Source organism: Vitis vinifera, chromosome 1 (assembly GCF_030704535.1).
Source record: "Vitis vinifera cultivar Pinot Noir 40024 chromosome 1, ASM3070453v1".
Classification (NCBI taxonomy): domain Eukaryota; kingdom Viridiplantae; phylum Streptophyta; class Magnoliopsida; order Vitales; family Vitaceae; genus Vitis; species Vitis vinifera.
Genome location: NC_081805.1, coordinates 1,300,126 through 1,422,021, shown reverse-complemented (window position 1 = coordinate 1,422,021; position 121,896 = coordinate 1,300,126). Strand labels below are relative to the sequence as shown.

General features: G+C 35.7%; 13 protein-coding genes across 35 annotated transcripts in view; 6 read left to right on the top strand and 7 right to left on the bottom strand.

Moving 5' to 3' along the window:
- The first annotated feature begins 250 nt into the window (after positions 1-250).
- Positions 251-34,322, top strand: LOC100264488 (protein NAP1). The gene is made up of 24 exons (XM_002276425.4): positions 251-434; positions 1,128-1,566; positions 1,683-1,757; positions 2,316-2,396; positions 2,730-2,810; positions 2,963-3,045; positions 4,302-4,386; positions 6,429-6,554; positions 6,698-6,805; positions 8,602-8,646; positions 8,723-8,865; positions 9,408-9,540; positions 21,802-21,912; positions 22,039-22,117; positions 22,751-22,944; positions 24,361-24,506; positions 25,492-25,573; positions 25,715-25,825; positions 27,467-27,592; positions 27,677-27,816; positions 27,918-28,014; positions 28,500-29,491; positions 31,026-31,238; positions 33,543-34,322. Exons 2-24 carry the CDS (start codon positions 1,153-1,155, stop codon positions 34,036-34,038), a joined length of 4,161 nt encoding a protein of 1,386 aa, XP_002276461.1. The 5' UTR covers positions 251-434; positions 1,128-1,152; the 3' UTR covers positions 34,039-34,322.
- A 200-nt stretch (positions 34,323-34,522) lies between these two features.
- On the bottom strand, positions 34,523-35,650 carry LOC100245605 (sulfiredoxin, chloroplastic/mitochondrial). 3 transcript variants are annotated; one of them, XM_010650576.3, is made up of 5 exons: positions 35,558-35,650; positions 35,304-35,458; positions 35,068-35,101; positions 34,800-34,900; positions 34,523-34,710 (listed from the first exon to the last, which is right to left on the bottom strand). In XM_010650576.3, exons 1-5 carry the CDS (start codon positions 35,625-35,627, stop codon positions 34,672-34,674), a joined length of 399 nt encoding a protein of 132 aa, XP_010648878.1. In that variant the 5' UTR covers positions 35,628-35,650; the 3' UTR covers positions 34,523-34,671. The 3 variants fall into 3 exon arrangements, with proteins under 3 accessions (XP_010648878.1, XP_002276335.1, XP_059593589.1); XM_002276299.5 differs by having other exon boundaries at positions 34,800-34,893; XM_059737606.1 differs by having other exon boundaries at positions 34,800-34,893; positions 35,304-35,627.
- Positions 35,651-35,796: 146 nt separating this feature from the next.
- LOC100242206 (14 kDa zinc-binding protein) lies at positions 35,797-38,520 on the top strand. Of its 2 annotated transcripts, XM_002276479.5 has the most exons (7): positions 35,797-35,904; positions 35,984-36,064; positions 36,252-36,338; positions 36,621-36,768; positions 37,463-37,580; positions 37,662-37,741; positions 38,189-38,520. In XM_002276479.5, the coding sequence occupies exons 1-6, from the start codon at positions 35,804-35,806 to the stop codon at positions 37,727-37,729; spliced, it is 603 nt and encodes a 200-aa protein (XP_002276515.1). In that variant the 5' UTR covers positions 35,797-35,803; the 3' UTR covers positions 37,730-37,741; positions 38,189-38,520. The 2 variants fall into 2 exon arrangements, with proteins under 2 accessions (XP_002276515.1, XP_010648872.2); XM_010650570.3 differs by lacking the exon at positions 36,621-36,768 and having other exon boundaries at positions 36,252-36,363.
- A 73-nt stretch (positions 38,521-38,593) lies between these two features.
- On the bottom strand, positions 38,594-42,645 carry LOC100250738 (probable arabinosyltransferase ARAD1). Its single transcript, XM_002276404.5, has 3 exons — positions 41,516-42,645; positions 39,701-40,066; positions 38,594-39,182 (listed from the first exon to the last, which is right to left on the bottom strand). The coding sequence occupies exons 1-3, from the start codon at positions 42,443-42,445 to the stop codon at positions 38,994-38,996; spliced, it is 1,485 nt and encodes a 494-aa protein (XP_002276440.3). The 5' UTR covers positions 42,446-42,645; the 3' UTR covers positions 38,594-38,993.
- A 514-nt stretch (positions 42,646-43,159) lies between these two features.
- LOC100255903 (uncharacterized) lies at positions 43,160-61,269 on the bottom strand. Of its 4 annotated transcripts, none has more exons than XM_010650589.2 (8): positions 61,142-61,269; positions 59,644-60,817; positions 57,211-58,570; positions 49,327-49,606; positions 48,110-48,217; positions 47,746-48,024; positions 46,318-46,461; positions 43,160-43,839 (listed from the first exon to the last, which is right to left on the bottom strand). In XM_010650589.2, exons 2-8 carry the CDS (start codon positions 60,791-60,793, stop codon positions 43,651-43,653), a joined length of 3,510 nt encoding a protein of 1,169 aa, XP_010648891.1. In that variant the 5' UTR covers positions 60,794-60,817; positions 61,142-61,269; the 3' UTR covers positions 43,160-43,650. The 4 variants fall into 4 exon arrangements, with proteins under 4 accessions (XP_010648891.1, XP_010648896.1, XP_010648907.1 ...); XM_010650594.3 differs by having other exon boundaries at positions 60,956-61,248; XM_010650605.1 differs by having other exon boundaries at positions 59,644-60,837; positions 61,142-61,239.
- A 671-nt stretch (positions 61,270-61,940) lies between these two features.
- On the bottom strand, positions 61,941-77,914 carry LOC100260982 (ankyrin repeat-containing protein NPR4). Of its 7 annotated transcripts, XR_009465884.1 has the most exons (14): positions 77,843-77,913; positions 77,160-77,634; positions 76,302-76,418; positions 73,737-74,236; positions 71,907-72,386; positions 71,340-71,489; positions 68,411-68,488; positions 66,222-66,269; positions 65,703-66,148; positions 65,212-65,431; positions 62,981-63,076; positions 62,749-62,883; positions 62,505-62,539; positions 61,941-62,392 (listed from the first exon to the last, which is right to left on the bottom strand). XR_009465884.1 is itself a non-coding variant. In XM_019223994.2 (11 exons), exons 4-11 carry the CDS (start codon positions 74,227-74,229, stop codon positions 63,073-63,075), a joined length of 2,073 nt encoding a protein of 690 aa, XP_019079539.1. In that variant the 5' UTR covers positions 74,230-74,236; positions 76,302-76,418; positions 77,160-77,634; positions 77,843-77,913; the 3' UTR covers positions 62,981-63,072. The 7 variants fall into 7 exon arrangements, 4 of the variants coding, with proteins under 4 accessions (XP_019079539.1, XP_010648918.1, XP_010648925.1 ...); XR_002031425.2 differs by having other exon boundaries at positions 62,505-62,883; positions 62,981-63,093; positions 65,326-65,431; positions 77,843-77,914; XR_002031421.2 differs by having other exon boundaries at positions 62,505-62,883.
- Positions 77,915-80,299: 2,385 nt separating this feature from the next.
- LOC104879102 (F-box protein At5g65850) lies at positions 80,300-81,910 on the top strand. Its single transcript, XM_010650648.3, is given in 2 exon segments — positions 80,300-81,471; positions 81,473-81,910. Coding segments are annotated over 2 exon segments (1,218 nt in total). The 5' UTR covers positions 80,300-80,604; the 3' UTR covers positions 81,824-81,910.
- A 3,209-nt stretch (positions 81,911-85,119) lies between these two features.
- LOC104879376 (putative FBD-associated F-box protein At5g56690) lies at positions 85,120-86,802 on the top strand. Its single transcript, XM_010652043.3, has 3 exons — positions 85,120-86,211; positions 86,305-86,505; positions 86,605-86,802. The coding sequence occupies exons 1-3, from the start codon at positions 85,120-85,122 to the stop codon at positions 86,800-86,802; spliced, it is 1,491 nt and encodes a 496-aa protein (XP_010650345.3).
- A 972-nt stretch (positions 86,803-87,774) lies between these two features.
- Positions 87,775-89,206, top strand: LOC104879377 (F-box protein At5g65850-like). Its single transcript, XM_059736371.1, has one exon. It carries the CDS (start codon positions 87,849-87,851, stop codon positions 89,055-89,057), a length of 1,209 nt encoding a protein of 402 aa, XP_059592354.1. The 5' UTR covers positions 87,775-87,848; the 3' UTR covers positions 89,058-89,206.
- A 2,262-nt stretch (positions 89,207-91,468) lies between these two features.
- LOC100247342 (coatomer subunit delta-like) lies at positions 91,469-100,600 on the bottom strand. The gene is made up of 12 exons (XM_010650651.3): positions 100,443-100,600; positions 99,094-99,159; positions 98,487-98,526; positions 98,109-98,332; positions 97,595-97,837; positions 97,307-97,484; positions 95,145-95,449; positions 93,454-93,652; positions 93,220-93,373; positions 92,337-92,399; positions 92,141-92,237; positions 91,469-91,764 (listed from the first exon to the last, which is right to left on the bottom strand). The coding sequence occupies exons 2-12, from the start codon at positions 99,094-99,096 to the stop codon at positions 91,675-91,677; spliced, it is 1,596 nt and encodes a 531-aa protein (XP_010648953.1). The 5' UTR covers positions 99,097-99,159; positions 100,443-100,600; the 3' UTR covers positions 91,469-91,674.
- Positions 100,601-104,980: 4,380 nt separating this feature from the next.
- LOC100249015 (MADS-box protein FBP24) lies at positions 104,981-108,253 on the bottom strand. 4 transcript variants are annotated; one of them, XM_010650657.3, is made up of 8 exons: positions 108,150-108,253; positions 107,513-107,792; positions 106,566-106,632; positions 106,292-106,456; positions 106,045-106,086; positions 105,882-105,923; positions 105,507-105,752; positions 104,981-105,252 (listed from the first exon to the last, which is right to left on the bottom strand). In XM_010650657.3, exons 2-8 carry the CDS (start codon positions 107,698-107,700, stop codon positions 105,244-105,246), a joined length of 759 nt encoding a protein of 252 aa, XP_010648959.1. In that variant the 5' UTR covers positions 107,701-107,792; positions 108,150-108,253; the 3' UTR covers positions 104,981-105,243. The 4 variants fall into 4 exon arrangements, with proteins under 4 accessions (XP_010648959.1, XP_010648963.1, XP_010648971.1 ...); XM_010650661.3 differs by having other exon boundaries at positions 107,513-107,796; positions 108,150-108,239; XM_010650669.3 differs by lacking the exon at positions 108,150-108,253 and adding an exon at positions 107,918-108,093 and having other exon boundaries at positions 107,513-107,796.
- Positions 108,254-116,177: 7,924 nt separating this feature from the next.
- Positions 116,178-121,896, top strand: part of LOC100252459 (uncharacterized) — a 7,804-nt gene continuing 2,085 nt past the window's right edge. Inside the window, exons 1-3 of one of the 8 annotated variants that reach the window (XR_002031290.2) lie at positions 116,178-117,266; positions 119,227-119,293; positions 119,403-119,774. Coding sequence is in view for 7 of the 8 variants with exons in the window: in XM_019223620.2 (XP_019079165.1) it covers positions 116,309-117,265 (957 nt within the window). In the remaining variant the exon portion in view is untranslated. Of the gene's footprint in view, positions 117,267-119,226; positions 120,357-121,896 lie in introns of those variants that run through there. The other 7 variants (XM_019223620.2, XM_019223674.2, XM_019223653.2 and 4 more) reach the window with 7 other exon arrangements.
- The window catches only part of LOC100257583 (peroxisomal 2,4-dienoyl-CoA reductase [(3E)-enoyl-CoA-producing]), a 3,926-nt gene continuing 2,516 nt past the window's right edge, over positions 120,487-121,896 (bottom strand). Inside the window, exons 4-5 of the mRNA XM_002275946.4 lie at positions 121,710-121,896; positions 120,487-121,026 (exon numbers count right to left, since the gene is read on the bottom strand). The exon at positions 121,710-121,896 is cut by the window's right edge and continues 36 nt beyond it. Of these exons, the coding sequence (XP_002275982.1) occupies positions 120,872-121,026; positions 121,710-121,896 (342 nt within the window). The 3' untranslated portion in view covers positions 120,487-120,871. The remainder of the gene's footprint in view (positions 121,027-121,709) is intronic.

Genomic DNA, 121,896 nt, shown 5'->3' with positions numbered 1-121,896 from the left:
AAAAAAATAAAGTATATTTCATTTTTACAAAAGCTGAAAACATATTTAAAATATTTTTACTTTTTAAAAATTATAAAAATACGTCAAAGAAAAATCATAAAATATACGTCATTAAAAATTATGTTTCACTACAATTTTGAGAGGCATTGGGCCCCAGAAATCAATCACCAACTACGAAATCTTTGGCGCATCCGGGTGTGGTAGGCATGTCCACACCATATCACTATCGACCTCACATACAGCACGATCGTGCGGCTCAGTGTTTCTCCTCCGAGTTTCTCTCTCTCTCTGTTGTCTTAAAAACAAACAAATCTTAGCGGAGAAAAAACCCAGCTCGATTTACTGAACCAACTACTCCCTCTATCCCTCAAAGAATTCAGATCTGAACTCGATACTTTTCATCAATCTCTTTTGCTAAAGGCATTGGCTATGCGGTAGGTTTTCTCACTCTTATTTTTTTTATATTTTCTCTCTGGAATTGATTTGGCCGTTGTTTCGTTGCTGAGAAAATGTGGGGAAAGAAAGGAAAGAATTACGCTTAATTGAGGTCATGACGACTTTTTTTTTTTTTTGTTGTTGAGTCGAAAATTTGTTTTCCTCCCGTCGCTTACAGTCAATTCTCGTTGAGTGTAATGATCTGGTTTCCTTTTTTTTTTCTTCATTTCGGATTAATTTGGTTGTTGAGGAAGTGGAGGAGAATGGTGAGAATGAGGGTATGAGTAATGTGGTTATTCGTTGTGTTTTGGTTTCCGAAAAACATGCAGCGCTCAGTGCTGAAAGAAATGCCAAATATATGACTGGTTCTCATTAACCTAAAGAGTTGGAAAAGAAATGCAGGATTTTGGGAGGCATGGCTGCTGGGAAGATTGAGGAAAAGAAAGGAAGGGAAAATGGGAGTCCTACATTTTCTGAGTTTTTAGTGCCCCGAGCAAAACAAAACAGTTTTACAGTTTTGTCTACTTGGGACCAATCAGTCGCTTATGTGTGATTCCAATTTCTTTCTTTTCCATCTATTTCTCAGCCTTTTGGAATGAATGAAATGGGCGTGTGAAATGAGGGGAACTTCCAGAGTAGAATTTGTAGCTTCTTAGATATGTGACTGTTAACCAGCCAAACTTCATTTGCAGAGATTTTGGGTGGTTAAATTAAAGAATGGCAAAATCAAGGCAGCATTTTGCTAACCAGGATGCATCATTGTCACCCACTGCTGGAAGATCAAGGGAATGGGATGGCCCATCAAGATGGTCTGAATACTTAAATTTGCAAGTGACTTCCCCGATGACAGCTAGGAGTCACAGGAATGTGAGTTCTGATGGACAGGCTCAGAGTTCAAGCGGGTCACATAAGGGTTTGAACATGCAGTATGTAGTTCAACTTACCCAAGTTGCTGAAGGCCTAATGGCTAAAATGTATAGATTGAATCAAATCTTGGACTTCCCAGACTCGGTGAATCATGTATTTTCAGAAGCATTTTGGAAGGCAGGTGTTTTCCCCAACTGTCCCAGGATTTGTGTATTGCTCTCAAAGAAGTTTCCAGAGCATCATATCAAATTGCAACTGGAACGTGTAAGAATTAGTTTTATTCATTGTATTTTTTCTTAGTTCTGGTTTGTTCATCCTTGTTGATGGTGGAAGCTGTGGCAAGATGATTTTTTTTATTGGGGACGATTGCATGGGTGCAGGTTGATAAGGTTGCTTTAGATGCACTGCATGAAAATGCTGAAGTTCATTTACAAAGCTTAGAGCCATGGGTTCAGGTATGTAGTTAGTTGTTCTATTTATGTTCGCCTTTTCTATTAAATTGTCAAAATTAAGCACACAGGGAAATATTAGTTTAGGACAGTTACTTATATTCTTCATAGTTTACTCTCATCTTGCTGACTTAAACATTACTATTGATGTCTGAGCTCCTTTGGCAGACTAAAATTTTTGTTAAAGAACAAAAAAAAAATTCTAAACATTCATTGTATTGGCCACATTGGAACTGGTGATTGAAAGAATTCGTTTCTTTTCACTTGTCTTAATAATTCATGTTGCCTGATGTTTGAAAAAAAAAATCAAGTGATTTTGGGTCTTGGAAAAGAGAGTACTACTCCAAGGATGCAGAAATAATATGTTTTTCAATTGTCAAAATCCATCTTCAATTTAGTGTTGTCAAATTACATTTTCCTATTGTTGCCTAGCTCAGGTTTTATTAGGCTAGGTTATCTCTTACTTCTTCTGGTATGCCTCTGAGCTCACTTTTCTCCCAACAAATTGTATACCAATTATCTGTTGCATGGTCTTAGTAAATAGCTTTGTTTTTTATGGATCAGCTGCTTCTTGACTTGATGGCATTTCGGGAACAAGCTTTGCGACTTATATTGGATCTAAGCAGCACAGTTATTACCTTGTTAGTAAGTTTTAAATCTCTTCTCTTCACATGCAAAGTACATGTTGCTGCTGGCTGTGTAATAAGGACATTGACACAGGTTTCAGTGTTCAACTTGATATGAGGTGACTGATACGTTGACCTTCAAAAAAACCTAACAATCCATGCAATCATTTCTATGCTGACACACGTTGTTTCAACACCGGTCACACAGTTGTTGATATATATATTTATGTATATAATATCATGCAAGAAAGGCTAAATCTGGGCATGCTTTTTTCTTTTTTTTGATATAGATGGAAGCATAATGCGTAGTTTGTGTATGATATTTCTAATGGATTGGTGAAGTATTTTGCAGCCTCATCAGAACTCACTCATACTACATGCGTTCATGGATCTCTTTTGTTCCTTTGTCCGTGTTAATCTCTTTTCTGAGAAGGCAAGTCCACTTCATGCTGTGCTTGTTCCCTGTTTCTCCTTTTTTGCCAAAGCTTTGTGGTTGAGAAATTTTGACTGATTTCTCCTAACAATGTACATATATATGCTACATGTGTCAAATTTCTCTAATACAATTGCGTGGCTTCTTTTCAGATGCCAAGGAAAATGATGCTGCAAATGTATAACCTTTTGCATGCCATGTCAAGAAATGATAGAGATTGTGATTTTTATCATCGGTAGGGGATACTTCATTCATAGAATTATCTTATTTCCTAGTTAGTAGGTTCGTTATATGAACAGGAAGGATCTGTGTTTCTTTTAATTGTGAGTTTGCTTATAATTTTTTGATATTAGTATGATACACTGATTACTGTTCTCATAAATGTGTTTTGCACGCAAATTCAGATTCTATTTACCTTGCTGCTTATATTATTAGCATAAGAAAGGGGGTTTCAAACCAATACTTGCAGAAAGTTCGAAAACATCTTCTTTATTAAGTCTAGGGGAGAATTCTTATTCTCCTTCTCCTCCTCCTCCTCCTCCTCCTGCTGATTCCATTCTCCATTTTTTAACAGAAGTAATTCTTAGTACCTTGGGGATGATATTTTTCCATTTAATCAAGAAAAAATGTTGTGTTTTTTGTCCTTGATCTCGAATGGTTGGTTAGAAATTCCATTTTTGCACATTAATATTGGTATGAAAATCAATTTGTAACAATTTATCTTTATTTCATAATCTTTTCATCTTAGTCTCAAAAATTCTAATTTTTTTTTTGATAGGTAAAAAGCAAATATATTAAAAGCACTTGAAAAAGGCATGCAAAGTACACACTTGGTCACAAAAATTCTAATGTGCTCTCATTAAATCCAATCTTCAATCCCCTGCATCAGGAAAAAGTTAACAAGATGTTGCTTAAAGCCAATCTTCAATACTCCACTTTATAAACCCTCCCATAACTTAAAACCAGACTTTCCTAAACCTTGGCCACTAAATATATGATCTGTAGGCAGCTTACACGCTGTCCTGCATTACATCCTATGTGTGATAGGAAGATATAATGTGTTATGTCATAGAGCTCATGGAGCAAGAAAACCCTTTTTACCGGTCAGAGTTCATACTTAAGATACTAGTAATAAATATAGCAGGAACAATTCATATTTTTGCTTTGATTTGCTGTGAAGTGTTTATATATAAATTATAAATATATCTTAGAGTTCATATTTAAGAGACTAGTAATAAATATAGTAGGGACAATTCATATTTTTTCTTTGATTTTCTGTGAAGAGTTTATATATAAATTATAAATATATCTTGTGCTTATAAAAATAATAAAAATGAAGTGTTAGATAATTCTTTTCCTTCTTAGTGCATATTTTGTTTTTTGGATAAGTAATGGTGAGGTATTTTAAACACGCGCCAAAGAAAGAGCGCAACAAAGTACTTCCCACTTGATACATATTAGATCTGACATATTTCATTCCCTTGATAACAGGTTGGTTCAATTCATAGACTCTTATGATCCACCATTGAAGGGGTTACATGAAGATTTGAATTTTGTGAGCCCCCGTATTGGAGAGGTTATATGACTCATTTTTTGCTTTTATTAAAACAGCCTTATAATGATCAGATTGTTTTTAATCTCAATTAGTTGACCTGTAGTCTCTGTTTACTGTTAGTCATTAAGTGTATAATATTTTCATGCTTGTTTTTGTCATGGGATACGGTTACTGCAAATACTCAACTGTAATCTTGGATTAGTCTCTAGAAGATTCTTTTTTAAAATTATTGCTCAGTTGGTCGGAATGTTGTGTGGCTTTTGAGAATATTTTCTTGTTGGATTTTTTTTTTGGCTGTATGAGAAGAGGCTAGGTAGGTGTGGGTTTTCATTTGTGTTTTCCTATTTTTGTTTTTGCGCCTTTTGCATGCCTGTTGTGTTCTTAGGGCATGCCCCTCATTTTTGAGAGGTGCCATAAGCTTTTTGAACCATTTCCCTTGTGGGCCATTATTTTGAGATGTTGTCAACAGTCATGCCTATGGCTCAATCCTTTATTTGTTAGCCTGATATTCTTTAAGGGTTCATATCCTAATATCTTAAGTTTTTAGGAAAATTGCTCACATAATATTAGAGATATGGTTAAGTAGAGGTCTTGAGTTATATTCTTTAAGGAAAGTGAATATGCAAGCATGTGTTTCGTGCTTGTTTGAGTAATAGCAATCAGATTCCTCAAAATCATGCTAAGAATAGCTAGGATTTCCAGAAGAAGATGCCATTTCATTTGATGAGAAATGGAAAGGAATATTAAAAAATTATAGTGGCTCAAGCTGAAGCAGCTACTTTCAAGGTAACAGAAAGAAAAGCAATGACTAGAGTGGGAGAGCCAGAAGTTGAAAAGAGGATTCTTCACTTCTCTCTCATTTAAAAGTGTGCATGAGATTTTTAGCTCACATGACTCGTAGGTGGTAAAAGAAAGAAGATATGTTCTTTTTTCACTTTTGATTACATCAAGTTGGTTGCTTGACATTATTTATTTTGAGTGTAAACTGACACATCCTCATGTGTGTGCCTCTCTCCACGTGTTGGAATATGGGTCCATGATATATATCAGGTTAACAAACTCCTTCATGTGTTAAGCTTTTAGAAAGTTGGTTACTTGACATTATTTATGATAAGTATACACCTGCATGTCCTCACGTGTTTTAGGAAAGTTCATGACCTGACATTATTTATTATAAGTGTAAGCCCACGTGTGAGGGAAGGTTTTAGGCGGATATCACATTTTGTGCTTATATCCTAGCAGTTTAAGCTTTTTGGAGAGTTGATCATTGAACATAATCTATTATAAGCATAAGAATGAGTTAGACCCATCTACTTATTTTCAATCAGTAACTATTACTGTATTTCTCCAGGTGCAGGTATGATGAGATCACACATGAGGAAGGATGCTGGCCTGATTTACAATGTGGGCCCATATCCTTAGAGCCTTAGCTTTTAGGGAAGTTGGTTACTGGACATTATTTGAGTGTCGATGCTAGTTTTTGTGGATTGGATAGGTTCTTCTTAGGGTATGGTTGCTAGTTTTTGTGTTTTTGCACCTCTTTACTCATTGACTGCTTTGTATGTGTTGTGTATACTTTTTATTTTTAATACAATTGCTTTTACCTATCAAAAAAAAAAAAAAACCAGATATTATTTGAGTGTGTAACTGAGTTAGAATACAGGACAAATTTCATTATAGAGATAGAAGTCAATTTTCCCTTCTAGAATTGTAGTTTCCCAGTGATTATGGGCTTAAGTGGTCATCTAACACGAAGCAAACTGGTATCTGGATAGTATTAAAACAGAACTGAGATTCGGGTTCTCTGCCTATAACAATATGATAAAGAATGCTGAAATAGAAGTGTTCTTGCTTACCAGTTATTGTAGGAGTCATCATGCCTATATATTTGAAGCTCAAAATTCATATTTAACTTGATTTGATTGTACCTCGGTGTTATACAAAACCATCTTATTCTGACAAAAGTTTAAAACTTCCAAGTAATTAATGGCAATAGAAGAGAGAGAAAAAAAAGGTATTTATAGTGTGACTGATAGTGGTTGAAAGTTTCACTTTGTTCCCAGGTTTTAGAGGCTGTGGGTCCTATTATTTTCCTATCCACGGATACAAGGAAGTTGAGAAATGAGGGTTTTTTAAGTCCATTTCATCCTCGATATCCAGACATTCTCACAAATTCTGCTCACCCAATGGTAGTACTCACTCTCCTGGATGATCTTGATAAATGTTAAAATTTTATTACCTGCTGTGTCTTTGAATTCTCTAATTTGAACTCCCTAATTGAGTTGTTAGTTAATGTTATACATTTTTTCCATGCAATTTTTTCCTCTTTCAGAGAGCTCAAGATTTAGCAAATGTTACTTCTTATCGGGAATGGGTACTACTTGGATATCTTGTTTGTCCAGATGAGCTACTTCGTGTCACTAGCATTGACATTGCTTTGGTACATCCCAGGAATTTCTCAGTTTCTTTTCGCTATAGTTATGCATGTAATGTTCTGTTTTTTGTTTTTTAAATTTCCATTCAGAATGGAAGAAAAGATAATCTCTTTTTGTGTAAGAAAGGTGCTTCATATGTACAATGAAAATGCTTGGTTAGTGATATATCTTTAACTGTATTCTACAATGGTGTGTACTTGTATAAATGTAAGATTATTGACATGGAACATTACATTTTGAAAGACATGGAAAACCAAAAACATGTAAATTAAGATAGTTAGAAAAAGGACATAGGTAGGAGGATGCTGCCAAAGCTGTTGTGATTGCCATGGCTGTAAAATGTGCATGAGGTGTCAACCGTTTCTTTGTCAAAGCATGTCTGGTATACATGTCAAATAAGATATAAAAGGTTGAATTAGGAGTTTCATAGAATCTTCACGAATAATATTCTCCTGCTTACACAGTTACCACTTGCTAAATAAATTGGCTTCTAACTCATCTCTGTGTCAGTAATTAAGTTAATGCAAAATCTCCCTATTCCTGTCTGGATTAAGATGGGGTTGAATAGCTTGATAGACTCAAGCCTGCCCTGAAACAAATACTTGGAATTGCTTGGGTCTGGTGGGATGGTAGATTTTACTTGAGTAAATATGCTATATTTTATTATTGTGTTGTATTTGGAAGGTAGAATTAATATATGAATAATATTTTACTGATGGATTCATTCTATATGCCCATAGGTGCAGTGGACTTTTGTCCCCATATTAGTCACATTCTTGTTATATGCTCATTCTACTGATGGGTGCATTCTATATATACATAGGTGCTGACTTTTGTCCCATATAAGTTACATTCTTGTTACGTGCTCGTTCTTTTTACAGTATTTAATTCTAGATTTTTCATTATTGTCTTGTTTGACATTTACTAGAGTTTAACATTAATTTCCATTTTCTCAATTTATCTTGACATTGGACCAGTATTGGTATGTCCATCTATATGCCTTTTGAACCTCAATATTGTCGACATTAATTTTTCTTTCTTACATCCGAGTTCCACTTTCTAGCACTAGGCCTTGTTTTTTTTTGGATCTCTTTCACACCTTGCTGCAAATGTTTATAATGGGTAGGGTTAGAGTGGGTGTGTAGAATCGTGCATAACACTTGACTAAGAGCAGTCCTTCAGTCTTTGCTTGTCTCTGACTACTTTCTCCTAAGTTAACATACTTTATTTAATCATTATTCAGTTTCACACTGAAGAGGATTTGATAGTCCAGGGGGATTGGTGTAATTTCTTGTGTGTTAAGCCACAAACATACCTGTGAATTCTTTAGGTATCAGGGAGAAATCCAAATGCACATAGAGATACAAATGATCCTATCAGCTTGATGGTTTGAAAGATAGGTAAATAACGCATTGGAGGTCCTGAACAGATGGAATGCATGAACAACAGGAAGATCGTCCTGGGTACTTTAGAGGTTGATGGATATTTTAACTGGAAAAGTAGTCTTCTGTTGGTGCAACATTCAAATAAAAAATGTCCATATACAAGAGCTGTCAGCTGTTAGGTGATAAGGACATTCAAACATGCAATGCACTTTTCCTTGTGTTTTTCTTCTCTTTTAGCTAATTTCTCATTGGAGATTCCCTGTTGATGATGTTTAGTTTTTTCTTCTTTTTCACACTGTCTCTCACTGTTCTTTTTCTTTTTTCTTTTATTGTTGTTTTCCATTTTTTATTCAATATATGATGTTCCTTTGTGATTTGATTGTGTAAGTCTTTTTCCAACCTCTCTTGTTTTTCAGGTGGTGCTGAAGGAAAATTTAGTTCTTACATTATTCAGGGATGAGGTGAGTTGCATAGTGTGTTGGTGAAACTGTCATCTAATTTCTGGTAGTTGATTATCTTTGTATCCTAAATATGCAGTATGTGCTATTGCATGAGGATTATCAATTATATGTTTTGCCACGGATACTGGAATCAAAGAAAATGGCAAAATCTGGACGCACCAAGCAAAAAGAAGCTGACCTAGAGTATAGTGTCGCAAAGCAGGTTGAGAAAATGATAAGGTATACTAACTAACTCAAGTATTAAATTTAAAGTGAAACTCTGTTTTTCTTGGGAGTTTAACTGGGAAGGAAACTTACCATTTATGAGGATAAACATAACAATTTTGCAGGTTTATTTTTATGATATTGTTATTCAATTGCCTCTTTTTTTTTTCTTGGTGTATATGGACTGTGATGCTCTTTTACAAAAGCTCAAGAATATGATCAATTCAAAATTTATACAATTAGGACATTGTTAGTCATTTCAAACTTGTGCATAAAGTTGGTGGTGCTATCTTGACTTCAGATAGTTGGTGGTGGCCTGTTATTGTATCAACTTATCAAGTAGTGACTTATAGAGCTATTACTAAAATTAGTATTGATTTGTGTTATTCTCTTTTCTCCATATGCAATTTCATCCACTTTCGTACCCTGTGGAGATAAGTTACAAGTTTAGATTAGATTGAAGTAATCTTTCTTTGGACCAATAAGCCTTGTGCTGTGTGATGTTTCTGTCACCATGGGCATGAAATATGATATGGAGAAGTGGTTGATGATTGCAGTGAAGTGCATGAGCAAGCAATACTATCTTGTGATTCCATACATCGTGAGAGGAGAATATTATTAAAGCAAGAAATTGGAAGAATGGTGCTCTTTTTTACTGATCAGCCAAGTTTATTGGCTCCAAATATTCAGGTAGACTATTATTACAGTTTTCTTCAAATGTGCCAAATGAAATAATAGCATCCACTTGCATATTCAAGTACCTTCTATATTGTGTATTGAGTTTTCTCTTTTGAAAAAAACTCTTAAGAATCTGAAGAGAAATTCAGAATATACCCAGTACTGGAGCACTCCACAGTCACAATTTGGATTTAATGCAAAATATAATTACATATATCAGTTCCAATTTTTGTGAAGGCATCTTTGATGTTTTATTATTTCATTATAAACAAAATGAATATTATGAACAAAATGTATAATTTTTTATGCACAAATTTTCACCAGCCTAAAACAATATGAAAGGATAACTTGTTCATTTTGTGGACTTCCTTCTGATCAGATTTTGTTACTCATTTTGCCATCATCGTCTTTTTCAGCCTCATTCTATCTAGTTCTCTCTACCATTAATACCTATCAAAAAAAGTTCTCTCTACCATCAATACCTATAAAAAAAGGTTCTCTCTTCCATCAATTCTCAGCTTCTTGTTTTTCATCCTTCATTTCATCTCTCTTGGTGCTTCGGATTTGTTTTGAAAAAGGATTGTAATCATTTCTCAAAGGAGGATAAAGCAAACACCCTGAAATCAAGGTCTGAATTCCTTCATCCTCAGTTTTAATTCTGAATCCTCGTCATTTTTGGTTCTCTTCTTTATCCTTCCCGTGTCTACTTCTTTCTACTGACTGTACTACATACTGCAATTCTGATGGGAATAACCATTCAGTCCCATAGCTGGTTGAGATTTAGCCTTAGAAGAACTAGCATCCTGAAATTCCGTTTTGCAGCTGGAATGGCATCATTCAGCTGGGTCAGTCCAAAATAGCATGGAAGTAACAACTTTTTCATGGATACAATACTTTCAGCATTAAGCAAAAATCAGGAAAAGACGGTAAATGAGCCTGTGGAAGTAGGGAAAAACATATGGACTGATGAAGTTGTGGATACTAGAAAGTGAATTCTAAAAGTGAGAAAAGTTCTTATCCTTTTTATTATTAATTATTTTTGGTGAGAAATGTGGAAATTGGTTTGAGGAAAACAAAATGGGAAAGAAATACAAAATCCCATTATTCCTTCAATAGGGCCCCTAAATGAAGCAGGTAGAACCATTAAAAGTAACCTTTGAATATCTTTCAATTGTTGAGTTTTTGTATTGATTCGAGGGCATCTCTTACTATGTCACTTAAAGTACGTTTACATTTGAGGGGCAATTTTTTAGATGGACAGAGAAAAAGCTCTAGGCCCTAATGGTTTTACTTTAACTTTCTATTAAGACTTTGGGGACACCATTAAGAAGAATTTGGTGAAGGTTTTCTTGGAATTACACAACATTGAGGTCATTAATAAGAGTACTAATGCTACTTTTTATTGCTTTGACCCCTGAGAGAAATCAAATATCCACAATTGCCGTTTTGAGGCCCATAAGTTTGACTAGTAGTCTCTATAAGGTCATAGCCAAAGTTGCCCTTGAGGCCTGGCTCAAGTGGTGAAGGGATGGGGAGGGTTTGTGGGAGGTTCTAAGGTTCAAGTCCCAATGGGGGCAAAAAGTTATCTATCATAAAAAAAATAAGGTCATAGCAAAGTTCTTTCACATCGCATTCGTTAAGTTTTTACATGAAACTATCTATTGGTCTCAAGGTGCTTTTGTTGAAGGTAGACAAATCCTAGACGTCTTTCTAGTGGCAAATGAAGTGGTAGATCAAAGAAGACGCTTTGGAAAATCAAGAATTGTCTTCAACATAGATTTTGACAAGGCTTATGGCCATATGAATTGGGATTTTTTGGATCATGCTTCAGAGAGGAAAGACTTTAGTCTGAAATGGAGGTTGTGGATTTGTGTGTGTTTATCTTCTATAAGTTTTGCCATTCTAGTGAATGCGGTGTCAAAGGTTGGGTTAAAGCATCTAGAGGCTTAAGAAAAGATGATCCTCTCTCTCATTTTTTCTTCACTATTGTTGCGGATGTTTTGAGTAGGATGGTTTTAAGAGCTGAAGATAGAGGCTTTTTGGTGGGGAAGGATAGGACAAGGGTGTCACTTCTTCAGTTTGTAGATGATACAATTTTTTTCTCGAAAGCTAACAGTGAGGAGTTGTGAAACCTTAAGTTTATCTTAACGGTTTTTGGATGCATTTTAGGCTTAAAGATCAATCTATAAAAAAGCTCTTTGGTGGATATTAATGTGAGTGAGGACCTATGGTACTGGGTCCTTCAATTTCACCCTATACCTATGTCAATATGACATGACATGAGAGTGAGTGTGGGATCTTTGTCGAAGAATCCTATTTTGCTTTGGGTATGATTGTTTGATTTTTCAATTGATTTCCTTTTATTTTTTCAACTTTCTGTAATAATTATATTAGAGAAATAAAAGAGTTAATTGAAAAGTGAATTTTTGTAAGAATATTTAGGGATAAGAGGACAAAAAAAGGATGAAAGGGACAAGATGAGAGCTTTTAAAAATGATATCTTTATTTCCAATTTATTATTAATTGATTTATTTTTTTATTTTTTATTTTTTTATTATTATGTTGTATCCTAGTACTTGTGCGCATTTTTTAGATTCTTTTAAGTCAAGTCCTGGTATTCTAAAATTTGAGTTGTGAAGGATTAGATACCTAGAAACATACCCTTTGACACTCATCTTTGGATGCATATTTTTTTTTTTTTTTTTTTTGATCAGAAACGAAGAGAAATATATTAATAGAAGGAAAGATACAAGAGAAAGAAAAGAAAAAAGAAACAAAAGAAACCACTAGAAGGATGAGAGGTCCTTCTTACACAAACTGAACAACATAAAAACACCCAACAATAGCTAAAAACAAAGAGAAACCCCCACAAACTCAAACTCTTGAAGCGCAAACCTCACTCCAGTTGAGTTGTAACACATTTAGAGGAACTCCTCTAAAAGCTGCAGAACAAGAAGCCCAAAGAGTGGAATAGAACAAAATCAAATCCCATAATGTCTCTTCCGATCTCCCCTTATCCTCAAAAATCCTCTTGTTTCGCTCTTGCCACACTATCCACACCAAAGTAAGGCAAGCAACTTGCCAAAGAGTCTTGCCTCTTAAAGAGTTCCCCAAGCCTTTAAAAGCAATAACCAACATATCCTCAAAACTCCTTGGAGGGACCCAATCCAACCCAGCTAGCAATAACCAAAAGTTGTAACACATATCTTTGGATGCATATGACTAGGTGAGGATTCTATTCAAGAGTTAGCTTTGTTGTTGGAATGTCGAGTCTCTATTTAGCCCCTTAACTATTTCAGTCTACTTTCATGGGGAAACCCTAGAGCTGCTTCATTCTAGGATCTAGTGTTAGATAGGATTTCTTGTCAGTTGGGTGGTTGGAAGAAAACCTTTTTTGTCTTTGGAAGGTAGAATAACCCTCATGCAGTCTTGTTCATCTATTTTCCCCACTTATTTCCTTTTGATGTTTAAAGTGGTTTACAAGATTGAGAAATTATAGAGAGGCTTCCTCTGGTTAGGGCTTGGAAAAGGAAAAAGAGATCACCTAGTTGGGTGGGATTTTGTGTGTAAACTGAAGAGGGATGGAGGATTGAGTTTAAGGAAAATCTCCTTGAGGAATGAAGCCTTTCTTAGAAAGTGTTTTGGGTTGACATATGTATACTTTGTGTGCAATTTCTTGTGCATTTGTTTTAGGCACTTTTGTTATATATATATATATATAGTTTGCACTCTAATGGTTGAGACGCTAATATGGTTGTTAGATGGTCGCATCATCACCCTTGGAAAGCCACTCAAGTTCTCAATGATTTCTTGAATTTCATTGAGTTTCTTGGTGGGAGATGGCACAAAATCTGCCTTTAGGAGGATACTTGGCTGCGTGAGAGTTCTCTTAAGCTTCAATTTTCCAATTTGTTCCAAGTCATAAGGATAATGAATATGCTTATTTTTTCTGCTGTGGATCAATCCTTTACCAGTCCATCTTGGAATTTGAACTTTTGTCAAAACCTTTTTAATTCAAAGATTGAGGAATTGACTAGCTTCTCCCTTCCTTGGGTCATGTGTACATATTACCTTCCTTTACAGATGAAAGGGTTTGGTCATTGATACCCTCAGGACTTTTTCCTATCAGCTCATTCAGTTGCCCCTCCCTCTCCTATCTTCACCTGTTTTCTCCTGCTAACTAAAACTCAAAAGCTCCACTAAAGGTTAGGGATTTTACTTAGCTTGTGGTTAATAAGAAGGTTAATATCAATGATATGCTTCAAGTGAGGAGGCCTTAAAGCTCTCAATTCTGATCATTGTGTTATGTGTCTAAAGAGTAGTGACTCAGTCAATCACCTCTTTCTTCATTGTCCCACTGCACTAGTACCTAGACAAAGATTGTTTCGCTTAGTCAATCTTGAACGGGTTCCTCCTAGAAACATAGCAAAAATGATGTGAATCTCCTTTAAGGGCTTTGGAAGCCTTCCAAAGGAGAAGATTCTTTGGTAGATGGTTGTATTATCCATGATATGGTTTATCTGGTTGAAGGGGAATGCAAGGATTTTTTATGACAGATAGAGATCTGTTGATGCCATTTTGGGAATTAATTTAATTTTTCTCTTCCCTTTTGGCCTTAAGCACCAAGCCTTTTGCAAATATTCCTTTGTTTCTTTTAATGGTGGATTGAAAGAGTGAAAAAAGTTGGGATCAACTACAGATGAATAGGCAGTGGCTAGTAAAAGTGCTTGTGAGGACTCAAAAGAAAATGAAACAACTGCTGATGGGCAGACTTTTACCTTCAGATTATGAGCAATACCTGTTCCAGATGTATTAGAATCGCATGCAAGGTCACAAGTCAGTTTTTGATTACACATCTGAATTTCTACAGCTCTTCACTTGTGATAATTTAGTTGAAGAGGCATGATGAAGTGCAAAGTTGAAAAGTTTGAAGTGGAAAAAAAGTCTTTTCAGGTGAAGTTTGAAGGATCGAATGGTGGAACTTGGGTATCAGTAACAGAAAGGAGTCGTGGTTTTGTTGTATCAGTAGGATTTGGAAGGGAGGAGGTGGATTGGTTAACGGAGCACTTGAAGAAAGCTGTGGAGTTGGAGAATACCAGGGGATTTACACGAAAGTTCAGGGGCGAGAATAAGATTCATTTGATGGAGATTTGCTTCAACAATAGAGGGTGATTCATGAAAATCACCGAGATTGCTACAAGAAGGAAACCTCTACTTCTTGTCATCCCCGAGGGTGTTAAAGGTAATGGATGGGAAGTCCTTAGGAGGGCGATTCTTTCAGTGCAAGATTATTCTGATCAAGTCGGAGAAGAGTTGAAGAAGATGTTTGGCAATAATCAGATGAGTAAAAGCATATATAGTGGTGGTCGGTCATACGCAGAGGTGGTTGCAGAGAATGGAATTAAGAGTGGAGTTCCATTATCAGCTGGAAAATGGGCCAGAGCCGTAATTTGTGAATGCAAAGAAAGAGTTCAAGACTGGACTCATGAAGGCAAGGCCATTGCGAGGATGATGGGTGTGAAAGGTATGGTGTCTATAAACCCCATTTCCGCCTTCAAGGGGTGTTTCTTTGTGAGTACAACAGGAAGAGCAAAATGGTTCCAAGAGCAGGAGAGACTTTTAGTGAAAGGAAGGCTTGTTCTCCTAAGAAGATGGTCGCCAAGAGAAAATATGATTATTCCTGGAAAATTCAGAAGGGGTTGGTTAGTGTTGAAAGGCCTTCCTTTTCACTTGTGGGAGGAAGACCAGCTGAAATTCATCTTGAAGAAGTGGGGGAGGGTGACGGAGGTAGCAAGGGAAACCGTGAAGCTGTTGGACTTGACGAAGGTGAAGCTGTGGGTGGAGATGCATCCTAATGTCGTGCTTCCAGCGATGCTTGAGGTGGAAGACGGGGCCTGGAAACATACAGTAGCAGTTTCAGTCATCGGAGAAGAGGGCGAAGACGACAATGTCACGTCCGAGACATCCCACTGTAGGTTCGAGTGGTTGAAAGAGGGGGGTTGCGTCTCTCAAACGCCAAAATTTGCATAGGGGCTACGAGGTAGTATCAGGGGTAATGAGTGCTACAGTAGGGAGCTCCTTCCCCGGGCACGTTATCGGTGCTCAAGTACAAGCATGGCGGCCAAAAGGGAGAAAGGATGGGAAGGGCGCAGATTGGGCTTAGTAGAAGAAGACATTCTTGGGCCCATAGTGCCTGAGTCTTCTACTAAAGCCCATTCAGTAAGGGCCCAAAGAGGGAGAAGGAGACGTGGGCTTCACGCTGGCCCAGACGCCCCTCAAGCCCATGACGCAGCGGCATCCCTTTCTTCTCCACAGCGAGCGGGCTCCTCTACAAAAGCGACCACGCAGCCTCGTTCAGGCGATGAGAGGGCCGGCGTCGAGGTAATACATGGAGTGGATGGTCGGGCCGATGAGTTATAGGCCCAGACTTCATCCAACCCTAGCCCACCTTCAGAGACAGAAGAGGTGAGTTACGGGCGTCGGACTATGGGTTGTAAGTCATTAGGCCCGTCGGGGTTGGGCCAAGTTCAAGGAGGATCGATGTCGTCTGGCATGAGAGGTAGGTCTCGAGAGGGAGAAAGCGCAGCGAGAAAGGGGAAAGCTCCAATGGATCAGATGGAAGACTTCACGCAAGGGGAAAAGACGATGGATTCAAGGGAGATGTGGTCTAAACTCTTCCTTCCAAGCGCGGCTCACCGTCATGGACAACGGAGTAGCAGCGAGACTCTTCCCCTACGGAGCGCAGCGTCACTTTGCGAAGTCCGCAATCTGGAAGTGGATGGCGGGATGGGATCTCAACAGATACGAGGTATCAGAGAGAGTCCCATCTTCCGTTGTCTTCTGCCAAGGAAATGCAACAGTTGGTCGAAGGAAGAAACCTCGACGTCAAGAGAAGAGATGGAATTGCGAAAATCCCAACTCAAAGATGACAAAGGAGGATTTACGGGCCGAGCAGGGTACGATCCTTGTGGTTCTTTAGTCACGGTGTCACCTTCTATTCCAAGAACCAGAGGTAAAGAAATCATTTTGGGAGGAAATTGTGAAATTCCGGGAGTGGAAAACTTGGAGGAAAGTCAGTCTTTTTCTTCTCAGCCACCCGAGCCTTATTCCTATCCTTCCTGTAATCTGGAAAAGAATCTTCCGTGTCCCTCCGGTCCTCATCTCCCAAATTCAGAATTTCTTTCCCAGTCTTCTTCGGTAAATCAAGGTAAATTTAAAATTTTTCCTGAAATAGGCGATGTTGGCCCCTTAAATTTTGTTGGCATCCCTGTCCATGTTGAGGAGGAGAATCAGAGAGCTGTTTCTAACCAGATGTCCGAGAGATCTACCCCTGGGAAGTCTTCTAACCTGTTGCCAGGCAGTCCGGGGGTTAATGAGGCATCCCTATCGGAAGACTTTCTTATAGATGGCCTGTCCCCTAGGAAAATGGCTAAAGTGCGAGAGGTCCTATGCTCTCTGGACATTAAGGTGTACTCTAGAAGGAAGAATAGAGGTCCATAGGCGTTTGAATCCAGGTGGATTTGGTTTGGAGGGTTAGGGCCTGAGTGTTTTTCCATGAAAATTATCAGTTGGAATGTTAGGGGTTTGGGTTCAAGTAATAAGCGAAGGGTGATTAAAGATTTCCTTAGGTTAGAGAATCCGGATGTTGTGATGATTCAGGAAACAAAAAAGGAGAAGTGCGACAGAAGGCTAGTGGGCAGTGTCTGGACGGTCAGAAATAAGGATTGGGTTATTCTCCCGGCGTGTGGGGCTTCAGGAGGGATTTTGTTCATTTGGGACTAAAAAAAGTTGTGCAAGGAGGAGGTGGTATTAAGCTCTTTCTCGATATCGGTCAAGTTCGCCTTAGAGGGCTGTGGACCTCTTTGGATTTCTGCAGTTTATGGTCCAAATAGTCCCTCACTTAGGAAGGATTTTTGGGTGGAACTTTATGACATTTATGGTCTAACTTTTCCGTTGTGGTGTCTGGGCGCTGATTTTAATGTCATAAGGAGAAGTTCAGAAAAATTGGGGGGCTCTAGGCTAACTTCAAGCATGAGGGACTTTGATAGTTTTATTAGAGAATGTGAACTGCTTGATCCACCTCTTCGGAACGCATCATTCACTTGGTCAAATATGCAAGTGTCTCCCGTGTGTAAGAGATTAGACCGTTTTCTTTACTCAAATGAATGGGGGCAGCTCTTTCCCCAAGGCATTCAAGAAACCCTTATCAGAAGGACCTCGGATCATTGGCCAATTGCTTTGGATACCAACCTGTTCATGTGGGGCCCAACTCCTTTTAGATTTGAGAACATGTGGCTGCAACATCCTAGTTTCAAGGAGAACTTTAGAAATTGGTGGAGGGGTTTTCAAGGAAACGGATGGGAAGGCCACAAGTTCATGAGGAGATTACAATTTGTTAAAGCCAAATTGAAGGAATGGAATAAGCTTTCTTTTGGAGAGCTTAATGAAAAGAAAAAAAGTATCCTCAAGGATTTAGCTAACTTTGACGTCATTGAGCAGGATGGGGGTCTCACCTCTGAATTGTTAGATCAAAGAGCCTTAAGAAAAGGGGAGCTAGAGGAATTAATTTTGAGGGAGGAAATCCATTGGAGACAAAAAGCTAGGGTGAAATGGGTTAAGGAAGAGGATTGCAACTCTAAGTTTTTTCATAAAGTGGCTAATGGCAGGCGAAATAGGAAGTATATCAAGACATTGGAAAATGAAAGGGGCTTAGTGTTGAATAATGCCGAGAGCATCACAGAGGAGATCTTACTTTACTTTGAAAAACTCTACGCGAATCCTATAGGAGAGTCTTGGAGTATTGAAGGATTAGATTGGTCCCCTATTTCGGAAGAGAGTGCGATAAGTTTGGATGCCCCTTTCACTGAAGAAGAGATTTCTAAGGCCATATTTCAGATGGATAGGGACAAGGCTTCGGGGCCTGATGGCTTTACTATTGCAGTATTCCAAGACTGTTGGGATGTGATTAAGGAGGATTTAGTGAGAGTGTTCGCAGAATTTCATAGGAGCGGAGTTATCAATCAAAGCACTAATGCCTCTTTCATTGTTCTTCTGCCCAAAAAGAGTACGACAAAGAAAATCTCAGATTTTAGACCCATTAGTTTGATCACTAGTCTCTATAAGATAATAGCCAAAGTGCTCTCAGGGCGTCTAAGAGGGGTCTTACATGAAACCATCCATTCTACTCAAGGCGCCTTTGTTCAAGGGAGACAAATAATGGATGCGGTCCTCATATCAAATGAGATAGTGGATGAGAGAAGACGATCAGGGGAAGAAGGTGTCGTCTTTAAAATTGATTTTGAAAAGGCTTACGATCACATAAGGTGAGATTTTTTAGATCAAGTGTTGGAGAAGAAGGGGTTCAGTCCTAAATGGAGGAAATGGATGAGTGGATGTTTGTCCTCGGTATCTTATGCAGTATTGGTGAATGGTAGCGCTAAAGGTTGGGTTAAGGCATCGAGAGGATTAAGACAAGGTGACCCGTTATCCCCCTTTTTGTTTACTTTAGTAGCAGATGTATTGAGTAGGATGCTTTTGAGAGCAGAGGAGAGAAATATGTTGGAGGGTTTCAGGGTGGGTAGAAATAGAACTAGGGTATCTCATTTGCAATTTGCCGATGACACCATCTTCTTTTCTAACACTAGGGAGGAAGACTTGCAGACTCTCAAGAGTCTTTTGTTAGCATTTGGGCATATTTCTGGGCTTAAGGTCAATTTAGACAAGAGTAATATTTATGGTATTAATTTGGATCAAACTCATATTTCAAGATTGGCTGAGACGCTTGAATGCAAGGCTTCTGGCTGACCTATACTCTATCTGGGTCTTCCTTTGGGTGGGAACCCCAGGGCAGGTGGATTTTGGGATCCTGTGATTGAGAGAATTTCAAGAAAATTAGATGGTTGGCAAAAGGCATACCTATCCTTCGGAGGGAGGATAACTCTCATCCAATCTTGCCTTACCCATATGCCTTGTTACTTTCTTTCTTTATTTAAGTTACCCGCTTCAGTCGCTGCAAAAATCGAGAGGTTGCAGAGGGATTTTTTATGGTCAGGGATTGGGGAAGACAAAAAGGATCATTTAGTCAGGTGGGATGTCGTGTGTAAACTGAAGGAAATAGGGGGTTTGGGTTTTGGGAATATTTCTCTGAGGAATCTTGCTCTTTTAGGGAAATGGTTGTGGAGGTACCCTAGAGAGGGTTCAACTCTATGGCATCAGGTCATACTAAGCATTTATGGTTCACACTCCAATGGTTGGGATGCCAATACAATAGTCAGATGGTCACATCGCTGTCCTTGGAAGGCTATTTCTCAAGTCTTTTAGGAGTTTTCCTCATTTACTCGGTTTGTGGTAGGAAATGGGGAAAGAATTCAGTTCTGGGAAGATTTGTGGTGGGGGGACCAACCTTTGGGATCCCAATATCCAAGTCTATTTAGAGTAGTCTTGGATAAAAACATACTTATTTCTTCAGTTCTCGGTCCTACTCGTCCTTTCTTTTGGAATTTAAATTTCCGTCGTAACTTGTCAGATTCCGAGATTGAGGACTTAGGAGGCCTCATGCTATCTCTCGATGGAGTGCATTTATCTCCTTCGGTTCCAGATGCCAGATTGTGGCCCTTATCTTCTTCAGGGCTTTTTTCAGTTAAATCTTTCTTTCTAACTTTATCCCAATTTTTTGGATCTCCTCAGGTTTTTCCTTCTAAATTCGTTTGGAATTCTCAAATTCCTTTCAAAGTGTAGTCCTTCATCTGGTTAGTGGCACACAAGAAGGTGAATACTAATGACATGCTACAAGTGAGAAGACCCTACAAAGCCCTTAGTCCGGATATTTGTATTTTGTGCATGAAGCATGGGGAATCAGTTGATCATATCTTTCTTCATTGCTCCTTGACGATTGGGTTATGACACAGGTTATTTCAGTTAGCTAAGATGGATTGGGTCCCCCCGAGGAGCATCCTTGACATGATGTACATCAAATTCAGTGGATTTGGTTCGTCTAAGAGGGGGATAGCCTTGTGGCAAGCTGCAAACATCGCTCTTATTCGGATTGTGTGGAGGGAAAGAAATGCGAGGATTTTTGAGGATAAAGCAAGGAATTCAGAGTTTCTTTGGGACTCTATTGTTTTCCTTGCTTCTCTTTGGGCTTATTGTTCCAAGGTTTTTAAGGGGACTCCCCTTAATGTGATACATCTTGATTGGATAGCAGTGTGTCCTCCATAAGGAGTGGTCTTTTTAGAGTGTTTGCTTGTTTTTCAGTGTATTTTTCTATAGTTTAGTTTCTTTGGCAGGAGGATTCCTCATCCTTCTTTTGTACTTATTTTTATCTATCAATAAATCTTTGTGTCGTTTCCAATAAAAAAAAAGAGTGAAAAAAGTTATGATTGGTTGGTTACCTTTCAAGTAGGTTCCATAAAGTTAAATTTTGATGGATGTTCCTTGGGTAACCCTTGTCAGATGGGTCTTGGAGGCCTGATTAGAGATCACTCTAGTACAGTGTTGGGAGTCTTCTCTAATTAGGCAGGAGTGGGTTGGCAATTGAGGTAGAGATATTGACATTGCTGGAGGGTTTGTTGTAGGCCAAAGCTACAAGCCTTTCCACCCTAACTGTAGAGAGAGATTTTTCTGTTGTTATATTTTGGGTGATTAATAAGGAAAGTTGCTCATGGAAGTTTGACAATTGGATATGCAAAATCATAGATGTTGTTAGTGAGTTCGGTTGCTCCCTCTCTTGAGTTCCCTGTTCAGCCAACCAAGTTACAGACTGATTAGCCAAACAAGGAGCTAATCATTTGATCTCCTATGACGGAGACTTTCTTCCTCCTTGAGTGTGCTATGTTTCTCTTCTTTGCACTTGGGCCTTTTATTTGCAAGGCCAAGGTAGCTTTTGTGGGGCTTGACATTTGGTTATGTTATACCTTTTTTGTTTATTCTTGAAGGTTGCTCGTTCTTCTTGTATTTATCTTTAAAGATAACTGAAGATGGTTCTGTTAAAAAAAAGTGTGATGATGTGCAGAAATTGCAGCAATGCAAAATATGTTGGTTCTAAATTTCTGAAAACACAAAATTTCAACTGATTCTTCATGGTTTGCCAAAGATATGGTTTTTATAACTTCCATTTAGGTTTCTCCATTTTGTCTCCATTTATTCTTCAATGACTAAGTTGTGCATACATCTAAACAATTAATGATAAGGCTGATTTACTTGTAGTTTTGGAAAGCAAAAATCTGATCATGTTGTTAACAGATATTTTCTGGAATGACTTGGTGAATCTTACAGATGGTATTTTCTGCCTTGGCTTTGGCTCAATGTGAAGTCTTGTGGTATTTCCAACATGTAGGAATTGCATCATCGAAATCCAAAACTGCTAGAATGGTACCAGTTGATATAGTAAGCCAAAACTTTCTTCCTCAAATCAGTTCAATCCATTGGCATTAAATTTCTTTTAGTGCTTGGTTTGCCAACCTGCCTATCCAAAAATAAAAATAAAAATATATGATATGATTTTGGTTGCAGGATCCAAGTGATCCAACTATCGGGTTCTTGTTGGACGGAATGGATCATCTTTGCTGTCTTGTTCGCAAGTATATAGCAGGTTCTTACTAACACATATATTCTGGTTTTCTATAAAGAAAACGATATTGCAGATTAAAATGAGTTTGATATCTACCTACTTTCACAATTATGAAGAAACGTATTGTTTGCAAGTGGGGTCTCTATGTATGTTTTGTATTTTTGAATAGAAGTTTGAAGCATTTGAGACATTTTCTTTTTTCTTTTTAATTTTCTATTTATGAAATGGGCAGATTTTTTTTTTAAATAGGAAATGAATGGACATATCTACCCTCTTATGAGTTATTTAGATATGGTAATTTTAGATCTTTTTGTAGCTTTAGGAGACTTGGTTTGAGATGATATTTCATATTTTGGGGGCAGTTCCATTCTATCAACTGGAAATGAAATTTAAGTTGCTATCACTGTTTAACCTGAAAATAATTTAATTGCCTTTTTATCAACTTTTATCATCTTAAATATCTATGGTACTCTTCCTTGTATATGATTTTCCTCTGTGTATAATACTTCCTTCATTTGTTATCAAACAAGAAAAAAGAAAAATCTTTGGTACACTTTTCAGCAGCTAGATATTAATATTATAGTGTTTAGTCACTCAGTAAATAATATTGACTGGATAAACTAAATTATAATGGATGTTCGCATTTGTGTGCAGCAATTAGGGGATATGCATTATCATTTCTTTCATCTTGTGCTGGGAGAATCCGGTTTTTGTTGGGTACTCCAGGAATGGTGGCTCTTGACCTGGATGCAAACTTGAAAGGACTTTTTCAGAAGATAGTTCAGCATCTTGAAAACATACCAAAACCACAGGGTGAAAATATTTCTGCCATCACATGCAATTTATCCGTAAGAAATCTCTGCAGACAATGTTTTATTTTTACTTTGGTAAACATCAGAAACCTTGGACAAGGTTTCTGATCATAGAACTGATATTTCCACTTGATCTTGGATATAACTGACCTGTCCTGAGCTTGTGATGATATCTACTGTTGTTTCCCCTGCGCAAAATTTTCTGATTAATATGATGAAACCTCTTTACCCATAGTTTAAATACTAATCTGTATAAGAATTTAGAGACAAAGATTGTAACTCATGCTTTCTATTAATATGAATGACTGTGAAAGGGATGATCAATGATATATCAGAAGTCTTAGGCCAGGTCAGCGATACAATTGGGAGCCTCAGAAAGTTTCTAGTATTCTCTCTATATAGACAAAAAAATATATCGTCAACTCTTGTCTTGTCTGGCTACTTTTATGCCTAATTCCAGTTCCATGGCTAATTTTATGATCTGAACATCAGCTGTTGGGTACCTTTCTATTTCGTATTTATATCAGTTTGCTCCACCTGAGTGTGCACTTCATCAAAAGGATTTTGGCATTAACCTTTTGCTTTTAATGCAATTGTTCATATGATGAGCTTATTTGTATTTTTCTTTAACATGAGTACTTCAATAAAATAAGCTTTGAATTGCTTGACAAAGGCTCTAAATGTATTTCTATTCATTCTGTAAGGTGTAGTGTAGCCTTCTCTGGATTTGAGAGAAAGGTCATTAGAGCCTGACAAAAGTCTAACAAGTAGGTCAACAAAAAATGCTATACATGCCACATGAAGGCAAAATTTAAACAGATTTGTGGGAGAGATCCACACAGCTATGCCTGGGAAACACTAGGAATATGTACAATTGCAGAATGAGGTGCTTCTGCTTCTCCTTTGTGCAAAATAGTATTCTCAAGTAAATAAATAAATCATTATAATCAATTAAGGGCTCCCTCTTAGTTGCTTGTGCTTTGATTCCAACTTTAACCCTCACACTTCTAAGTTTTAATGGTGCCTAAGTCCAACATAAACAAGCAAACAAACTAGATAAAAGAACTAAACTGCCTTAGAGTTTTCCCATTGTAGGTTTAAGTCCCAAAGGAAAGGATCCATCACACTGCCTTGTTGTGTGACAACTATTGTGGATACATGAATTGTACACCATATTAACTGCATAGACAATGTTAAGGTGAGTAGATTGATAGCTTCTCCTTAAGTATATTCTCTCCCAGGTTCCTAGTATAATAGATGCACTCTAACTGTTTTTGCCTAGCCTATAATTTTGTGCAAGAGGGATCAACCAGTTTGTAATTGCACCTTCTGTATGTAATTGTTTGCATACAGTGGATTTCTGGAACTAATAGCTTTATTTATTTATTAATCTACTTCTTGGTTTACTTGTCTATGTCATTAAAGAAACAACTATTTATGGTTATTAATCAGGAGCTGCGTAAAGATTGGTTGTCAATATTGATGATTGTCACATCTGCTCGATCATCTATAAACATAAGGCATTTGGAGAAAGCAACAGTCTCAACTGGGAAGGAAGGCTTATTATCAGAAGGAAATGCTGCATACAATTGGTCTAGGTTCTCTCTCTGATCTTGATTTAACATAACAACTGACTATTATATCATCTTTGCATAATTTGTTGTCAACTGCAATGATTAAAAATATTGTTGAAAATTTGTTGCATTTATAGTCAAAAAATGTTTTTGTTTGTAATCAGATTGCTGCGAGACTCTATCAAGGATTTTAAAAAATGCATTAGAATAGAAATTCTTTGATGAGGGAAAGTCTTTTAAAGTTTATTCAAGGAAGAATGGGAAGATCTAAGTAAACTTTAAGTGTCCTACATCATTCTTGGTGAAGTTTTTGTTGGAGAGTTATTAATGCTACCAAGTTTCTTGGTGAATCAAACCTTGCCTTGATGAAAACTGTCCTACAATTTGTGGAATGAACAAACACAAAAGTTAACCCTGGATGAAAATGATGAAATCCCACAGCATTCTTGTTAGATGTTGAGCATTATTTTGTGTTACAATAAGAGTGTAACTGTAATTTGGTACTAGTGATCAGAGAGAGGAAACCCTACAGCTCTATTTTTTCATTTTAGAAGTACTGAATTGAATGAAAGTTAAATTTGTTCTTAAGAGCTATCTGTGCATCTTCTTTTTTCTATATTTTTTTGTATTTACTTATTCTTCAAGAACCTTCTCTTAGTATCTTGCTCCTTTTCTAAATCTGTTCCCCTTATTCCAACACATACCTCACCACCCTCCTTTGCAAGATAGCCCACAGCCTGAAGCTTGCAAAGGCCCAACAAGCATCATCTGGACTGCTTAGATGTTCGACATGCTAAATCTAAGTGGGCCATGTTAGTTTGGGATAAGATGAAACTATTTAATCATCGAGATAATTACTTGAATAGTCTTAATGCATGGCAGCAAAACATCCAATAAATTCTCTCTCTCTCTCTCTAACACAATCACATGCACGCATGCACCCATCCATTTTGACATGGACACACAGAAGACACATGATAATGGCCACTGTGGATGTGTTTCAATGCAGATGTGTTGATGAACTGGAATCTCAGCTATCAAAGCATGGCAGTCTTAGAAAACTGTATTTCTACCATCAGCACCTTGCAGCAGTAAGTTCTTCCCGTGTCTTTGCTTCTGCTTGTTAGGTTCCTGGTTACTGCTGCCTTTTTGTTACATCTTTTAAGATTTATTTCTTCCTATCTGTGGAGCATGTTTTTGTAGTACCAGTCTAACATTAATTGTTAAAACAGGTATTCAGGAACACCATGTTTGGACCGGAAGGGCGTCCTCAGCATTGCTGTGCATGGCTTGGTGTGGCTAGTAGTTTTCCAGAGTGTGCTTCTTCAATTGTTCCTGAGGAGGTATTCTATACCCACAACTGCTGGAACAGACCAACCCCTGTTCCCACACCTACATCCCAAAAATGGAAAAGGACAGGAAAAAATGATATGGATAAAACAATTCTAAATAGGATGATATGCATCATAGCATGTTACTGTTTCATCATCCATGATCCTAGAACTTGAAAGGCGTAACCTACTTGAAACATATATAATTGTATGGATATAATCCTGTCAGAATGATGATAGAACTTCTGCCAAAGTTGCATGAACTGATGATATATTTAAAATTTTGAGAGGTGTCTTGCATTCTTATCTGATAAATTAAGGCTTAAGGACAAGAAGGACTTCTCAGAGGTTGAGGGTGAAAATTTTTGGAGTTATTTTTCTTATATTGATTTGAAGTTAAAGTAGAGTTTAGAGGCGGCTGCTAGTTGTCTGAGTGCTTCCTTGTCATTGATAGTGACTTGATTCTCCTTTTCTCTATGTATGTCGACAATCTTTTTGAACCACAAAAATCTAACATTTCTTGTGTGATTGTTAGCGTGATTTTATTTATTGTGGTTGTAAAAGGCAAAAGTAGGTTTTATTCATTGAGGTTCCAAGTGAAATTCCACTTCACCAACAATAATCTTCTTTACTTTTTTTTTTCTATGTAGTTGTTGAATCTATAGTTTCGTTGTGAGAATCAAAACGTGTTGGAAATTACTGAGATTGTTTTCCCTTATTCCTCAAGAAAATCCCTCCACATTAATCGATCTTCATCAGCTCCCTATAAAATCACCTAGTGAATATGCTCTAGGAAAGTACTCCCTTTCTCCACCTTCCAATCATGTACCCACCTCCAGAGATGGGGGCTCCAATGATCTTGCCTCTATTCCACTGCTCAAAGCTCCACAACTCTTGTACATTTTATTAAATGAAATTCTGAAAAGAAAAGGCAAACAATCTTTCTAACCAGACTCCCTGCACCACCTATCTAGTCAAAAATTGTTTCTGAGCCCATTTCCTAGCGAGATACATGTCCTGGGCCAGAATTTCCCCTAACCTGTTCTAAAAACTTTCTAAAGACCCACACCAAACACCTTCCCTACTTTTTCTCTACCTCAGCTCTCAATCTTTCCAGATCTACCTGAAAATACCCATTTCTATAGACAATTTTGTTTGCTTACATGCTTCCACAACCTTTTTCCAAACAAAGCTTTGTACACAGAAGCAAGAATTCTTTAACCTAAATCCCTATTACTCTTATCCTTATAGGCTTTAGTCCACTTAACAGGATGCAAGAAATCTCTATGAATCTTCTTCATCCACATTCTGACTGCTTTAGGAATGACAAACATGTGCAGATATAAGCTCTCAAGCTGAATAGGTTTCTTTTGATGAGAGTCAACTGTCCCCTTTCAATAGGTACTGCTTTTGTCTTAAGCAAGCCTCCTTTTAAAGTACTCCTTCACCATGTCCCACACTGCAGAGGATCTGAAAGGAGCTACCTAAATAGGTGGTAGCCAAAGCTCTTACCCAACAACCATTCACAATCGTCAACTCTCAATTTCATGAACCTCCCCTCAGGAATAAGCTTACTCTTCTAGAGATTGTCTTTCATACTAGGTACATTTTGTTAAGTGCTTAATGGCCACTTCACTTTTAAACTGAATGCAGATAACTAAAATTGGCCGAGATGCAGTTCTGTATGTAGAATCTCTCATTGAATCCATCATGGGAGGATTGGAAGGATTAATCAATATTCTTGATTCTGAAGGTGGATTTGGCTCTCTAGAGATGCAGGTTGTTACTCATCTATCATGTTGGTGACATAAGAAAATAGTTGAAGTAACCAATTTATAGATCTAATATTGAGCAATATCTCAGCTTCTTCCAGAGCAGGCAGCTGTGTTCATGAATTATGCATCAAGAGTTTCAATTCCTTCATCAAAACTTCCAAGAGGAGTGGCTGGTTTTCTTTTGCCTGGTCATGAGAGCTATCCTGAAAATAATAATTCTATCAAAATGTAAGTCACTTCAACAATGCTAAATTTTTTGTCCTTAAGAAACTTCAGAATGGACAAGATTGCCACTGGAGTTGTTTTACTTTGCATTCCGTTAATGGCAGGTTAGAAGCTGCAATGCAGAGGTTGACAAATTTGTGTTCAGTCTTGAATGATATGGAGCCTATATGTGTTCTGAACCATGTCTTTGTTCTGAGGGAGGTGAGTCATGCTCTTTTTTTTACAGTTGCTTGTATGATATCAAATTGGATTTTGTGCATTTTGTGGTTTCTTGGATTACATGTTTTGCTTCAATTTTTCTGAATTTATTCTTCTTGAGTATATATCCACCCATTTTCTCCCTCTTATCATCTCTTACCAAAAAGGGTTGCTATTCTCTCTCTATCTACTTTAAGCCTGTTACTTGTAATTATGTATCCTGAATACATTGACTTCCATTTGTTTGGGATCTCTGTGAATCCTTTAGGATTTTTCTCAATATTATTTGTTCATGCTCAGATTGCATTGTTGATGTAGTTTGGTTCTTGCCTGCTTTAGGTAGATAATCCAGAGGTTTATTTATAATTGCATCATGTGTAATATTTGACTGAGTAATGTAAATGTGTTTGTTGGTTTACTTGGAACTTATATCCACCCACATTAGATTTTTGTGATTCCAGTATAGCATTACCTATTGCACTGTGCAGTATATGAGAGAATGCATCCTTGGGAACTTCAGAAGGAGACTGCTTACTGTACTAAAAACTGATAATGATCTTCAACGACCTTCTGTTCTGGAATCGCTGCTTCACAGACATATCAGCATAGTCCATCTAGCAGAGCAGCACATTAGCATGGACCTAACCCAGGGAATCAGAGAAGTTTTACTCTCGGAGGCCTTTTCAGGGCCAGTTTCTTCTCTGCATTTGTTTGAGAAACCAGCTGATCTAAATACTGGATCAGCAGCTGAAGCGGTTTGCAACTGGTACATTGAGAACATTGTGAAGGATATATCAGGTGCTGGAATCCTTTTTGCACCAGTCCACAAATGCTTCAAGAGTACGAGGCCTGTGGGTGGATACTTCGCCGAATCAGTTACTGATCTTAGAGAGTTGCAATCTTATGTTCGTATTTTTGGTGGCTATGGAGTGGACAGGCTAGACAGAATGATGAAAGAACATACAGCTGCACTTTTAAATTGCATTGACACATCATTGAGGTCAAACCGTGAGGTGCTAGAGGCAGTTGCTGCAGGCATGCATTCTGGTGATCGTACAGAGAAAGAGTCGTATTTGAGGCAGATAGTGGATATGGACACAATAATTGGGTTCTGTATTCAGGCAGGGCAAGCACTGGCCTTTGATCAACTACTGGCAGAAGCTGCTGGAGCTGTTCTTGAAGAAGGTGTGCCCTTGATATATTCATTATTATCTGGGGTTGTTAAGGATCTACCCGATGAAATACCTGAAAAGAAGGAAATAAGGAGGATGAGGGTGGTGGCAAACAGTGTTAATTTAGTTAGTGATCATGATTCTGAGTGGGTGAGAATGATTTTAGAAGAAGTTGGAGGTGCAAATGATGGTTCTTGGAGCTTGTTACCGTATTTATTTGCTGCCTTCATGACATCCAATATCTGGAGCTCTACTGCCTTCAACGTTGATACTGGTGGCTTCAACAACAATATCCATTGCTTGGCCAGGTTTGGTGTTTTTATTATCTCCTGGTTAGGATTTGTTACATTTCTTAGTGCTTGAATTGAACATGATTTGTAGTGCTTACTTGACCATAGAATCGTATGAGGTATACATGTGGATGGTTCATGTCCATCTAGTTTATGGACCTTAATTAGTACAACTACAGAAATAAAACCATCTGATAAAGTGATATCAGATTTTTTTGCTCAAGACGAGGTTTCGGAACCAGATATTTTCCTGGTGCATGTGCAAGGTTATCTGGCTCATGCATCAGACTGCTGAATATAATCTTTTCCCAAACATTATGGCTTGTGCATTTTCTTTATAGATGTTGATGTTAATGTATTGAAAACTGGACTGGCCAGCTGGTTGGGCCGGTTGGACTGCAGACTGATCATCTCCTCAGTTATTCACCGATTGGCCTTTTTTGAGGTTGGACCAGCATTGAGCTGGTTGACCCAGCAGTCCAAGCACCCAAGTGGCTGGTGCAGAATGGGAAGATTTTTTTTTTCTTCTCTCTCCCTCTGTCTCTCTCTTTGAATGGAGTGGGGCTTGAATGCAGGCTCCTTGGGAGCCTAAGCCACTAGGTTGAGTAAATATTATGATTCATATTAATAAAATATTTAAAAAAAATTTAACATCATTATCAATCTGTAGTGAAATTTATTTGTAAGATGACAAACATGAGAGTAATATAGGCAAAAAAGCATAGTAATTTTTAAGATAGTGTGGCAAGTGGCAAGTGGCAAGTGGGTAAAAAGAGGAAGGTGGTGTGGCAAGTGGGACCGTTATGCTTGTTTTGGGTCATTTGAAAGGTAAGGAATAAAATTGCCTTTGAAGATAGTGTGCTGTCCATCCAAAGGTTGAAAGCTTCTTTTGTGTATTTACTTTGGTTGGAGACCAAATTGTGGATAAAAGGTGGTCCTTCGACCTTAATAGATTTTATAGATTGGGTGGGTTCGCGACGAGGGAGAATGTTTTTTGTTTTTCCTTGTTGTTTTGGGTCCAATTGTAAGAGGGTGAGTGTCTCTTTATTGTACTTCTGTGGGTCGCTATTTTAGTGCCTCTTCGTAATACAATTCTTTTGCTTATTGATAAAAAAAAAAAATAGTAATTTTTAAGATAATAGAATGATAGAATATATAGCCGTTGAAATGTAGATAAAGTTAAATAATAAAATCTCATTTCATTCTTGGATATATCCTCTTGACAGTTACATGCTATATTTGTTCTATTTAATGAAATTAGAAATATTAATACATTTACATGTTATCTTTGATAAAAAATGAACTAGCATTAAGTTTTTTAATTATATATATATAATTTGTTATGATAATTTTTAGTTTTGATAATATATATTATATATTTATGGTGTCATGCTGACTTCATGGTTCAACTGCGGTTGGGCCACCCATCCAACCATTGAATTGTGATTTAACGACTTTTTTGGTTCAATGGCTGGTCTAGTTCTGGAAACATTGTTTGATAAACCTATTAACTAGCATTGCTAGCTCTTTCACAACCGAACTTTGTTTGCAGGTGCATCAGTGCTGTGATTGCTGGAAGTGAGTTTGTCAGGTTGGAAAGAGAACATCATCAGAAAAGTTCTCTCTCAAATGGGCATGTTGCTGCTACTTTTGATTCTGAAATACAGAGCCGATTGTCAACTGAAGCAAGCATAAAGTCTGCAATGCAGATCTTTGTTAAATTTTCTGCAGGAATAATACTAGATTCTTGGAGTGAAACTAACAGGTAGAAATGCTTTCTGTTTTCATATTATGCTACATGGTACCTCATACTATCACGTGCATCATTCCACTCTCTGAAAATTCATTCTTAGTTCACACATATATTCATTCTCTTTATACTGATTGTTTCCATGTACATTTTGGCTTTCTTCTCACTGTCTTTTTAAGTTTTATTGTGTCTTCTTAACTTTAATTTGTATTTGTTAAACATGGTTGAATCATCGAAATGTTCTCTTTTGGGTTTATCTATTGAGCTACTTGTAGTTTTTCTTGCAAATCCACTGATTCATGATCTCTCTATTCTTATCTTTCCATAGTCATCTCATCAATCTCACCATTATCATCTTCATTGTAATGACTTATGTTATGTGATCATGTTGGGTATCAAACAGCATTTCTTGTTATTGCCCTCTTAATATTTTCATGGATATATTATGATTGTCTGCCTTATTTTCAAGTTACACATCTCAAGATACTGCCTTAAGTTTATAACCCAAAGCTGGTTTGCTTCCAACACACCCAATATGAAAGAAACATATCATTATCCTCATGAGTAAGGCTGTCAATAGAGTGCTGTCATATGCTTTCCATAGGCTCTCTTTAACCTCTGATTAAGAAGGTGAAAATGGAAAACAGAAGAAAGGGCAATATATCATTTTAAACTCTCTCCTTTACATCATGTGTGCTTTGTTGCAGCTTTTTGCAGGCGTTTTATATTTAGATAGATGGATAGATACACTCTTCTTGGCTACAAAAAAAAAAAAAAAAACAATTTCAAACCCTCTTCTTCTCTCCCTCTTCCTCCCCTCTCTCCCTCCCTGCATTTTCTTCTTTTTCTGGTCTTTTTTACATCTCTATAAACAATTAACCAAATAAGAGATTAAAAAGGTCACAAAGAGGAGAGATCATAGCCCTCACCTTGTAAAAGCTCATCTCCTTCTTGGTGCTCCTTGAAGTAAGTGGGAGAGTCTTCAAAAAGGGATTGCAGTTACTGCAGTTGTTAAAGTTCTGGAATCCTTTGAGAGAATCCTCCTTGATTGTGGAATCGTCACCTTAACATGGCTTGTCTCCTTCCTGATGCTCCTTGAAAAAGGGAGACAAAGTGCCCATAAAGAGGATTAGGTTTCATGCAGGGTCCTCTCCTTCATGTGGAGAGCCTCCCTGGCCCAGTTGCCACCTCACTTCTCTCCCTTTTCTCTGCCTAGAAGAGGAAATTTTGTCAAAATCCCACAAGCTTTTGAGAGATTTCTTTTTGGGTTTGGAATCTCTTCCAAAATAGAATTGTTTCATTCCCTGCCTTGGACTCTGTGCTTTGCCCACTCTCACAACTGAGAGATTTACCTCAAGCACTAGAGAGACACTCCTCGATTGTTGAATCTCTCTCAAAAACTTGGAACATGTGATTTTTCCCTGACCTCTTACAACCTAGAGAGTTTCTGTAGACACTACTCCAAGTGCCTTAGCACCACATTTAGCAAGCTAGAGAAGATTAGAGTAATATGAGGCATAACCGTACAGGGGAAGTAGGAATAAAGCTAGAAGAATTCTTAAGGGTGCATAGAGGTCATGATCAAATGGAGAGGGCTAGCATATTTATATAGCCCCATGCCACTCCAAATCCTTGACTAGTGGCCTAGATCATCCCAAATTTCTATGATCCAATGGTTAGTACTGTACAGGACGTTGACACGTCTGTCAGACATCCCCTGAAAGGTTCTTCTTTCTTACACCAAGAATTGTCATAAATTCAATGGTTATGACTAGTCGTCTCTTTTTCAATAATAATATTATTTAATGATTTGTTTTGGGTTTTCCTTAAGCCCCACAATTATAACAGTCCTCTAGCAAACAAGAATTACACACTGCAAGCCAGAAATGCCTAACCATAGTTTTCCTTTATTTGTGTTTAACTGAGCTTTCTTTTAAAGTAGCTATTGTCAGTAGCAAGATAACACTTCTAAGGAAATCACCTACAGTCCCTAAGATATATGTTTCACTGGTGTGTGTGTGATATGGTTGGTAACATGTAATATTTGTAGCTTTGGTAATGATTCCTTGTGTTTGGTTTTAAGCGATGAAGTTATTATTTGAACATTATGAGAAACAAAAGAATGAATTAAATTAATTTCTATGTATCCCAACACTCCAATGATTTTAGCTGTTAAAAGAAACTATGGAAGGCCTACCTGGTTAATATTCTTCTGTAAGCATTCTTACTATTTTATTCCAATTATTGCTAATTTTAGTTCTTCCTGTGTTAGTACAATATTTCTGCAAACTGCTAATAACATTCCATTATCTTGCTCAGGTCTAATCTTGTTCCAAAGCTTATCTTCCTGGACCAACTTTGCGAGATCTCGTCATACCTTCCAAGAAGCTCACTTGAACCCCATGTTCCCTATGCCATTCTGCGATCAATATATGGCCAGTACTATGCAAATTCCCCATCTGCACAGCTGGCATTACTGAGCATATCACCTCGCCACTCACCTGCCGTCTCTCTGGCACATGCATCTCCAGGGTTCCGGCAGCTCCGTGGCGACTCTACTCCTCAGTCAAGTGCTACTGATTCAGGTTATTTCAGGGGATCATCAACATATAGCCAGGAACATTCTTACGCTCCTGATAGTGGAACCATTCGGAGCAGTGACAGTAGGCATCGGAATGTTCGCCGCTCTGGTCCATTGGATTATAGCTCAAGCCGTAAAGTTAAGTATGCTGAAGGATCAACTTCTGGGAGTACCGGTCCCAGCCCACTACCTAGGTTTGCGGTATCAAGATCGGGTCCTATATCATACAAGTAAAAGAGCACCTGGATTATGCGGAATATGAAGGTGTCATTGCTCAGCTATCCATTAATATACACCATCGATGGCAGGTCCCTTGTACAAATTTTGGCAATTTTTATATCTCTAATTCTACTTTGTTTCTATCTCATTCGTGTACCAATGCCTCCTTAGGCCAATCAAGCTTATCTCCGTCCTTCTATTGTAATTAGAATTCCTGAACTTGGTTTCTTGTTTGAAGGCTTTTTCTCGATTCTCATGCTCGGTCCGTCAATGTATGTCTTGCTGTTGTTTGCCCCATATATTTTATGAGTCTATATCCTAACTAATATATTTTTGTTTAATTTGTCTCTCCATTTACAGATCCGAGACCACACATGACAGGAAGGTATTAGCTTACCATATGTTATGTCCCTTTATCTTAACAGCTTAACCTTTCAGCTTAGAATGACAATGGAATGACGGGTGAGCGAATCCTTTCTTGACAAGGTTGAGATCTGAGTAGGTGTAAGATCAATAAATTCCACAAACTTCATATAGAGGCAATTACAGACATAGGATCATACTTAACCACACAACATTGGACTTGAAAACAGGGTACAACAGCTGATATAGTTGATATCGAAGTAAAGCCAAATTGAGCCCCAACTCTCAAAGCAACGACCTTCTACCACTCAGCGGAGGTGATGCCTGCAACATGAAAACACGGAACATGAGAAAACAGATGATAATACATAGAAAAAATTGGCATTAGGGCATTGATGCAGAAGATAACAAACCTCAATGTTTCTTTCGTTCCTCGTCGAACTTTGCAACGAATTGTTGGGAGCCCTAGGCGCTGGTGTGCTTCGTACCGATGACAACCGGAAAAACCTGCAGTCTCAAAGAGCAGGGAAGCATGAGCTTCAGCTGAACAGGATTTCTGCAGAAGTTATTTCAAGTTTTTTCCTTAATTAAAAGAATGGAGGAGTTAAATCCTACCGACAGATCACTAAATATTGTGAACTAGATAGAAGAACTATAGTAAAGATATGAATAAACACATACCATAGTAAGCTCCATCAACCTCAAGCACATCAATCTGCAGTTCTCAAACAGAAGGATTGCAAATAATTATCATATACGAGTAAGTTTAGACCAGACCGTAGAATGAAAGTTAAAAGAAAACCCATCAATCGGTGGTTGGTACAATAATAATTAAAAACCCAGCACGAGATTTCTGAAAAAACATTAAAAAAAAGAAGAAAATCTCATAATTCAGAAGCCGAAAGGTTTGCAGTTACCGGTACTTGGAGGCCAATTTCTCTGATACTTTCCATGAGTTCCTTCACTTTTTCTGGATCATTGGATCTGGTACGCAGCAGTGGTCTCCGAATCTTATCGAGTGGGAGTTCCAAAATCACTGGCCCTCTGGACTGCGGAGAATCAAATGGGACCCCTGAAAAATGAAAACCACCCAAAAACCCCATTGAAACAGAACTGAAAGTAAAGCAGATGTGTGATTGGATGAAGGAATGAATCAAAGTGGAGATTTTACCATTGTTGGGTGAAGCCCAAACTGTGAAGTTCCTCAATTTGCTGGGGAACTGCACCACAAAGCTCCCCATTTTTCCTCTTCCTTTTTTTTTTTTTTTTTTTTTTTCCTCTGGAGAAGTGAGATTACTATTATGAGAAATAGAGCACGACCAAGTCTTTATATAATATCTTCGACATCCTGTCACGTGGCTAAAAAAAAAGTGGACCAAAAGGGAAGGAGAGGAGCTGAACCCTAGGCCAGGGGTTTATGGTTTTTCTTTTCTCTGGAAGAATGATTTTTTCTGTTGGTTTGGGTGCTTCTGCTTCCAAATCCATGGCTGCGATGACCTCCTCCTTTTCTATAATGAGGTACTCTCTTTCCAGAAATCTCTCACCCTAGATAAAAGGAGAGTTTGATTGTTCTAATGCTGGGGAAATTTTGGAACAGGTACACTGCATCAACAACAACAAGGGCTGTTAGGGTTTTGGGGACTGCAAAACCCTCGGCCTCAATCGTCAATTTCAGGAGGTACCCTTTTTTCTGCTCGGTTTTTTGTTTCTGGGTTTTCGAAATCCAATCTATTCTCTTAAAATTTGGCAAAATTCAGGAAATTTTGGATTCTGATTAGAACCCCATTTGGGGATTTGGGAAGATGATGAAATTATCTGTTTGATGGTAAAAATGTTGTTGAATGTTGATTTTTCCCTTCTATTAGATCCCTGTGTCGGATTAGTGCTACAAACAATGAAGAGGCTACTGCCAAAGCTGCTGCAGCCAATGCCGACAGTGGAGCTCCAACCATGTATCTACCTTGTGACCTAACCCTGGTTTGATCTCGTATTCAAGTTACATAATGCAGTTGTTCAGTTTGATAGATTGTATATTGAAATTAATGGATTGAACCTTTGGAATGTGGAAGTTTTGATGATATTCTCCATGCTACTGCTGTGGAAACATTTGTAAAGACCAACAAAAGTTAGGATTTTCGTAGGACTCCATAGTAATACTAATAATTCAGTCAGACAAGTTTTCTACAGAGAAAGTTCTTGATTGCAGCCATATGATAGAATTGATGTTTTTTCAGATTTGACAAGATTATAGCTAAGGAGATTCCTTCAACCATTGTGTATGAGGATGAAAAAGTTCTAGCATTTCGGGATGTCAACCCACAAGCTCCAGTTCATGTTTTAGTCATTCCAAAGTTAAGAGATGGATTGACACAGCTTGGAAAGGTTATATTTATCATTCTCCCATTTTGTTCTTGGGACTGTGATGTATTTGTGGTCTTCAAATGGATGTGGTTATGTTTCTCTTCCCAAAACTTGCATGTTTTGTGTTATGGAGCCATAGAATTGCTTAAATTCTTCTTATCACTTTTTGATCTTTGAGGAAGAATTCTGATATTTGGTTGACTGATTTGATTGCCGGTTATTTGCCATCATTTGCTTTTTCAGACTAGAGTAGACCTCATATCAAATACAAAAAACCCAATTACAAATCATAATGTACCCTTGAATTTGCGAAATCTAATAACTTCATTTCACTGAACTTTCATGTGTACGATATTATATTGAATCTTCGGAACTCACTATTTACCATATGACACCTACCCATGGAAGTTTTGGCAATACTAACTAAAATCATAGTCTGGTTAAACAAGGTTAATCTTCTTTGAAAAAGGTTTCTTGGCAAATGCCAAAGAGCATCAGTAATTGCTCCTAAGTTGCAGAGACTAATCTAAAAATAAGTCTCTCCCCCTTACACATCTTATTCTTCACCACATCAACTAGCATGGCCATGGGAAATATAGCTACTACAATGAAACTATTGTTACAATTTTCTGTTCTTTCCTTTTCTAGGATAAACAGCTTCTGCATTTGGGCTCTGAACTTAGAATATGTTTGATTTCGTTTTATGCTTTGTCAGGCTGAAGTAAGACATGAACAGATACTGGGTCAACTTCTCTATGCAGCCAGATTAGTGGCAGAGAAAGAAGGTGTTCTTGATGGGTTTCGTGTAGTCATCAATAGTGGTCCGGATGCCTGTAAGTTTTGATCTCATTCTGTACAATTTCTCTAGGTTATTCATAAGTGATTCCATCATGCGTAATCATCTCTTGCTCCAGGTCAATCTGTGTATCATCTCCACTTGCATGTACTAGGTGGGAGACAGATGAAATGGCCGCCTGGTTGAAGATTTGAATTGGTAAACTTGTATTCTCATTTTCTCCCCTTTTTCCCTTTTCATTGTATCTGCATTTTCTTCCACTGATGATTCTTGGACTTAATATTGAGAATTCACTCCCTATTGCCTTGGACAATTTCTCTATTTTCCTTCATCCCATTCCATTCTACTTGCGGCTAAAGATAATTCAACATTGTATAACTAGAACAGACTGTAAATAGCAAGCATGGATCCATAATTCTTGCTTCCCTTTGTATTTGAAGCGACTAATAACATATGGTCCAGGGTCTTATACCAATGATAATTTTTGAACTTTTCTGAAAATAAATTAATTGGGAAGCATCAGAAATTCAGTCATTTGGATACAATTTGTTGCATTTCTGGGAAGAAAAAGAGCATGCAAGTTTATAGTTCCTCCCACATCTTGTTTCTAACATTGCTTGAACTGAAAGCTTCATAATTGTGCAGGAAATATTGTCAACATCGTGAAAGGATGAAGTGATCCAATAAAGACATTTGGACATGGGAAAATTCCTTCACATGCCATTGTGTTTTTCATTTCCGAGTTAAGAGTACTGTGTCATTGACTACTTACGCTGGAATAACCAGGCACTAAAGGCCATTAAAGAGTGTGCAGTTTATTTTCAATGCAATTTCTTAGGCCCAGAGGGATGAGAGACCGAATCACTTCCTGGATATCTTTTATTTTTCTTTGTATGGAGGCTTGGAAATAACTGGTATATATGTAGAAGGATATGAATTCAACTCTTCATTCAATGCATTCCTTTTGACTTTAATTATACAGAGAATTTCCGAAATAAAAAATGGCACTTGATTTGTTTGATCATTTGATGCATTCAAAGATAACAAAAATGGAAGAAATGAATCAGCCGCTCCATTTTTTTCCTCATTTTCTACAATATACAAATCAATTGTAATTTACACGGAACGATAAACAGCCGCACAGTCTGCCCTCAAATGGAAGTAACAGAAAGGAAAACTAAAGCACCTAGGCATCCATAACAGTTAAATGCCAGATAACCTAATGAAATAAGAAAAACTTCAGTTGTCCCTTCCTGTGTAAGAAGAAAAAGGAAAAAATCTATGTAAGGAACGCCAGTACCTTCAGCAACAGACTGATCAGTGGAGTTTATGAGTTACCACTCCTCACTCCCACAGAAACCAGGAAGACTTTCTTCTGATGCTGATATTTCAATCCCACAATTTTTTGCAGGACTACCAAGTTCCAGAATCATTAGACAAATATATGGCATCATAAAAAGGTCCTGATCTCGGACTGGTTTGAACAGAGACAGGAGCAGTCTGGTTCAGTCATTTCCCTCTTGACAAGGCGTTTATCACGATTGATCATCAATTTAATAAGTGGGAGCTTCATGGAGACTTGTCGCCAGATTTCACTAACTGTTCCATTTGTATCTTCATATTCGAAGTATCGGGTCACCTGAATCACATACTTGTTAAGTTCAGTGACCTGACCTAGCCAACTGATCCTATCTCTAAACTAGAATTGCTTAATCAATAATAGATGACTTGTTATAGTTAATAACATACAATAAGACAGAAATTAACATGAATAACCATTTCTTCCTGGTCATGTATGCATCCTGAGATATTATCTCCTTATAGAATGTGACATCTATGTTAATGTTTGGTTCATTATTGAAATAAAGACTGTATAGGAAAACATGCCTCCTCCCAACTCTAGGTACTTAAAAAAGTAAAAAGATGTTGATCATCATTTGAGAATCAATCAACCTAGTTTCTCATGGACAACTTCTAATTTTACTTAATAATATTAATGATTATATTCTTCCCATTAATATATATTCCTTTATCAATACTCTAAATCAAACAAAAAGGCCATTGACACATCAAACACTAACAATGGAAGAAATAGTGTTGTGTGGCAGCAAACAGCAGTACAGAAGCTAGGAAACTGAAAATGCAGCAAGTATTTACCTCTTGCATCTCCCGCTGGTATTCCAAAATTCTCTCTCTGGTTATTTTTCTCAGATTCTTAACCAAGAATCCTGGCTTTACAGCAGAGGTGGAATCTACAAATATTGCAATTTTTCTGTAGTCTATGACATCTTCAAAAGGTAACTCGATCTGGTCACTGACTATCACTGGGACACACAAGCTAACAATAGCATCAAAGAGTCGGCAGGCTGAAGGAGTATCACCAGCAGGATGTAAACAAAACTTTGATGAATGCATCCCTTGTGAAGCCATACGTCGACTCTCTCTGGATTGTGCACCATGTTTTATTATAACATCCTCTTCTTGTTCAAGTATTTGGAAAAGCAAGTCCCGGATTTTTCCTCCCTACAAATAGAGAAGCATTTAAATTTTAAAATAGACCTTAAAAGCAATCTATCAAAAAAAAAAAAAAAAGACCCTAAAAGCAGGAATGTCCCCGTATAATGTGACAGAAACCTATACTATAAGTAGGCAGACAACATTTCCGACTTCAAATGGCTACAACCAGATGGTGATTGAGAAATAAGCAGAAAATATCAGTCTAGTAGATAACCATATTTTCATCAAGGCAATAAAATTGTAGGGTGAAAGCCACCTGAATTTGCAGGCTTGGCCTTCTTGGAGGCATACATTAGCATAGTGAGAGAGATGATAGCCTTTTTTTTTTTTGATAGGCAAACAAAAATATATAAAAGATGCCAATCAAAGACTGGGGATGCACCTCAAGTACATGAGAGTACATAGAGGATGCCAAAACAAAAAATAAAATCACCTCTAGTGAGAGCTAATAAAATTATAACATGAAAAACTAATGAAATATGCAGGTTTGGTCATCTTGTACATAAATTAGCATTGAGAGATCCGGAGAAGGGGGGAATTAGATGGGATTTTTCTAACAAATAAATAAATTGGCCTAATCAAATAAATATACAATAGAAACATAAGTAATTTAAGAACAAATATAGAGAAACAGAATTAACCATCATAGTGAGCTTCAACCAAGAGTTGGCACCATATAAAGAAAAAATTCTGGTGGCTTATGTTTCTCTCTGAACATATTATTAGGAGAAAAAACTATTAAATAAATGTAAAACCATAGATCAGTTTGAAAACAATAAAAGAAACAGAGTATGAGGCCCATGATTGATGCACTGAAATCTAAATGTCATAGGCCACTTAAGGAATAATATACAAAACCTAATTTTAGTAAACTTGGGAGCCAAAAAAATAGAACTGTTGCAACCCATTGTTACTGAGATCTGATCATCCACAAAGAAGAAAATACAGAATTAGATATTGGTGGGACGCAAGGTACATGAAGTATAGGCCTTTCGGGGTGTTCTATGCCTTTTGTAACTCCAACTTGCTTGTTTTCAGTTCTTTCAGCTCAACCACAGGGTGCCGGATGCCAAGAATTTGGACCAACTTCATGTGTATAAGAGTGGAGTTAATTTTCTTGGATCAAGCAATTGAATATAAAGAATTATTCAAGGAAACGGATTATCTTACATCCAGGGGTTGTGGGTTCTCTCAATTGGCCTACAGGCAGAGTATTTCCATAATATTCTTATCATTATCTATCAGAAAACAACAATGCTTTAAAATGATTTTACGATAATAAATTGTTGGCTTTCCCTATCAGAAGACGATAATAGTGACCTGAAGTTCCTAGAGTATCAGTAATAAGTACATAATGGACTCACCCTAATTTCGATTGTCTTTTTCTAATTATTAGATACAGAACACCACAATGGTTAATGGCAACATCTGAATCACCGAGTTTTGAAATATTACCTCTTTGCGATAACGATTTCCCATAAAGAACAACAAAGATTTTCGATTCTCAACTCCAATCTCCCCACTGTAAGACTTAATCCGATGGGCATACGGCAAAATCACATCCTTAACCAAGGATGCTGTGTCGCTCCTCAGCCTCCCGAAATCCGAAACAAGCAGCACCCCATTCTTCACTCTGTCTACAATCAGATGCAGAGCATTGGGATCCTGACATATAAACACATGGTCCCGCCCATTGTTCCTCTTCCAATACTCCTGCTGCTCCAACCATTCCATCAAACTCTCCTGCATCTCCTCATCGCTGTACCCAGTTCCGGCACCCTCCCCATTCGCTGGCCGAATTGGGTTCACCACCAAACTAAGAGACGAAAAGAACGAAACGTAGAACAAATCCGCCTCCTCCGGATCCGAAACCCTAACAACGTACCTCCTACCCCGGTCCTCCCGGATCAGGTCCGAGAACAAGTACCACTCCCCGGAGTGCTGATGCCCGGGGTACTTCAGCGACGACACGTCATCCACCGGCACCTTCTCCAGCCCTCCCCGAGCCACCGCGTAGCTCTCGATCACGCCGTACGTGAACTTCCTCGGAAGATCGTACATGTACACCTTCACCGGCCCGAAGTTCCGGGAAAATTTCGACAAATTCTCCCCGGAATCAGTGCTCAACAGCGAAAGCGACTTGGACGACGAATCAAGAGGGAGGCTAAGATCGAGCCTGGAGTGGTAAGGGTTTATGGGGTTGAAAAAAGTGGTGGACAACCCATACAGTCCAAAAACGCATAAGACGGTCACAACAGTTGATTTGAGAATGGATTTTCGCGCCATTTTGGGAATTGGGGTTAGGGTTTCCGAAGAAGAAGAAGAAGAAGAAGAGGGAGGTAGTATCCTGGGTTTTCTGGGTTTGGTTCGATCATTCAAGTTCATGGCTCATGGACGAAAGGGACGGAGAGACCCAAGTGCAAAGGTGGAAGATCTGTCGGTAGGGAGCCGCACAGTTATAACGTGCGCAGAAGGTGGACACGATAGCGGGTGAGGTGCCGAGGTATAACGTGCGCATAGGGAGAAAATCATCGTGGACGTTTATCATATTAAAGGTGATTTGATTTGATATGAGAGGCTGATGATTCATGAACCGATGATAAGCTTGGTTGGATTTAAAAAATTATTAATTTTCCTTAATTAAAATGTCACATAAATCTTTTTATCCCATTTTGTCAATATTTTCTCGATCCTATCATCTCATAGTCACGGAAAGAATATTACATGCTTACTAAATTATATCCTCTCATAAGAATTATGACACGTCAAAGATTATATTTAGTTCCCCAAAATATTAAATAAATATAACTAAAATTTATTAGAAATTTATACATTTTAAAATTATTTAATATTTATATAATGAAAGAGAATAAATGAAATGAAATGAATTTGAAGAAAGATATTTTGGTTGCCAAACCAAATTATATTCTAACGATTTTTACCAAACATTTTCCATTTACATGACTGCAACATCTATCAATCTTCAAACAAAAAATCGATCATAGCACCAGTTGGGTTAGGGCTGCGGCAGGCATATGGGAAAATGTTGGTTGGGGTTGGGGGGGCATGTTTACAAGAAGTACAAGAGAGCAAAAGCAATGAAAACAACTGAAACTTTCTCACTGGGTTTGGGCTTGTTCCAAACTTGATATAGGAGCAAACCCTGGTGTCAGAAGCAAAACAAAATTGGAAATGCAACTTTTTCACAAGCTATTACTACATAACCTAAAAGAATTATCACACATCATATACAACAAAGACATTAAGGTTCCCCCCTCCACCAGATAAAACAAGAGCAAAGAAAGAAAACCCTACCAATACCCAAAATTACATCCTTGGTTATAATTGAAGTACAACTCAAGAAGGGGGGAGAAAAGATAGATTTCACCAACAAAACCAACACACCTTCCAATGCATTGTGCAGGCATGTTAAGGGGTGAACCTGCCATTGAAGATCACTGTCCCTAGATACGACCCATTTCAATCAGGAATCAACCAGGGTTCTTTCCCTCTCACCAAGACACCCAAATCCAAGCATACGAGGGCACCTGCAGCATGTGGTCTACTACACCAAGAAATCTTCAGGTTGTTCAAGATGATATAGGCTCGTATGGGTATGATAACCATGGGTGCTTCAAAGCCTCAGAAGCAGAAGGGCGCTTTTTTGGGTTAATTTCAAGCATATGAGAAACAAAGTCGATGAAGCCTTGGTCCCCCATTGGCAACCGGTGCCTCAAGGATGTCTTTTTTGGGATGAGGTATTCCAGTCTGTTGGTGTCCTGAAGAAAATTGGACAACATGCACGGCTTTAGGATTAATAATAATAATAAATAAATAAAAAGGAAGTTGCAGAAATAGGAGTAATATGAACACAAAGATATTCTTTATTTATACATAAGCATGTACAGGAACACATTTGGTAAAAGAAACCAAGCATGCACCAAGGAGTTTCCTGGTCTTGTCTTTAGAATTCCTAGGGTAACTTCAGTGATTATGGACAACTTAGATAACATATTTATGAGTGATGAGGGTAATCTAATTTACAACTTCGATAGGCTCATGAGTTGGCGCAATTGCTAAGACAGCTTTCTGCTGTTCTGTTTGGCCTTTAGATTTGATAAATTGAAAACTTGATCTCATAGTTAATGGGTAATTTTTCTACCATTACACCTAAGGCTAGGAATGACAGTTTAGGAAGTTGGAGGTATTGTTGGCAATTAGTTGGAGGAAAAAAAAAAAAAAAAAGAAAGAAACAACACTACAAGAACTTGCAAAACACTGCACAGCATACTAATGGTAAGTTGGACTACTTGCCAGACGGAGTACCTCCCCTATGGAGGTGTTTGATGTGAATTTCAATACTCAATTTCTCTTGTAGCCATTGCTGTTGAAATTTTCATTTCACTTCAGAAATAAATTGGAATTTTATTTTCATATTTTCACTTTCTATCAAAATAAAGAGTGAAATGCTGAAATTTTGGTTTACCATATAAGGAATCGTGTATTCTTTGAGCCCCTATGTAACAATACAGCAATGGAATGATACAAAATGAGGAATATTCATCTTATATAAATCAAGATGAATAAATCAGACAACAGATCTTTTCCTTGTAAAAGGCTAAGCAAATGAACTGAGTAAAATAAATCCTTCTTAAAAATTTTGAATGAAAATAAACCCTTGCATACCCATAAATCATGAAACTTGCCAGCCCTCCTGTACTTCTTTTGATACTAACACATCTGCCACATGTTTTAGAATGCATTTGGATCAGGGTTTCCATTTTGGAACTACGTCTTAGTGTTTCTTTTACACACCATTTGGCTGCAAAACTTCCTTTGGACTAAGAATGAGTTCTTAGTATACTAACAGATGAGCCATCTCTCAGGTTTACTTTGTTGGGGATCTCATGTCACCTCAAGCATTGTGGGAACTTTGTTTCTTTTCTATATTCAGTCTACTGATTTCCTTTGTACCGTTTCCTTTTCAAAGAAGCTCTCATCCTTCTTTAGGATCTTCTATTACTTCATATAATTACATCAATGGTTTCTTATTGACAAAGAATAATATATTCTTAAAAATTTTGAATGAAAATAAACCCTTGCATACCCATAAATCATGAAACTTGCCAGCCCTCCTGTACTTCTTTTGATACTAACACATCTGCCACATGTTTTAGAATGCATTTGGATCAGGGTTTCCATTTTGGAACTACGTCTTAGTGTTTCTTTTACACACCATTTGGCTGCAAAACTTCCTTTGGACTAAGAATGAGTTCTTAGTATACTAACAGATGAGCCATCTCTCAGGTTTACTTTGTTGGGGATCTCATGTCACCTCAAGCATTGTGGGAACTTTGTTTCTTTTCTATATTCAGTCTACTGATTTCCTTTGTACCGTTTCCTTTTCAAAGAAGCTCTCATCCTTCTTTAGGATCTTCTATTACTTCATATAATTACATCAATGGTTTCTTATTGACAAAGAATAATATATGTAATTAATTGACTAAAGGAAAGCAAAAATTAACAAGCTGTGATTCTTGATAATAAGGGAATGTATCAGGTGTACATAAATATAAATATTAATTATTTTATATAAATTTTTATAGACGCTATCTTATTTATAAGAAAAGGTTGAATTATTAACACAAAAATTTGTTCACATGCAATGCATGTATGTCAAAACTAGTAGTTGCAGAAAGATATATTGAATCATATTGTATTCATATTTTATGAATTGCATATTGTACTGTGTCATGAGTCATAAGATATATTTACATCTTGGGAGATGGGCAGAAGAATATTCGTAAAAATATTTGAAAATAAATAAACATTGTAGGAATGAAATATAAAGCTGTAATAAACATTCAAGTTTCAACTAGGCAACTGGTAACCACTAATACAACAAAATTTCCACTCAAAAGGAAACCATTGAGCATATACAATTCACCCCCCTTTGCATGTAATAGAAAAAAGGACACCTAGATTTGGAGATTAATCAAGGTAAATTGAACCTGTAAGAAGAAGAGAAAAGACATAATTCTTACATTCACATGTGTCTATCACAGTACATACCATGCTCATATAAATATACTTAAAGAAAATGCATTTGGCTTATATGTATAATGTACTGAATAAAATATAATAAATATAACAACTGTGAGCATGATTATCACCAAATACATAGGAGAATGGCAACCTACTTGGATTTTAAAAGTCAAGAGAAAGAGTTCTTACAGATGAGGAAAATAAACTGTTACCTGATTCCGTTCATAGAGCATGTGATTTTTGGTGAAATATTTATATGTATCACGTCCTTTAGCAAGCATGCCTTGGTCAATTGAACCTATTATTCCAATCACCCGTGCAAGTAACGTCGCTGGTGAATCATTTTGGAAGAGGACCTAAAACATAGCAAACTTTATGTAAAGCGCTTTGCACCAGGAATCATAATTGATAGTTTTAAGGAAAATGACCACATTAAACCAGGTAAGATATCTTGCTAAAATACTTAATACGTCATGCAAATCAAGTGACAAACATTCCATAAACAAGGGGGGAAAAGAATTCTGTTGATTAGTCCTTCTAGAAAATCAATCAAAATAGTAAAACATACAAACCTATACAACTGTTAACTAATGCAACTGTAGGCTACAAATCGACACAAAAGCTTAAGCTGTTAAGTTTTGGTTCCTCACATGCATCTCATATCCATGTGTGAAGAGGCATATTTAGATCACATATTGCAAATAAACAGATGGAGAAATAAACTGGACAGAATCGAACTTGAAATTCTAGTTTATTGGAGCTCCAATATCACGTTAGGCTATCAATTTGATCCAAAGGCTTAAGCCATTATGGGTCAACTGTGTCTACCAGGCTAACAGCAACCAAAGATGTTAAGCCTTCATGACGGTCAATTTGATGCATTGCCACACTAACATAAAAGCAGAGATAGGACCTATGTGAAAATTCAACACAAGGGAAAGAAAGGCCCTTATTAATAATCATCATATGTTCAAGAAGATGAGGACACAGCTAATAAGCTCCTAATCATCTGATTTACTGCTCGGTGGCTAATATGATAAGGTTGTTAGTGCTTCTTACCAAAATCAAAAAATAAAATAAAAAATTGCTTGTTCTTTGGTTCTGTGGCTTCTCCCTGGGTCCATGGGGTGGTGGTGTCTACTTCGCATGACAAATTCATGGGGAGGAATAAGTAAAATAAGGTAAATTTGGCACCCCTTTGCTTTTGTGAATTTAGAGAAGAATAAAAGAATATTTGAGAGAGAAGAGTTGACAGAATTGGAACTAGATTCTCTTTGATCATTGTATGTGTGGATGGATGAATCCCTAGGGGGTATGAGAGTTTCCTTTTTGGACTTTTTATTGATGGTTTCGAGAGATGGTGAAACATGGGCTACCTATTTTGTTTTGTTCTTTTTGTGTTTTCTTTTCTTTCTTCTTTTATTTTTTTATTTTTTCCCTTTTCATCACCTTCTCTTTTTTATTCATTGGGCATGACTGGCATACCTGCTTCCACTCAGGTTACACCCTTTTTCTGGGCATTTTCAATCTACTTTAATATCCTACCTATTTTCTCCAAAAAAGGAGAAGAAAGAAAAACACTCCACTGCTTGCCATAATTCATATGTAGGAGAAAAACAACCATGAAATACAGTACTTACATTGCCAGTGCAAAGTTCAGCCAAGATACAACCAAGTGACCAGACATCTATCTTTTTGTCATATGGAAGCCCCAAAATGACCTCTGGTGCTCGATAAGACCTAGATTGAACATATGAGCAGAGATGATCTGTTTCAAAACAACTACTTCCAAGGTCAATGACCTTCACCTCACATCTGCTATAGCTCTTCACCAAAATATTCTCAGGCTTCAGATCACAATGTATAAGGCCTAGGCCATGCAAGAACTGAAGTGCCTCCAAACACTGAATTGTAATGGACTGCACAGAACAATTTAAAAGCAGGTTACATACCAGCATGTCAGTAGGAGAGAAAGATATCAGTTTAAAAATGTAACTCCATAACCTGCAATCTTGGCATTGTGAAGTAAACCTCCCCTCCGGATTCTCTATTAAATTTATGAAACTCATACAAGTTTGCCTTGAGAAGTTCGCATACAATTAATAAATGTTCCTGCAAAATAAAGGAAAGTAAACTCCTGACTAATTGAGCAGGCACTGTAAAATCATATATTGGAGACATCCATAAATGCATAAACTATGATGGCAAAAACAATGCAGTAGACATAAGAGGGACTTCAAAATGAAGAGACCAGAAAAACTTGTTTTTCTTTCTTTCTTTTCCCCTTCCTAAGAAGAATCCTTCCATAAGAAATTGCAGTCTATTTTGAGTGTCTTGCAATAGTGTCTCCAGAAGTATGGAACATGTATTTCATACGGTACCTTTGGCTAATAGGAGAAATCTAAACCTTTGAACTAAGGATGGTTAGTGGTTAAAACTATTTGAATAAATGCCCCAAGTTATCCAGTAATATCAAACACCATGTATATAGATAGATAGATAGCTTCAGAAAAGAGCAGGGTATTAAATATATATGAAATAAATGATGATATAGAAAAAAAAAAAAAACGAAACCTCCTCACACTTCTCTACTATCACCCTCCTCCAGGAGCCATCCCTCGCTACTGCACATTTACATAACCACTTACCTAAGAAGGCCTTTTGTCAAGGCAAAATTAGGTCATATAAATAAGTGCCAAGTAAAGAGGGAGAGGCTGCAATTATGGTATACAGGAAGTAAACAAAGTATGCCATATATGAGAAGTACACAAAGCATGCCACACCACAAAAACAACAAAACAATAGGCATTGAGCTGATCTAACCCCTCCCAGGTAATCAATTAACTCTAAGATTAGCAGCCCTCAATGGAACACTGGACCCCTTAAACAAAGATTTGGTGAAAAAACTCTTTCAGAGCTTGCTTTGAATGCTCTAAGCCTTCAAAGATTGTACACTTCTGCTCTTTTCAAATACACCAAGACAGACAAAGGAATCATTCTCCATACATTCCTACACCCTTACCCATGACATTCACATGATTAGAGATGAGATATTAGTACAAGTGTAGGTAGGGTGAACTAGAGTTGACCGCCAGCTCTTCAAGGGGCCATGCTTAAAGATGAGATATTAATACAAGTGTAAACCAGTCTTGAATGTAGAAAAATTAAGCCCAAAGAATAGAAAAAAACAATGTAGCCACTCAAATAATAGAACAACTTACTCGATAATAAAAGTAGTCATACAAACGGAGAATGTGATACTTGTCAGCAGGATCATTCTTGTTAACAAACTTGAGAAGCTTTATCTCATCAAGGCTCTGATCAAAAAAATCCTTGTTGTTCTTTATAATTTTCACACAAACATCCATGCCTGTATGTAGGTCGTGTGCTTGAATAGCCTTGCTGAATGCAGCTGACCCAAGATACTCGGTAACATGATAGCGCCCAGCTATGACTGAATTTAAAACAACATGGAAGTTTTTGTCCTCCTCAAACCCAGTTCTGCACCACAAAACAGAAATTGAGATAAGAAACTTCCTGTTAGAACAAGCAAAGTTCCCAATGGCAAAACTGGTGGAAAAGTTGTGAACTTGAAACTGGCCAGCTCCAGCAGCAGAAAACAATGGTTGAAGAAGAACCAAACACAAGTGCTTTTCCATTAAAGCCTATGATTGCAGCCACTTACACGGTAAATACATCTTTCTGAAGTTACTAATAAAAATTATGATATCAAGTTAATTGAAATAACAAATTGTGTACTTCTTAAGACACAGGTGAAATTTATAAAAGATCCTCATTACCAACAAAATCCTATTATCTTGATATATATATTTGATAGGTAAAATAAAAGAGTATATAAAAAGGAGGCACCAAATGAGTGTCCCAAAGTATACGGGAAGTATACACCGATGGCCAAAAGGCAGAACCAATACACTGAATAGATGGGAGTCATGTTACTCCAGACGTTTTTCTTTTTTTTAGCTAGTTTTATGTGCCTTGTACACTCCCCATGTACTTAGATTATGCCCCACTTTTTGTTAGACATTCTTTTATTAAATAGCATTTATTTGCTTATTAAAAAAAGAAAGAAAAAGGTACTAGCTCTACATGTCCCCATTCACCCTTTCTTCATAGGACCTAATTACAGTTTATCCCCCAGGAAAACCCAAAATGCTGGGCCCTGAAAACAAAGCCTGCATATTACTCGTGTAAATGTGATGAAGAATAAGTAGATCATTTACACCTTCATTGTGTCAAAGCATGAATGTTGCAGCAGCTAGTTCTTTCTCTGTTTAGTGTGACATGGATAATGCACTCTTTGGTTTGAGAGAATCTTTTAAGCTGGCATGGTTCATTTGTGGGGAAAAAATGGAAGAAAGCTTAGAAGGTCACTCCTTTATACTTGTTTTGGACCATATGAAAACAAAGAAGCAGGAGACTGCCCCAAGGCCGCCATGCTTTGGCAGCTTATTTTTGCTCTTTTTGGTGTTTGGCAGGTGATTCCTTTTTCAATCAAGGATGTCATTCTTAACTGGCATGACACTTTTGTAGGGAAGAAAAGGAAGAAGGTGTGGAGAGCAACTCCTTTGTGCTTTTTTTTTTAACCTTATAGAAGGAGAGAAATCGCAAAGCCTTAGAGGATTCCGAATTGCCGGACCAAGCTATTTTGGTCCTTTATGTACATATTTTTTAATTGGGTTTGGGTCAAAGTGCATGTTGGTTTTATCTTGTTGTCTTTATTTGATTTCACTGATTAGTTGGGTTGCAAGAAAGATGAGGGTGTTGTTTATTGTGTATTCCTCTTTTTTTTAGCTTAGATGCCCTATACACATCGTATATACTTTTGGGCATCCTTCTACAGGTGCTTTTAATACAATTGCTTTTACCTATCAAAAAAAAAGAAAGAAAGAAAGAAAGAAAGAAATATGAGATTGTTTGAATATGTAGAGTAGTTGCAGCTAACAATTAAAAAAAAATTGTATACCTACTATTTTGGAATTTGTTAAAGTGCACACAGATCATCACATAATGCTCATGACAGACTTTGTTCAATGGCTGAGTTTGAAGTAAGGAAGGGAGGTTCCCCCCTTTTCCCTCCCTCCATTTTTTTTGGATAGGCAAAGAAATTTATGTTAAAAGTGCTTATAAAAAGGGCACACAAAAGTACACATATTGTATACACAAACGCTAAAAGACCAACCAAAGCTAAGGGATAAACAAAAAACAACCCCCTCACCTCACTTAGAGTTCATCTGCTCAATGAAGTCAAGAGCTATCACAATAGAATCTGAAGAAGAATTGGAAAGTAAAAGAATAAATTTCTTCCTTAATTTCAATAGATACAAACTCACATATTTATATAGGTATTCCTAGCACAAAAAAGAGAAACTTTCCTAACCCAATTCTATCGAATCCCCTTGATTATGGGATCATCCTAATCATCCCCTTAATTACAAAAGTATACAACTATAATATTTCCTAATTACATTCTTCTCCACACTTCCCCTCAAGCTAGTGAATAAATGTTTTTCATTCTCAACTTTGATATACTTGCTTGAAAAGTTGTACTATATAAACCTTTGGTGAGTATATTTACAAGTTAGCTATCAATAAATACATGAAGGAGTACAGATCAATCCACTATCTAATTTCTCCTCAATAAAATGTTTGTCTATCTCTATGTGCTTTGTTCAATCATGTCACATTGGATTATATGCAATACCGATTGCAAGTTTATTGTCGTAGTAAAGTCTCATTGGACCATCCCATTTAATCTTTAAATCTTCCAAAATAATTTTCAACCATAGTAGTTCACAAAATCCTTGAGTCATTGTGCAAAATTCTGCTTTTGCACTAGATCTAGCCAACAGACTTTGTTTTTTTACTTTTCCATGTCACCAGATTCCCACCAAGAAAGGTGCAAAACTTTGTGGTTAATCTTTTGTCAACCACAGATCCAATATAATCTATGTCTATGTATGCTTTTAGTACTAGCCTTGAGTTTTGTTTAAATAGGATGTCCTTTCCTGAAGACCCTTTAAGGTATTATAGCATTCAGTTAGCAGTTTGTAGATGAACCTTTTTTGGACTATGCATGAATTGGCTAATCACACTCACAACATATGCTATATTTGGTCTTGTGTGAGAGAGATAAATCAGTCTCCCTACTAGACATTGATACATCTCTCTATCTATAGTAGCATCTTCCTTAGCTTCTCCGAGATTATAATTAGGATCTATTGGTGTGCTTGTTGGCTTGCATGCCAACTTCTTTGTTTCCTTGAGAAGGTTCATCACATATTTCTATTGAGAACTAAAAATTCATTGCTTAGAATGTGCAACCTCGATGCTTATCAAAAAAAAAAAAAAATTGTGCAACCTCAATTTGTAGGAAGTGTTTCAAACTTCTTAACTCTTTAATCTCAAACTCATTGGGCCAAGCATTGCCTTAAAGTTTGTCCCTCCTTTTCATCGTTTCCCATCATGATGATGTCATCTATATACACCAAAAGAGTTGTAACTCTCCTTGAATTTAAATATTTGATGAACAACTTATGATCTCCCTAACTTTCTTTGTATTTTATGTTTTTCATTACGTTGACAAATCTTTCAAGCCACACCCTTGGAGACTGTTTCACCCCGTATAGAATCTTCTTCAGTTTACATACCTTTTTAGTAGCTAGGTCACTTCCAAATTAAGGAGGGATTTCCATATAAATCTCTTATTTCAAGTCTCCATTCAAAAATGCATTTTTGACGTCAAACTATTGTAGATTTTAGTTATAATTTGCGGCCAATGATAACAAAATTCTTACCATGTTCATCTTGGTAATTGGGTCAAATGTCTCTAGATAATATACATCTCATGTCTGAGTGTATCCTTTAGCCACCAATCCCACCTTGTACCTTTCCAATGACCCATCCGCTCTAGACTTAACAGTATATACGCACTTACGTCCAATTGACTTTTTTTCTATAGGCAAATCTATCAACTCTCAAATTTTATTCTTCTCCAAGGTCTCCATTTCTACATTTATGGCCAATTTTCATTAAATAAAGCCTTGGATAGAGTGGTAGGAATATGAATATTGTTCAAACTTGCGAGAAAACTCTTATAGGACGAAAACAACTTTTCAAATGACACAACATGGGAAAGTGGAAACAAAGGACGTTTAGTGCATTCCCTTATTCCCTTCCTGATGGCAATAAGGAGGTTCTGATCTATAGGTTTTTCATATTGAAGTTCTGACTCAGTTTGTAAGGGAAGATGAGAGATTGTTACCTTATTTCTAGAAGCCTGTTCAGAATCTTGGACTTACGTAAGTCTAGGGACTACAACTTTCTTCTTTGAGTACACTTTGTCATTCATTCGATCCTTTGCAGCAAGTTCAATGGATGACTCAGGTTCAAGGAAGGAGGGTACAAAAATTGGATCAAACACTTCGAGATGGTCGATGAGAAAGGGATCAATGAAATAAAAACCCCGATTCGTGTCTTCCTTGATGGAATTCTCTCATTGAAGATAAGAAGTGGGAAGATAAGATTCACTTTTGTTGAAAGTAATATCGGTTGAGACAAAAAAATAAAATTTAGATGGTGGATGATAGCACTTGTATCCCTTTTGAGTTGAAGAATATCCTACAAAAGTACATTTGATTGCTCTTGGATCCAATTTTCTCTTGTTTTGACTGTAAGCATGCACAACACTTGCATATCTTAGAAATGGGATGGTTTGTGATTCTCATAGTAGGATAAAACGATGAGAGTATTTCCATGGGACTTTTGAAACCTAAGATTCGAGAAGGTAATTGATTTATGAGATGTGTGAGGATTATGATGGCTTCCCCCAATATGATTTAGGCACATGTTTTTGGAACAAAAATGCCCAAGTTGTATTAAGGAAGTAACCATTTTTCATTTCAACAATTCCATTTTGTTGTGGGGTGTTTACACATGACGACTCATAAATTATGCCTTCATGATGAAAGTATGGAGTTAGGACTTGATTGAAATAATTTCTAGCCTTGTCAAACCAAAACCTCTTGATAGTGACACCAAACTAGTTTTTTTTATCATGGTATGGAAATTTGAGAGAACAAAACTCACATCAAATTTGTGTTTAAGTAAGAAGATCCAAGAGACCCTAGTACAATCATCGATAAAAGACACAAACCAATGTGCCCCGGATATATGAGAGACAAGGGATGGACCCCAAATATCACTATGAATTAGAGAAAAGGTTTTGAACTTCTTTTATTAGTGACTAAAAAGGTTAAACACTTATGTTTGGCTAGTTCACATACCTCACAGTGAAAACTCTCAATATCTAATTTCCTAAACAGAGAAGGAAACAAGATCTTAAGAATTCTAAACGATGGATGTCCAAACCTACAATGATGAAGCCAAATTTTTTCTTTATTAAAAAGGTGGTGCTTAGAAAGAAAAGACACATGATTTGCTTGGTGTCTCAAGGTAGTATAGCTCATTCCGTTCCTTAGCAAGTCCAATCATTTCCCCCAATTCCAATCCTAAAATACATAGTAAGTAGGGTAAAAAATCACATTGCAACCCACATCTTTTGTAAGCTTTTGTATAGAAACAAGATTAGTGGACAACTTTGGAACATGAAACACATTTCTAAATGTGAGTATAAGACTAATTTGGATATCTCCTACACTTGTGATAGTGGTTAATGAACTATCAATTGTAGCTATTTTCCTACAATTTGGACAAGGGTTATAGTTGTTAAATTGGTGTGATGAATGAGTCATGTGATATGTGGTACTTGAATCTATAACCCATGAATTGGTAAAGATTTCATATGAGACTTTTATTCTAATGGGAATAAGAAACTTATCTGAAAGTGCTAGTGAGTAGATAATTGAAGGTACTTCAAGAGTTCCGAACAAATTTCTCGATTTTTCAATCTCCTCTAGATTGAATTTGCCTCGTTCCAAGGGTCTTTCTTCAACTAGTTGAATAGAAGACAAGTGCACGTGTCCATTATCCTTCTATCACCCTCCATTGTAACTGGTTGTCATTACTTCAGATTGAGCGGTGGTTTTTTATACCTTTGGCATTTTTCTTTTTTTTTAAAAAAAAAAAAAGAAAAAAAAAACACATACACTCACAAAAACTGTAAAATGAGTTAAAGAGTTCGTAAAGGGGCTGAGAATTTGTGACTAAAGACTTAAATACCTAGATTTAACAACGCATAGGGTTTGGGGCCCCTAGCTAACGGTTCGAGGTGGCAACAACTGGTGGTGGCTGCGTTGGAGCTCTAGAGCTCATGATCTTGTCGACGGCATGATCTCACCAACAATAAAGGATTGTTGGGATGAAGGACAGAGGACACGGTACTCTGTTGTTTTTGACAGTGTGATTGCTGACGGTTAAGGACAAAGGGCACGAGTGTTGTCGCCATTGGTAGAGAAGAAGGTGACGATGCGATCTAGAGAGGGTGATGAATTGGGTTTTGCCTTTGCCATGGTGAGATTCAAACGAAAGATGTATTGTAGTAGTGGCATGATGACGTGATGATGACAATTGCTTTGGCATTGAATTCGCAATTTGGGTTTGTTGCAATGGCTCAACTCAAACAAGAGGAAACTTCAAGGTCAATTATGGTCTTCAACTCAGCAATGAAGGCAAAAAAAAAAAATCTTCTTTTCCTATATTTAAGAGCCTAAAGCTTTGATACCATGTAGAATCTGAAGAAGAAATGGAAGGTAAGAGAATAAATTTCTTCCTCAATTTCAATATGTACAGGCCCACATATTTATACAAGTATTCTTAGCACAAAAAATAGAAACTTTCTTAACCTAATTCTATCAAATTCCCTTAATTACAAGATTGTTCTAATCCTTTCCTTAATTACAAAAATATACAGCTATAATCCTTCATAATTACATTCTTCCACAATCACCTATGTACATTCTAACCCACTCTTAAAAAATATAAGCGAAGGATTGCTTGATAGGCTTGGTCCCTTCTTTTCAATATTTTCAATAGCTCTCATGTTTCTTTCTTTCTAGATGGTCCAAAAATAAACACAAAGGGGCATATTTCCAGGCTTTCATCCTTTTTTTCTCCACAAAAGATCCATGCTAGCCTAAAAAGCCTCTCTTATTGTGGAGTGCACCACCCATTTGATCCCAAAAAGACCAAAGATAAGCTGCCACAACATATTTACTTACATGCTATGCAAGAGAATATGCTTAACGGTTTCTTCTTCTCCTTCATACAAATAACATCTATTTCGAATTTGCCATCCTCTCCTTCTAAGTTGGTTAAATGTTAATATCGTCCACCAAGTATCTTCCCAATCTAAAAAGCACCCCTACCGGAACCTAAGAATTACAAATCATGCTTGCAAGGAACACCTCCAATCTTCGAATAGAAAGGGAACAGTAAAGACATCTGATCAAAAAAGAAAAAAAAAGGAAGAGTATAGATATTTAATTGAGAAATTACATCTTGAGTTTAATCAAACCATCTTATCCTCCCTATCTTTACAAATAATATCCTAAAAAAGGCCTCCACCTCGTCTAATTCCCGGTCATGGATCTATCTTAAGAATTTGAGGTTCCAACACACAACCCCACTTCCCATTCTGCTCCCATCTTATCCTTGTTTTTTCTTCTCTTTTTCTTTGGTTAGCCTTTTAGCAAATATCATATGCATTGTGTGGACCTTGGTGTGCTCTTTCTAAGGCACTATTAATATATTCTCTTTTATTGCCCATCAAAGAAATAAAAACAAAGCCTACATAACCATGACTCCTAAAGTATAGCCTGCATAACAATTATGGTAGGTTTCCCTACCCCATCTTCTCCTATCCATTGGCCCACAATAATTTGGCAAGTCATAGAGGGTCCGCATAATGCAAACCTTATTAATCATGCATTGATCCATAAAGCCATCCCAAATGGTCAGAATAAGGGCTGCTAGTTTGAATTCTAATGTTTTGAAGTAGGAAAAGGACAAACTCAAACTGAAATTTTAAATGATAGCAGCTGTAACTTCAAAATGGAATATTAGCCTGCAAAGAACTAGGATGAGTTATTTAATAGTTTAAAAGATTTTTCAGATGAGGGGAGACATGCCTGTTTTTCCTATGCACAATTTTGAGATTGAAGGTCTCAAATTCCTCCTCCTGAGCTTTTATCTGCCTTACTTGCTCTTGCACAGCAGCTGCTTCTTCATCTTCCAATGACACTCCTGGATCTTCTTCTCTTGCACCACCAGTTTTTTCATCCTCTTCTTTCTTCACATGTCCTCTTTCATTGTAACCATAATTAGAAAGAGTTGAGGGAGAAGAGTTCTCTGATCTAACAGCATTAGCATTATTTTCATCTTTAGAACTCTTGACAGGTGAAGAATCACTGCTTTTCCGCCTCCATGAAGCAAGCATGTCAGCATTCCTCATCAAAGCATTCAAACAATCATCAGTTTCATCACTGGTAGGAGCATTGCAATTATTTGACCATAAAGATTTACTAGAGCTTGCCTGTACCAACTGCCCATCTCTCAAAGGAGGGGGGAATGAAAATCCTCCATCTGGGTGATTTTTCACCTGGGTACACACACCCTTATCATTTCCCATTACATATTTATCAGAATCATGGGTACTTGTTCTCTTTTTAACCCTCTTTGATCTATCATTATATTTCTTATCAGATTCCTGATGAGAATGTCTTGATCCAATATCCTGATCATGAAAATACTCCAAATCCCCTTCACTACTGCCTCCAACCAAACTTTCCCGTACTTCACTGCCAATATCAGCAGCATCACTGTTGATCCCTACACCAATTGATCTAACCGAACCATGCTGATCATCATCCATACAATTATCATCCAGCCTTGGCCTCCCACAATCATTCATAACCTTCCCATCCCTTAACATGATAAGTTCATTTGTCTGAGTGACAAATCCCTGCCATACAGGTTCTGCACGCATCAAATTCAGTTCCTCTTCATCCATTAATTGTCCATCATATTGAGCTATTAAATCATTTTCTTCAGTCCTCCCATACATTTCAGTCACCGACAGCCCTATAGGATCATCTGAAGCTGAAACCGGTGCAACATGTTTTGCTGGAAAATACTGCTCACCGGAGAAATAAGAATCCTCCTCTGCAAAAGATTGATCATCGTCTTCATCTTTGGTTGGACCTCTTTCCTGTGGGTCTGGGACACTCCCATGCCCTGTTCCTTTTTCATTGTCACTTGGGTAATCAATTTCATGAGCCAGAAACCAGGTTTCATCTTCAATAGGTTGTCTCATGTATCCAACATCATCATCGTCATCATATTCATCAGAATCCCAATACTCATTTGGATAGTCAATAGATTCACTTAATCCGTCACCAACAGTAGCAAAACCAGAAACCAGATCAGAGGTATCCTCTGCAATGCCTTGACTTACAGATAGCCAACTGCCCCCAGCTGTTCGTTTTCCACCTGAGTCATCATTTCAAGAATAAGGCTCATTCTTTACGGTTTACAAAAGGAAATCTCTCAGAAAGATGCATAACAGGGCATAAAAAACACATGAAACATCAGCACAACATGAGACAAGAAACAAAAGCAAAACATGGGACAACAAAAACTTCCTGTCAAGAGTTCAAGAAAAATTCAAGCCAAAGTTGAAAATAACTTGTATAAATTCTGACTCGTCCAAGAAAAAGGTATCAATGCTGTTAGTTGTACAACAGAATTACAAAGACTTGATATGGAAAACAAGGTTGCAACATACTAAGGACCAATCATTGAGTAGAAATATTTCATCCACCATTTTGCGGAATTTTCACAAAATAAACTGGTGAATAACCTGGTGAACAAAAGTTTAAAAGATACCTTTTTCAGTTTTAGATAAGCAAAAGGGTAAATATACATTAAAGGCGCCTAACAAAAAGGGTTTTCAAAGACTAGCAAAAGGCATGTTTTCTATTTATCATCATCATCATCATTTTTATTATGTCGATAACTGTGCACATGCATTTGGGTGTACGCATTACATCATTTACTAAGGTTATGATCAACCAACAACGACATAAGCATCTCCATTTGAAATGCTACAGAAGAAAGGGATTGAAAAATTTACTAAATGCATTGGAACAGAGAAAGTAAAACCATAATAATTTCCATAAATAGCAATAGCACAAAGGAAAATGAAAATGTCCATTTTGCCATATGAACTGCTATTTGTATTGATTTCCAATGCATCAGACAGCATGATAAGTCGTGTAATACTACTGCAATTTGTATCAATTTCTTTCAATACCAATATATAATTGAGTGATACTAAAAACCATGAATAAACATGCTGAACTACAGGAATAGGATGTAACCACCATCACAAATGCCTCAAGAATAATGGCATAACAGTTGACAGTTTGAAAGTACATAATGACTGGTTTTGCAAAGAACCCATCTATTCAGCAAGCTATTATATTTTCCAAGTTAAACAAAAAAAAAAAAAGTTTAGTTTGAGTGATAAGCATTATCTGATCATATTCATTACACATGCTAACCTGAAGAGTTGATTTCTTGTCCAATGGGAACATCCAGATACGACCCTATAAGAAACGCATTATCTACACCAGCAATCTTAGAACCAGGTCCCTCATGCTCAAACTTCTCCTCCCAGCTAATATTCAATGGTTTCTCCTCCGATTTAAGTTTAACAGGAGGCAACCGAGGTAATTCTTCCTTCTGACACTCTAATACAAGTGGAAAGTTTAGACTGCTGATGGTCTTCAGCTCTGAACTCCCTTGAGACTTGCCAAAGTACAAAGCTCGCCCAACCTCATCTACCTGCTCTTTGATTGCTGCCCGAATACCACCCATCTCAGCTTTCCTCTTTCCATCCTTCTTCTCAGAACCAGCAGCATTATCATAACTGGTTGACACATCCCCTTTGGAGAATGGGAAAACAGTCTTGATAGAACAATTTTTCCACTGGTCTGAAGATGAATGCATGGGCTCTGACCATGGATTATCAGCAAAGTTGCCTTTAGAGTACAAGATACTATTACTACTTTTAAGTTTCTGATCAAGTTCCTTTCGGTCATACTTGTTTGTCTCCGTGGTTACTTCACTAGAACTTCCAACCCAAGAACCTCTCTTCTCACCAGAAAAACCAATCTCTTCTTCTCCGGATTTCGCGTCGGCTTTACTAGCAACGGCATCAGAAAGCTCACCAATTCGATACCTAGATTGTTCATATACCTGCAGCTCCAAAACGCTGTTGCTGTTGCTATTGTTTTTGGTACTAACACCACTACTGCCACCTTCGTTCCGGTATGGATCCGCATTGAATTTCCAAGTATACAAGTCTAGCACAGTGTCCTCCGAACCCTTAGAAAACGCGAAGTTCTTTTCACTTCTCATGTTAGTGGCATCCCCACTAGGCGGTTTATTCCTCTCCCCACACTCTATCTCTTTAACGATTACAAGCTCCTTCGAACCCGACCCCTGTGCTTGAGAACCATCCCCATTCGCAGCCTCCACCCCCGCCACATTACCCGAATCAGCCTTTTCCTCTAGGGTTAGCTTCTGAAGAAAGCCATTCAAATCAGGGCGGTTACCGAGCTCGCTCCGCAATGCGGCCTCCGCTCTAGTAAACCGATTTCTCCGCAGAAAATCGAGAATCACATCAACCGAGCTACTGTCCGCCGCCATCGTATAAAGCCCAACTCCCTTACCCTGAAAAGCAGGCAAAACACCTGAAAAAGACAGAACCAACCCAAAACCAAAAACAACCAAAAAAACAACAGAAATGAAAAAATGTCACTTCTTATTTTAAATTGAAAAAGCGTTTCGGAGGGAGAAGCAACAACCCACCCCACTGGATCAGTCATTATCCATGTAGAAGATCATCGGATCCAACAACGGTGCTTGGAATTTATATTTTCAGAAACATTTCGTTTTCCTTTTGTTGGGGATTACAAAAGTTCCGTGTTGAAGGCTCTATACCATTTTTCCGATCGAATGAGAAGATGAAGAAGTTAGGGTTAGGGTTAGGGTTACCTGGCGGTGGATGATGAGGGTCGTTTCTTCTCTCTCTTCTCCGTTCTCTCTCTCTCTGTCTCTGTCCCTCCTGAGAGACACCTTTTCTAATTTTATTTAATTAATTCAGTTTGCATAAAAAAGCCTTTTCACTCTCGGTATTTGTACATCGGCCCCAGATCATACATATTTGAATTTTTTTTTCTTCTTTTTAATTTACAAATAATAATATTGACTAATTGAGCATCCCTCACACCTCGCTAACGTACAAAATGAACGTTAATTTTTAAGATTTCAGAGATAGGTCTTTTCACATGGCCTGCTTCCTTTCATATAAAATAAAATAATATTTCAATTTTGAATCTTAAAATGCATCAACACATTTTTAAATAAATACCAGTCATTTTTCTGATTATCAAGAAAAGAAAAGAATATAAAATAAATAATAAAATAATTATTGATGTTCAATTTATGTAAAAAATAATTAAAACTATTTATTAACTTTAAATCTATTTTACTTCTCTATTTTTTTTATATTTTACTCAAACACATAATTATTATTAATAAAAAATTTAGAAGACAACATTGTGACAAAATTCATACCCGAAATATTTTTTTTTTTTTGACTTATATATTAATCATTGTTTTTAAAGTCAAAAAGCTCTTTTAAGACAAATTATCCAAATAGTCTATTTAAACTTTAAATGATAAAGTTTTGATTTGCCAAGGATTAGACAAAGTGGATATTGTTGAACTTTAAAAAGATCGTCATAATTTTCCCCGAAAATAAAATTAATGGAAATGTTGGGCTAATAGAAAATGCATGAAGGAGACCACCGCCGTTACCACCAAGCTTCATTATTATGATCACATTCATCACCAAGGTGATCAATGACTACTATTACAGCCGTGGCCATACATCAAACCCTACTCATTGTTATCGTCTTCATCGCCAAAGTCTGTTTACAATCATAAAATAAACCCTACTAAAAACCCAAATCATCATCGTATGCTCTCAATGGCCTAAATTCACCAAAATAACAAAGAAATGCTGGGGTTTCCGTTGAGGTAGTTGTGAAGATCATAGCATATGAGTAAATAAATATACACTTTATTTACAATGGAAGTACGTAATTGTGCTTCATCATCATACCATCTGTAACTGGTAATTCTCGCTCCGCAGCAATGAAGCCCTGCATTGTTGCCAACGACTCTACAGGATGTCAGGCCCGGACCCCAGGTAGCTGTTCGGTGCATTGATCAATAGCAAATCTTACAGAAATGAGGGTATTGTGCAAGAACATTGGAAGAATATTAGATGCTTGACCTGAGTAAATTGAATTCTTGATGATCATCAACAAAAATATAAATTCAATCAACTTACAGAAATGGAATGGATGTTGATGCCGAAGGGAAAGCCTGGTTGCAACAGAATGGATTAATCAGTGATAAGGATAGACTGAGAAATATAGCATACGGCAAGGGCAGAGTAACATTGACATCTCAGGCAAAGCCCGTCTTTTGAGATTACAATTGGTCCCTTTTAAGAGTGTTTTCTCAGATAGGAAAGAATTAGAATGAGCCCCATTTCCAGACTAGGTGACGATGTCAGCTTGGTTGGTACTAACCCCTCTGTCACAGTTTCATCGGCTCATGTCAGCTCCTATCATGGAAGTCATGATCAGATATCAGTCTCTTTTGAATTGGTTGATACATGATTTTCTTTGAGCTTGCTTGAAATTAGCATATTGACCTTTTCTTCACTGCAATTCAAAGACAAGTTGCAAAATGCTTAGAACATTTTCCTTTTACTAATTTATATAATTAAAAAAAAAACATAAAATTTGAATTAGCACATACATATTTGGCCTGGTCAAAAGTAGGCTTGCAGTAGCACTTTTTACACTGTCCCAGTCCCATTTGACTTCGAACCTTGCAGGGTACCTCAACAATCACCTGGATGAAGTTGTGAGCTACAATTGACTTAGGCCACAGGTAAGTTGTAGAAAGAAAGCATACATCATAGATGAAGAAGCATCTAAACAGGAATTATTAGAGCAAATCAAGAATGGGAGATATACTGAAGAACAAAAAACACATTAGTGATGTGGGCACAGTAGACTTCTGTTATTTTATAAGGAGAAGAAAATTATAGTGAAAAATCTATACAATATCAGATATAAGATTAATAAATATGGATATATCTGTCAAGTGGCTGAAACAAATAAAAAAGTAAGTCCATTTTCAGTTGCTGATGCTTAGGATTGTTATTGACAAAGTATTGAGGTGGGGGGGTGTGGTTTCTTAAGTCAATGGATGAATCGAGGCTAAACAGACAAAGCGTTTCATTTTTATATCTTCTAGGAAGGTCAAAAATCCATCAAGTAAGCTTCATGATAAACCTTCAGGAGAAACTTCTGGAATGGCCGTAAGTATCCTCAGTGATGTCTTCTTTGATAGAACCCATCTCTTGAGGCCATTCCCATCTACAACTTGATTGATATCCTTCCCGCTTTGTTTGCAACCCCAAGATTAGTTTTCCCTAACCACCCCAAGGCACAGCCACCATTATTGATGACATAGGCCATTAAAATTTAGCTTCCTAGTAGGAGTTGCCATAGGACCCCAGACGAAGAATAAGTCAAGTTTTTCTCCAAAACAATTTTCCCTTGAACAGACGAATCATCAGCATCCACAACATTTGACCTTTAACATAATTAGATGCTGCTCTTCCTGTAATCCATGGGGTTATGATTATGATCAGCATTCTTGAACACTACTTACTTCCGGTGATTTCAGGATCAAAGGTAAAGCAAAGTTTTCAATAGCAGTCATAAATCACAGAGGATATTCTGACATCACTCCTAATATCCTCACATTATACCAAATGATTTATCCTACTATCATATGCACAAGGTAGAAACAACCAATTCTGCACCAGATACTAAAATATACACTCAGTCCTTGTACATATCACCGAGGAATCATAATATGTTTTCTATTTAATAGTTTCCGGTGAGGATTCTGCTTCTAAACACAGCAAGAGAAAGCTTCTAACTTCAGGAACTATTCTAGGTTCCCAAATCCTTTTGAAAGTTCCTACCTCAGTATGTTGCCAATTATATTGGAATTCAGCTAAGGTAAGGATTTAGCTGGTTGAGGGGCCCCAGCAAGGTTTATCAAGGAAGTTACTTTTAGGAGCAGAAATATGTTCAAATATATTCATCATTCTACCACTAGAGGATATGTTTTTTTTCCAAATTTTCTAATTAGCTAACAAAGTTTTCCACTAAGGTTCCAATTGACCCTCATTCTTTCTGCATGAGTAATAAGTTGAAAATGAAAATGAGGTTGTCAACAATCCATCTAAGCCTTTCATTGCCCATGATGCATTAGACTAAATTTTTGCAATTATAGTTTTCAGATAGCTTATGATTTGGATCCAAACATAATCACAACTATGAGTATTTCCTGGCAATCAATGCTAACTACCTGTCTCAATATATTCAGGATTTAGGATCATATTAGGAGAACTCAGTAGAATATACTCCCAAACAGTAAGTCCACCAAGAATAACAAGCACTAGAACATGCACACACATACACAGAGAACCCCTAAATATATGAACTTAATGATTTCAATCCAAATATAAGAAGATATTCTGAAATTACTTGGTACAACAAATGAACAATTGATTATTTACAACAGATAATTACTTGGACGAAAGATAATGCTAGATCTATATCTATGACTGATCATATCAATGAAAAGGGGAAATTTTAACAAAGGAAACAAGGTTACAGGAACGCAAGCAACTAAAGCCATTGGATTTGCAACCCACACTAATTCTGGACCAAGAACAATAAAAAGAGTGGCACAAAAAGCTATCATCATGGTGGCAACAGAGATGAAGAGGGTTGCAAGGCCTATTATCAACCTGTTGGGTAGTGACTCAAGGAAATCTTCCTCAGCATAGCGTGAGGTGAGAATGGACAGGAATATCAATATTGAGGTGGCAGAGGAGAACAGAGCAAGTGCATCTGAAATGGCAAAAACCAAAAAGGACTTTTTTGTTAGGAAAATAGGCCTGCCTGTGTCATCATCGTTGCCACCAGGTACAGAGAAGGCAGCAGCAAACATCACAGTGGCAATGAGTGTTGCAACAACCATGCATGAAGATGCAGTATCCTTCATCCACTTCTCACCTTCTCGCACTAAATCCTTGTGCTCCTCTGTAAACAGAATCTGAGGTGTTCTCCCCTGTTCATTTTTCATTTCTGTGTATGAAGGTTGAATAATCTTTTCTACCTCCTACAATCACAAGAATGACAAAATAAGTTCAAACAAAAAGCAAATGAAGTTCAAAGTGCAAGAATATTGCTCTCTTAGTGAATTTGACATTAGTGTTTCTTGTCAATCAAGATTATAAATATATTAGTCCCTAATACAGAATGATCCAGAAAAGTAGTAATCTTAATCCAAGCTACAGTCAACTTAGGCAGGAAAACAAAGAAAAGCAAAATCAGTTTTGGTTAGCATATCAAAGAAATATATAAATTACATTATGCAAGGTGAAACTAACCTTGAACCAATGCAATTCCCTTTGCAATTGAAAGGCTGCACCAGAATCAATTTTCAGTCGATTCGATGGTGCTAACTTTCCTGCCAAATGCAACATGTTATTGTTCTTCTCGTCTTTATATGCTGCAATATAATCCTTATGAGCACCAATCTCATATATGAGATTAAAAATTTTTTCCTGGCGATGTGCCACTGCAACATGAAATATAGTTTGACTTTGGTCATTGACTTTCCAAATAAGATCAGGATATGATCGGATGAGGACAGTTATAAACTCTACAATCCCCAACTCAGCAGCAGTAAATAGTAACCGTGAAGGAGTTCTGATTAACTCCCCAATCTTTGGGTCATGATCCAGGGACAGAATTTTGTCCCAAAGTTGCTGGACAAGCTCAAGTGCCTGGATATGCATCAATTTCTTGTCATAAACTGACTTGAAACCTGGAACTGCATGTGGTAACAAGCCAAAATAAGTTTGTGAATTGAACATGTAAAAGACATGAGTAGATGCACTGCATACCTAGAAATTTGGGGAAGTTCAAAAATAGTACTTTCATGGTGGGAACCACTGCATAGAAATCCAAACTTCATAAGATAATTAGAAAGCCATGAAGAATTGAAATAAAAAAGAATGTGCTGTGGAACTAGCTCATAACTGGTTTTCAGATATCACTAAGTTTATTCCCCTGAGGTCCCACCCCATCAGAAGACACAAATACAAAAAGGACCAATCAAAGACTCTACAGCCTAAAAGAGAAGCTGATTGAATGATTTGGTCCTGCATGACATTGATGTCTGCAATTACTCCTATCAAGATCCATCTTAAAACCTGAAATATGCCCAAAAACCATGATACTAAGCTTAAGATTTTGCAAATCCTCCTCTCTGGCTCTTGAAAAACATACTGCGGTTTAGCTTCTGCTTCTGCCTGTCACAAAACCCTCCAAGACACCACCATCCTTTGCTCTCCACATTGGTCTACTCAAAATTTTAGCCACAATGGGAAAAAAAAAAAGGTAAAAAAAGGCATGAGAATGGATCACCTTGTATTTAATCCCCTGGACACCTTTGGCCAACCTTTGGTACTCTTATTCACTAAATAATAATAATAAATAAATAAAATAAGATAATCTAACCGAACTAAAACATCCACAAATCTGTAACCTCCATTACAAACAGGAACCTTTCCTTTCTAAATCATGAAATAATAAACCACGATGCACATAATTATAAGCCTTTTCAAAATCAATCTTGAAAACCACCCTTTCCTCACCTGATCGTCTTTTCTTATCCACCTAATCATTTGCCACTAAGATTGTGCCTAGAACTTGTCTACCAATAGCAAACGCTCCCTGAGAAAAATGATTTGTCTCATGCATCACCTTGCAAGTGCAGTCAGACAAACCTTGGCTATGATCTTGTAAAAGCTAGCCAGTCAATTAATGGCTCTAAAACATGAGATTCTGGTGGCTTGTCCTCTCTCAAGCACGAGGATAATGAAGGAAGCACTAGAACTCTTGTTAATGGCCCATTCTTATAAAATTCTAGGAAATTCAAAAAGTCCTCTTTATAACATCCCAACAAACTTGATATTAGGCTCTAATAAAACCATTAGGACCTAGAGCCTTTTCCTTATCCAACTCAAAAACAGTCAGTCACATTTCTACCTCTAAGAAAAATTACTCGAACCATCACCCTGCATAAATGGGGAACCAATGAACATATATTTCTTAATCATTGATTTGTCAGATTGCCTCCAAAAAGCTTGCTTATCTTGAAGCATAGTTACTAAAACTTCTCTAACTAAAACATATACAGTTTAAATATCTTCCACTACACAATACCTCCTAAACTCTTAATAAGATTCAAATTTAAGACGGCATAACTAAGTAAGAAATGTTTCTCATCCATAACATAAGGCCCAGCTATGAAATCTTACCCCAACTCAAATTTGGAAAGTTCTACAAAACCATGGAATCCAGTGAATAAATAAAATCCAGAGTAAATCAACAAAGAAAAAAATTCACAAAATTCATTAAAAAAGGTAGCTAAATTTGGCTTCAAATACCTTAATCTATTATTACCAAAATACCCAAAAATAGGGAAATTTCAAATTTCTATACCTCAGAAGCTCAAACCAAATGGTTTCAACCAAAACCACACCATAAAGTCTGGGACTTGTGGCAAGGATCTATTAGGAGGATCCACATAGCTATTACAAATTTCCTGAGCAATATCTTTGCTAGGAACCTTAGGACAACTTCATCAAATAATAAATTTGCAATTTTAAGACCAGCATTCGATTGGTTCAACAATCCTATGGTAGACTAGACGATTCTGTCTATCAGCCCAAGCTGATTCAAATTTTAGATGGGTACAGCTACTTCCCAATAAAATTAGACTAGAATCATTAAAATGGACTCTTGAAACTCATGCAAAACGGTAAAAAGGCATATAAGTAAATTGCAACCAACTAAATCTCCAGAAATTGTATTTAGAATAATGTAAAATAAAGGTTGAACTGGTAAAAGGGAAAAAAAAAATAGCCTAATGCTCAATAAGGTAAAGAACAGATCTAGAGGCTTTCTAGTTTACAAACTAGCATGAACCATAAATAGCACATTTAGTCCACAAATGGAGTGAACCATAAAATAATTATATTGCAGTCTGAATGGATATCCATGAAATAAAAAGAGAGAGAATAAGCACCATGTAAGATTGAATGGCCTAGTTCATCATTCCTTGTGGAAGAATAGAGATATTTTCTTCGTAATTCCACATGAATACCTGCATAATGAGCGTATAACATTCAAACATAGTCTCACTTCTGTAGAATAAATCATGTAAAATCAATGTATAAACTAAATAAATAACTAAATTTTACTAAAGCAAAGGGTTATGAGACCCAAAAGTGCATCTTGATGGTCCGTCAAGAGAAACCAATATCTTCCATATTACAAGACAAACGCCAGGATCAAACCACAGAAGCAGTAAAAAATCAAAGCACACAAATACAATAAAACATGTGTAATTCAGAACTGTGCCTATGTGAGAAGGTCGAGGAGAAAAAAAGGAATCACTCTTCTCATAATGGTATTGCAAGCTTTTGCTTGGCCCACCTTGCTCAACCCAAAATGAATATTGCAACATTACTCTGACTGAAATTCCCAAGAATGTATGCACAAAAACAAAATGGTACATGATTGAATGCAAAAAAATCTAGTGATGATCAAGCTACTTCTGTCTGAAACGTAAATAATATGGTCAAAAAGAAAATATGTTGGGCTTGCAAAACTCCTAAGCTCAGTGGTTTAACGAATAAATTATGGCCTTGATTAGGAAATAGAAACTAGGCAGGGTCACAATGATTTCTTAAAAGAGGTGAAGGAACAAGTTCACACAAGGAAAGGGAATTGTTGATAAATCATGATAGCAACAATGGGCAGTTTGTTGGTAGTGAGAGAGGGGTAGGTGTTGGCAGGACTCTTGCCACTGTTGAACGGTGAAACTTATTATAGTTTCTTGGAATGTTGGAAGATTAAGTGATAGCAAGAAGAGGAAGGTTGTAAAATCCTTTACCCTGTTCTCCTAAGATGTATCTGGTGTGCTTGCACAACACTAGCTGGAAACATGGCTGTGAATTAATAGGGAGTTTTAAGGAATTGTTTAGAGTGAGATGTTGTTGATGCTAGGGAGGCTGCTGAGGTTTGTGGTAGAGTGCTGGAGCTGTTGGGTGGAGGTAGAGATTTTATTTTTTTTCTGCTTATTCGTTGTCGTCTCAAATGTTGTGAAGATGATTTGATGTGGTCTTTTCAAGCGTGTACAACCCTCTTTTAAGGTTAGAAGTCAGTAAATGATGTTTTACCTAGTTAGCATGAGGACTTGATGAGTAAGAAGCACATAGGAGAACAGCCCTGCTTTGCTGGTTTTGGTTCATTAGGATAGAGACGAACTAGAGAACTTTATAAGCAAGGAGAGTTCAATTCAATCTACAAAAGGTCTATTCTTGGAGTCTCATTTTTTTTTTATAGGTAAATAAAGAGAGTATGATATAAAAAGTTCTTGCATAGGACGTATACAATTGTCGTCAAAAGGCACAACCAAAAAAGAGGGACTACAAAAAACTACTCCCTCCCTCAGCGAGAACCCACAAAATCAAATAAAGTCATTGAACTTTCATCCATGCACTACTTAGACCACATAAAAAGATTGCTAAAAAAGGCACTTTTCCATCTTTGATCAAAATGCTCCTCATTTTCAAAAGATCTTTGATTCCTCTCCTTCCAAATTATTCAAAAAATGTATAAGGGAGCAGTTCTCCACGCCTTTAATTTTTTTTTTTTTTTTTGAAAAAAGAGTCATGTCATTATGGAAAACATCACCCAAAATATGCTAAACAAAGAAAGCATCAACTGCCATAAAATCCTTGTCTTGACTCAAAGAAAGGTGATCGATAGATTCTTCTTTGTGTCCACAAAGAAGGTAACTGTTCATAAAACACCACACTCTCCTTTCGAGGTGATCTAACATCAATACCTTTCCCAGCTAGCCTCCTAAGGAAAAAAAACTCACTTTAGACAAAACCAAGGAGTTCCAAATTACAGCCATTGGAAAAGGAATTGATCTCCCTAGCTCCAAGGCAGAGTATAGAGATTGGACAGAAAAGGTCTCATTTTTCGACTCCATCCAAACCATCCTATTTTCTCCATCCCTACTTACCTCCCTTCGTTGCAGAATAGAGAAGAAACACTCCACGTTGTCTAGCTCCTAATCATTCAAATGCCTAGAGAAGCAAGGATTACATAAACCCCTTTCACTTGTCTAGACCCGTAAGTCTGCAACCCATTCCTCTTTTCATACAGTTAAGACATACAATGACATGAAAGATACACATAACTGTTTGCCTTCGTACCATTTGTCCTTCCAAACTTGACCACCTCCCATTACCCATAGAAAAGGAGACTCTACTTTTAAAGAGATCCCAATCTATTCTTGGAGTATCATATCTGAGGCTAGGACTTCTGTATGATTTTCAAATATGTCTTTCTAGGATTTAACTGATTCTACTATTTTAGCTTCATTTTGGTTTTGTTGCCTTTTCTCACTATTTAGAATCCTTTGCATACAACTTGCGTACTAGAAAAAACACCCCCATCTGGTTAGGCACTTCTAATGAATTTCTTTTTTTTTTCCATAGGAAAAATGAGAGAATATATTATATGTGCCTGAAAAGGGCATACCAAATTCAACACAGTGTATACAAATAGCATGATAGGCAAGAAAAAAGGAAGAGAGAACAAGAAAAAATAAATGCCCTATTATAGTCAAAATTCTTGTTGTATTAATTGATTATTTGTGCAATAGCCTATCAAAATTCTTGTTTCCATTGTTGCCACAGTCAAAATTCTGCTATTCTGATGCTATTACAGCCTTTCATTATTATATTCAGCTCAGGTTTTGTTGTATTAATTCATTACTTTGTGAAATGTGGATAATATCCAAGTGTAGATAAAAGAATATACCATATTTGATAATAAAATCTTGACAAGAAGATGGGCTAAGTGAACAATAACACTTCATAACAAGGCAGTTATATGGTTTATAATGGTTAGCAATAGTAAAGAATGGAGTTACTAACATGAATAGATGCACCTATGCCAAATTCCTAGCTGACTTCCACTGTAAAATGCCAAAGGCTTTCTAGCCAAAACATGAAGTGCAGTGTCTCCATTACCATCTCGAGCCATAGCTAATTCTGGGTCCTCATGAAGCATATGCAAGGCTACATCTGGTCAATGAACACAAGACAGTCATTTTTTCATACAATTCCTTTAAGGAGGATAGTCAGTCGCATCAGTCTTTCCAACAAGCTAGAATTGATAATGCACAAAAGTTGCAGGTGTCTTATCCCACAGGTAAATCCTTTGAAATACAACCTGCACTAATAGAGCTTATCTTCTTTTATGAAAAACAAACAGTGACATAATAAAAGTATTGTGATATAGCCGTATGAATCCATCACATGTCTGACATGCATCATTAGATTTGCCTTTGCCCAAAGATATATTTATTGAGCTACAAATGCCCCTAATAGATATTAACTTCTTTTATTATTAAATACAAACAGCCATGTAGATGAATGTATTCTGATATAAGTGTATAAGTGCATCACATGGTTGTCATGCATGCTAAGAAGGTTACTCACCAAATAGATTGGCAGTAATAGCAGCAACAAGAAGTCCAATGCGATCTTCTTTGGTTAAATTATCTTCCTCAGTCACAGAGTAGAGATATCTTACCATGTCTTTGTGACCTACTAATGCAGCCATGTAGAGTGGTGTTACTCCTTTACTACCGCGAATCATTGGTAACTCCCTGTTCTTATTCACCATTACCTCAGCAATCCTTGTGATTCCAGATGCAGCAGCAAAGCAAAGAGCAGTGTTTCCAACCTTGTTCTGCAATGCCAAGTCATCTGGTTTCATTAATTTAACTAGCTCCTCAACAAACCTTGTATGTCTTGCCCCGGCAGCAATATGAAGAGCAGTTTCTGAACGCCTTGTGATCCTCGCTCTCACTGCTTGTGGATTTGACTCCAGGAATGCTTTTGCACTTTTCCAATCACCATTGAGTGCAGCAAGACACAGGAGAACATATGCTTTAAGGCCATTGCTTCTTATCTCCCCTGGAAAAACATTCAAGCATCAAAAAACCATGCATGCCACTGGATTTGTGATTGAGCATGGATTCTGGACTAAACAGTTTCCAGAGCTAGCCCAATCATATCTACCTCTGGTCACCTTATATTCAAAATAAGCCCCACCAACAAAGTTTTAATCCTCAAATACTTGTAGTCAGCTATAAAAATTCCATTTTTACCATTCACCTCTATCTACATCCATATCCCATAAAAAGTCCAAGCCAATGCCAGAAATATTTAATACATAATCATAAACTCTACATTTTTAAAGGTTAAAGAGGTCATTTTCTACTTCTGTTTGATGTACTTATTTTGGTTATTAACATAATCAAGTTAACAAAGTGCAAAGATCAAGGCAAAAGCTTTTTACTCCTTGGAAAAATAAGTCTGTTGCCAAAGTGTTTCAGACAGGAGGAAGAAACAGCATATGAAGAAAGCTCCGCATAACAAAAATCACTGATATCCATCTGTAGTACAATATTTTACGATGCTAGGCACATGCTTTCCATCAGTTTCATACCTCTGAACTTATTCCTATATTAATTTAAAAAAGACCAAACATATTTTTATAAGTTGGATAAATTTGTATGTTGGACATCCATTGACACGGTCCTAAATTCATCCAGCTATGTACCCTTGTTAGACTGCTTGCACCAAGGATAAATTAAAATAATGATATTGATGATTGATAAATATCAAGGTAAAAGAAATGATATCAGATAGATATAGATAAAAATATCAATCTCAAAGATGTTTTGACATATTTTAAATATTTTATTGGTATCCATAGTGATAGCTGACTATTTGTCAGTACTCCTAACTATTGGAGATGTCTGTGTTTACATATGTTTAATAACATGGCCGCCACCATAATCTCTTGTAACCCTGTCCTGGTTGATTTCATAGATTTAATGTAGATCTTTTTTGTGGTTCTTCACTTTCTAATCATTTGTTACGAAGTAGATCGAGTTAATCAAGTCAGTAGGGAAGATAAGAGAAGGTCACATCTTAAGCTCAAACCTAAAAACTACATACATGGATCTGAAAATCACCACTCAATACATCATATCCACTTTCATGGTTTGCTGGAGATGGTATAATACTAGATTTGATAGGGTGTCAATCCTCTAAAGTTACTCAAGATAATGTTCTCTCTCTAAGAAAGCAGAGACATAAGTAAAACTGCAGGAACTGATTCATCCCATGTATTTCTATCTGATTCCAGTGGTGCCAAATCCATGATAGAGAAGCATTTACCTATACTGAGTTTTTCATGACAATTTCATTGGGATATTCAAAAGAAAAAAAATGACAAAACATCAACTAAGAACTTACCAGAAATTGCACCTGAATAATGCACTGAAGCCAATGGAAAACTATGATCCACAGCTTGTCTAACTGGGCTTGCATCAGATTTGCTGGTTTCATTCTTGGGGTGGGTGGAACCACCTGGCCAAGAGGACAGATCCAAAGCCACATGGGCATCACTTCCAATTGCCTCTGGAACAGCTTGAAGCAGTTCAGACTTAGAGTTCTGGATATCAGAAACTGATCTGCACGGACTCCTGCTTTCTAGAGGGAATATACGCCTTGATGCAGTAGAGGTTTTGCCACCACTGGAAGCTGGGGAAATGCCCTGATCATCTATGTCCAAGCAGGTATCAACATTATGACGTATGTCATCAAAAGAACGTCCACCATTTACGCTTGAGGCATTGTCATCAGGAGATTTGCAACCAGATGCCTCTGCAGACCTCACTTCAGGGAAGCATGATTGAAGGGAGAGACTCCTTTTAAGCCTTGAAAGAGGAGACTTGTTGAATGACATTCTCTTTCTTCAGCATATGAAACCCGTATAAAACCAAAAGTCAAGATTTAAGTCATTCCAATTTCAATATAGAGCATTTTGACATGGAGATGACACATAATGACCACCAAGATTTCCTATGCTATAGAGGATAACTGCAGGCTTAAGATACGTACTTGTATGAATCCAAAAGTTCCAGTATCAAGCTAAAACATAATATCTGAATGTGGATGTGTATGTTTTAGTGGTGAGAGTGATTGGAATTAATTAATTATAGGAATAAGAGGGAATGGGCAATAAACATGCATGCCCAGTAGTAGTGAGAATGGTTGGAACTAATTAATTCTAGGAATAAGAAGGAATAAGCAATTAACATGCGTGCCCAGTAATCTCCACCAATTGCCACACAAAAAATGCGGAACTCTCCCTTCATGGAATTCAATCGTTGAGAATTTTGTTCACTAGTTCAAATGTGATCTCTGCTCATTTTCATCTTCTAGACATTTAGAGATACGTATGCAACGTGAGAAAATATGTATCTGTCCATCCCAATAACTTCTGATTTTTGACAGTGGATTATCAATGAAGGGTGCGAGTGAAATTGAGATTTTTTGTTCAAAAACTCAGAAATTGAGTTTTTTAGTTCAAACACAGATTTTTAATTTTAGAAACATGATATACTCAAGAACCTGTGGAATGGTGTGCAAGATGGTTTGGTTGTTCAAATCTTAAAGCATAAGTTGAAACTTTGACACCACCAGCCATATATCTAATCCATATACCTTCATTCTAAACAAAAATTAATCAATAGCATTAGAACCAAAAACGATAGTGTTGGACAACCAGTTTTCCTAAAAGCTTAAGCTGTTAGGATTTGGTCCACAATATATACCTACATGTGCAGAGACATATCAGGAAAGGTTTGAACTCATGGCCTCTTGCTAGGCTCTGATACCATATAGGACAACCGATTTTCCTAAAAGCTTAAGTTGTTAGGATTTGGGCCTACAATGTGCATCATGTTCTCTAACAGATGGAAAGTAAGTTGAACAAGGAAAAGAATCCTTAGGCAACTCCACCAAAGAATAAAGTTAGTCTAGGCTTCTTTTTTACTATGAACAAACTGTATAATTGTTAAAAAGGTTCAATACACACACACACACACACACACGTATATATTTGAATAGAATGGATAAGATTTTATAGTAGGCAACCTATCAAAAAAAGATTTTATAGTAGACAGAAATAGTTCATATGGTTTATGCAAGCAGCCTAATGAACTATTTGAAAAGTTAGAATGCTTGAACAAAAACGATACCAAAGTTCTGTCAGGTTTTGGGCTTGAAAGTATTTGGCCATGATAAGATCTGCTGGACAAAAAAAATAAAAAATAAATATTATGGACTGAAGGTTCATTGATTTGGTAACATTTTTGCACTGCATTAAAGTCAGGGAAATGTTTAGTATGTTGTCTTTGCTTGTGGACCGAGTTACTAGCATGGAAACTAACATACATACAACTCTATGCTTGAAATTTTTTTTTTTATCTTTTATTTTTTGTATAAATTCAGGAGCCCTGTATGGTACATTAGGGAGTTTTATCGACAGAACTTTACAAAAATCTGTTCTGCAACCTTCTTGCACATTCTACTACCAAATTAGCTTTTTGATGTGATAAATAAGGTTTACTCATATTCAAAATAGGTTTTGGATGAGCTTGGTCATTAGACAAAGAAGTAAAAAGCTGAGCCAGGGAAAAGTGAGATTTGATCACAAAAGAAGTCCAAGAATTTTCGTCATGAGCAAAGGAGATCCGTTTATGATTTCCTTGTCATCTAGTGGGTCAATCTTCAGTGACTGACCCCAAGATGGATGCCATATTGTTCAACCACATTAATTGCAATCTCTCATGATGCATTTGTTTCTTTGTCTTCTATGTTTGCTTCTTCTACTGCAATTATGATTTATTGCTACTTCCATGCATACTTTAGACTCTGATTTGACTCTATTTCATGTGTATCATGCATCTTGACTCTATCTCATGTATCATCAAAAATCCATGTCTTTGTATAGTGCAATATGGGGAAACAAACCTTTTATATCCAGCAGTTGAAGTCTAAAAAGCAAAACCAACCTTCTATATCCAGCAGTTTGAGAGGATGGAACCCAAGTTTTTGGAGCAGTACTTCAAATGATCTCCAGTGAGAAAGCTAGATGAAACATAATAATAAAAAAGAAAATTAGCACAAGAGATAACACTTTCCCTAAATAATAAGAATGATAACATAATTATAATTATTATCATAATAACATAAGAGACATAACAAAAGAGAGTAAATCATTTAAGACACAAAACAAGAGACAGCTTTGACCTTTTGCAGCAAAGAGGAAATGATCTCTTTTTTTTCTTCTTTTTTTTTAACATTCTGATTTCCAGAAGTGAAAGTGGCATGAAAAAATGTCATGTCAGATTGTTTGGATTCTTATAGCAACCAAAATATTAAAATGAAAAGAAATGGACCGACAATTTATTACGTTCCTTAAGAAAAAATAGACAAACACATTTTCTGCGTATTCTTTCCATTTGTTACTCTTTTTTCCCCCCTTTTTCTTTTGGTATAAAGAGCTTAACATTATGGATTGGACTGTTACCAAAACAACCTGTTTGGACATGAACCAAAAAAGGCCTAATGCAATTACTCGGATCAGTACTTAATTTTCCATGTTCAGAACAGAAACAAAAAGCAAAAAACCAAAAACCAAAAACCAAACACCTAAAACCCCAACTGTGTGGACAGAGAGTCCTAACACTACTGCTTGCAATAAATTGCCTTGGATTTTTTCTAAAAACAAAACAAATACATTAACTAAAGTCAAAAGACAGAAACCCTAACTGCTTTGAAGAAGCAAGATCAAAAACCACACACAAGGTTCGGATAACTAAGAATTACCTGTAATACTGCTCCACACTTTGTGGAACAACAAGAAGTATAACTGCAATGAGAGATGAGACACAACAGAAAGGTTGTTAAGAGCTTAAAAGATGAAAGCAATGGACACTCGTAGTCATGAGACAATTATAAATTGCAAAGTCAAAAGTCAATGAGAAGAAGTAGACGAAGGAATTGCAGAGAAACTTCCGATACAAAACGTGTTTGTTTCCCAGAAATTCACCATGTGAGATTTTTCCAGTACAGTCGCTCCTCCCTAACCTCCCTTCTGGAAGAGGATGGCATTTTTGTTTCATTCCGACTCCAATTTCTTTATCTCTTTTTTTAATTCTCTTCCGAGCGGTTGAAAAATCTGTCTTCGCTTAACAAAATTTTCTTTTGTATAATACAGGTAAAGAGCCCTATATCAAAGTCTTCAAAAGTGGAAGCACGCATGAAAATGAAAGGAACGAGTCGCGAATGTTCCGTTTGGTTGCTGAGAAAGTTCAAAAAAACAAAATTTTAGTTGTTTTCATAAAGAAAGCAAGTCAACATTCAATTACACGTAAAAGGCGGATACTTTTGTTTTTCGGCGCAAAGTGTTTCACATTTGTCCATGCATGAAGGTCACAAAATTTTCCATGTTTTTTAGCCTTTCCGTCATTTTCTCGGAAAGCAAACAGCAGGCAATGCGAATAACTTACATCGATTAGCAGCGTGAGAGGCCAATGAAGCGAATGGAAATTGAATATTGCTGTGAAAGCAATTTCCTTCTTGCATTTTTCTCAACGACGTCGTTGTCATGATCTAAAATCCAAAACGCATCGTTTCATAGCTACTTCGATTTTGTCTTAAAGGTCTGTTTCGTAATGTGATAACTTTTGTGACAATGAAAAAAGTATTTTTGTCCAAACGCCCCTCAAGTGTCACTTCCTCTATATTATTTTAAATTAAATTAAATTAAATAATCATCCAAATAGGTGTAGAAACTTTTTGATACATAACAGGCTTTATTTATTTTATTTTATTTTTATCCAATAAGATATGGAATAGAATACCTATTAATACGATTGAAATATAAGTTATAATAATTTTTAAAACTAAATTTTCTAATATGTTTTTAAAAATTTGATCATAAAATAATCGATAATAGCTAATATATAGGGTTTAGGGTTTAGTTAATTTTTTATTTTTCTAAAACCATAAATGTTTTCTTTCTATTTTTTCATGTATATTTTTTGGCATTGTTTTTGTTTTTAAAAATAAGGAAAATTTAAAATTATTAATGGCATTTATTATTTATAAAATAAAAAAAGTGCTAGTATGTTATATTTAATTTATTTTAGGGTTAATTAAGGAATTTTCAAGGCTAATTATATTAGAAAATGAGTATTAATATAGAATAAGTTTAATAAAACTTAATATTTATTATTTGATGACTTTAAGTTAACTTTAAGTCAAAATGTACTTAAGTTATTAATATAAAATTTATTATTTAATTTTTATTTTAAGTATTAATGTTGTTCTATAAAATTAATTTAAAATTTATCATAAATAATTAAATTAAAATATTTATCCTTATAAATTATAATTAAAATAAAAGAAAATCAAATAACAATGAAATTTATTAAATATGAATTTAATAATAAATCAATTATTTTTTAAACCTCATGTTAAATTCATTTGGGATCATCCAAGTTAAATAATAAATAAATGAAAAGCCTATTGAATGCAACAACAAGAAAAAGACAATTATTAACATAATAACGAATTTTGAGTAATTCAATTTATTTTTATTTCTTCTTTTTTAGTTTTTCATATTTTTAATTTTAATACTATCTATCACAAGTTTAATCTTGATTTTAATATTTAAAAAAAATAGAATTAGTCAATATGTTTAATATTTTTAAAAATTACATGATTAAAAAATCAGAGAAGTGTACGTCAACATATGAAGAGTTGGAAGCGGGGCGTTGACGCAAATCTACTTTATTCTTCCAGTTTCCCAGGGTTTCTCGGCTGCCAAACAGAGAACCGAGAGAGGTCTCCGTTGGACGGGTAAGCATTTTGAGTTTGATTGGAGTAAATTGATCTTGAGGATCTCTGTTCATTTGAAACTGCCTTCAATCGTTTTCTTAACAGAGATGGCTCTGTGTTGGTGCTTCTCTCTAAGAGTGCATGCTAGGTGTTTGAGAAAATGCCTAAGTGAGGTTATGAAAATTAAGTTTAATTTAACTCAAATTAATTGGTTGTTTTTTATTTAAATATTTATGAATATCTATAATTAAGAATTGTTTGGAGGATTTGTAGGATATAAGATAATTACACTTTTGTTTCAAGATAAAAATAATATATTTTTGAAAAATAATTATATTATAATTCATATCCTTTTTCCATTTTTATAATTATAAAAATAATATTTATCAAATATACAAAATTAAGATATCATTTTTTTTAATCTAAATCTTTATTTTCATTTTAATTAAAAAAAAGTAGATGTGATATAATAAAATTTTTACATATAAATTTCAATTTGATTAGGAGAGTGAAATAAAACAACAAAATTCTACACAATCTACTTCTATTTTTTCTTTCTCAAATAATTTTACTATTAGTAGATAATTATAGAATTATTGATAAAAATAGATTGACGTCAAAATTCAAATAATTATTTGAATTTAAATTTAATTTTTTTAATTTAAGAAATAACAATTTTATAATTATGACATGTGTCATGAAACCGAGTCTATGGTTTTTTTTATGCTTATTAATGCCCTACTTCTATACCTAGCTTTGATGTAATTTTGTATAAGATTATGATCGAAAGTAAAAAATCTCATTTAAATGGAATTATTATTTTAGTTTTTCAAAAGTTTAGAAAATATTATGTGAAAAATCATATTTAAATAGGATATATATATGTTTACTAACATTTTAGGAAAAAACCTTATCAAAGATATCATGTTTGATTAGGTAATACTTATCAATAATTTAATCATAGATTTATTATTAAATATTAAGAAATAAATTTAATTATATATTAGTTATAATTAAATAATGATGGTTGGTTTTTAGATTTTATTTTTAAAAATAAATTATAAAATTAAAATTATTCTGATTGACAATTTTGTTATTTTCTTACTAATAAGATATAATTTACTTATTTGAGTCTTATTCGTTTTAAGATAATTTTAGATTTCATCAAATTTGAGTCTTATTGGTTTCAAGACCATCTAGAATTTATTTGGTTTGGGTTATTTTTGTAAAATTTAAAGTAAATATATATTTATAATTTCTATAATATTTTAGAATGAAATTTTTTATTCTTGTTGAAAAGAAATCCTAATTTGATGCCGAGAAAACATAGGAATTCTCGAATGAAATCACTGTTTGAATAGGATTGAACTACAATTTAGACATCTATAAATTAGGGAACCCTGAAACCAGAAAATCACATGCACCAAGTATGAAGAAGAAGCAGGCCAGAAAATCACACGCGCCGACTGAGAAGAACAATACAGTTTCAATCGCTGATGAGTTAGTTTTTGAAATACTCACCTACATTCCCGTCAAATCTCTACTCCAATTCAGGAGTGTTTGCAAGAGCTGGCGGTCTATGATCTCCGACCCATCGTTCGTTGAGGCCCATCAATCCCGTTCAGCCACCACTCTCCTCATCTCCTTCCCGGACACGCGCCGCCCTAGCGGGAGGCGTCATCTCTTCTCCATAAGCGATGGAGAAGCGCGCCAACTCTCCGGATTCTCTCACTGGAATAATTCTCAGTCCGTAAACGGTTTGATTTGTATCTACGAGCAGCTTGTTCCTTCCTCTCCGAAACTATCCTTTCGCGTGATTGTCTGCAACCCCAGCACTGGAGAACGCGTGACTCTTCCACCCACACACTTCTCAAAGGCAGACTTCTCTTTTTGCCACCAGAACATCTCTCTAGGGTTCGACCCGTCCACCAAGACCTACAAAATACTAAGGGCATGGTGGGGAAGGTACGGGGGCCCCATACATGAGATTTTCACTCTAGGCAGCCACGCATGGAGAATCATCAAAGATGACCCAGAATATGCGTTGGAAACAAAGGGGATTTGCCTCAACGGAACCATATATTGGGCCGCAACTTTTGATTTATCGAAAGACAATTCTAGCTTTGTCGTCATGAAGAACAGAGTGATAGCATTCGACGTCGGAGAAGAGAAGTTCCGATCTGTTCCCGTCCCTCCGGAAGCCCCCATATGGGAAAAATACAAATCGAACATCATACAAATCGGTGGGCACATGGCCATTGCAGGCTGCCCAGGCCCCAGAGGTGGCGACAAGCATTAGTACTGCTATGGTAGTCTGGAAATTGGAGGATTCTGTAAATGGGGTTTGGAGCCAGAACAGAATTCTGCTGCCCGAATGTTGGATACACAGGCCGGTACCAAACCCAAGATTTCGTCGTTTTTTCGTTGCTTCCAGTGATGGTGGTAAGATTTTGCTGATTCCCAGCGGGTTTTTCAGAGACTTTTCATTGTTTCAGTGTAACATAGAGGAAGGGTGTTTGTGGAGGGAGGCTATACATCGGCCACCTCATGATGATTGGGTTTCTCGTTCTTTATCAATTGTTAGTTCTCGTCAAGTCTGTGAGTATGTGGAAAGTCTTGTATCTTTGAAGGAAATTTGCAGGTTGTAGTGGTTTTGATTCTGTTCTTTCTGAGAGGTAGTTGGTTTAATGTTTGTTCATCTCAGACCCATATATATTGACAAAGAATCAACCCTTTTTATTCCAATAAAATAATTTCAATTAGTTGTTATGATTAATTATAGCTCTGTAGTCTCTACAAATCCTCAATGTTGACTTGTTTTGGTGTTGATACTTTGCCATGCATAGCGAAACTTAAGTGAGAGAAAATGATGATGAGAATACAAGTAAAGTTCATTATTTGCTTGTATATTTATAATAAGGAAAAAATTAGAAAATAATTTTAAAAAGTTGAAAAATTACTTGTTTGAAGAAAGTTATGCTATGTTTGATTCTAAAAAAATTTGAGGGAAAAAACAATATAAAGGAAAATAAAAAATAGATTAAAAATCGATAAATTATTTTTTTTGTTACTTCACATTCATTTTATTTATTTTAACTCATCAATTTAAAGATTAAATAATTTAAAAATACATAAGTTTTTAATTAGTTTTAATTATATTTTATTTTCTTTTATATTTTTCATAATACAATCAAATATTAAAAAAATAATTTTCCTTTACATTTTTTTCTTTCCTTAGTATTTTTCGGAAACCAAACATAACCTTGAGATCTCATCGACAACACAAGAACTTTGAAATATTAATTTAAGTTCATTTACTCTTGTAAATGAAGTGAGGCTCAAGCTTATCACCCCAATTTTAGTTTCATTCTCATATACTGCCATACTGCCTTGCCACACTGTCATAACTTGACATGGGTTTCTCCCATGATTGAGTGGTTTCTTGCATTGAAACATTTACTCACACTGTGCATGATTCGTCATTGTAAAGCATCAACACTTGAATTTCAAAAGGTGTCTCTTTTTCTACAAATTGATGAACATCAATTTCCCTTATGCTATGTTTGGTTTCAAAAAAGAAAAAGAAACATTAAAGAAATTATATTTTTATGTTTGGTTTTAGTATAAAAAATAAGTTATATTATTAAAATTAGTTAAAAACTTTATATTATTTAATATTTATATAAAAAAATTAAAATAAGCAAAATTATTTTGAAGTAGCATATAAATCTATTTTTTTATTTTCCTTCTCTAATTTATTCATTCTAATTTTATTTTTTTTTCCTCGTATTTTTTCTCAAATTTTTTGGGAGCCAAATATATTCTTAGGCTTCATGTGCGAGCAATAGTTGGGTTGCTCCTATGTATGATCCTGAGTATCTAAGGATGAAAGTTGATTAATATTTGTTTAAGTTATAGAGACCTGGTAGCTTTCTTGCTTCGATTCTCTTCTTCCAAACACATTATCAAATTTCAAATAGATAATAAGAATGAAAAATCAATTCTATCTCACATTGTTAATGTGCTCAGAGATTGTTTTTTTAGAATAAAAATAGAAACAAGAAAGTTATGGAAACAAAATTTCGCACTTGGTAAGATTTTGGTTCATTTTTATATAATATTTTGATTCATTTTTATTATATTATTTATATTCTTATTGTTTTTGTATGGAACACAAGTTCTTTACATTCCATATGCAGTAGTAGGAATAGAAGTAAAAGTAAATTAAACTACTATTTGAAAGAGAGAAATCAAAACCATTAGGTTATGTTTGGTTCTAAAAAAAAACTAAAATAAATGATAAAAAAATAATTTTTTAATATTTTATTTTATTATGAAAAATATAAAAAAAAATGAAATATAATTAAAATTAGTAAGAAATTTATACATTTTAGAATTATTTAATCTTTATATAATAGAGAAAAATAAGTGAAATAAATTTTAAAAAATATAAAAATAATTTATTAACTTTGAATCTAGTAATTTTTTTTTATTTCCCTCGCATTTTCTATCAAAATTTTCAAAAATTAAGCATAATTCTTGAAAATAATTTTGAATTATTTTAAGAAATAAACAAAATTATTATTATTATTATTATTATTATTATTTTAACTTATTCTTTGAGAAGATATAACACAAAATTTTTCAATTTTAGATTTGTTCTAAAACATTATCTATTTTGAGACCAACATATTTTCTAGTTAAAAAAAAATAAAGATTGTTTTAAAAATAATCTTTAAAATCATTCCCAAATTTATTACCATGAGTATATGGAGGGATTAACGTGGAACATTATAGACTATCATGAGTACATTGACAATTTTATTATAGCCTAAAAGGTATATCTCAATTTTTATTGAAAACTTAAAAGTTATTTTTGGTTCTCGGGAAATACTAAGAAATAAAAAAATGTAAAAGAAAATAATTTTTTTATATTTGATTATGCTATGAAAAATATCAAAGAAAATCAAATATAATTAAAACTAACTAAAAACTTATGTATTTTTAAATTATTTAATCTTTAATGAGTTAAAATAAATAAAATAAGTTTAAAGTAAAAAAAAAAAAATTTATCAATTTTAATCTATTTTTTATTTTTATTTTTATTTTTTCTTTTGTATTTTCTTTTTCTTATATTTTCCTTCAAATTTTATAAGAATCAAACATAAGGAAAAGGTTGTTGCGTAATCAACGGAAATCATACAAGTATAGAAAGGGTTGGTATGGGCTAAGGTGTTAAAATTAAGTTAAAAATATTTTTGAAAAACTCCTTCAACACTTGCAAAATTCTCTAAAAAAGAGCATGTGATATGATAAAATTTATACAAATGAATTTTAATTATGAAATTATAAAAATAAGGAAATAGTCAACAAATTTATAGTCAAGGGAGAGGAAATGTGGATACATTATTCTATGCTATTCTTTAAAACAAAAATAAAAGGAATGTGGGTGTAGTCAACAAATTTTTATTTTATTTTATTTTTATTTTTTATAAATGCCCAGCTTCTCATGATTGAAGTATAATTTTTTTTTTAATTTTAATTTCATAAGAGCTAAAAATGTCAACTAAAAAGAATTATTATTTTAAGTTTCTAAAAATTTAAGAAATATTATTTCAAAGAAATTCTATTTCCTAAAATTTGGAGTCTTGAGGAATTTGAAACCGCCTTCAATCCTTTTATCAATGTAGATGGTTCCGTGTTGGTGTTCGTCTCTAAGACTGCATGATAGGTGTTTGAGAAAATGGCTGAGGGTATGAAAATTATTCTGGAATTTGGGATAAGATGAACTGTGAAGTGTGAAGGAAATAGAAGAAGACCGAGAAGGAAATTAGGATTTGATATTGATACTGACAGAATAGAGGAATTCTTTATGATTTGAAAGTCCTATTTCAATATAAAATTGCAGAGCTCGATTTCTAGTACATTCAACCAGAAAACCATCATGGTTAAGGATTACGAAATTTCCGACTTGCCTATAGAAATCATTCATCACGTCATGTTCTTTTTGCCAGTAACAGATGCCATTCATATTAGTGTGTTGTCAAAAAGATTCAATCATGCATGGCGAACCTTTCAGGTTATGGAATTTGATCAAGTGTTGTTCTTCACGAAGAACAAAGGGACAGCCAACCAGTCGCAAGCGAGTGTATATGGAGGGAAATTCATTCAGAAAGCGATGTTGATGCGATTCTCCAACTACATGGACGATTTTCTTCGTCGTCGGGAACCAGACATTTTTCCGAAAAAGTTTAAGCTTCGAACTCTTTGCGTTCCCAACATAGACAGATACATCGATTTTGCTTTAGAGAAGCGTGTCCAGGATATGGAAGTAAACTACGCTTTTCTTGGTACGCCCTTACCCATCCATTCAAGCATTTTTGTTGCCAAATCAATAAGAGTTTTGAAGTTGACAGGCTTGGACTTGGGTCTTCAAGATTTGATTCTAAGCGACTCTTTGATTGAGGAATTGAGCCTCAACGACTGTTGTGTGCCCGAAACCATTAGGGTTCTTAGTGAGAAACTGTTGTTGTTAAAGTTGGCAAACTGCATGAAACTACGAGACATCGAGATTGATGCACCAAATCTTCAATCTTTTACATATGATGGCGGATGTGAACCATGTGAGATCAATGTGGGTGCTCTTGAATCTCTAAAATCCCTATCATTGAAGAACACACTTATCACAGATAGTTGGATTGAAGAGAATGTTTTAAAATTTATCAGTCTTCAAAATTTGTCGATTAATGGGTGCAGAAATTTGAAGAAAGTTAAGATCGCTCATGGAAAGCTCAAGAACTTTGAATTTGTTGATTTTGGTAATAAAGTGGAGCTCGAGCTCAAGCTCATCACCCCAAGTCTAGTTTCATTCTTCTATACTGGCATACTGCCCTTGCATACTGTCATAACTTCAACTCAATTCAAAGCTAGGCTCTCCTTGACACAGATTTCTGCCACCATTGAATGGTTTCTTGCATTGAGACATTTACTCGTACCCTTCAATCATTGTAAGGTATTAACCCTTGAATTCAAAAAGGTACGTCTTCTTGTCTTCTTCAACAAATTGATTTTCAATTTCTATGCGACAGTAGTAAAGTTCCTTACAACTTTTTGTTTGTGATTTATAAAGCAAGTGGTATTCCCAGAAGAACTGAAAGACAAATGGATTGCCCCTATGTTTGGTCTCAAACATTTGAGGGTAGAAGTCAATTCATGTTCAGTGAGTTATAGAGACTTGGTGGCTTTCTTGCTTCAACTTTCTCCTCATCCAAACACATTGTCAATTGTTCAAAGCTTCTATTATCGAGATGTTGTAGAAAGGGTCATCAAGGTAATGCAAAGCCATAACGGTCATGAATTTTGTTCATCATGTTACCTACTTTTCAATACAAGTTTAACATATTTGGCATTTTTCTGGTTTGATTTTTAGTTCAAATATGTGAAGAAAGTAGCAGAAGAGGACTCATCTTGCTGCAAACACCTTCCGGTGAAGTGTTGGCGACATTATTTGACAAACATCATAATGGAAAACTTTGAAGATACAGATGACAAAGAGAGTTTAGTTATGTTTTTCAAGGATAATATGAAGATGTTGGATGAGAAATTAATTATATCCCACATTCATTAATGTGTTTAAGATTGTTTTTTATTCTTCGTTTTAAAAATAAAATTTCATCCTTGTTAGGATTTTGATTCAAACCCTAATAAAAGTGAGTTTTGATTTTCATAAGAATAAGATTTTTTATTTATTCTGATTTTATTTCTAATAAATAATTCAAGTATGGTGTCGAATGGATAAAGGAATGATTTCATATTTTCACATCTGATTGACGATGAGATAAGATAAATTATAAATATAAAAAAATTAAAATATTAAAGAAATTTGTAATTATTGTTGTACTTGGGTGCTACTGCTTCCTTAATGATGTGAAATTCATATTTGAATGAGATTGAACTATAATTTAGACATAAATTAGGTAACCATAAAATCTTTTTTATTTAGCTAAATAATTAAACCCCCAATATAGTTTGTTTTGACCATTTCTTTATTCTTATTTATTTAAATATTTATTACATGGGTATTCAATATTGCCTTAAAGTTGTAATCTACTGAAGCTATTCATAAATACTTATAATAAAGAGTTGTTGTAGATAATAATTTTAAAATTTTTTATTATCTACGCATTAAAAAAATAGGGTGTAAGATAATTATACTTTTTTGAATGAAAATAATATCTAGATATTAACTTCATACATATCATTGGAAAATGTCACAAATTGTCAATTAATATAAATTATTTTTTATAAATAATATTATATAGAATATTTCTCATTATATTATTATAATATTATATTTCCTTATATAATATTAAAGCTTGCCGCAACACATAAATTTTATTATAAATTTTTTTAAAATTATGATTTGAAAGAGAGAAATCAAAACCCTAATAAGAGTGAGTTTTGATTTCCATAAGAATTAGATTTTTTATTTTTGTTTTATTTTTAATGAATAATTCAAATATAGTAACAAATGGAGAAAGAATTCTTGTTAGCAGGAAATCCGAATTTGTTGCCGAGAAAATGTAGGAATACTCGATGATGTGGAATGACTATTGGAATTTAGACATCTATAAATTAGGGAACCCTAAAACCAGAAAATCACACGCACCCAGGATGAAGGAGAAGCAGACCAGAAAATCACACGCACCCAGAGAGAAGAACAATCCAGTTTCAATCCCTGATGAGTTAGTTTTTGAAATACTCACCTACATTCCCGTCAAATCTCTACTCCAATGCAGGGGTGTTTGCAAGAGATGGCGGTCTATGATCTCCGATCCATCGTTCATCGAGGCCCATCGATCCCGTTCAGCTACCACTCTCCTCATCTCCTTCCCCGACACGCACCGCCCTCGCAGGAAGCATCATCTCTTCTCCATAAGAGATGGAGAAGCGCGCCAACTCTCCGGATCTCGTCACTGGAATACTTCTCAGTCCGTAAACGGCTTGATTTGTCTCTACGAGCAGCACGATCGTTCGTTTCCGAAACTATCCTTTCGCGTGACTCTCTGCAATCCTAGCACTCGAGAACGCGTGACTCTTCCACCCACACGCTTCTCAAACCCAGACTTGTGTTTCGACCACCAGCACATCTCTCTAGGGTTCGACCCTTCCACCAAGACCTACAAAATCCTGAAGGTATGGTTCGAAAGATTCAACAGCATCATGTGTGAGATTCTCACTCTGGGCAGCCGCGCATGGAGAATCATCAAAGATGGCCTAGAATATACATTGGAAGCAAAGGGGATTTGCCTCAACGGGACTATATATTGGGCCGATGCAAGGCATATATCTGAAGACTATCCTCACTTTGTCGTCATGCAGAACAGAGTGATAGCATTCGACGTTGGAGAAGAGAAGTTCCGATCTGTTCCCGTCCCGCCGGAAGTCCCCATATGGGATAAATGCATGTCGAGCATCATACAAATCGGTGGGCACATGGCCATTGCAGACTACCAACATGTGGCGACAGGCATTAGTACTGTTATGCTAATCTGGAAATTGGAGGATTCTGTAAATGGGATCTGGAGCCAGAAGAGAATTCTGCTGCCTGAATCTTGGATACACAGGTCGGTACCAAACCCAAGATTGTGTCATTTCTGCGTTGCTTCCAGTGATGGTGGTAACATTATATTGATTCCCAGCGGGTTTTTTAGAGACTTTTATGTGCTTCACTGTAACGTAGAGGAAGGGCGTCTGTGGAGGGAGGCTATACGTCGGCCACCTCAGGATGATTGGGATTCTCGTTCTTCAATTGTTACTTCTCGTCAAGTCTGTGAGTATGTGGAGAGTCTGGTTTCTTTGAAGGAAATTTGCAGGTTGTAGTGGTTTTGATTCCGGCCCTTCTGAGAGGTAAGGAATTTTTTTAGTTATTTTTCTTCATTTTTTTCTTTTCTTCGCAATTTGTTTTTATAATTAATCCAAATATAATACAAAAACAAAAATCTTGCCCCAATTGATTTCTATTATATTCAATCAGGAGACCTTTTTAATAAACCTTTTTCTTTAAGAAAAATAAAATAAAATAATATGAAAATAAAATTCAAAAAAAAAATAATCCACAATATTTATTAATAGATGAAAATATTGTATTTGAATTCTTAAAAATAATTTTGAATTATTTTAAGACATAAAAAAAATTATTATTTTTTACTTATTCTTTGAGAAGATATAACACAAACCAATATATTTTTTTAGTTAAATTAGGGAAACCTAAAACCAGAAAAACCAGAAAATCACGCCCCCTCCCACTCCCACTCCAAGAATGGAGAATGATTCGGACGATGACTTGGTTTTTGATATATTTATTACTCACTGGCCTTCAAATGTGTTAGCAAGAAGTGGCGGTCTATTCATTTGTTGTGGCCTAGTCTATTCGTTTGTTGTGGCCCATCAATAACCAAGATAATAATAAAAAACGAAGAAGAAAAATACGAAAGAAAATAATTTTTTCATATTTGTTGTCCTATTAAAAAAATAAAAAAATAAATTATAATTAAAATTATATGTATTTTTAAATTATTTAATTTTTATATTGATGAGTTAAAATAAATAAAATGAGTTTAAAGTAATAAAAAAAAATAATTTATTTGACTTTTCATCTATTTTTTATTTTCCTTCAATTTTTTATTTTATTTTTACTTTTTTTTTGTATTTTCTTTCATTTACATTTTCCTTTTAAATTTTTTGGGAACAAACATAGCATTAGAGAACCGTGTACAAGAGATTGACATTAAATCCAATATGAAAGCAAACCACAATTGTCTTCGTACAACCTTCAATTCAGACATTTTTGCTGCCAAGTCGATCAAAGTTTGGATGAGGAATTAAGCGTGCCCGAAACCATTAGGGTTCTTAGTGATAAACTACTGTTGTTAGAGTTGGGTACGAAGTATCGAGATTGATGCACTAAATCTTCAATCTTTTACATATGATGGTATATAAACCTTATGAGATCAATATGCACGCTCTCGAATCTCAAATCTTTATCATTAATGAATGCACTTATTACAGATAGCTAAATTGAAGACAATGTTTTAAAATTTATTAGTCCGAAGAATTTGGAAATCAATGGATACAAAAAATTTGTATAAAGTTAAAATCTCTCATTGATAGCTTAAGAACTTTGAATTTATTTATTTTGGTAATGAAGTGGAGCTCGAGTTCAAGCTTATCATCCCAAATTTAGTTTCATAACTTCAACTCAGTTCAAAGCTAGGCTTTCATTTCATTGACACATATTTCTGCCATGGTTTCTTGCATTGAGACATTTACTTGTATAGTACGAGCATTGTAAAGTATTGATGCTTGAGTTTAAAAGGGTATGTCTTCTTGTCTTCTTCAACAAATTGATGAATTTCAATTTCTCTTATGCTAAGTTTGGATTCAGGATAATTTTTTATTGACATTAAATCCATTTTTTCTTCATATTTTTTAAAGGTTTTTTCCTCATAGTTTCTAAGAACCAAACATAATCCTAGGCTTCATATGCTAGTAGTAAAATTCCTTACAACAACTTCTTATTTCTATTATGTTTATGATTTATATTATAAGCGGTTTTCTGAAAAGAACTTATAGATTGATGGATTGCTCTTATGTTTGATCTCAAGTATTTGAGGGTAGAAGTTAATTCATATTGAGTGCGTTACAACCCCTTCAACAAATTGAGTTGTAAAGACTTGCGGACTAAAAAACAAAACATACATAGGAAATTAAATTTATGATTTAAATGCGATTTCCCGCTCGAAATATTTCCTCAAAATCTTAAAAATTAAAATTATATAATTCTAGACCAATGCAATTCCTCTCACAATATTGTTTCAAAAAAATACTTCAAAGCCCAAATATTTAAAATCACAAGACTCATCTCATCTATTTAAACATATAAATAAAAGTCGCTGATATCTTATTAATTTAAATTTAAATTCATTGAACATGAAATTCGTACTTCATACGAATTATTCTACACTACATTTTAGGTGTTTGGGATATGGGAAGAACAAAATTAGTATTTGATGCTGAGAAAATAGAGAAATCCCATTTGGAGTCGGGAAGTTGTATGTGGCTCACTACAACTTGGGCTCACTACAACTTGGTTACAGGGATAGGGAAGTCTTGTATCTTTGAGGCAAATTTGCAAGCTACAGAACTTTTTTTTTCTTCTCTGACAATAAAGAATTCTTTATTATTATAATAAGGGTCATTTAGTTGTAATATTATGCAGGAAGATGGGAAAATGAGAAACTGTCCCATATATAAAAATATCATTTAAGAGAGACACCAAAAAAACAGATCCACACTATGTTCTGAATAAAAAAATGCAAAAATTGTCTCAAAATTTGAGCGGAAAGTATGAACCATCAACAGAAACTTTTGCGTTTAAGTGAGAGAAAATGATGATGAGAATATAAGCAAATTTCATAATCTGCAAGTAGAATACCCGTTACACCACTTGATAGTTCTCCGTGATTAGAGTGGTTCTCTGAGAAAACTTCGGAGGCGGGCCACCTCTCAGCGGTAAAACATTAACAACCTACAGAAAAAGTACAAATTCATGTGTAAGGTGCACTAAATCCATCTTATGGGTGATGTTTGATCAGAGCGATACTTAGTGTATATATGATTTTTACAGTGTCTGATAGAAACTGTGGGATGCTCTGGAATTAAAATACCAGGACTGGTGCCAGCTGATCCATATTTATCTATTGATCATAACTAAGGCAAACTGACGAGAAAAGGTTTGTGCCTCTATATATGAAGGTCGGTCAGTCAGTCAGGTTAGTTTACCCTACACCTCAACCAAAAACCAAGTCAACCTTGGGATGATTTGCTAATTGGGTCGCACTGACTATTAGCATTCCCAGAGAATCTAGTATGAATTATGTAGAAGTTGAAAGTGCAACGCAAACCTTTAGGTCACTGAATGTCTTTGCAGCAGTAAACCGAACAGAAATGGGAAAGAAAACTGACGAATCTGCTGGAGGAACAACAAACTCCATTGATCCACTGCCAATGTTTAAGTGGTGAAAACAAAACACGTTAGTACTACTGATTATGATATCCAACACAAGATTGAAAGCAAAAGGAACTTCACTATTGACGAACCTGCGATTTGAGTTATCAATGAGAAGTATGGACCACTCCAAGATAGAATTTCTGGAGTCGTACCTGCAGGGTTTAAAAAAATAAAATAAAATTTTGAGAACTTCACTCATATTAGAACAGCCACTGTATAAAAGCTAGATGTTAAATAGCATATCTTCTCAAAGTTACTGGAGTGGTGCAAAAGTTGATCTTTGGACCCAGCTTATGATCTGATGAGTAAAAACATAAACTTGCTTTATAACAATAGGAGATTATGATTCCTACTATGGTCCATGGTACTAAATCGACAGCTAGACGGGGGGTTGAATATTTTCTAACTAAAGAGGAAAAACAAAAAAAAGAAAGAGATCTACCAAATGGAGCTACTGCACACAAGTTTGAAAAGAGAATACAGAAAATTTTCAAATCATACCTAACTAAAGTCGAATAGGTTAACTGCTTACAGCATTTTAGGAGAAATACAGAGAAAATTTTCAAGTCATAGAAAATTAAAGTGGAATATGTGAATTTCTTAGAGCATTTTAGCATTTCTCCTTTCATCCAAACAAGCGCATTGGCTTCTTCCATTCATGAATTTCAAACTTCTTGATGGGTGGGGAAGGGGAGAGAGAGAGAGAGACTATCAACACATAGACAGGCTAACTAGGTCCAAGTTCTCTGGGGTAAAACTGTAAACGTACTGTGACCCTTCCATCTTGCTTCCGACAGATGACAACAATATACCATGTCAGCATAGCTGTTGCACCAACATATCCAACTAATAAAATCCAAACTTCAACCAGGACTCAATAGCTTCTAAAGCCTGAAGTACTCTTGTAGAATAGCACATTAAATTTTCACAAAATAAAATCAATATAAATTAAAATAAATTGGAATTCCCCACCTCCATTCCCCATCAATTTGCCTCACATTAGGTGCCTCACGAAGAGCTGGAAGAGGAACCGAGATCACAACATTTCGCAGATCAAACATTGATGAAGCTTCGTATTCAATGCTGACATAAGTTTCATTTCCAGAAACAGATGGCCAGCAGTTAACTGCAAAACAAATCAAATTATATAAATGATTATCACACAAAACAAACCAAAATGATATATTGCATAAGACTGAAACCCACTTGTTAGTGGCACATCTGACTCATCCACACTTTGCATTCTCCACTTCAAAAGACCGACACCTGCCGCATCACCTCCTTGACCAGTGGGAAATGGCCTATTTGGATCCTTCAGGCCTAGAATATTTTCATTCGAAAATAGTTCTTTGTTGATGTTAGGATGAGTTTTGAAAAGGATGCCTGGATTGCTCCCAGTCTCGATCTGAAAACAATTGTAAAACAAATTTAGTGAAACTGCAAAATGCTTCCACAGCAAGTTTTAAAAAAAAAATGAAGGCCCAACAAATCATCACTTTAAAAATGTCTATCAGAAGTTCTGTAAAAAGGTAATCAACCTTTGGCAAGGTTAAGAACTGCAAAGATCACATTTAATTTTTTATGTATGGTGAAATGCCAAAGTTACATTGCATCACAACCAATATTTTAATTTTTACTTGGCACACAAATAATTCCCTTTCTCAAAAGCAGAGAACACCAAGAAAGGCTGCATTCTTTTAGAATCGTCTTTAACACCACATTCAATCAGTTGATATCAGTTCACATATTTATCATTGATTACACATTAAACTCCTTAAATCTCATGAACAAATTGGGAGCTTTGCCAATCAGAACAAGATTAACAATCCAACAATGAAGACGGATCACTAAGGCTATGTTTGGTTCCCCGAAAATTTGAGGGAAAAAGTGAGGGAAAATAAAAAATAGATGTAAAGTTTATAAATTATTTTTCTATGATACCTCAAACTCATTTTACTTATCTTAACTCTTTGATATAAAGATTAAATAATTTGAAAATGTATAAATTTCTAATTGATTGTAATTATATTTTATTTTCTTTGGTATTTTTCATAAGACAACCAAACATGATAAAATAATCTTTTTTAACATTTTTTTTCTTTCCTTAGAATAGAAACATTGTCAAATGCACTCTAAGTCAATTTAGATGGTTTCACTATGTGCAACAAATATTAATGAATGCACCATTCAGGACTGAAATGATTAAGATTAATGGCGTTGTGAGATGATGAACAAAAGAACAACAAAGGTATTATAATCAACAAAAATCTGGCCCCATGTAGAGATGACAGGCAAAACAAGCTTTGAGCAACAGCAGTTGTAATAAGATGTTGTTAGCATACTTCTATGTCCAGTGAAGAGGGGCCAGAGAAGATTATGTCACATAGGAAAAAAGGTTCTGACTTTGATAGGGTCCAAATAAATTGCACAATATTAAGTGAAATAAAATGGGCAGTTCTTGACATCTACTAATATTCACCATGCCATTATTTTTCATCTCTAGTCAAGTATTTTTATGGACTCCTGTTTCGTGTGTAATATTGTATAGTATGTTCACAGAGTAAGGAGGCCAAACCCATGCTTGTGAAGAATATTTCCAAACTAAACATTTAGCAAAATTAAACTTGAGAAGCCTCACTCTAAGCCCATTTGTATAGCTGATAATTAATGTCAACCTAACTATTCCTCCAAAGATTCCAGAGTAATTTTTCTTTCTTTCTTTCTTTCTTTTTTTTTTTTGATAGGTCAGAGTAATTTTTCTTTTTACAACTATATTCATCGTAATATTACGTTTAATCAAATTAGCATGATGCAAGTCAAAGTTACCAGTTCCACATGTGATATTATTTTAACATTAAAGCTACTACCTAATCCACATGTGTGCACATAGCTATTACCTGAACTTGGATTAATCCATCTTCCTGGTTAAGGATTTGAAGTGACAATGTTCCCTGAACATCGAAGTTGCTCACTCCACCATCGCGCTTTAGCGTCACATTAAGTCTCTCTTCAGCACTCAATGTAATGGGGTCAGTTAGTGGTGGTGCGGCTGACCTGGTTGGACCAGCTTTGGGGTGCACATCCTCAAGAATCACTTCGCCTTCAGCCTTCAAAGATTCCAAGAACTGGTTTGCCTTTTGTGTCTTGTTAAGCTGCATACCAAGGCCTTTAGGAGGAGCAGTGGCAGATGAAGATGGACGACCTGTTGATGCAAAATGTTTGTTTTTTTTTCATAAACAATCATCTAAACAGTAACCAAGGAAAAGAGACATACTTTATCTCATGAAGACATGACCAGCAGACAATTTTAAACTAGAAACTACTATAATATTAGATATTGATACTAAATGATCTAATACATGTATTCTTATACTCATAGATAATCTATGAGGCAAGTACTTGCAACCAATTTTCACTAGACAGTATCAGGTGGTAAAATAGACAAATCCCCAAGGTAGGAAGGACTTCTTATTCTCTTCTGAATTACTGTTACAACATCATGCTAAATTGAATTTTGAAATCTATTTTGCAAAACAAGAGGAATTCAGACAAAAGAAAAAAGGTCCACAAATGGGCATCAGTTTCCATTTTAAAGGGGATCCCTGCCAAATATCAACCATGAGTTCTTTCAGCTAGTTTTGGGGATTACCAGACCTAACCTAGCCTTTATATAATAGGGATTCTACAGGATGTTTTAACTAATAATATAGACTGTGTAGCAGAGGAAAACAACAGGATAATGAATATCCACTAAAATAACACAATTCCTGTATGATGGCCATCAACCAATCTCTACTCAAACAGGATAATGAACATCTACTAATTGAGCAAGATGATACAGTGATCTAGGTTGCATATCTTCTACAACAACACAATTCCTGGACAATGAAAGGATAATTTTGCAGATCTATCCAAAATGCACAGCTCAAGTTTTCAATAATGCAGGAGAATGACAGGGCAGTCAAGTCTTCATTGTCACAAGTAATTTAAAATTTTGAAATTTTGAGTAATAGAGCTGTATTTCAGTGCAATGAAAAAAATTTGGTATGCTAAATTGAAAACATTACTTACAATTACTTTTATTGCTTTGACCTGGACATAGGTTTTTCTCCCAAACCAATGAAGGAAGGGACATGGGTGGCTTTTAAGGCAATTGCAGGAAAAAAAAAAAAAAAAGGGAGCAATTGCATTATGCTGTGATCAGAAAAATAGACATGCAGATTGCTTGGATGCATTGTTCATTTTCCTTTTTGTCACCCGCTGGTGTAGCTTATATCAAGTATATCCTGGAGTGTTTTGGACTTGTTCTTACAACTTTTTTATCAGACTTTTGTATATTTTGGAAATGCCAAAAGCTGGGTTCTGAATGTCTCCTCACTTGATAACAATGAAAGACTTTCATCAGAAACTAAAGTTATAACTTCCACTTCTTTTTTCCTTTTTGTTTAAAAAAAAATGAAAAATTCACATGAGAATTAGATTTTTTTTATAGGAAAATGAGAATTAGTATTAATAGCACCTAAGAGGAGATGTATCGAAGGGCATACAAAGCATACAATAGACGCCTAATCCAAGCGAGAAAAGGTCAAACAAAAAGGCACCTCTACTTACTTGAAGCTCAGCTAATCTACAAGATCCATCATGAGCATTGATACCAATTCACAAAAGTATACATAAAATCAGATTTTATTGCTTGGTCTGTTGGCTCAACATCATTAAACATAAAAGAGTCTAAAACAAGTACAATGGAGCAGCTGAAAATTTTATCGACTGAAAAATTCACACAAGAATTAGATTAGAACCCACAATTTTTAAGGTATCGTTTTATTTCATAGAATGAGAAAAATTGAGGTTGGATGGTTGGTTTGGCAAAGTAAACAGATGGGACAGTTGCACACTGGAAATTTTCTACAGCATGAGTCATCAAGGATTCAAATCCACAACCATATGCACAAATCCTAAGAAGAAAGCCATCAAGGGCAATAATGAAATTAATATCATCAGCTCATCAAAATTAAGAGTAAATTTGAATAATTTATCCACATGCACAGGCACAAACCTTTGGACTTGGTAGAGAAGGAGTCGATATCAGTGGTCAATCCAAACCCAGAGCCACTTCCAAAACCACCACCACCACTGCTAGATATACTCATATCATTAAAGGTACTCTCAATTCTTCCAGAACCCATCGACTGTAAAGACATAAAACCTCCTTTCTCACCTCTATTCTTTTCAATCTGTGGAGTATGTCAAATGAATTTTAGATGGGTTAGTTTACAGAAACATAAGAAAATGATGAAAGGAGAAAAGCTAATACAGAGGCCTCTGCAGGAAGACCCTAAAATACCTTGCTTTTGTCTATCTCACTAGCTTTGCGCTTCATCACATCCTTTGTCTCATTTATCTTGCTCTGCAATACCAGCTTGTGCAGCTTCTCTTCGTGACTCTCCATCTCACAGTACTGCTTAACTTGTGCAACAGTCACATTTTCCTTGTGCCCAAGGGAGATGACCTCATCAAATGCAAAAATGAGCTCAAAAGCTGTCTTGCAAACACCCTCCTCATCCAGAGAGACAGAATATTCAGGAACCTAAAAAGAGTTAAGGATTGGACCAGGCTTCCATGCATTGTTGTCTCGGAAAAATGGCGATCTTGCAAAGCATCATATGGCTCTGAAATTTTTTTATAAATGTTTACAGGCAGCATAAATAGACCAAGAAAAATTGGGATCTAGATCCATGCTAGGGAATGTATCATAAGTCAAATATGCTCCTAAACTTATCTAGGACAGGTGGACCCAAAAATGGAAAAACGTGAAAACACAAATTAAAATCGTAGATCAAGAAAAAAAAAAAGGATACAAGCTTTGAAAGCAGCCTCAGAGTTTCCAAGTCTTCAAGAATGTTGCTCTGTTTATTAGTTACTAATAGCAGGTACAATGCCTCAATTGGCTGGTAAACATACCGCACATTTTCAGTCTCAACATAAGTATGTTGTTTCCCTGTGCCTACCAACTTGGGAAAAGCAGCAAGAAGAGCCTCAATTCTTATACGAGTCATATCCACAAATTGCCTAGAAACGAGCACTGGAAAAAAATATAGAAGAAATAAAATAAAATCTTTAGCAGGAGCAACTTAAAGATACTAAATTATAATGACTTGGTCACTAGCAAAATACATTTTTCACTAATTAAATCCAGTTTCCTTCCAAAGAGAGTAAGAAGTAGGCCAAGAACTAACCTTTCCCAGACTTGCTTACAATAGAAGCTGCAAGAACAACCTATATCACAAACAAACAGGAGAATAAGAAGGAAATTTCACCCCAAAAAAAAAAATGAATAAAAAATTAAATTAAATTAAAAAAAAAAAAAAAAAAAAAACAGAGAGAAACACAATTAATGAATATAAATTACATAAAAAGACAACTACAAATAAATTACATGATGAGTGCCAAACAATTGAATAAAACAACACCAGAACAATTTCTTTTGGACACGAGTTTATGACAAAATTTAGAGGTCTAAAATCTAAAGAAATCTTAGATGATTTCTCATGAAATCAAGCTTCTTTTTTTGTCTTGTAAGACTGCCCTAAATATGAATAAAAAAGTCAATTTAGTCAAATCCTGAAGGAAAGTTTACTAGAATGTTAAAGAGAAAAGTTTTGAACTTTAATCTTTAGTATTCATATTTAAATTTTTAGTGTTCTTTTGTTGATACAATTAAATCAATTATTTATGGTAGATATTTACATTAAAGCTTGCTGAAATACATCGGTTCTATGCCTTCTAATTCCATTAAGAACAAATTCTAAACATCAGAAAAAGAAAATAAGTATATAAATTTACCATCTTGGCTTATTGGGATCTGACAATGACCAATTCAGAGGCAGCAAGACAGAATGTATCGTGCACCTACAAATAAAATTCAGTTAAAGACAAAGATTACAAAACACGCACGACCAACCCCACCAAGAAATTCCTGGCAAAAATGTTCTCTTAAGAAAAGCATCAGACAAGCAAATGGTAGGAAGAAGATTATCAAGTGGTACAATTACCTATTCCCAGTAATTTTAATAGTAAGTAGTAAGCACAAATATCATACATACCTGAACCTAACAATTCGATTAAAGACATCCTAAACACAATTTCAATGGCAACCACACATTTATATTACAAACATTCCAATATAATTTTACCAAGCTCATAAATATGCAATTAATGTCAACACTAGGGCCATCATGTAATTGGAAAAAAAATGAAATTCTAGAAGAAAATTTCAAAACCAAAGGGAACTAACAATTTTGAAAATCCAATCTAAAATTTTCAAGCCACTTTTGACAATATATTTTCACAGTAACTTCCATTTATGCAAATTACCTGCAAATTTGAAAACTCCAAGACTTAAATCACCACCTCATTATGAAAATCCTTTTAGCTCATATCTGAGTAAATCTGACTCTCATTTCAAGAGACCAAGACAACAAACACAACTGAGAACCAGTAGTTAATAAGGTTGGATTAAACTTTTTATTTTTCTTTTTTTGATTTGATAAAGGATTGTATTCTTCAATACAAAGGGAACAACAATTTGACAGTTTCTTCTTTCAAAATACCAGCATTAAGGTGAACCTGCCCACCCTAAACATCTCTTGCACACATTTCGTTTTCATGACCAAAAGGTAATTCATTCCATTTAGCCACCAATAAACATAAACCGCAGTGAATAATTTCATCTTCAAAATTCAGAGCCACTACACCAAACTCATCACCAAAGCAATCCAAACTTCACAATGAACTAAAACACGCAACAGTCCATTCGAAGTCCAACAGAGATTAAAATCAAGCACAATAAACAAAACAATCACCGATATCAGATCTACACGCTCAAACAACTAGAACTAAAGGGCTCTCAAACAAAGGAAAACAAAAAAACCTCCTAAACCTAAGAGGGTCTCAGATCTTCCACTAGTGGGCACGACAACGCACAAGATCCATGATTTAGTTCAATTGTACTCAAATTTCCTTCACTTTTCTCGTGGTTTTTATCGGAAAACAGACAGAGGGGCTGGAGTGAAGAAAACCTAGCCGCAGGAATCGAATGAATTGGCGATGGAGAAAGAAAGGTTACATTCACAAACAACTGATAGCGGATGAGAGAGATCAGAAAGTGAGATCTGAGACGAAGCGACGCGTACCTGGATCTGGAACCGAGAGGCCTCCCCTGAAGTCGATCTAATGCTGTTTGGTTTGTGAGAATCGGTGAGAAGTAACCAACTGCCGAAGAATGCGATTTATTATTAATTTATTATTTACTTATTCACCCGACAATACCACGCTCAGTAATGGGCTACGATTTGGAGTCCAGGCCCATTAAGGACATGGGAGGCCCATTTTTAAAAAATCCGACCCGGTAATCTAGCCTAACCGTCGAGTATATATGGTAATAAATTATATTATCAAATATAATAATACTATATATATATATATATATCTTAATAATTTTAAGACCTAAATTTGAGTTATTCCACATTGCATAAAACAAAGGAATCCTCTTAATCTTATAAACTGAAAACCTTTTGAACCTAAAGTGAATGATATTTATACAGTTAGGCATGATTTGAAGTAGGGTGAAATTTTGTTTTACCTGGAACGGAATAAGGAAAAATGTTTTTTAAACTACATATGTATGAGTTATTCTTAACTATTTAGACAATTTTGAAAATCATAAGAGTCTCGTACGAACAATATTTATAACATGTACATAATTGAGAGTAAGTTATTACAAATAACATCAAAGTTGATCCTTAATCCTAATGTAAGTATATATTTATTCAATCATGTAAGAAATATATGTTTATTTCATCTCATACAATTAAGGATTAAAATTTTGGATTTTTTCAGCGAAATATTGTTGATATATCGAAATATTCAGCAAATATCAGTAATATATAGACTTGGAAGCAAAAGTTTAGCAAAAAAATTCGTGGAGCTATCAAAAATAGCGAGGCCAGAAGCGAATATATAGGATATATTGCCATAGGAAATATTTGAGATTTTTTTGAAATATTTTTTAAATATTTAATTTATTTTTTATTTTAAATCTATATTATCATTTTATTTCATATTATTATTTTATTTTAACCACTTTTTATATTTATCTCATTAATGTTATTTAAAAAAATTATTATCACTTCATTCTTTTTTTTATCAGTTTAATTTTATTTAATTTTAAATGTTTTCATTTTAAAATATTAAAAATATAATTTTACTCAAAAATTGCTACAATATAAAAAAATTAATGAAGTTCTAATATTCTATAAATTAAAATTAATTTGATAAGATAATTTATTAATATTTTTTATTATTTAAATAAATTAATGTTAATAGAAAAATTGTCACTTATAATAAATATTTAGAAATCAAATCTCAAATAAAATATTTTATATAAATCAATTTAATTTTTTTTATTTAAAATTTAATAAAATATGTTTTAATAAAAGTATTTTAATTTTTAAAATAAATAAATATAAATATATTAAAGGAATTTATGCTAATTTTTTTATAAAAATTGGATAAATATTATCATACTTATATCAATTACACTTACAAAATAATTTTAATATATATATATATATATATTCTTACTTATTTTATCATTTGTCTAATTTTTTTCAAATATTTTTGTGAATTTTGAATAATTTTTGCATCATGGATATTTTTGTCAAAATATCCACTAATATGTCTCCTATATATCTCTGTAAAATCCAAGTACCGATATATTCGTATTTACCGATATTTTAAATCTTACATACAATGAAGACATATGTTTGTATGAAAATTATTATTTATCTTATATCGAATAATGAAAAAGTTTTTAATATTATATACGTATGAGAATTTCGTTGTGTTTACATAAATATCTCATTTAAGATAAAATAAAAAGTTTATATATATATATATATGAGTGTTTTTTAATCAAGTATATATATTTTAAAGCTGTGAGGGCTTTTTGACTTTAGAGTAAATAATATTTATATAGATAGAAGCAAATTATTGCATAAATTATAGTCATGTTATTTGTTATCTTCTTATTCATTTTATATGATTTAATAATTTAAAAAAAATATCAATTTGTAATTATATTAGGTACTATTTATATCACTAGAAAAATAAATAAATATTTCATCATTGTTATTTTGAAATTCTGTCAAATTTATGATCTCAAGTCAGGTATAAAAGTGAATAAAAAATGAATAGTAAGAACATTATTAATTTATTCAATTCAAACCAATCTTTCTTTACTGAAATCCAAATTATTAAACTTAATCAACCCAAATTTAGAAAATGACTTGGATTGAGTTTTTGTTAAATACCCTGGAGGTAAATTTTAGTTAAATATTTATTAATCATAGTTGATGGAAACCCCCACTCAACTTGCTTAATTACACTTAACGTCAAGGAATAAAATAAAAATGTTTGTCCTTTTTCCTCTCTTCAAACACTTATTACACATTTACACTACATTAAAAAGTAACTTGATTTTAATTTTTTTTATTTAATTTTCTTGAAATCATTCCCCCATGTCATAATATAAAAATAACAAATATATAAAAATTAGTTAATTATCACCAATCAAATTCGACTTAATAGAAATTAGAACATTATAGCCTTGAAGTGTAAATCGACAGCCATGTGGGGAACTGGCATAAATTATGAAAAATCATGGCCTTCCAAAAAATTTCAAAATTCGTTTTCAACCCCTCTAGAATTTGTTCGGGTCCTCATTTCAAAATTATTTGGTTCCTAGGTCAATTAAGGATCAAATGTTGGAACCTTATGGGTAAGGATAAGGATGAGGTAATAAAATTGATAGAAAAATTCATAAACTTAAGCAGGATTGAAGAATTGATAAAGGGAATAGAGATGATGATAGAGATTGTATTAATAAACAAAAGAATTTCATACGGGCACAACTCTTACTTGAACGAAGTAAAAAAAATGCTAAAAGTACGCATAATACTTTATGAAAAATGAATAAAAAAATAGTTTTTTTATATTAAACTTATAAATAACTATTTAAAAAAAATTATTTTTAAAAACTATTTTCGAAAACTTTATCATACAAGCCCTTATTTTCTTCTATTATTTTATTCTATTTTATTTTTCTCATAAGTATTTTGAATTTTTTTTTTAGCCTAAGATGAATAAGAAATGGTCAAATATTAAATAAATATTTATATCCCTCTTAGTATTTATCAATTAGAAATATTTCATGGAAATATAAAAATATATTCAAATTGTATTATGCTCCATTTGGTACCAATCCGTGAATCATTATCAGCATTTTTTTCTCTCCCTTTTTGTTGGTAAATAATCATTGCTTCCTCCATTTTTTTTTACCAATTTCTCCTGTACTTGTCAACCGTGCCTATCTCAAGTATGGGTCCCATAAACAGCTATTCATCTATGAAATTGAACATGAATATGGATTTCAATTCATGCCAAAACTCCATATCTCCATCTACACTCAGAAATGCAACTTTTGTGTTTGATGCCTACCTGCAGGAGCATGAACCATGCCCTCCCAGTAAAGGTATACGTCTCTCTCAATTTTTGTTCATATTTTCTAAGTGGACATTTGATTCATTTTTTGAAGAGATTTTTCAATAGGGAATGGTGGGGGAAAGAGCAAAACCCCAGTTCATGAAAAGCAAAAACAGGTGAAGTTTCTCTAGGGTTTGGCTCCACCTCTCATGGCTGCAGTAGTTGCCTTATCTCCTATCTGCAACACCCCAGGTAACCCCCCCATTTGTTTCCACTGCTCAAATGCCCTTGTTTTTTCCTCTCAAATAACGCACAATGCCATTAGAGTCACTGTCATATTCATTTGCCACATCTTGTTGCTGGGCTGCTATGCGGGATTCATATTATGTTCAGAAACCAAGTCTTGGGGGTTGATCAACTGGGTCTTTTCGGTTCAGATTCTGGTGGGTTTTTTTTTTACCAGGATTTTCAAACCCCATTTGGGAGATTGAAGAATCAGTGTATTGCCATGAACCCTGATGAATAATTGATGGTCTGTCCGCAAAAATTTATGTTGTAGAAGCTTAGGATGCTATATAATTTGGATATTCTTTAGGTCATAATAGTTGTATTGCTTTATAAATATTTTCTTTATAAAGCATTTTATGCATAAAACAATGTAGCCCCAAAAATGATGTTCAGACGGTTAACTTGGTTTCATCTTCTACTGGTTAGTCCGGTTCAGTTTTCCAATAACCTGCTTCAAATCGGTATGTGTTCCCTAAGCATGGTGAAATGTTACAAAGTGATGGTAACTACATCTTCTTTCATCAGATCTTCCTTGAAATAATTCACCTGCCTTCTTCACAGACATGGAGTTGACACTGAGGAGGAGATATATCGTGTGACATACTATGGCAAGGGAAGAATGCCGGTAAGACTATTAAGCTTCTACTTGGCCGACGATCGTATGGCTTATGAATTTCTGCAGGGCTTTGGTGAGAACAACACACCGAGGGGCCAATGCACATTCGGGGCTCGTTTACAGGAAGAAGAAATTAAGCTTTTAACTGAATTCGTAAAGGGAAATAGAAAAATATTAAAATAATTTTATAAAATAAATTAAAGAGGTGGAACAAAAGTGACATAGGGAGAGTATACCTAATAAAGAGCGGAGAAAAAAAGAAAAAATTATATAAAAGTCAAAAAATGAGAAGTATAAGGCCTATAATTTATATCATATGGTCTGCATATTATATATATATATATATATATAATGTCCATACCATGTAGTGTTATACCATAAAATTAGAAAAAAAGAAAAGAAAAAAAGAAAGACATGGATATAAAATCTCCCAAATGAAGATGCACGCATATATGTATGTGATATAACATCATGAAAATGAGGAGTACTATATATAAATATGTAATCCCCCGTACTGCTTCCTTCCATGTCTCTTCCTCTCTTCAACCCTAATCATTCTGTAGAAGATCAAAAGAAAACCAAAGAAATTACTGAAAATAATAATAATATGTAAATTATTATCACAATGCTAGTTAGACCTCTCTTAAACCCTAATCATCAGTCTTTAAAGATGATGAGCTGAAGAAAATATTGAAACTTTTTTCTATGGATGACATGATATGATTCTGCAATGATCATAAGTTGGCCAAGAAAAATGAAGTGAAAAAATGTTCCTTAAATTATTATATATGGTGAGGATGATTGAACTTACTGTGGGAGTAGTGCCTATGGAGCCAAATCCAGGGTACTGGAGGGTGAGGTCCTGGAGGTTGGGGTGGGTTGGCTGGAGGCGATAGGGGTAGAAATGAGGGGAGAGGGTGGCTAGCTGAAGGACACTGTTGGGTTGTTCTTCTCCACTGAATGGGAACTGCTCCATCACCTGTTGCTCCTCCACTGGCTTCAACTCAATTCCCAATTGCTGCTGCTCCATTGCTGCTACTTGCTGCTTTTCCTGGATCTACCCATCCATTTTCCACCCATCCAAACACAACATAATATGAGTTAACTTGAGTTAAAGCTATTATTAATGAGCCCTTCCCCCCCTAGGAAAATTGGAATTGAATGCCATTAATTTAATTTCACTCACCCAATGGCATATCTGCTCGTTTTCATCTTCCAACATTTTTGCCTAAATTCAAACATCATCCAAGAAATGGTTTAATTTCAATGGTGAGCGAGCGATGTGATGATGATGGTAATTGTGTGCATGGTATGAAATGGAGTACAGATGGTTAGGGTAAGGGTTTTACCTTCCTCTGAAGATTGTCTATCTGTTGTTGGAGGAGCTGGTACTGCATGCATGTATTCCCAAGGCTTAAATATTGTTAACTAAATGTATCATCTTCAATTTTTTTCAGCATTTGAAATATTTTCATATTCAATGAAGAAGTTGTTGAATCTCAAAGTTATCAGCATGGATTAAAAACATTAATTGATAAGGTTAATTATGAAAGAATATGTCTGAAAAATGAGATAGAGGAAACTAATTAGTAATACCTTTCGGGCTCGAACCTTCTTAATTGAGTGTTCAAGCTGTTGTTCAAGTTCTTCCAAGTCCTTAAACTGTATAGAGCTCAAGTCATCGCCGGTGTAGCGCTGTAGACTTAGTTGAAGGTTGTGTGTCTCATTCCTCATCCTTGTTATCTCATTATGCAGTTGTTCCTACAATTTTTCAGTGAGCAGGCACAAAAATTAGTCTCACAATTTAAGAACTTGTACTAATCAGCCATAGTTGGACTAATTATGCAGAAGATGAGACGATGGCTCCTACCCGATTATCCTGCTTGGAAATATGAGTTCCAGTGACTCTTTGGTACCTTCTTATGATTTGTTCCATGCTACAACAATTCAAGGAAAAAACAAACTATGAGATCAGTCCAATCAAGCGAGTACTTACCGATGAACATGAAATTAGAAGAAGATCATCATGCTATTGTGTTTCTAAAAATGCCATGATATAGACATTAGTTGAGTCCCTAACATTTTTTTTTCCGCTTGGAAAATGATGAGTTTTTTTAATTGCTTCTCCTAATTCACATACAATGTTGAGTTTACTTGAAAGTTCCTCGGTGAATCTGTTTATTTAAAATTGTAATATTGGAATGAGATGTCACAAATTATGATGAATTGATTCATCTTTTTATGTGTCTTTGTCACATGTAATTTTTTGTGAAATACACAAGAGAATCTTGATGAAATCTCAGTGAAAATTTTCTGAACATAAATCTGGGGTTTTCATGAAGATTATGCTAAAATCATCACCTTAATTATCATTCTAGATTACAAATTAAAAATGAGTAGAAGTAAATATGTTGCATCAGAGCTTTCTATATATACTGATCAAAACTAAGAAACAATCATCACAAAACTGGCCATGGCTGCGTGGTACGGAAACCCTAGCTAGTTTGTCAGAATCATGGAAGAGCTGCAAGCACTCAAGTAGGTCAAAAAAATGAAATTCTAATGGGGTTAATGGAATAATAAAGCTTCGGTTTAATACTCAGTGAGCAGTTGGGAGCCATTAATGAAAGAAACCCAAGGCATCAGTCACAGCAGATGAAATCAAGAACATGAAGATTGAGCCCTACCAATTGAAAACCTTCATCAATTCTATAAACCCCAGTCATGACCAAGAAAAAATGAAGCCATTGACAATTAAAGAGAAAAAAGGACAATTAATAAGCATGAAAGTTGAAAGAAAGAAATGAGTAGCTGCACCTTGAAGGGAGGCTGCAGTATTCGGACAACTTGCCGGTGCTTGAGAAGATGATGAGCCCAATCTGGGCATCACAAAGCACAGAAAGTTCATGAGCCTTCTTGAACAGCCCTCCTCGGCGCTTTGAGAAGGTGACTTGCCTATTGGTGTTGTTCTCAATCCTCCTGATCGCGATCTTTCCACGTCCCATTTATCCAACAGTCTGGTGTTGTCCCTCTTCTTCTTAGGGAAAGACGTAAAAATGATGGATATATATTATGCCCTTTTCCTTGCTTGGATTTCCTGGCTTGTGTCAAGAAAGAAAAACCAACAATTAGTTCTAAAAACTACCAGAAGGTATAAACATAGAGCTTATAATTTTTAGCAAAAAGAAGGAAAAATGTTTAGTAAGGAAGTGGTAAGAGTACTCTTAATTATCAGAAATGAAATCTATATAATGGACAAGTAGAAAGCAAGAACTGTCATCAGAAGTGGAAACTCTAGCCTTGAAGTCTGATCCAAAGCATTACTTCTTGGCATTCATTTTTGTATAGTTTGTGAAATGATAGTGGGGTGGAGGAGACGAGGTGTGCATTGTATATGTAGGGCTAAAGGTCTGAGAATGAAGGAATTTATGGGTTGAGTTTAGACTTAGTTTACCTGTTCTTTTCTTCTATCTTCCTCGTAGGGTTGGGAAGTTTGGGCAATCAGAGCGTCTTGCATGAGCTGATCTCCTCCATATATGCAGATCACCTTACTTCTGGAAATGGCCCAATTTTTTCAACAAAATTACTAAAACCCCATCTAGAGTTGTTTGCGTGAACACACATCCTTTTCTGAATAAAAACTGTCCCGGGTGCAAAAAAAAATCTTATACTGAACATTATCTTAGTAAAAGAAGTATTATCTGTCTGTGATTGCGTTATTACCACGTACAAGATGAGATCATCCTTGATAGCTGGTCCCCAAATGGTGTCATAATCTGTAATTATCAGGGACAAGTGGTCCTTTCTTTAAGTAGACAGAGGGACCATGAACAAAAGGTTGCTGTGACAGTTAACTGCCCCTGCTCTGAAGCTTTTATGAAATTTCCCAAATTGGGTAAGTTTTAAAAAACCATGCCAACCAGAAGGAGAAATCAAAGAGGAGTTGGCCAAAACCCTAGACCTTGTGGGAAAGGACCGACTGTGTCAATCACTCATCAACTGGCTATCCACTTTTGGGGTGGGGTTCATTTCATATGGCTTGGACATTAAGCATCATACCATTTCAAGGAAATGAAGATAGTGCCACCCATTTACGCTTGACTTTTAGGCTCACCAATTTGATTCTTTCTGATCCAATGCTTTCTTCCTTCAAACTTTAATATTCTTCTATCCTGTGGGCAGTTTCCAGGAATACCCAGGTTAAAACCCTTCAATTTTTTTACCTACCACCCTCGATTTCATAGGCATATATGTATGTATTATTCAGTTATGAGTATTGCTCTTATAGAAGCTCAAATTGAAGAAGGTTTTGACAATTAATGCCAGTATATATACCTTATAGAAACTAGTTACACTGCCTTGAGATGTGGAAATTAAGTTATCAAAATCAGCTAAAACGCCAATTAATCAATGCTTTCGATCCAAGTCTAATTGTGTATGGAGTAACTCATCAGATTAATGTTGAACAAAGTGTTAGCTAGGTTTTGTCTCTTACAGTGGCAAGCCCTGATCAAGAGGAAGTCACCATCACCATCTTTGAATCCCCACGTAAAGAGACCTATAGTCAAGCCCTCTATATTAGGGTTTTGTATGGTTTTGTTCAGGCATAACTCTAAAGCTAACCCTACCTCCTTGTTTGGCAGTTTCTGCTATTATTTACCTAGTCCAAAGATGGAGTGTCTTGATAAAGAAAAGGCTCAGTTTGATGTGAATTGCCATCTTGAATATGATCAGTCTCCATGGACCACACCCATGATCATTATTGAAGAATTAACAGGGCAGTTAATGGCCTGATGAGGTATTGATAACCAAGTTTTGAAGAAGCAGGTACATGTCCATTTCACATTACCAGCTTTAGTTTCACATGCCACTCACTCTCTAGTCCTTGTAGTAGTCTTCTTCTCTTCACCACCATGAACCCAAGTGTTTTGCAAGTGTGTGTGAGACGGCTAGAGACTTTGTTTCACAAGGCAGTGTTCACCATCTAACCCTAGTTCTCAAATGTATGTGAAATTAAAGAGGGAGGCTCAGCCCAATTTAGGCCTGTTTGGAAGTCTTTCGAAAGTGTTCTCGAAAACAATTTTGAAAAATCATCTGGGAGTCACTTTTGAAAATTAGTTTATGATATTAGGTTGAATAAAAGTTTATTTAAAAATTTAAAATTTATCTAACATGTTTTCTATATTTTTAAATATAATTTTTATTTGTAATACTTTATTTTTAATTATTTATCGTATTTATATAATTATTTTTTAAAATAACTATATAAAAACAAGTAAAAACAATTAAAAAATGTTTTTTTTAAAATACCATATTTTCTATTACTTTTCATTATTTTTTCTAGAGAAATGGAAATTATTTTTTAAAAAAATTGTCAAACAAGACCTTAATTGTAAAAGGTTTTTCTAAATTTGTTCTATCATATATTCAATTTAATCCCCCTATCCCACAATAGTTTAACCAATGTTTTCTTATTAATCCTACCCTTTCTTTAGAGTAATTGGAATTTATACCTAAATTTATCCCACAATAGCCTTTCTTATTAACCATAAAACATGTTTAGCAACCAAAAATTGTTATATATTATCAACTTTTTTGGGTTTTTCAGTATATTATTTACATGGAGAGAATACAAAATAAATAAGAAAATTACAGTCCTATTTTTGTCTATACAAATATCTCGGCAAAGATTATGTCATACTTGTATGGCATGATTCTATATTTACGTTTACAGTTGTATCCTTCCTAAGTTGGTTTCTAACAGCTCATGCCAACACTCCCCCTCAAGTTGATGCATACAAATCTCTTATGCACAACTTGTTGAGTGAGTTGTGGAACTCTTTGCTTGATACCGCCTTTGTGAGTATGTTTGCTAATTGGTCTTCGGACTTCACAAATGGAAATTAGATTATTTTTGCTTCTAAGTTTTCCTTGATAAAATGTTGATCCACTTCTACATGTTTTGTGCGGTCATGTTGGACTGGGTCTTGAGATATTGCAATAGCAGCTTTGTTGTCACAAAAAAGATCCATTTCTGAGGCAAAGGCAAAACCTAGTTTAGTGAGTAGTCTCTTGATCCAGAGTAGTTCACACACCCATTTTGTCATTCCACGAAATTCTATTTCAGTGCTAGAAAGTGCTACCACCTTTTGCTTCTTGCTTCTCCATATAACAAGATTCCTATCGAAAAACATAAAATAACTTGAAGTAGATCTTCTGTTTGAGATATTTCTGGCCCAGTCTGCATATGTATAGCCATTAATTCTTAAATGACCATTCTTTGAAAATAAAAGTCCTTTCCCAGGTGAGGACTTCAAGTATCTCGGTATCCTGATTACCGCATCCATGTGGTCTTCACTAGGGTTATGCATGAATTGGCTAACTACGTTTACAGCATATGCAATGTCTGGACGAGTATGTGAGAGGTATATGAGTTTTCCAACTAACCTTTGGTACCTCCCTTTATCCGTTGATGCTTGATCTGAGTATTCTCCAAGTCTATGGTTTTGGACAGTTGGAGTATCCACCGGTTTGCACTCTAACATTCCTACCTCAGTTAATATATCCAACACATACTTCCTTTGGGAAAGAAATATTCCTTATTTGGACCTGGCAACTTCAATTCCCAGAAAATACTTGAGTCCTCCCAAGTTCTTCATCTCAAATTCGATGGCTAACTCCTTTTGAAGTCTGGTTATTTCTTCTTCATCATTTCCTGTGATAATCATGTCATCCACATAGACTATCAACACAGTTACTTTTCCCACTTTGTGCTTTATGAATAGTGTATGGTCCGAGTTGCTTTGCTTGAATCTGTATTTCCTCATTGCTAGACTGAACCGCCCAAATCACGCTCGAGGTGATTGTTTCAATCCATAAGGTGCTCGTTGTAGTTTGCACACAACCTTGGTTTCAGTAAATGTTGTGTATCCCGGAGGAAGTTCTATGTACACTTCTTCTTCAAGATCTCCATGTAGAAAGGCATTTTTTTACATCAAATTGATGTAATGGCCGGTCAAGGTTGGCTGTGAGAGATAACAATACCTTTACAATGCTCAATTTTGCAACTGGTGAAAAAGTTTCTTGGTAGTCTACCCCATATGTTTGTGTATAACCTTTTGCCACCAGCCTTGCTTTGTATATTTTGACTGTACCATCTGTCTTGTGTTTGATAGAAAATACTCATTTGCATCCTACTGCTTTCTTCCCTTCAGGTAACGAAACTATGGTCCATGTGTTGTTCTTTAGTAGTGCCTCTATTTCCTCTTTTATTGCTTGAGTCCATTTCGGGTTAAACAAGGCTTCTTGAACTCCAGTTGGAATTTGACTTGAGGAAAGTACATGGACAAATGTTCTGAGATGTTTGGATAATCTCCTGGTAGACACATAGTTGGGAATTGGATACTTTGATTTTCGCTTTTCAATATCAAGAGAATATCTAATCGGTGGCTTGCCACGATTTTCCTTGAAAGGCAATGTATATCCAACAAAAGTATTCAAGTCACTTATATTGGAAGACATGTCAAGAATGCTTACCTCAGGGATATTCTCAAGAAATGGGTCTGCATATACTAAGGAAGGGGGGGAACTTAGTTCAGTTGCTGAAGGCGTATAATTTTCTAAAGTTGTATTCTGTTCTGTGGGTCCATCTAGTCTTGTGGGATCAATCAACACTAGGCTTAGTGCTTCATCCACCATAGTTTCACTATTTGGCCAGTCAAAGTGCAACCATTTCTACTCTTCATCTCGTGTCTCCCCCTGAAAAGAAGAAGTGGGGGTTGGGAAAAAAGATTCAGACTTTAGGAATGCGACATCCATAGTTACATAGGTGCGTCAGGTAGAGGGATCATAGCACCGATAGCCCTTCTGGTGCACAGCGTAGCCTAGGAAGAGACAACGGCAAGCACACAAATCCAGTTTGGTTCTTTGATTTTTGTGAAGATGTACATAAGCTACACACCCAAATACTCTAGGATGAAGCATTATGGTTGTAGGTAAAGAGACGTGTGATGCTAGAACTTGGAGTAGAGTCTTAAAATTTAAGACTTTGGAGGGTAGTCTATTGAGTAGATGGACGACAGTGGACACCGCATCAGACCAGTATCGTGTAGTTTCAAGAATATGGCGGTGCTTCCGCTCAGCTATACCATTTTGCTAAGGGGTCTGAGAACACGATGTCTCATGAACAAGTTTATGGTGTTCGAAATAAGTACGGAAACGCTAATTAACATATTCACCACCATTATCAAAGCGAAGAACTTGAAGCTTGGAAGAAAACTAAGTTTAGATCATCACATGGAATGATTGAAACACATGTAATACTTCATCTTTATGTTTCATCAAGTAAAGCCAAGTCATATGGGTACAGTTGTCAACAAAGATGACAAACCAACGAACACCAGAACCAATCAAGATAGGGAAAGGGCCCCACACATCATAGTGAACTAAAGCAAAGGGAATAGTGTTTTTATTCATACTTAGTGGATAGGAAGTCCGATGACTTTTGGCTATAATGCAGGTATTACATTTAAGGTCAAACAACCCCGTATTAGAAAAAAAAATCAGGTCGTAGATGCTTCAGATAACCAAAATTTGGATGCCCCAAACGTCGATCCCAAAACCAAATTTGTCATTCTCTCACATCACTTTGTATTTGGTGAACATGACCTGTGCTAACATCTTCCATGTGATATAGACCCCTCTCCCCTTTTGGTACCACGCCCAATTATCTCCTTAGTGAGAATATCTTGAAGAATACAAAATGTAGGATACATTAAGACAACACAATTTAGTTCTATTGTAACTTGACTAACAGATAGTAATTTATGTGAGAGCGATGGAACAAGTAACGTATTCGATAATGAGACAGATACACAAATCTGACCCCTATGACAGGAGAGACAACCCCATTAGCATTGGCAATACTGGTGTGTCGCAATGGAGATGTTGTAGTAAAGTCAGTAGTTGCAAAAGTCATGTGGTCTATGGCTCCGGAGTCAAGAAGCCATGCACCACGATCAACATCATAGGAGGAGGTAACTAAATTAGAACCACAGTTACCTATATCAGAGATGGGTCCTGCATCCTGAGAAGACTCAACCTGAGGAATCAAGGAAAGGTGAGGTTCGACCGACATTATAGCCACTTTACCCTTGTTCTCATCTGCACCAGCTGAGTCCTTTTTTTCTTTGCCTGCAACTCATACCACCAATCAGGATAACCATTTTTTTTTAAACTATTCTCACTTGTGTGGCGCTGGTTGCCATAATGGGAGCATTTCATTCCATTAGGAACAGTTCGTGACTTAAAGACTATAGTGGATTTCCCATGGCTAGAGACTACAACAGAGTTTGTGTTGGTTGAACTCAGTTTCAGCCCTTTGGTAGTCATAACCACGCCTGAGGTATTGTCGGGATTGCTAGTGCTCATGACTGCTTGCCGGAGAGCCTCTTTGCGAACATGAGCATAAGCTTTGCTCGATTGAGGGAAATGGGCGCATCTGAAGCACATCGATGCAGATATTGTCAAGATGATCATCAAGACCATCAAAGAAGGTGTAAACGCAATCTTCTTGGAGTAGGTTGTTGTAGTAGTAGATGTTGGTGGTGCATTCCATCGGATTCAGACGACGGAAATCAATTTCCCGTCATAGTCCTTGTAGTTCGGTGTAGAACTTCTCAAGGGATCCACTGCCTTGTCGTAGACGAGTCACACATCGCCAAAGTTCATAGACTTGAGAAGTATTGCTGCCATCGAAATAAGTCGTAGCAATGGCATCCCAAACCAATTTTGTTGTGGGAAATCAGATGAAATTGCCAATGAGTGTAGGATCCATAGAGTTTATCAACCATCATTTGACAATGGCATTATCAGTACGCTATTTTCAAAATGATGGATCTGCATTTGGCGGTGGTGGACAATCGTTGTTGATATAACCCAGTTTATCTTTGTCGGAAATGTACATCTCAACAACCTAGGACCAAAGGGCGTAGTTGGAACCATCCAACTTGATACCGATTGGAGCAGTTGAGTTTTCGATGGTTGAAGTCGAGACTTGGACTTTAGATAAGGCTTCAGTCATTTGGCTGGTAAGGGTGGTGATGATGGAGTCGGAGTCGGTATGTGATGGATGATCACTAGAGTTGGTGATAATGTCGGTGTCAATCATAGCTGAAGGGCACGGATCAAACAAACAAAACTAGAGTTTTTTTGGTGAAGGGAACCAAGGATCAGATTCCTTGCTCTGATACCATATCAGCTTTTCTGGGTTTTTCAGTATATTATTTACATGGAAAGAATACAAAATAAATAAGAAAATCATAGTCCTATTTTTGTCTATACAAATATTTCGGCATAGATCATGCCATACTTGTATGGCATGATTCTATATTTACTTCTACAATTGTATCATTCCTAAGTTGGTTTCTAACAGCTCACGCCAACATATATGTTTTCAGATAATATCTTTTAGTTGTTTTCACTTGCTTTTTAAGAGTCGTTATAAAAAATAATTTTACAAATACTTAGAATAATTAAAAATAAAATATTAGATATAAAATTTGTTTTAAAAAATATTTAAAATAGTTTTAAAATATTTTAAGTTTCCAAACAGATTTTTGTTTTTCAAAACATTAACAAGAGTTTTCAAAACATATTATTAAAAATTGTTTTTCAGAATTACTTTTAAAAACAGTTACCAAATAGACCCTTAATTTTTTAATATTATCCTCAAATAAATAAAAATTTAAAAGGCACCAACTAAAAAATCAAATCAAAATATTAAAAAAAAAAATGTAGCCAATAATTCCAATAACATATTGATTAAACTAAACAAAAAAAAACATATAAAATAGTAAAAATTAAGTGATTTTGATATTAAAAAAAAATTAAGTAAAAACATATAAGAATTTTAAAAAAAAAATAAAGTTGCATTTGATGCCTTGAAAACTCTTGAGAGGATCAATAAAAAGAAAAATTATAATTTTAGGGTTTTATGAAAAAGATTATAGATAATAAGAACAATTTAATTAATTATAATTTTCAATTATCATTCTTTCAAGTAAAATGTATTTTAATTTTTCTTCAAAATTTAAATTGTGGGTATCATTTTTTCAAAATTTTTACTCTAATTATCCCAATTTTTTCAAAATTTAATTATTATAAAAATAATGAGAAAGTTTGAATTTAATTATCAACCGTTGACACTAAAAATAAGATTACCAATGATTAAAGTTAGCAGGTTTTACACGAAGAAGATTTGGTTCTAAGTATAAACCTTATTACTTCAAACAATTACAAATATTTGGTAATGGTAATCATTAATTGGAAAGCTAATCATTTTTCCATGGCTAGACATGAAAATAGTTTTCTTAGAACAAGATAATTTTCCTTGTAGCCAAACAGAGGCAAAGAAAGCCCAAAGGGCTGTCGTGCAATGGGCCAAAGAGCCCACCCAAAAAAGAGGCGAAAAAGTGCATTTCCCAGCTCACTCATTCTGCCATTTTCTATGATGGAAGTGATGAAAGAGAAGAAGAGGATCTGATCTTTTTTGCATTTTCTCTCTAGAAATTCTCTCCCTCCAAACAGAATTTGCGGATTCACCGTAATCAGACCATGGATCTTGCGAATGAGGAGCTGCAATTTCTTTCTATACCTGATATTTTGAAGGAATCAACCTCGATTCCCAAACAATCCCCAAAAGCATTTTATCTGATAACCCTAACCCTAATTTTTCCACTCTCCTTTGCGATTCTTGCGCATTCACTCTTCACCCACCCTCTCTACAGCCAAATCCAAGCCTCAGACCCAAGGCACACCCACCATCAATGGACCCTTCTCTTGACTTTCCAGCTCTGCTACCTCATCTTCCTCTTCGCCTTGTCGCTCCTCTCCACAGCCGCGGTCGTCTTCACCGTGGCCTCCCTTTACACCTCCAAGCCCGTCTCATTCGCCTCCACCATGGCCGCAATTCCGCGGGTTTTCAAGCGCCTCTTCATCACCTTCATCTGGGTTAGCCTTCTCATGATCACCTACTACGCGGTGTTCTCCGCCGCCGTGGTGCTCCTCATCATCGCCGTCGATGTGCAGAGTCCCCTGCTCTTCTTCTTCGCGCTGGTGGTCATTTTCCTGCTCTTCGTCGTCGTCCATGTCTACATCACCGCCCTGTGGCACCTCGCAAGCGTAGTGTCGGTGCTGGAGCCGGTGTACGGGTTCGCGGCGATGAAGAAGAGCTATGAGTTGTTGAAGGGGAAGACGAGGATGGCGGCAGCGCTGGTGTTCGTGTACCTCGTGATCTGTGGAGTCATAAGCGGGGTCTTCGGGGCAGTGGTGGTTCACGGCGGGGAAATGTATGGGGTGTTTTTCAGGATTGTGGTTGGTGGGTTTTTGGTTGGGGTTTTGGTGATTGTGAATTTGATTGGGTTGCTGGTTCAAAGCGTGTTCTACTATGTATGCAAGAGCTACCACCATCAGGGTATCGATAAAAGCGCTTTGCTCGATCATCTTGGTGGGTATCTTGGGGAGTATGTGCCTCTCAAGAGCAGCATTCAGATGGAAAACTTGGAGGTCTGAGGTGAGCTGAATTGAAATGAAACATAGAAAATTATGGGTAAATTTCCATGTATGATGTAAAAAAGGGAAAAACTTTTTAAATGGTGTATGTGATTTTCTTCTTGTTGGGTACTAATTGTATTTTTTTTCTTTGCAATAAATATCTGAGGAAGTCCTTGGTTTTAGTTGTTGGGTTTTGCTCAGTTTTTTGGAAAATTCATAACCTATAGAATGGAATGAGGCACCAGAACCTACACCTTGCATGCAAAAGTTATTGCTCAATCCTTCTAGTTTGCAACTATTTGTATTTAAACTATCGTTTAGTTTCCAACCCTAAGCACTTGACAAAAATATGCATTGACATATGAAAGAGGTGAAACAACAACAAAGGATCCACAGTTTTGATCAAAAACTGTATGGAATCAATGCACTAAATCTTCTAAAAGAAAACCTAACCCCAAAAAATCATTCCAAGATTAACAACACAAGAACTTTGGGCATTATAAAAGTAGAACAAGGGAAACCACTGCCTTGTCCATTTAACAATTATGAAATTGGAAACATATCAGAGGAGGAAAAAAATTCCAAAAGGGCAACATAAACTAAAGAAATGCTGCCTTAAGTATATGGTACCTTGCCCTAACGGTCAAATAGCTTCTTCTTCAAAGTGAGTTTTAATTGAATAGAAGATCTCAAGCAGCAACAAAACCTAAAACCAACAGATAGAAATATAAAAGCAGAGAAAGGGTAATAATCAGTTTACTCTTGTTGTGATGAATGTTGGAAACACATTACTTGATGTTGTATATGGTATTTCTAGTAGGAGCATTTGTTCAAAATATAACAGAGGGAAAACATTTTCTCTGGTATATTTGTTAAGTTTTTGGTTCTTCTCTTATTTGTTCTGTTTCAGAATTCAGTTATTGATGAACGATCCAATTATCTCTGGTTTTATTTTCATATTCAATGAAGAAGTTGAATCTCAAAGTTATCAACATGGATTCAAACCATTAATTGATAAGGTTAATTATGGATGAATGTCTGAAAAATGAGATAGAGGAAACTAATTAGTAATACCTTTTGGGCTCGAACCATCTTAACTGAGTGTTCAAGTTGTTGTCCAAGTTCATCCAAGTCCTTAAATTGTATGGAGCTCAAGTCATCGCCGATGTAGCACTGCAAACTTAGTTGAAGATTGTGTGTCTCATTCCTCATCCTCACTAGCTCATTGTGCAGTTGTTCCTACAATTTTTCAGTGAGCGGGCACGAAAACTAGTCTCAAAATTTGAGAACTTGTATTAATTAGCCATAGTTGGACTAATTATGCAGAATATGAGATGATGACTCCTACCCGGTTATCCTGCTTGGAAATATGAGTTCCAGTGACTCTTTGGTACTTTTTTATGATCTGCTCCATGTTGCAGCAATTCAAGGAAAAAACAAACTATGAGATTCGTCCAATCAAGCGAGTACTTACGGATGAACATGAAATTAGAAGAAGATCGACATGTTGTTTCTAAAAATGTCAGGATAGACATTAGTTGAGTCCATCATAATATTGGGATGAGATGTCGCGGATTATGATGAATTAATTTCTCTTTTTATATGCCTTTGTCACATGTAATTTTTACTGAGATTTTATCAAGTTTCTCTCGTGTATTTCACAAAAAATTACATGTGACAAAAGCATATAAAAAGATAAATTAATTTATCATAATCTGCAACTTCTCATCCCAATATTACGATTTCGAATAAACGGATTGATTGAGGAACTTTCAAGTAAACTCAACATTGTATGTGAGAAGCAATTCAAAAAACTCATCATTTTCCCAGGAAAAAAAAATGTTAGGGGCTCAACTAATGTCTATCCTGGCATTTTTAGAAACACAGTAGCATGATGATCTTCTTCTAATTTCATGTTCATCGGTAAATACTTGCTTGATTGGACGGATCTCATAGTTTGTTTTTTCCTTGAATTGCAGCATGGAGCAGATCATAAGAAGGTACCAAAGAGTCACTGGAACTCATATTTCCAAGCAGGATAACTGAGTAGGAGCCATCGTTTCATCTTCTGCATACTTAGTCCAACTATGGCTAATTAGTACAAGTTCTTAAATTTTGAGACTAGTTTTCGTGCCTACTCACTGAAAAATTGTAGGAACAACTGCACAATGAGCTAGCGAGGATGAGGAATGAGACACACAATCTTCAACTGAGTCTGCAGCGCTACACCGGCGATGACTTGAGCTTCATACAGTTCAAGGACTTGAATGAACTTGAACACTCAATTAAGAAGGTTCGAGCCTGAAAAGTATTACTAATTAGTTTCCTCTATCTCATTTTTCAGACATTCATCCATAATTAACCTTACCAATTAATGGTTTGAATCCATGTTGATAACTTTGAGATTCAACTTCTTCATTGAATATGAAAATATACCAACTTGTTCTGTTTCAGAATTCAGTTATTGATGAACGATCCAATTATCTCTGGATATGAAAAACAATGTTGAGTTTTTTGAATTGAGCAATAACTTTTGCATGCAAGGTGTAGGTTCTGGTACCTCATTCAATTCTTTAGGTTATGAATTTTTTTCTGATTCTAATTGTCCTTTTTTAAGAGGTGGGGGTGAATTTTCTAAATGTGAAGGGGGGTTGCCCATGATGGGGTATGGAGACTTGAGTTTGTGAGCAGAAGGATCTTTCATCATATGGTTAGGGCAGGGTTTTTTGTTGCTCTGAAAATGTCATTTATTCTTATCTGGAAGCAAAGAATTTGCAAATGGTCAGTTAAACAAATGGATATTTATGTCTTTGCGCTTAAGGTAAGGTCTGTCATCCTACTGCTAGGGCATTCATTATTTTCACATCTTTATATTGTCATCTCTAACTGTCCTACTTTGTTGAAGCAATCACCTCTCACAGTCAGAATAATTCAGCAGAGCATGTTCTTGTTCATATTGTGTTGTGGTTGGATGCATGGGGATGAGCAAGAACTGGGTTTGCTTCATTTTGGGTGGGTTCTTTCCAGTATATGGCAAACCATCTTCTCAATTCTAAGGAACTTCTAAATTTATATATGCTATGATTGATCGAATCATTTTGCCTTTGAATTGCCTCACATTGATTCTTATTCTCTTGTTCAGCAGTTGGCTGGTTTTCTAAACTTCTTTCACCCCATTATTATAACCAGAAACTGCTCTACAGCATGCAATGAAAAATCTACTAGCTGTCACAATAATCTGAAAGCAACCCAATGTTTTCATTCATATACCATATTGTTTTTCAAGATGGGATGTCTCGGCTTACAATGTTTTCTTATCTTCTTCAAGAGCAAATTCAATTTCAATTGTACAATGTAGTCCAACTGCTTAAATTCAGTCATGCTCTTGAAGAACCAATTCAATTGTTCAATATATATGAAGCGTCCATCTCCCAAGCAGTGATTTCATCACCCATGCTCAGAAGATGCATTTGGCAAAATAATCAAATGCAAGCAAACCCGTATGGTATTTGTAGGTTTTTCAGAAATCTGGAGGAGAAAATCTAAGCTCTGTTTGGCTCCAGGGATGTAATTATGTTGTTATAGGATATCACACTTCTGGCAACTCATCGCTGGAAGGAATTATCATAGTTTGCTCTTAGGAACCCCAACTAGGATTTTTCTCGACCTCCTTTCTACTGCTCGGGATAGTTGCTTCACAGCCTCTTTTGAAAGATGGCGAGGTTTGCTCAGCCATAGTCCTCCATCAACAGTCAATGTTGTTCCATTGATGTATTTTCCTTGAAGCATCAAATAGAGGAATGAGTTTCTTTCTTGAAAGGCAAGAAAAAGGAAACAAAAGATTGCTCCAAGACTACAGATCTTGGAAAGGCACATGAGAACCTTCTTATTGCAAGCAAATGATTAAAATAAATAAAATGTCACTTTACTTTCTTATCAAACATAAGTTTTTGTTTGTCTCAAACCCCTGATGTTCTCAGCACCAATCATAGCAAAAGAAAAATCTAATGGAAGCTATCTATGAGAATTATGGGAATTGTTTCACGTGTCCTAATAAAGGTGGCCAACTAAATGAATTCCCTGAAAATTTTCAGGGTCTTCTCATCAGTTTGAAAACAGGTTTCCTACTGAAAGAAGAGCTATAGAAACCATGATTTGTCAGTTTGAAAAACGTATTCGACACTTTTTGACATAAAACAGTTTTCTAAGATATTGAAAGCATTTTTAACAAACTTTTGTTCTAGAAAACATTATAAAATTATTTTCAAAATATCCAAACAGGTCATTACATTTATATAGAAGTTTCTGATTTTAAAAACAAAAATATAAACTGAACGGACGCTAACTTTTTTTTATGTCTTCACAATTGAGACACTTATAGGCACATTTAAACCTTTAGTCAACAGCCAGAGCTGTTGGGATGCAAACAACCTCTACTAATGAATTAAGTAAAATTACTAACCTGCATTAGATGCAAGGTACACAGCAGCCATAGCAATATCCCATTTCTCCCCCAGTTTAAACAGAGGCTCATGCTCTTTTGCCTTTCTTACTACGTCCTCAGGTGCAAGTTTACTTAGACCAGCAGTGTCATCAATGGGTCCGGGTGCGATCCCATTCACTCTTATATCATAATCTGTTCCCCACTC

What these genes read in the sequence shown, in the direction of transcription:
- LOC104879377 (XM_059736371.1), top strand. Translation starts at nt 87,849, where the DNA reads ATGAAGGAGAAGCAGACCAGAAAATCACACGCACCCAGAGAGAAGAAC.
- LOC104879376 (XM_010652043.3), top strand. Translation starts at nt 85,120, where the DNA reads ATGGTTAAGGATTACGAAATTTCCGACTTGCCTATAGAAATCATTCAT. An exon ending in TAACCCTTGAATTCAAAAAG is followed by an intron (nt 86,212 to 86,304) that starts GTACGTCTTCTT and finishes TGATTTATAAAG; the next exon opens with CAAGTGGTATTCCCAGAAGA. An exon ending in TTGTAGAAAGGGTCATCAAG is followed by an intron (nt 86,506 to 86,604) that starts GTAATGCAAAGC and finishes TTTGATTTTTAG; the next exon opens with TTCAAATATGTGAAGAAAGT.
- LOC100264488 (XM_002276425.4), top strand. Translation starts at nt 1,153, where the DNA reads ATGGCAAAATCAAGGCAGCATTTTGCTAACCAGGATGCATCATTGTCA. An exon ending in TTAATCTCTTTTCTGAGAAG is followed by an intron (nt 2,811 to 2,962) that starts GCAAGTCCACTT and finishes GCTTCTTTTCAG; the next exon opens with ATGCCAAGGAAAATGATGCT. An exon ending in CAAATTCTGCTCACCCAATG is followed by an intron (nt 6,555 to 6,697) that starts GTAGTACTCACT and finishes TTCCTCTTTCAG; the next exon opens with AGAGCTCAAGATTTAGCAAA.
- LOC100245605 (XM_059737606.1), bottom strand. Translation starts at nt 35,627, where the DNA reads ATGGGGAGCTTTGTGGTGCAGTTCCCCAGCAAATTGAGGAACTTCACA. An exon ending in AAATTGGCCTCCAAGTACCG is followed by an intron (nt 35,102 to 35,303) that starts GTAACTGCAAAC and finishes TGAGAACTGCAG; the next exon opens with ATTGATGTGCTTGAGGTTGA. An exon ending in GGTTGATGGAGCTTACTATG is followed by an intron (nt 34,894 to 35,067) that starts GTATGTGTTTAT and finishes TTGAGACTGCAG; the next exon opens with GTTTTTCCGGTTGTCATCGG.
- LOC100255903 (XM_010650589.2), bottom strand. Translation starts at nt 60,793, where the DNA reads ATGGCGGCGGACAGTAGCTCGGTTGATGTGATTCTCGATTTTCTGCGG. An exon ending in ATTGTGCATAGGAAAAACAG is followed by an intron (nt 49,607 to 57,210) that starts GCATGTCTCCCC and finishes TTTGTGGTGCAG; the next exon opens with AACTGGGTTTGAGGAGGACA. An exon ending in ATGACTACTTTTATTATCGA is followed by an intron (nt 48,218 to 49,326) that starts GTAAGTTGTTCT and finishes TTTATTTTGCAG; the next exon opens with GAACATTTATTAATTGTATG.
- LOC100250738 (XM_002276404.5), bottom strand. Translation starts at nt 42,445, where the DNA reads ATGAACTTGAATGATCGAACCAAACCCAGAAAACCCAGGATACTACCT. An exon ending in GAAATCGTTATCGCAAAGAG is followed by an intron (nt 40,067 to 41,515) that starts GTAATATTTCAA and finishes CTCTATTTGTAG; the next exon opens with GGAGGAAAAATCCGGGACTT. An exon ending in ACCAGCGGGAGATGCAAGAG is followed by an intron (nt 39,183 to 39,700) that starts GTAAATACTTGC and finishes TATGTGATTCAG; the next exon opens with GTGACCCGATACTTCGAATA.
- LOC100242206 (XM_002276479.5), top strand. Translation starts at nt 35,804, where the DNA reads ATGGTTTTTCTTTTCTCTGGAAGAATGATTTTTTCTGTTGGTTTGGGT. An exon ending in GACAGTGGAGCTCCAACCAT is followed by an intron (nt 36,339 to 36,620) that starts GTATCTACCTTG and finishes ATGTTTTTTCAG; the next exon opens with ATTTGACAAGATTATAGCTA. An exon ending in CAATAGTGGTCCGGATGCCT is followed by an intron (nt 37,581 to 37,661) that starts GTAAGTTTTGAT and finishes CTCTTGCTCCAG; the next exon opens with GTCAATCTGTGTATCATCTC.
- LOC100249015 (XM_010650657.3), bottom strand. Translation starts at nt 107,700, where the DNA reads ATGGGACGTGGAAAGATCGCGATCAGGAGGATTGAGAACAACACCAAT. An exon ending in TACTGCAGCCTCCCTTCAAG is followed by an intron (nt 106,633 to 107,512) that starts GTGCAGCTACTC and finishes GAATTGTTGTAG; the next exon opens with CATGGAACAAATCATAAGAA. An exon ending in ACGAGCAGATATGCCATTGG is followed by an intron (nt 105,753 to 105,881) that starts GTGAGTGAAATT and finishes ATGGATGGGTAG; the next exon opens with ATCCAGGAAAAGCAGCAAGT.
- LOC100260982 (XM_010650623.3), bottom strand. Translation starts at nt 74,229, where the DNA reads ATGTCATTCAACAAGTCTCCTCTTTCAAGGCTTAAAAGGAGTCTCTCC. An exon ending in TATTACTGCCAATCTATTTG is followed by an intron (nt 71,490 to 71,906) that starts GTGAGTAACCTT and finishes TTCATTGACCAG; the next exon opens with ATGTAGCCTTGCATATGCTT. An exon ending in GAACTTCCCCAAATTTCTAG is followed by an intron (nt 66,149 to 66,221) that starts GTATGCAGTGCA and finishes TACCACATGCAG; the next exon opens with TTCCAGGTTTCAAGTCAGTT.
- LOC100247342 (XM_010650651.3), bottom strand. An exon ending in ATGGATTAATCCAAGTTCAG is followed by an intron (nt 93,653 to 95,144) that starts GTAATAGCTATG and finishes AATTGTTTTCAG; the next exon opens with ATCGAGACTGGGAGCAATCC. An exon ending in ATTGATAACTCAAATCGCAG is followed by an intron (nt 92,238 to 92,336) that starts GTTCGTCAATAG and finishes AAACATTGGCAG; the next exon opens with TGGATCAATGGAGTTTGTTG.